General features: G+C 49.6%; 5 protein-coding genes across 6 annotated transcripts in view; 4 read left to right on the top strand and 1 right to left on the bottom strand.

Annotated features, from left to right (window-relative positions):
- Positions 1-18,058: 18,058 nt before the first annotated feature.
- LOC149351755 (uncharacterized) lies at positions 18,059-112,578 on the top strand. 2 transcript variants are annotated; one of them, XM_089581093.1, is made up of 3 exons: positions 18,059-18,718; positions 101,103-101,492; positions 103,301-103,475. In XM_089581093.1, the coding sequence occupies exons 1-3, from the start codon at positions 18,458-18,460 to the stop codon at positions 103,337-103,339; spliced, it is 690 nt and encodes a 229-aa protein (XP_089437219.1). In that variant the 5' UTR covers positions 18,059-18,457; the 3' UTR covers positions 103,340-103,475. The 2 variants fall into 2 exon arrangements, with proteins under 2 accessions (XP_089437219.1, XP_089437218.1); XM_089581092.1 differs by having other exon boundaries at positions 18,070-18,718; positions 103,297-112,578.
- LOC149351756 (uncharacterized) lies at positions 81,991-90,101 on the bottom strand. The gene is made up of 3 exons (XM_089581091.1): positions 85,887-90,101; positions 82,632-82,785; positions 81,991-82,392 (listed from the first exon to the last, which is right to left on the bottom strand). The coding sequence occupies exons 1-3, from the start codon at positions 86,105-86,107 to the stop codon at positions 82,009-82,011; spliced, it is 759 nt and encodes a 252-aa protein (XP_089437217.1). The 5' UTR covers positions 86,108-90,101; the 3' UTR covers positions 81,991-82,008.
- A 4,720-nt stretch (positions 112,579-117,298) lies between the features above and the next one.
- LOC149351757 (beta-1,3-galactosyltransferase 5-like) lies at positions 117,299-121,436 on the top strand. Its single transcript, XM_089577083.1, has 4 exons — positions 117,299-117,393; positions 119,281-119,586; positions 119,903-120,235; positions 121,079-121,436. Exons 1-4 carry the CDS (start codon positions 117,299-117,301, stop codon positions 121,434-121,436), a joined length of 1,092 nt encoding a protein of 363 aa, XP_089433209.1.
- A 4,551-nt stretch (positions 121,437-125,987) lies between these two features.
- LOC149351758 (beta-1,3-galactosyltransferase 1-like) lies at positions 125,988-136,306 on the top strand. Its single transcript, XM_089575641.1, has 4 exons — positions 125,988-126,209; positions 130,378-130,616; positions 133,365-133,593; positions 136,055-136,306. The coding sequence occupies exons 1-4, from the start codon at positions 125,988-125,990 to the stop codon at positions 136,304-136,306; spliced, it is 942 nt and encodes a 313-aa protein (XP_089431767.1).
- Positions 136,307-142,859: 6,553 nt separating this feature from the next.
- LOC149351759 (lactosylceramide 1,3-N-acetyl-beta-D-glucosaminyltransferase A-like) overlaps positions 142,860-142,925 on the top strand; it is an 11,580-nt gene continuing 11,514 nt past the window's right edge. Inside the window, exon 1 of the mRNA XM_089575642.1 lies at positions 142,860-142,925. This exon is cut by the window's right edge and continues 171 nt beyond it. Coding sequence (XP_089431768.1) covers positions 142,875-142,925 — 51 coding nt within the window. The 5' untranslated portion in view covers positions 142,860-142,874.

Below are 142,925 nucleotides of genomic sequence, written 5' to 3' on the forward strand. Positions count from 1 at the left end.
GTCCCTTTCTCAGCAGTTAATCCGCTGAGCCTGCGCACGGCATACATATGTGGCAAGATGCGTGCCGTGTACACACTTATGGACTAACGGCGGGTTTTGAGGAATAAAGTTATCTCTGCTCACCCACTAGGCAGGTTTTTTTCCTCAGTGTAGGACAGGGGCCGTCATGATTTTATGAAAAATGGTGCGTAAAATCTCACTTACGTTAACGTGCAAAGCATTCAATGCCTTAATACCGCGGTTAAAGGAAGCTGCGCAATCCCCAGCGAAAAAGGGTGCTCCCTTTCTAGCGATATTGCGTGGATCACGTTCTTGCGTGGAGCTTCTTCCGCTAGTTGTTGTTGTTGTTGTCCTCTAGTATCAGTCGCTTTATACTTCTTTTTCCGACGAATGGAATAATTCAATCTGTAGATAAATATACGCGCTTATGTCGGGCAAACTTTCACACATGCCGCCTGATGAATACGGCATTCAGTATCTGCCAGGTGGGCACAATGGACTGAGTTCGCATTAATTTCGGCCAGAGCCGTGTGGCCCGGTTACGCGGGAAAAGGTCGCCTCGGCTCGCCGAAGACGCTGTTCATATAGCCGCACTGATACCACAAGATGCGATAACCAGGCCGGCATTGCCTCACGCGGGCGCCGTGTGCGACCCTTACGTTGAGGCGAAGCCAGCGTCGTGAGGGCGAAACGCGGAGTGGCTAGCCCCGTAGGAGACCGTTCACGACCGCACATATAGTACTGGGACGTGGAGACAGCGAGCTCAAAGCCCGTCGCGGCTCGGAGCCTCGCTGAAGATGTCGGGTCACCGCTCAGCTGGAAAGGAAAGACAATAAGGGGGGCTCTGAAACTAAAGCAGAACCGTATAATCGATGCGGTCGCTGTCTACGCTTGTGGCAGTAAAGCGCGAACGTGATCTCCGCGTATCGCCTTCTCCATTGACATGCAGGGCGCACGTCTCTTCATCCATGCAGAGTGCAAGACGATGTTTTTTTTTATTATTATTGCATCCAATTAGGCGCACCTAATGCTTTCCGTTAGCCTTATGGCATGCATGGAGGCTAAAGCGAATCGTTGTTTACATAAAACACGGCAAATGTCCGTCCCGACGCGCGCACGCATCAAATCGTTCCTGTTACATGCCTCTTACGCACGCGAAACGTGCGTGAAAACAAACGTAGCGATGGCACGCCGCCTGGCCAAGATGTTCATTTGACACACAGCTACACCAAACAACTAGAAGAAAGCACACGGACAGGAGCGCCCGCGTCCGCACGCGAGGGATAAACGACCGCGTGCGAAAGAGATGAAGATCGCGGCATTTGCAACGCGGAACACATCAGTCCATAGCGCCCGTGCTGTCCGTTCCGTTTCTCATCGCGCGGAGTTCCTTGACCTCATAAGCTCTCGTCACCGGCGTAAAGCGCGCGGGGCGACGTCGCTGTCTCTCCGACTCACGTATGCGGAGGAGCATCTCGAGCGTTAACCGCTCCGGTGAGCTGGGCCTGCATGCGCGCGCTCGGCTCGAGACAGCTTCGTTCCTCGCGTCATCGCGTGCAGAACACGCGCGGGCCCGGACGCCATCGACGCCGGACTCCGCAGCGGCGGCAGGGGCGTCTCCGTTCGGCACGAAGCCATTAGCAGCGGGAGATCATGGCATGAAGAGCGCGCGAACAACTTTCCGCTGTCAGCCCGCGCGCGGGGAATACGAACTGGTGAATGCGGTCTCGGCGCTTTGCATATATATTGAAGGGGAGGAAATGTAGGCGTTGGCCGGTCGCTGGCGCGCTTTGCTTTGCGAAGCTGTGGGGGGCGGCGCGTGAACCGACTGCCTGAGCGAAAGCTGCGCTGCGTGCTGTATGCGCGCCTGTGGTCGCGCTGGACTTGTGCACAGTAAGCGCGCTCATATTTACGCGGCCAGTGGCAGAGCGTGTGTTTGCCGCTGGCGTCTGTCGACTCGTCGGCCGCTGGGTGGGTCGCCCCGGCGATGGCTGCGGAGCTGTGACTCAATCAACGAAGCTGTGCACTGTGGGAATGGGAACGCGTGCCCCCCGCGCTGTAGCTGCGCCAGAAGTCACTCGGAGACGATCTGCAGACGTCACTCGTGCAGCACTCGCGATTGAACTGAGAATGCAGTGGGCGCTGTAGCGTCAAATACGCTTACAAACGGCAGTTCGCCAGAATGTGCTAAGGTCAGTTTATTGTGAAAGGCTTAACTAGAGCACGCTGTTACTGAACTCAAGCTGATCACGCGTACGCAACATAGAGAAGGAAGCGTATTTACAGAAATCGTAGGAATAAGGTGTCTTTCCACTTAATGCTGAACCATGCTCTGTGTCAACGCAAAGCATTTACGACTGTACACTGGCTCAAAACTTCAGTCTCTTTTAGTTGCAGATACGTTTTATGAAGTATCCGTATGAAACTAACTGTCTGGAGAAAACTGATAAAATGTATGTATGTCAAATTCTTGAGTAATGTAAAGCAAGATAGACTTGAAAGACTACGCCTTTTTGCACCGTATCAGGGGCACAGTGCGGGGCGCTTATAATGTACGGCTCCATAATCACTCGCACGCCACACTGGGTGCCCGACGATAGTCTTGTATAAAGATAACCGTCCTTGAAAAAAACTATAATTCTAGGGTTAGAGGAATATACTCGGAATTTACACAGATGCTTACCTCGAAATTGGCACTGTTCGTGTTGCAAGTCCACACAACTGCATGCATAACCGCTATTCTTAACTTGAATTCAAATGTTGCCCGCACAAGCCCCACCTCTGTTCTGCCTGCATGATCTCTGAAGCGACGATCACCGGTCCCTGCACACATTTCTAAAGAGATTTTGCACTTGCAATGTTGCGCACTTTTATCCTGAAACCTGCCTTTAAAAAAGCTCAGGAATTGGCACCGCATTAGATGTGTTAAGCTATGACGAGATTTGTGAGATATGCTTCTTGTGGAAGCTTCCAGGCCATATTGCACCCGCGGCCGAAGTGCACTCGCGCGCGCTTATTGGGCTTTGTTAATATGTTAACGGAGCTTCTTAGCTTGTGAGCAACGGCGGAATGCCTCCTTGACATCGTTGGCAGGAAAACTAGCGAGTGACAGCCTTGTGTTTCGTACACTGTCGAGAGCGCCTTGGCCTCCAAACTCTTGCAGCAGATGGAACTATCGAGAGCAAAAGTGATCAGGACACGTAAATAGCATCCAAAGAGTATAGCTCTGGTATCAACCGAGGGCTGCGGACCATATTTCTGAGGCGAAATTCAGACTTGGGTGTTTTGATATGTGCTCGTGAGACCAGCCGAGTATTGGCACACATCGCACCTATAAGCCAAGATCGTCACTCACACGTGATGGAGACTTTTGTCTCTGATAGTACATGCCACAGCAGAACATGTTTCTCCTGTTCCACATCCTTCTACCGCAACATTTTCCTTTGGGTCTGGTTTCAGAGAATTTCGTAAGCCCATGCAGAGAGTTCTATGCTGCCACTCTGTGCGCAGCCACAGCGCTGGTGCGCCAAGTTTCGCAATGGATGTCAACAAATTGTACATTTATATTCATGACTGCACTAGTCACTCCCTCCCACCGCGACCAAAAACGTTTTCTTGAGAACTAGCAAAAATGTTGTAAAAACGGAAGTGAGTAGTCAGCGTTCAGACGTACGCGGGGTCTACTTGTTTAGAAAACTGCGCGCATATATATGGGGCTTCTTAAGTCACCATAAGAGGACAATGCGATAGCGTTGCGTTATGGATCCATAGCGTTCGGATTGAAGTTGATGGAGACATCGAAAGCACCGCACGAAAGACTGGCAGTTAAACACTAGAGAAGTTCGGCTGCCGCGACTACATAGTAGTCTAAATGCCGTGGCCACCGAAGCTGGTCTGCTCGCGCCGCCGTGGGCTCGAATCCCGCTCGCGGCCTTAAAGTGTTCTGTTTATTTATTCATCTATTTATTCACTACGTCATCAGTCACCTGACACTGGGACGCCCACTGCCATGCTTGCCCCTTCCGGCAGCGATGTCGATATTGTCGCAGCCTGCCAGATCCGTCGGTGTGATGAATTTTTAAATTTGCCGGCGCACAGTTATTGATCATTGGAGGTCGCATGACACATATTACGTCATCACTGTCTCGACCAATTAGGGTAATATCCTGACATCTGGCGGTTTTTGCTGTGATGACAGCTCTAATGCTACCGCATTAATACTTGAACCATAACGGCGAATAGGACCGTAGAGCCGCTGCCGACAACGAGCAACGCCGTAAACGTGGGGAAAACCGACTCCCTTCCACGGGAGCCCTTCTCTGAGGCCCACCTTGAGCACGTGGCCTGAGGTGGACCATTTTCATTGGTCAGCACACTCAATGGAATATGACCGCAGATTAGGATCCCATTCATTGGTCGCTTAGTTATCAGTCGGGTGATGCATACTACAACTACGGCGTAATAAAGCTATTCCGAGCAAAAGTGCGCAAAGGAAATGGTCGTCGGCGCCATCATCAAAGGCCTCGATCGCATGAACCTGCGCACGGACAGACAGCACCTGCTTCGACGCGTGCGGCGAACGGCTGCAAGAATGCGTCGCGCAGATAAAGAGAGCGCGCTCTTGGCACAGCAGGATAAGATGCAATGCCACGCAGTTTGTCTGATGTACATCGTTGTCATACCGCTGATTCGGGCCAGAAAATCTTAGTGCCGACTGCATGAAACCGCCTTGTTTCTTCTTTCTTCGGTGCTTTCTGCCTTAAAATAGGTCAGCGCGATACGGTTGCAGAACCACCTATTTTCGGCCGCGCTTACACGCGCTTACACACGCGAGCGAGCCTCGGCACAAGGGGCCACAAGGGCAGCAATATCGAATCGCCCTTGTTTCATGGGCGACAGCTTGAAGAGTGGTCGTTGATAGAGAGCACCGAACACTCAAGCGCCGATCGAGAGATACAAGTCAGCTTCGGAGGGAAAGCTCACAGCCGTGGAGGCGAACGGATCAGCAGCGCCAGGGCCCTGTCACTTGCGGATCGGTGTCGATGGCACGCGCGTGAGCTCGTGGCCGCGCAGGAGGTTGTTTTCAACGAAGGAAACTCGGCGTCAGCGAGAGCGCTATCGCGCCGCTCGCCTAAGCGAGCACGTTTCAGCCGCGCGCCTGTGAGTTCGATAGCGCGGTCGGAGTGGACGGCCAGGTACCGTCTTCCATCTCCACACGACGAACAAGAAAGCCGAGTTTTAAACATAGGGTTGCCACATCAAAAAAAGTTCCGTATCTCGGCGATGACGGGTTCGTCGCTGGTTCTCAAATTGCGTGCTCACCGCTTTCAGTTCATGTCCATTCGGGCTGGCGCCGAGGAAAAGGCCGAATGTCGATATATTCTTATGTCGCCCGTGACAGCACCTCCACGTTTGTTAGGGGAATCTCGATAGCGTCAGGGACGGAGCAAGGGGCTAATCTGCTCCAAGGAAATGATGTGAAGTTCTTTGCTTTCATGTTTCTAATTCTGTCCAAGTCACCGTTGAAATATCGGTCATTGTCTAAACGTTTCTTTTTTTCGCAATAGCCTCAATCATAGGCATTTAATAGCAAATTTTAACGAATTCCGAGCTCATAAAGCGCCGCAGCATTGCTGCGGTCTGTTTACGACAGGTCGCCAAGGTTGTCCCATCGTTTTTTCCGTGACCGGGTCAATCAAATAAGCACAGAAACCATACTACGGGGATTATTACATAAGACATTAGGTAGATTCCTGCGTCCGCCTCACTTTCGAGGATGGCATTCATTTTTCTTTGTGTGTGTGTGTGTGTGTGTGTGTGTGTGTGCGCGTGCGTGCGTGTGCGTGTGTGCGTGTGCGTGCGTGCGTGCGTGCGTGCGTGTGTGTGTGTGTGCGCGCGCGCGCGCGTGTGTGTGTGTGTGTGTATGTGTGTGTGTGTGTGTGTGTGCGTGCGTGCGTGCGTGCGTGTGTGCGTGTGTGTGTGTTTGTGTGCGCGCGTGCGTGTGTGTGCGCGTGCGTGCGCGTGCGTGCGCGTGCGTGCGCGTGCGTGCGTGCGTGCGCGTGCGTGCGTGCGCGCGCGCGCGCGGCTCACCCCGTTTCTGGCCACGACACTCTCGGCGTGAAAGTGCGGCCAGGCCCGAGGTGAAGGGAAAATTCCAGAGCGTCAAAGCTGCAAATAAGTCGGGCAGCAAAAGAGCGTTCAATTATTGGTGGTGCCGTGCAACTTTCCTTTCTCCGCCGTGTTCTGAGCAGCGCAGCAGTTACAAATGCGTGCAAATTAAGCAGGTGAGCGGCGTGACAATTGGCTGACCTACGCTCTTTGAGCCAGTCTGCGGAGGATTTCGATACATGGGCCTGGTGAAGAGCTTTCGCAACTGCCGCGATCACAGAACTCTGGCGCTCAGCAGTCGAACGCCATAGTCACTACGCAATCCCAGTAGCTGCTTAAGAACAAGGTATCAACATGGGTGCAAGGCTATCGAGAAGCACGCTACACAGGAATGTTCCTCTGCAAAGTTTTTTTTTTTTTTTTGATTTCTGCTTTTTTTCTGCTATGTTGAAAGAGGAATAGAAATGCATCAAGACTTCCAGCTGTGCACTAGCTTCCTTTTGGAGGGCAAACGTATTCATTAACGTGAAAGGTGCCCTGTTCAGAGGGCAGCAGGCGAGGAGCTGCTTCTGAGGCGTAATCGCTCTTTGCTCTCTTCGCACGCCGCCGTGTTTGGGTCATGAGGCGTCTAAGCTTTGCCTCGCCGAGTCAAGACTCGAGAGGTCGCACTGCTGAACAACGCACAATGCCTCAAAACGGAAGGACGGCGTGTATACACAGCGGCGTGCACGCTTTTACCCTTCAATATAAAAGTTCATCTCTCTCCCATCTCTCCCGCTAGCTGACCTGCTCTCGCGCGCTCTTGCTCCTGGCACTTCGTTAGCGGCGCCGTCGGGCGCGCACTCGCTCGTTCTCGCTTGAACGCGTGCCATTCTGAGAAAAGCCGTCGACGCGCTCGCCTGCAGACAGGGCCCGGGACGCCGACGCGAGGACAAAGGCATTCTTCCTGAGCACAGACGCTCGCACATACGCGCCCACGATAACAGAAGCCGCGGGGCGCACTGCGTGGAGTGTAGCCGCGCGCCAAGAGGCTGCTGTGGGGAACGGCAGAGACGCCTTCTGGCCCGCCTCTACAGCAGCGTTGCTGCTGTATGCAAGGCTGGCCCCTGTATTTAACGCCGCGTTGTCCTTTTTGATTATCGTGCAGCACAAGTGACCGCTTGCGGTGTTCTCAGTTCAGTCTCATTGCTGAGTGCCGTTTTCTATTCATTTTTTTTTCAGTAGTTCCAACTCAGGTTACTATCGGGCCCGCCGTTCGCTTCTCTATTCTCAGACTTGACAACATAGCCATCACAGAAGCGACGATTAAGTGCACTATATGTGTACGTAATCACGCCAACAGCAGAGAGCTGTAGACTGTACTGAAGAGCAACGATGACGCTTCCTCGAGGATGTTTTACGTAGGCAAACTCAATTAGCCTGCCTTCCGGTTCATCAAGCGAAACGCGTTCGCCGCGCTCCTGTCGCCGCTGTAGGTTTCACCGGACCTAGCCACACGAAAGACCTCGCGTGCGTACGCAGGGGCTTCGCCTCAGTGTCGGTGTTGAGGCGATGGTAGCCTGAACGAAGTCGCTGCTAGCCTCCCGCTATATTTGAAGCAAAGCCAGGTTAGAGTGAAGACCAGCCTGGTACTCTCGGAAAGCGCGTTTCGTTTTCATGGGTACGCACCAATAGTGGTTGGCGGGAAAATGCGGGAATTTTGCGACCCAGGGAAAGTCCCTCTACCCTGCTATCGCTGTGAGAGCAAAACAAGCCAACAAAATTGACACGGAAACCGACAATGTAATAAAATTAAAGCAGAAGTGGACAATGCAGGCAAATGTTCAACACAACTAGCAGTTAGCGAATTCTGACATGCGAAAAATTATACCTTGAAAGTTACAAAGCAGTGACTATCTTGAAGTCACTAACATAACAAGGAATATCCAGACAAGGAAACAAGAACCTGTGCGAAAGGTAATGTTGGAAGCACTCGATAAACCGAGGCATGCTTTTGTCAATATTGCATCATGCTACTGCGTAGAAAGTATTGCCTTTGTAATGCTGCGTCTGTATGATTTCGACGAGATAACTTTTTACTCGATCTTCCTTCCCATTCGCGATTTACGAGAGGCCTATGTCTACAACGGCTCATCAACTAGAACTTAACCCCTTCAAGTTGACCAATCGTGCACAGCCGTCAACAAATGAAACGCGATAATGCGGGCGCATAACTTTTGAGAAATTCAGCTGCGTGGTGAAGCATACAGTCTTGAGCATTAAGAGAGGAGAACAATGTTTGACCCTTCTTTTATTGATTTCATAATCATGTCTGACAAGCGCAGTTTTTTTTGTGTTATAACTACTTTTCCTCTTGCTGTATAATATCTAGAAGTCATTCCCAAATTTAGTGGAGAAGTAACAAAAAGTCTGTTTCTTGTCATATTGCTCACGACTGTACATGCCTCAGCAAACGTTCGAAAACATGCCTGTAGCCTCTTTTGTTAGAACCTTACAAACGGGCACCACACCGCGTCAAACACAGGCAAAAAATATCGCGTTTCATTAGTCGACGACTGTATGGTCTGCGGCCCTTTTGCGTGAAGCGCTCGAATGGCGCACTGCGCGTCCGGCAAACAAAGGGACACCTCGCCGTAGTTGCTAGGTACAGTCCGGCCGGAATGAAACGCGAACAGTGCCTGTGAACAAAACAAAATATAGTACCTGTGTACGTTCAGCTGCAGTATACAACTAGCCTGATTCATGTTTCTGGATAAAAGGTCTGCCGAAGTCATATTCATAATCTGGTTGCAAAGGAATATGCCGTTGTAAAGCAGAAAAGCTGGACACATGAGTGTTCGCCTGTCATTCCGGACCTAGTGTACAAGAGGAAACGCCGAACCACGCACACCTACAAGCCGCAGGTGGGCAGGAACACTCACCCAAAAACCACGAGATAGTGCCTAATTTCACAACTTTATTTTGTGATGCGCACTGCTCGTGCGCTGCACAGGGGTGAGCCAGTCGGTACTACAGGCAGCTGACCTGAGCTACAGAACGCTGCCTGTTCCCGCGCCCTGGAGTCGATACGGAGAGCCGAGAGCGGACCATATAAAAAAAAAGTGACAGAAAGCCTGCTTCTTCGGTATTAGATCGGGGGAATATTACGCGGTTTCTTGTGGGCCGTAATTTGTAACGAACTAACGGCCACATTCGGATGAATTGCACAGATGTTAAGTGTAAACTGTTTCCTTAAAAGTATATATATAGATATACACACACCGCGAAACTCGTCTACAGGAACTTCACTGACGACAGGGTTCTGACAGGAACCATTGCTGACACGTCGCACTGCTGCAATGCAAGCGCGTGCCTTTTGAAAGAGACTTCGGTGCCTGGCGGCGCGCCAAGGCTCCGAGCGCGCGCATAGTTCCGTACACACGGCCCGAAAACCTCTCGCATCTTCGGCTTTGTATCGCAAACAGTCGAAGCTGCCTTCCGACAACCCTCCTGCCGACGGACGGGCCGCAACACAGGGCGTACGTGCCAGTCGCGCTTTCGCCCCGCGTTAAAGTGTCGCTGCTCGAGTACGGAAGGCAGGTCGCCTGCATGCCGCTGCGGCCGAGGAAGGCACGCCAAGCACGCGCCAGCCCGGATGCTGCGAGCGTACACACAGCGAGTGTGTAGCGCGCCTGCGTCGACACGCGCACTACGCGTTTCCGCGAGAGAAAAGAGTGTGACGGAACAAAAGGAGCAGGAGAGAGAGATAAAAAAAATAAAGAAAGCGCGACGCGACAGATACGTGCCCCACAATTGGCCGTGCTTGCGGTGTCAGATGGCCACCTGCGGCAGCTTAGCCGCCCTCGCGCAACGATTGGAGGCGCAGGTCCTTCAGTGGGATAGATTTTAGTTTACGAAGAACTGTCTCAGTCGGTTCCTCCTTATGCCGAACGAAGGAACGCGAGAGCGATCTCTCTTTTCTGGCAAACGTGCTTGGCAACCGGCTGTGCGAGGCGTTTCCCGGGATGAGCGCGGTGCGCGTGTAGCCCGATTGCGCGCGCTTTCGTGTGGGAGTTACTCTGTCGTAACACGAGTAGGGTTGCGTGGGTATCGAAGCGAAACTACAACTTCCTAAAGTCAGTTCCCGGAACGCACACTGTTCAACTGACGTGTCGGATAAAGGAAAGTCCTGGCTGACGTTAACACGTGAACGAAAAGAGATAACCTTTTTGCGCGAAAGTGTTAAATGTTTTAAGGATTTTGCTTGAGAACGTTCACTTTTGAACTTTTCCAGCGTGTTTACCGAGAAGGCCAGTGACCGCTCCTCGTTTAAAACGTGTATCTTGGATTCTATTCGAGGTCGCTAACATAGTTGTGCTAACGTCCGCCCGAAGTCAGATTTCATCTAGTTGCTTGTCTAACCAGGAAGTCCTGTCATGCGGACACATAGCAGTAGCTAATTTTTAGGCTAGCTTCTTCAGCTTGCCTTTGCTCGTGCTTTTCCCTCCAGTAAAGGGCTCTGTGAAGCGCTTTTTCCAAGCAAGACATCGCGAAGAATATTCATCAGCTAAAGCCAAATACGGCGAAACGTCCGATCGGTAAAATACACTGCGATCAGCCGATATTACAAGAACAACGATGGCTGTTCAGAATTTTGAACTTTCGCGCGTTCTCTACCGCTGGTAGAGAACACTCGCTACGTAGAAAGCCGAGCTCGTAGAAAGCTGAGCTCGACATGCTGCTGTGGTGAGGCACACCGTTCAGGTGGCGCCATGTATTCGCGCATATCCATTTGGCCAGATCATCGTAACTGCCGTTCTTCAGACTTCTCCAGCTCAGAGTTGCGCGCTAGGAAAATCAAGACTGTTCAGGACGACACCACCGCCTTTGTCGAGTACTTTTTCACTCCCTCCCTACCTGACAGTGGGCCTGCGAGCCGACTTCATGTAGGGTTCTCCCTCACGCTTCGCAGTTTGTGGAAAGCTTGCAAATTGCGTTGGAAGTCGGAATACTGCTTTGAACTTTTGCCTGGGCTACCAGAGAGCTAAATCGGGTTCAAGGTGCATGCTCCTGGTGCGAGTTGCAGAAATGAGACCAGGCCCAAAAGCATCGTGGCTTCTCTCTGCTGCTTTCCTCGTTGAACAGTGTCGGTATCCTTCAGTGGAAAATTCTGCTCCTCCGATTCCATGTGGAGGCGGTCTGACTCTGCCGTAGCACAGCCGCGCGTACGTCACTGGCGCTTGATGCGCGCGTGCATCAGGAATCCTGCTGCCTATCCTAGTCAGCGGTGCGATCCAAGCGACACCGTACTTAAGACAAAACGACGCCAAGCAATGACAGAAAGTTTTTTGGTGCCGTGGTGCTGCAGAGCTAGCTCGGCGCTGCATTTTCCCGTGGTATACGTCTGAGTTTCAAATGTGTACCCCCGTTCCAGTTGTAAAATTTCCCCATTTGGGGACCACATCGGAAAAGAATGTGCTCCAGATTAAGTAGATGTTCCAAACTTTATTTCAGTGCAACATCTCTCGCTGTCGTGGTCGATAATATTCTTACATCCCAGAAGGCAAAACTTATTGAACATCATTTGAGCCACGGGCTATGTGTACGCACACTGTCGAGCTAATAAGCATTTACAGCAAAACAACATTTAGAATAAACATTGAGAAGCCGATAACAACAAATGAAAAAGGAAAAAGGTAGCGCTTCATCATTCTATTTCTTTTACTTAGTTTGTGTACTTTTGATTACAGAATTCGATATTGTCGTACAATGCGAATTGTCAGCCCTTGCAAGCTTTGCTTCCGCGGTAGAAGGCAAAGGTGTGTGCGTGTGTATGCCCCGGCGCTGATCTCATACGTGCGTGCGTGCGTGCGTGCACACAGGTGGGTAAGCAGCATCCTTGGATCGAAGTGTGAGCCGACCTTTCTAGAGTACACCGCTTCTACAATAGCAAAGCGAAAGGGGAAATGGAAGAGCGGGCTCTCGAAAATGCTGCCAGCTACGTCAAAGAGGCCTGTCAACTCCTCCCTAAGTTTCTGGCTTCAAATGTGCACGCAGTTCTGCCGTCAGGCTTCAATTTTCCAGTGGGAATAGCGCGGTGCTTGCTCTTTGGCCATAGAATGTCACACGTCTTCACGTAGCACGAACGTGACAGCTGCTTATTTCGTTATTTTATCCTTTAGCTTCGCGCGGCTGAGGTCAGCCGCACCTTGCGCCCGTACGAAAGCGAACAGCGGTCCCAATCGCCATTGCAGCGCTCGTGGTGTATGTTCTGTCTTCGTCCGTCGTCTTGTTTTGGCGCTCCTTTTGTCATAGAGCAGCTTCTTCATTTCGCGCATTTGTTTTAGTTTCCTTGCATTGCCGGCAAAGTTTGCCCTTTCCTTTTAGCAGCGATGTAATCTTGCAAGCAGTACTGCTGCGGACTGGAAGAAATCGTGCAGTAACTTCTGAAGTTTCATTCACTCATTCATTAAAATTCTTTCTTTCTTTTTGCTTGCGTTCCTTTATACCTTTCTTTGTTTCCTTCTTTATTTCTTTCTGTTTCTGCATTTCCTCCTTTTTTCTTTCTTTTCTTCTTTCCTCCTTTCTCTCCTTCCTTATTTTCTTCTTTCTTTCATTCTTCCTTTTTCTATCTCTTTTCTCATTGCTTCCTTTCCTTCCCTTCCTTCCATTTTATTTATTTATTTATTTATTTATTTATTTATTTATTTATTTATTTATTTATTTATTTATTATTCCTCAAAGGTCCAGAGGGACATTGCATGAGGGGTGGGCTGACAAAATGGTATTATTTCGAACATAGGCGATCTTCGACTGCAGATTTGAAGTGAATCGGATTCACGATGGTCGCCACCTCGGATGGGAGGCCATTGCAGTCGTTGACTTTTCTGAGGAAGAAAAAATGCTGATACGTTACAGTGCGAGACTGCTCGGGGTAGACGGCATTAGGGATATACGATGAGCGCGTGTGATACGGGGGGCATCGTGGTTGAAGGTGTGATAAAATCTATAATTCAAGGAAAGACGGGTCATTTTGCGACGGCAGGCTAGCGTGGGGAGATGGATCAGATTTTAGTGCGGGAACGCTAGTGTGATAAGAGTAGTCGCAAGAAATGAATCTGGTAGCGCGGTTCTGGACAGATTCGAGCGTGGCGATATGGTGAGCATCGAAGGGGTCATACGCGGCACATGAAAACTCAAGTTTTGGACGTATAAAAGTTAAGCAAGAAGTTTTATGCGGTGGAGAGCTTCTTCCTTTCTCTTTTTTACCCTTTTTCTTTCTTTCTTTCTTTCTTCCTTCCTTTCTTTCTTTCTCTCTTCCTTCCTTTATTCCTTTCTTTCTTTGTCTTTCTTTCTTTCTTTCTTTCCTTCTTTCTGCCTTTCTTCCTTCCTTTCTTCCTTCCTTTCTTTCCTTATTCCTTTCTTTCTTTCCTTCTTTTTTTCATCTTCTCTTCCTTTCCTTCTTTATTTCTGTATGTGACGCCTACAATGAACGCAGACAAGATGTTACAACTGCAGCCCGTCGCGTGCTCCAGGGCACTATAACGTCTTCTGGGTATTTTAGTACACCTTCATCGATCTCCTCGATGCATTTTCAAGACGATCCGTTTGACGCCCTTGCAACCAAGCCGCAAGGATGCTCTGCATGGTTGTTTTGCCCTGGTGCCTGTGTCTTAAACGTATACGAATCGGCTTTGTGCGTAAAACGGCATTCTGGGGAGGGGCGTGGGGGAATAACTATCCCTGTGGGTTCAATTGCTGTAGCCAATATATGTCAAGAAAATAGGTTTTCAAAACTTGCGGCATTGGGCCTCTATGTTGGTCGACGACAACCGACCCGGGTGGGCCGAGGAGTCGAGAAGGCGCGTCACGTAGTCACTTGAAGGGGGTTGGAGGATATAGGTCTAGCCTATGTGGGAGACCGTGTTATTCCAGGAGGGAAGGGCGAAAAATCGAATAGGTTTTTGTAACGCCAAAGCGGTCTCAGAAGAAGCACTGGCTCCTGGCTGAACCCAGTATTCACTCACAATTACAAAACTCCCCAGATAGCAGGAGACAGTGCAGTAGCGTTGGTTTTGTGCTCCCTCAGTTTATTTTTCTTTTTCCTCTCCCTTCTCGGCTATCACGCCGGCACATATACAGCCTGCAGGCGGATGTACAGAAAGCAGGCAGTCATAAATATTTTTCAGGTGCGCATGGATGTTTTCGGAACAAAGCGTAGTGATATATTCGGTATTCGGAACAAAGCGTAGTGATATACGTACCGCGTAATAAAACTGCAAGTGCTCACTGCAGCTCTAGTCCTCTTCATGGTGACTGTGTCTCTCCACATCGTGCGGAAACACTTGTAGGCAGCCCTGCAGGGGCAATGCTAGGTTATTTTGACAAGCCGTTTATGTTGGCCAGATCTTCTTCGAGGTCGTAAAATTTGCCACAGAAATCAGACGGGGCCCTACTGCAATAAAATACATATGTTGTGATTTCTCCCCAAAGCAGACAGCCGTAAATGCATCTTATAATATGCCCCTGAATTCCTATTCAAAGTTTGCTCAAGCTCTGCACATGAGCGTGATCCGTACTCGTACTAGGTAGCTGTTGGTCCTGCCGTCTCAAGAAGGCAGGACTGCCTCACAGCTCCCTTCAGGACATGGTTTTCCCGCGCGGGAACCAATTCTGTAGAAAGGAGGCTTCACGTCTTCTTTTTAAGTACGTACTGGACACGGACCTAGTCTCCACATGGTGACAGCAGGAGTGACTTAATTGTGTTTGTGAGCTGGCTGCCGGATTATATGATTTAGTTATTGTAGGTGTCGCTACGGTGGAGCAATTGCCGGCAAGGCTAGCCCCACCTGTAGCTTACAGCATCTCACCTCACCTCTCCTCGTACTCATCATCTACAGAACCAGCAGAAAAAGAAAGACAGGCCAGCGTCAGAACCCTTCTCGTAAGTTTGCCTCCCTGGCCCATGTTGGATGTCCCTCGTAAAGTGAACCAATATTCAGAAATAAAAAGTTCCCGCATATATTAAGTACGACAATGTAGCAGTACTGCTGGCGCTCGCGTTGACAAAGCAAGAATATGTTTCATGCTTAGACAATTGCGCACTTAAGCTAAGACTAATTTCTCAACTTCTCAGGAGCTGTAGACACCTGAAATGTTTAAACTACACCATTGTAGAGGGTCAAAAGAAACCAGAAACGACGCTGGTTTTACAGTCGCATAGCTTTAGCATTAAGGCGGGCTTTTTAGGAAGCCCGTGAAACCCAAACTGCCCGTGGAAGTTGCGCGGGCTCTGAGTTTGCAGCCCTTTCCAGCTTTTTTTTTTTACTGGCCCTTGACATGAGCTGCCAAAAGTTCGAGCTACCGCAGTCAACGGTTGAGCTTCGATAACAGTTTGCCTCTCGTGGTGTCCAGCACGCTTCCTTGGGAGTACGGAAAACAAGTTGAGCGATATTTCTGATTTCTATAGTGACGCTCTAAGACTTGATGACTGAAATTTTCCACGCACCTAAAATGGTTCAAAAGCTGACTGCTTAGTCATCACTAGTGAAAACATTCGGCAGAGTCACTTAAGACTGCCTATGTGTGGGGATGCGAAAGAATTACAACCATGCACACGCACACCACTCACACATACATGAGCGTGTATGACACCACCCGGAACGCTGTACGCCGAGCGGTTGCATCACAGTTTTCTTGCGAAAATTGGTTGTTGAGGGAAGGAAATAGCGCAGTAACTGTCTCACATCTCGGTGGACACATCAACCGCGCCTTACGGGAAGGGGTAAAGAGTCTGGGAATTCACGCAATTGAAGGTGCGTATGTCCTCGGTTCGAATCCCAGTCGCAAGCTAGCCTCCAACTTGACTAGCACATCTAAGCTGTGTGGAACGAGAAATCGCATGGCACCACCCGGAACGCTGTACGACAAACGTCACAATTTTGATACAAATGTTGCCGGGAAACTTGCGCCATATGGAGGTCGATGAGTGGAGAGTATATGTAGACGTATTACATGTATAGGGTTGCCTGAAGTGGCGGTGCTCGGGTTGCTGTGTGCCTCATACGGCCGCTTGATGACGTCATCCTATTTTTCTCGTGACCTCTGGGATTTTTGTACCACCACCGAGTACACAAACACACACACACACGCGCCGTCGGCTTTTCTCGTAATGGGACTATAGTAATGCTGCCGTATTAAAATACCAGCATACTGTAATTAAATGGTTCTGTTTGCTCTGCGCACCTACCAACAAATTTTCCGCCCTTTTCGCATCGGTAACAGGTGCCTGTCGCCAACAGGAGCGTCTCCATGGTATTAACGTCTAAGATGACTTAGTGCGCAACGGTCCTGCGCCTGTGTGAGTTGGGTCTATCCACGCACAATCTAGACGTCTCCGCACCCTAGAGATTCTCCAGGGCCTACAAACGCCTTCCGGACTACAGCTGCGCAGCTTGCAGTCTGCGCAGCTTGCCTTACAGTCTACTGTTGTGAGCGCATTTGGCGTGATCACCTGCGCTCACACTTCTCTGAGGGCCTGATTCCGAGACCATTCTCGTCCAAAAATCCGGTAAGAATGGTTTTCGCTTTAACGCTATAAACATTGCTGCGCGATTGGATGAATACGATGTTTCATTAAAAGTGTTTTTACTTAAACAAAAATGGGGCATGATGACGTTTGGTTTCCATTCGTGTAGCGCACTTGCGCTCCTATAAGAATAACCTGAACACTGAACCGCCTGGAGACGACAGGTTACAGCCCTTCATCGCAAGCAGAACACGCACTTCTGTGGAGGGTTTTTGTCAGTGATTTCATCCACTAACAAAAAACTAACGAGTCCAAAAAGAACAGTGATTTATAAGCTGCGCAAAATGCGCTCCAGAGAGAAGTCACTAACGTACAAGCAGAAAAAAAGCGCAGCATAGCACAATGTTTTGATTTGTAGGTGCGGTCATTCGCATATTATCTAATCACAGCCGAACTTCCCCGACCGTTCTGTGTGCTGAGGGAAATGTGGAACCAGTTGTATAATGCCGCATGGGCGTAATGGTGGTATTAAGCCAGCTGTTTGCAGGATTTCTTTTTAATTGCAGGCCAGTTTTCTTCGAGTCCGATTCAAAACCTAGAAAAGAAATTAATAGCAAGAAATATCATGAACCTTTGGGGCAGTCTATACGCCAGCCTTCCAATATCCTGCGTCTTCCCGTCGCACCTCGCTTCGAGTAAATTGCGTCTTAACACTTCCCCTCGCACATATCTAACTGCGTATATCTGCAACATCCTATGCTGACCCTCCCCTCTCACTCACATGGCCCCTAAATTTAAACATGAAATGATTTCCCATTCTGGATCATTCTGTTAGGACGGCAGGTTCACTGAATGGACGCAACCGTGTAGTGGAAGGCGGGACCCGCGACGCGCTGTGGAGCTGCGCTCTGCGGCTCAGGGACATTCGGCCGGCGGCTGCCTTCGAAGCTTCTTTTGTGCTCGTGATTGGTCCGCAGGTGGCCTGACGTTTGAGCAAAACTCGAAGGAGAAAGGAGCTGAGTACAACCTCAGTCAATCCCGCGCAACGTTCCTGGCGACCAAAAGTACCACCCTTATTCTCTCCCAGGCAGCTCTGTCATTAACGGTAAAAACGGCAGGGAGTGATTACTTAGAGGGGGGCTGCCTCTGCCGCTTGATTACCATACTGAGCGGCAGAGGAAAAACCAAAAGCAACACCCTTCCCAGAGTCGCAAACACGCACGCATCCCACGACCGTGACTGCTGCGGCGCACGAACACGCTCGCAGCTGTTGCCGGACGCATTGTGTCGGCGTTAGCGGCCGCCGGTCGCTCTCCTATTCCTTCATTCAATGCACTTTATTATTGTCCCGCGTTTTCTTTTTCTTTTCGGTACTTTTTCCTCTCTCTCCCACCCTCATGCCCCGCAGCGACGTCGCCGCAAGGCTGCCATCATGGCGCCGCGGCGATGCTCCCCGCCGCCTGTCGCTTTGCCGCGTGGCCGCCGCCGCTGTTGTCTCGGCCGTGACGCGCGCGCCAGTGGCGAGCCGGAGGGAACAACGCGCGATCACGCGACTGTGTCTGCCTCTCTTGAGTGCGCGTGCAGTTCTAACCAACGTGCGAGCCGCCCGTCCGAACGCGTACATTCGTAACACGAGTTCGCACGCGCCGCGCCGGTGTGTGACATTGTCCGTGTGCGCCAGAACGCTGTTTCCGGCGCGACGAGAAGGAGGAAGAAGAGCGAGGGCGCACCGCCTCAACCTTCGGGTCGAGTCCCGGTGTCCCGCGGGCAGGTTTCGCACCTACGGAACACTGTCAGCGCCGAGTTCTTCGAGAACCTGACCGTGGTCGTGCCGGCGTAGGCATGATTAAGGCCTGCGGCAGCCACAGTCCCAGCCGTTCTTGCGTCGGCCTCAACGGGGGTTCCAGCAAGTATGGCGTCTCCGGGGCGCCCGACGACTTTCAACGTCGTCAGCGACAGCTCACAGGAGAGTGTCCAGATCGACAGGAGTACTGCTACCTGAGCTCTCGCGACGCCTTCAGCCGACGTGCCTTTCGCCACAAAAACCACCTCCAGGGTCACGGAAGCCAGAGCCTGTGGCAAGCGGCACCAGCTGACGTCGCAGTAAGCCACCCTGCGCGCATGACTCCTCTCTGCCGCCCAACCCTTACCCCGCACCTCCTCGCCGTCCGAGCGCGACCCTTGCTGCAGAAACACGCACGTAGACGGTTTGGGTGCTGTTGCCTATGACGTCACCGCTCGGACGCACGGGCATGGGCCCCGGCACGTCCACGGCTGCGGCTGATGAGGAGGCTCGTCGGCCACAGTTTGGTGACGTCGTGGTTGGGAGCATTCAAGCCGTAACTTCCTTAATGGTAACTGCTTTCCTGCACACATGACCGCACGCTGCACATAGCCAGGTTCCGACGTCGACAGTTTGCTACTGGAACGACTAAAACCTTTTTAGATTTTGCGGTAAAGTAGTACTGTACCAAAAGAACTGAATGCCGGTACACGCTTGCTAAAGGAAAGAATGGGAATGGAATGAGAGAATAACAATCCATTCCGATTCTTTTCTAAGGAAGGCTAGTTCACATATATAGATGCGGATGTGGCTGGACGCAAGCCAGAGCAAACTGCATCTTGTTCAAGAGCATTACATACAGTATGACTCACGCATATAACAGTGGGCACAGTGTGGATTGTGAAATGCAAAGAAGGTTAAGGGACGTGTACGCACGCGCACGCAAAAAACAGCTTTTCTCATGAATGAAAGAGATAGGCAAGAATGATAAGAAGCTAATGCTGACGCCCAAAGGCAAAAATATCGGAACGTGTCAAAGCCACATTAATCAAACTCGGCATATAGGCGGTGGAACAACGAAAACGAAAACTGTGAACACGACGACACTGCCAACTCTGCGGAGGCAACCCTTGTCCGGGGGCGAATACAAAGAGGAAAGAGATATAAGGGCTTAAGACAGGCTAGATATCAAACTATTTTCCAGTCAATGAAACCAAAATGAAGCCAGCGCAAGCATTCTGCGTGTTTGCGAGCATGTATTTCACACGTTCCTACAGGCGCAAAGGCATCTAAAGTTAAAGGAGAGAGCTCGTCTAAAGTACCCAGACCACAGGGTCCTTCTTGGAGCACTGTAGTGGGACACTTAGGACATCTCCGACGCTCGAAATCTCTGCAGATGAATGGGAGTCTCATCCTCATCCATTAGGACCTTGTCAGCTTCGCGGGCGCTACAAAGTGCCCGATTATAGTGCTCAAAATCAGACCCTGTAAACTGGGTACTTTTGACTAACCCTGTACGTGGCTTGAAGAGGGAAGATATATCAGAGCACAAATAGGCCACAAGGGTTAATTCCCTCCACTGCCGCTGGAATGCAGCATACAACTGCAGTCTGTCGTATCAATACAACGCAAAGAATTATTTTTACGTTCGCGTTTCTTTTTTTATCTTTTACTTCAGGCTGTCATGCGTAGACGTGACGGGCTGCAGTTCATTGAGTCTGACATCGCACTGAAAAAAACAAAAACAATTACAGCATTGTTTCCCATGCCATCTGCTCGATGCCCTCAAAGAAATATTCATCAAATATAACGAAGATTTGTTATTTGTATGTGTTGAAATTTCCTTTTCACGAGCGGGCAACTTCTGACGTGCACTGTTTTGGTATTTTGTCCGAAGCCGCTGCGTACGTATCGCTTTCGGCCGTCCTGTATTTCTTGCCGGTACTCACCTATGTGGCAGAAACGTGGAGGCTAACAAAGAGGGTTCAGCTTAAGTTAAGGACAACGCAGCGAGCTATGGAAAGAAAAATTAAAGGTGTAACGTTAAGAGATCGGAAGCGGGCGGGCCGCCGCGGTGGCTCAGCGGCTATGGTGCTCGGCTGCTGACCCAAAAGACGCGGGTTCGATCCCGGCCGCAGCGGCTAGAATTTCTTTGGAGGAGAAATTCTAGAGGCCCGTGTACTGTGCGATGTCAGTGCACGTTAAAGAACCCCAGGTGGTCGAAATTTCCGGAGCCCTTCACTACGGCGTCTCTCATAGCCTTAGTCGCTTTGGGACGTTAAACCCCATAAACCAAACCAAACCGAAGCGGGCGGATTGGGTGCATGAGGGAACATACGCGGGTTAATGCCATCCTAGTTGAAATCAAGAGGAAGAAGTGGGCTTGGGCAGGGCATGTAATGCGAAGTCAAGATAACCGCTTGTCCTTAAGGGTAACGGAGTGGATTCCAAGAGAAGGCAAGCGTAGCAGGGGATGGCAGAAAGTTAGGTGGGCGGATGAGATTAAGAAATTTGCGGGAACACGGTGGCCGCAACTGGCGAAGGACAGGGTTAATTGTAGAGACATGGGAGAGGCCTTTGCCCTGCAGAGGTCGTAATAAGGCTGACGATGATGATGATGATGATGTATTTCTTTCAGAGATGTTAGTAGGCGGGTGCTAGAGTACACTCCAGTTCAAACTGCCCATCGAGGCGCACCTCAAGCTAGCTAGAAGAGTGTTCCTTGTGTAAATTATATGCAGGTATTTAGGCACCCAGTCAGCATATCGTAATAAAAACGCGTAGGAGATGGAATCGGAGCCCGGTGATTTCTTGGCGTCGAGATTTTGTAACAGTGAAAGGATTCCAGCTTTACTTATGGTTAGTTCCATCATGGGGTGCTACACTCTGTAGGCAGTTAGGGAAGCGTGAGGGGCTGTTCTTGTGAAAACGGATTAGAAAAACTTATTAAATTCACTTGGAATGTCATCAGGCTCACCGATAGTTTCGCTTGAACTTGTAATAGAGGAAACAGTTGACTGGTCTTCTGATAAGTAGCGTCAAAACTTATGAGAGCTGTGGACCACAAAAGAAGGCAGCGCCACATCAAAGAAACATGATTTTGATTCTCGAACCTTGCTTTGTGAACTGATGACGACACTCTCGATGCCGTTCTTGTCTGCCCCTTTTCGCCGCCATTTCATTTTTTCTTTTAAGTTGACATATCTCGCGCGTTATCCGCGGGCACCTCCTGTTTATGCGTTTCTTTCTTTCGGAGGGGGCCGAAGTTCGCAACGCAAGCATGAACAATTTTTCATCTCGTCTGTTGTTGCACCGGCCAAAGAGGCAGCCTTATTTAGGTATGATTCGATCGCAGTACGTGAGACCACACGTCGTCCTAGTAGAAACACGAAGGTGCCCTGATACCGTAGTATTTCAAGCATGAAATACGCCGATTAGCCCCATAGTGACAATGGTTAGGAGGAAGGGGGTCGACTGTACATACAAGAGAAGTGAGACAGTCTGAAGCAATTTGCTGAAAATTCATCTCTTTCCGAAAGCTGAACTTACTTTCGAGAGTTGTCTTCTTGGACTGTTTACCTACGGCCTGCGAACACCACCGTCTTGCAGTATGGGGCCAGAGCATCTGAAAGTGTACTGTGATTAATGGAGTGTAAGATACTATTTTATATTTGTTTGCAGAGATAGAAAACGAAGTGTATTGCCAAGTTTCTAAGTCAGCCCGAAGCGTCGAGTACACGAGAGAACAAAGGAGGCGCAGACGTACTCGCAGGTCCCCGAAAACCTCGTCTCGTGAGTCTTTCTTAGTCAAACAGCGCACGGAGGGCGTCGAGATGTGCCGCGGTCTCGCTTGGTCACCGGAGCCCGGAGGCGCAAACACAAGTGTCCCGCACACGTTCTGAGCAGGCTGGAGAAACGCGGATTGCCACGCGCGCTACGTAATCGACCAACGAGCGAAGCGACGCGCGCGCGACTCTGGCGACGTGGGACGACGCAGCGTCGGGAGCCCCGCTTGGCTAGCGAGGAAAAGTCGGGCCTCGAAGCGAGCGCCATGCGCTGCAGAACACGGAGCGGGTTTCTCCGGCAACGTGTGTTTGCTTTCTCGTTTCTTTTTCTCTCTGTCCCTTTCTCTGTTCGCGGTGCGCTTCGAGATCATAGCAACGACAGGTGAAAAAGGAAATCAACTACGTGACACGCGTCTGTGAAGCCCCTGAACTATATACGTTCACGCTTGTTTGACCTTCTGTATTCACTCAAGAAAGCGCTTGTTTTGTGTCAGGCCTAGCGAGAACACTGTACGGCACTTAACTTAAAAACGGATTCCCGCGGCAAGATCAAAGAAGCTGTTCATAAGACGCGCGCGTTTAGGAAACCTTTGGAAAAGCAGAGGCGGGACTAGATTTTATGGTAGTTTTTTACTGTAACCGAGGGAATTCTTCTAGACATATGCATGCTTCTTGATCCCTAGCGTCGACATTTTCTCACCAGACACGAGCTTTAATCGGGAAGCTTTTCTTCTTTTCATGAAGAAAACCCTGAAATTCACTTCACAGAATGGTGAGATTTACGATGTGGTCAGATTACACGAGTAGCGTGCGTCTCTCCATTTCGTTACCGTCTCCAGCGGCAGTGAGAAAGCGAATAGCAACGACGGCACCGACGCTCGTTATTGAAAAGTATAGATATGCAGCACGGAGTAAAACTGCCTCGCCGTCTACATCTAAGGAGGCAATGTATAATATTATTCTCTCATCATCGCGAAGCGCATTCTTCTAATTCCTTTCTCTTTTTTTATGCCACACCGTTCCCTCTGTCTAATTCGCAATTAAAGCGACGGTGAATTCTTGCCGGCATTGTTTCGCAACCTTCGCAGTCACGGTAAGGATAACACGCCGAGCACCTCAAGCGGCGGGCAACTTCGGTCCTCCGTCATTCGGCCCGTTGAGTAGAAAAACGAATAATGCGTGTCAAATCAATCTCGTCGTTGCAAACCCACGCCTGCGACGGGGTAACGGAGATGTCAACTCGTCCATAAACCTCGACATGTGCGCCTTATGGTTCCCAGTCTCGTGACTCATTGCTTTAGACACGACCGTCTGCTTAGAGATGTGTACCTTAAGTCTGGTTTGATCATACTCCTCTTGTGTGGAAGGTGTGGGGTTCGATTCCCAATGCCACCGCAGGTTATCCAACGACTACATGTTTTCCCCTGGCCTGGCGCTTGGCTTCTCTGGAGTAACACATACTTAGAAAAAAGGGTCTTTGAACTCACCTCTTGCAGAGAAAATACGTTAGTCATGAGCCACGTTTGCATGAACGCGACGGAAGTCGACTCCAGTCTGCGTTTCGAGGGAAAGTGCACAAACGTTGAGGAAGAGAGTAGAGGACGAGTCACGCCTTTCCTTCGCAAAACCTGTTCTTTCCTTCAAAAAGTGGGCTGGAGTCGACTTCTGTCGCATTCATGTAAACGCGGCTATAGGTATACCTCTCTAACCAAGGTTCCTTTTCGCCGATAAAGTTATCATCCCCATTATATAGCTTAAATTAAAGCGCAAGCAAAGACACAGAAGCCAGGGATCTTGCGTTCCTGCATGCGTAATACGTACGCAACGACTACTGTGGACGCGTAGTTCCCGGCCGTACTTACTTACTGCAAGAACTATCATTTAAATTGGCCGTTGATCGCGCTAGCGGGGAAATTTATTCGAGTGGCAACATGTACACACTGTTTCGACCATTTCCGGTTGCACCTCTGATCGCTGTGCGTGAAGTGAGCATTACGTTAGGGCGCAAAACTGGTTTATGTAACCTAGTGTAATACTAGTATTCTACGTAATTGCAGTTAATTACCAGCGGATAATTTGACACGGCACTATGGACTAGACTAGACCGGATAGCAGCCGACCGCTCAAGGTCAGAACACGCTATGATCTCTCAACAAACGATAAGCTTGTTTGAAAATTTCTTTTTCCAGCCGCTGCCTGCTTTTCTTTTACTTTCTTTTTTGTTCTTTAGTGCTTCTTTTTGCACTGTGCTGCACTAGATACACGGAAGACTACGCACATAAACAGAAAAAAGAAACGCGGCTTCCGTTAAAAAAAAAAGAAAAGATAGATCTATCAGCCTAATTTGACGTGTCGCGACGCGCACCTTGTTCATCACGGAGGTACATTTTGGTTGTTGCCTGGTTGTACGCCGACCAAAGAAAACGGAAGAGCGCGATAGGAATCGTCTCCCAACTACCGGCAGTGCATATTCCTGGGTTCATTCCCATGTTTTTGTCTGCTTTGTTAGGTGCCGAAATTGCCGTTCAGCGCGTAGCCGTGAGATTGTCGCAAATGGCCCGTTCTCAAGCGTCTGCCGACGATGCCTTCGGCACACCTTGAGCTCGCGGTGGCGCGGTACGTCTAAACAAATAACGCTGAAAAGGAAATACACGCGCAAAGAGCGACAGCTGGTTTTCGCGACTTGTAGCACCCCTCCCACCCCCCACCCCTCCCCTTTCTGGAGGGCTCGTTATTAATGGATTATATAAGCACAGCCGCTTCAGACAAGGGGAATGAGGGAGCGGGGTGGTACTTCCGTGCAGTGCGTGGCAGAGTTGGGAAGACATCAAGGCCGCCGCGCATTCCGATCTTTTAGGCAAAACAGATCCTCGACGAAGAACGAGAAAAAGAAAATTGGAGAGGACACTTAAGCTCCGCCTTAGGGGTATGACGCCATTGTGTAATGGATTAATTCCCATATATGCAAAAGCTCTAGTTTACATTCATAGATCCCTGGGAGTCCTCGTACCCTTCCTGGCACAGTGGTGCAGCGCTTAAGCGATGTGCCACTGCCCCGCGATGGCAGGTGCTCCCAGCGGTGGGACTTGTGCGGCCCAGGTTGCTATTTCCGAGCGACCAATCATCAATTTAACTTCTGTCTCCCACGGTGGGCAGTCTGCTCACTATCCTGTCGGCAGGTTGGGATGACGTCACAAGGTCACGGGACCTATGTGGCCCACCTTTCTCATAGGTTGCTCTCTGGGGACCACCTGCCAGAGCCATGCGCGCGATTTTTCGCTCACAATGCCGACACCGGATTTTCTGGTGTACTGGGTCTTTAACGCAATCGCGTTAAATAGAAATGGGACGCAATATCAGCTATGGCATTTACAAGGCTAGCAAACGCGGCGCGTGGAAGGAAAATCCTCCTATGTGAATTCGTTGCCAGAGTCTCGAACGTAACGCTAACGAAATATAACGCTGATGTCTCTGCTCCGCCTTCGCTTCGCCGTGAGCGTCCCACTGAGGCTCCTGAAACTCGGAAGATGCTTGCACGTTTGTCTTAGACAAACAGGTTTCATTCAACGATGTGAAGTCCATTCATTAGTTGTGAACGGCATTTCCTTAGCCCCCGTAACGACTGCATTTAGTCGTTTAACTCCTTTTTTCTTTTTTTTTATTATCGTTCTTTTCCTTGCTTCTTTCTCTCTTCCCTTTCTTTTTTTCGAACAATCAGCAATCGGGTAGCACGCACTGCACGACCGAAAAGGAAATTATTTTTCGCGAGGGCACGGGCGTTGTGCAAGCTAATCAGGATGTGAAGGCGACACTTACAACGGGGGATTAAATCATGTAGGTATGGCACGTTCACAGTTTCATCATCAAAAAAAAAAGCTGGGGGGGACACTTAAGCTCCACCTTAAAGCTATGACACGATAGCGTTAATGGGTTAATGTCCATACATGCGGAATCGTCCATTCTTTACTTTACATTAATGGGAGTCCTCGTACTGCTCCTGGCGCGATGGTGCTGCTGTTAAGCGACGCGCCATTGCCCCGGCAGGGGGTTGTTTGCAAACACAGCCACTGGTGGGACTTGTGAGACCCGCAGGTTGCTCTTCCCGGGCAACCTCTCGTGACCAATCATTCGTTTAACTGCCACCTGCCACGGTGGTCAGTTTGCTCGTAATCCGATGGGCAGGCTGTGATGACGCCGCACGGTCACCTCACCTAGGTGGCAGATGGACCACCTTTTTTTTTTTCTCTCACAACACCTCCGCCGCCGACGACGTCGGATTTCTGGGAGCCTTAAAGCATTTAAAAATATGGAGACCCACGCGAAATTAACTAAAGCAGAGCACAGCACATTATAATCATCTTTAATGTAAGGGGCTGTTTGATCTTGTTTTGCTAGAAGCAGCCAGACCTCATGCACAGTTTTGCTTACTGGCGCGCCAAGCTATCGATATTCTCGCAGTTTATTATGCGACCGTTGCAAAGGGGGCTCTGTCTCTCTCTCTGGGTTGTTTATTTCATGCCCCATAGCTCCTCTAAAGAACAACAACAACAAAAAAATGTTATCCTCCCAAGCTCCGCTCAGTTGTGAAAAAATATTGACCTGAGCGACCTGAGCGAAAAAAAATAATAACGTTTTGCCGGTAACGTCGGTAATAAGGTGCTCCTGACGACCTTCCCTATTCCCATCTTACTTTGGTCACAGGGAACATGGAAGTTAGCCTAAGGTAGAGGAGAAAGATGGCTTCGCTACTGCTTTAACGCAGGTGCGCGCTGCTTTCCTCCCTCAAGTAGATACTGGCATAAACTGCCATGAGACCGTTGTGTCTACCTCCGCTACCTTCTCATAATGCTGTCCAAAGTTAAGAAAGGAAAGTTTCTCCCCAAGCTATAACTGCGTGGTGCTTCCGTTATCCTGTTTATTTCCATAAAATTATTTCTCAAACTTCTCTGGGGGTGCTAATTGATGCTATCACAATGCAGAAAGTATGATAAAAAAGATACATTGCATAATATTGCATTACAGAGAAACACTCCGCGTGTAAATGTACAAAAATATTTCAGTTGCGCAGAGGTACGCTTCTTGGCCTTCACTTCAGACAAAGGCCTTGTTTTCTTTGCTTCGACAGCGTACTTAATCTTACATTTTATCACAACGCGCAGCGCTCTAGAGCGAAAGCTCTCAGTATACTCTCTCTCAGCGACGGTTTCATATGTGCATACGAGTACTTATTTGTACAACGACACATCCTTCTTCATCTCTGCCAAATTAAGTTTATGGCAGCCGGTGCTGTGATACAGCTTGCGAGCGAACAGCCTGCAAGCGACGCGAGATGCAATGCGAAAGAGCTTCCGTAAACTCTCCGCTTCGCTAACCGCACGAAACAGCAGTGTTAAGAAGCTGCGCTGTGCCGCAATTTACTCGCGCTTTTTGTGCGTGTGTGTGTGCGTGTGCGCGGAACGACCCTGACGTCACACTCGGAATCACCGTCCCACGATAAGCAAGACGTAGGAGAGAGGGAGCAAGAGAATATGATGACGACAAGAAACCGACTAGGGAATCCTCTCCAGGAAAATGTCCACGAAGCAATGCCGCAGTGCTTATTTTCTCTGCCCGCTCTCTAGGCGACTCGTGACGAGACACCTTCCCAGCGCGATCCCGTGCGCGTTAAGAGCGAGGACAGCGCGGATACTGGGCGGACGTAACAAGACCTCTCCCCGCAGCGGCGACCGCAGTGCACGCAAGGCCCCGCGCCAGGAAGCGGCCGCCGCCATTATGCTGCACGCTCGTTGCGGGGACGACATCACCCCGCGGGCGTACAATGCAGGGGCGTGTGTACAACTCCGAGCGCACGGAGAGGCGACCGATCACTTTGCCGCCCATGGGGAAGGAATTAATCCCGTCCCGGATCGCCTTAGCAGCCGAGCCGGGTCAAGGCTGCCTCACGGAGAGCGCCCCAACGGAAGAAACACGACGCTCACCCAGCCCCCGTTCTCCGCGGCGCCGAGAGGCAATTTGTCGGCTCGCCCGAGTTGGGGCTCTTCGTGGGCACGAACGCACGCACACGCGCGGACGCGCCGCTGTTTTTCCGAAGGGAGCTGCAGCGTCGCCAGCAAGCGCGCGCAGGCGACGCCATCCCGCAGGCAGAAGCGCCTAATTGGTCGTAAAACCGTAATGGATCGTACAACAGCTTCCGCCCGCCGCTACAGCCATCACCCGAGATCGGGTTTTCGATGAGCCGGGCGGGCCAATTTCGTGCTGTCCCGCTCACACTGCCAGCGCAAGACGGGGCTCGGAAAGCGGTCTTTTCGCTTGATGGCACCCTGGATGCAGTGTCCGAGGAGCGGATGCTGAGAGTACCGCTTCACAGACGACGTTCCGTGGGAACTGCACACCTGTGGCGGCTGGAGTGCGATCGAAGTTGACGGCGCATAGGCCCGAAAGTATCGGTGTGGCCTCACGTGGCGCTGTGGGATCGGGCAGAAAGACGGTGCAACGAGAGCAATGGCGCGTAATGAAATATATAGACAATGTCATGCGCGGCGTGACGCGTCAGCAAAATGCACGAACCCAAATGGCTTTGTGTCCGCGCGTGAAATCGTGCTCGGCAACGTCGCAGACGACGAGAAACCGTGGTGCGTACTTGCGCGGATAACTGCGTACCACACGTCCGGTGCGCTTCAAGAAAAGGCAACGATATTTTTTGACGTAGTCTAGCCTGAGTGAATGTTGCAGCATTGTCTGCATTACGCAGTCGCCACATGATTAAGTTCTCTCAAAGCAAAGCCCTGAAGTGTGTCGGTATTCCAAAAAATGTTCCTAAATTAGCAACCAGTGATTTCACCGCTGGCGTAATGGCGCTGCTGTTCGAAAACTCAAGTCCTCGTTCAGACCGTTTCGAGTTTACTCTTTCCCTTCCTCCACAGATGAGTATACGATTGGTGAAGTAGTCGGAAAGATCGGATGGCACATGCATTGTCCCCGCCGGGCGTAACGTTCAGTTGTAGTGCTGTTACTTGCGGCCATCAGCCATAACCACGCACTTTTTCTGTTTCTCTGGGCAGCAGGCCATGTCCCGGATCTGTGAATGTGCTGCCAATGGCAGCGTCGGCTACGATCTCCCCATGCGAGCAAATAAACGCGCAAAACAGATATCACAACTTTGAAAGCGGGTTTATGTCCATCGCCCAGAGAACGAGCTGCCTCGGCACTGGGCGGCACCGGGGATGTTTTGCTAAACCTGATAATGTTCACAGCTTATATCGACGTTCTGTAACAAGTGATTTCAGATTTCAGCTGGCTAACCTACGCGTAATCGACTTATTTTACTCCTGACGCTCCTTCCTACGTCGTTGCTCAAATCGCACTCTCTTCATTGCGACTTCCGGGCTCATATGCTTTATAAATCCAGCGGAACTTGTGACTCTGCTTCCGTTCACCAATCGCTTGATGACTTTCTACTCCTCTGGACTTCGGGGTGAGGCGGAGTGCACAGTCAGCTTGACGAGATTTAGAAAAGGGGCCTGAGGTGGGTTCCACGCCTCCGTTGTAGAAACTGCCATAGTAGGCCTGCATGTTCTGGAACTGAGCCGTCTTCATCGTGTTCGCCAACTAAATCATCTAACTAAAGACGCCAGTTATGACTTGTTCTTTTTGTAGGAATCTCTGTTACTCTACGAGAACAAAATCGCCTATCGGATTGCCGTCTCTAATATCTACCACTGATTTAAGTTCAGTATTGAGCCACCGCGGTAGATCAGTGGCTATGGCGCTCGGCTGCTAGCCCGAAAGACGCGGGTTCAATTCCGGCCGTGGCGGTCGCATTTCAATGGAGGCGAAATGCTAGAGGCCTATATACTATGTGCGACGTCAGTGCATGTTAAAGAACCCCAAGTGGTCGAAATTACCGGAGCCCTCCACTACGGCGCCCCTCATAGCTTGAGTCGCTTTTGGGGCGTGAAACCCCATAAAACCATAACACTAAAAAAAAAAACAATCAGTTGAGTATAGTCGCAAGAGCCCGCAACGTAATCGCTCGCTTCATTAGCGCTGTAAAAATGAAGAAGACGGAGTCGAAGCACCAACTGGCCAGGGCACGGCGAGGAGAGCGCTGCTGCTTTCAGCATGCTGTTCGCAAGAGAGCCGACATCTTTGCACCAAAATGACATTGTGTCTACAACGACCGCTGTTGAGCAGAGTTTTCTGAACAACGTGCTGTAAAATGTCTTGATTTGAACCTTAGTATTAACTAGATATCTGCCCACTAACCACCTCTGGCGCCGCTTATTGGTGTCCATGAGGAGTTCTGTGGGAATTCGTCTTTTGATGATGAATTACAAAAAAACCTCCTGGGTTTATTTCTGTTCCGAAATTACCGCTTCATCAAGGTGGTCCTGGCTTAGTTTGTGCGGCTACACGTGGATGGCGTTCAATGTTCCAGAAGAGTTTTTGCTGAGATACATTTCAGGGAGGCATTTAATTTTCGTTTCAATTTCCTTCCAAAGAAACCTTCGTGCAGGTGGGAAACAATGAGTTTTGTGTCTGAATCTCTGCAGCAAATCAGAATCCTGTCCAGAATCACAGCCCATGTTCGATATCTGAAGCTGGCTTGAAGAAAACTAGAGTATCGTTAAGCGAGCATGAAGAACCCCTCAACGATTGTTGTTGTCGTGTCTGATTCCAGGGAACATAGAGCGTTACAGTCAGTATATTGGGCAGGGATTGCTGATGGTGGGAAGAAGCGGAAGAGGAGAGTCTACATCTTACGCGGAACATCCGCGAGATCGATTTAGCCTGGTCTAATAGTTAGGAAGGTATCAAGTATATTGCGTGCTGTGCTATAAATAAAGGTTTAACGACAGGCCGCACACTGTGATTAGGAGCTAAAAATGCGCCGGTCTTCTTATATACCTAGCTTCAAAGGCCAACGGATTCTTCTGCCAGCGGGACGCGACACACAGATATACATCAGAAATTGCGCATCTGAAAGGGATGCGACAGAGACGCCGGAGGCCTACCTTACCATTCACTCCTGCGTATCACAGCGTACGTGCGCGTCCCAAGACCCGCATGCCGCGGGTTCAACCATGCGCGAACCTCGCGGCATAGGCGGGTCGCGTAGGTTTCGTATCCAGCGCGCATACACACGCACACACACGCACATGTATGTATATATAGACATGGCAAAGCGGGAAATCCTGCGGCAATTAGCGCGAGCTTCCCTGGCCACGGAGCACGGCGCAGAAAGGGAGAGAATGGCGGATGCCGCGCAGTGATCATTTGCCCAGCGCGCCGGCCGCCTTCCTGGAGCGCACGCCAGCGGCGACGACGAGTACGGCTCCGGGGGAGACTCGAGCGCGGCGCGTGCAGCCTGCGCGTGTGCGTGCACGGGGAGCCGCGCGCGAAAAGCGGAGAGTAAGTCGATCAGCAGTGACGACGGCGGCGCTTCTTAGAGGAAAGTCGTGATCGTACGGCCTCCCCTTTGCTGCGTATAGAGCGCCAGTTTGCCGCAGGAAAAAAAGCGATTACATGCCTGCGGGCACCACGCTAGCTAGCATCGCTCGGAGCCCCTCGTGCATGGATTTCGCGTTGAATATGCAAGGGAGAGATCCTACGCACTCATCAATGGCCGCTTTCTTTCTACTCTTTTTTCCCTACACGGATGAAGACATCACGTGCATAGGGACACTTAGATGTCTTCGTTCGACACAGAGGCACGCTGTATAGCATGGAGAGAAGGACTTCATTCGAATGATTCATGTTGGGGCCCCCTCATATGCAGTGGTAATGGTGGTGTCGGTGGTGGATGTCACTTGTCGAGGAAACGTGTTTGACAGGTGCCGTCGTCCGTTGCCGTTTTATCCGCCCTAAGCACAGATTACAAAGCGCAGTCGAAGTCGAAGCTTGCGCTGCGTGGAGTAGAGGTTAGCGAAGCCACTTTCTCCGCGCTTGCTGACAAACCGTCACAACAATGCAACATCGAAAAGGGCGAAGCGAGGTTGATATCCACTGGCCTTCTGGGGCAGAGGTGCGCAGAGTTGTATTTTGCCCGGGTTGTGCGACAGACGTGGAGCAGTTGTTAGGAGAACACGCATCTCGTAAGCTTCCTCTCCGATAGTGCGCACGCACACGTCGTCTAAGAAGTGTAACACCATTCCCACTAAGCACGCACTCGAGTGCGCGCAATGGGACAGACAGATATACATCAGAACCATAACGTGGGCAAGGGGTGTGACTCCGCCACTCCAGAGCGACACGTGACTGTCAGGCGCGCAACCAGTGCTGTCCACTCATGGTAGCCGACGAGAGAGTGGCCTGGGTGCAGGCCGAGCCCGCACCAACTTTGCGTGCGAGCAGCGGCGAATGTGACCCCAGGTACGTTGGCAGCGTTTCTGCTGGGAACGGGTTGCCATATAGAGCGCCAGCGGAACCGCTCGACGTGCACGCATTTGCTCTGCGGAGATTGGGTCACGCGCGCTGGGCAGATCTACATGTGTACCCACGTAACAGCGCGGCTGCCCTCGCGCTAACGGCGACAGCGGCGTCGTGTGCGGAACACCGTTTTGCGGCGGCGGCGGCGACGGGAGGGGGGGACGTCGCTCATTGGCCTCGTGCGCGGCGACCTTCGAACCCGATCACGATGCAGCGAGAAAACGCATGAATCGTGAGCAGGCGGCATGCCGCGGGCCCATCGAGCTCCTGCGCACGCGTGCTCGTACTGCGCCGCGCTCTGCACCTCGTTGGGTGCAGCAGCGCGTGCTGGGAGCCGCCGCCTGCGCCGCCGCATGTGCAACTTTCGGAGCGCGTGGACGAGCGGGGTTGTGCACCACCGTCCTTTGGCGAATTCCTGGATCGAATGTACGTTTGTCTTGGGTGGTCTTGTGGACGAAATGGGCGATGTACACACCAAGGGCATTAGCGACTCGCATGGCTATCGGTCTTTCTTCTTGAATCTTGCTTTTATTTATTATTTTTTGTTTTGTTAGAGCGGAAAAGTATATCATCGCATCTTTGGCGATTTCGGGAGGGACTTTACAGACGGCGGCACGTTTACGAAAGAAAGTATATCTACCTGGAAATGCCTTTTCTAATGTTACTTTATAAGGCACCCAGAGACAGGCGGCCTCAAGTAGGTAGGCGAAACGTTGCGGCTCTTACTGCAACGTTGTCAGGGCAAGCATCCTTCGTGAAGCAGCCAGGAAGTGGGTGCAGAGGTCATGTGAACCGCTGCTAGACGAACGCTCCAGGTAAAGTGTCCAAATAGCTCTTTCGTTGCATCCGTTTGGCAATATTCACACCAGTACTTCTCTACCGTTAATGTTTTCAAGTTTGATTGTTGGTGGATGAAATGCAACAACGATGTTTCGTACACCATCAGCTAGTATCAATGCTTATAATCATTAGGTAGCAGACACTACACTTTTAATAACTAGTAGCGGGACTGCGAAAGAGAAGGACAGTGGCATGCTAAAACCTCTGTCATAATTCGCTGCCCGGGCAGCGCGCTATATTCATCACGGTGGAAAGAACGAGTCTGATCGCAGGCCAATATGGTATACCATCGAGATGGATACAGATGTTTTAATCGAGAAGAAAACCCAGACTTATGCTCCTCCCGATGCAGTAATACGTTAGCCGCATCTTTCTTCCACCCCTGGGTCAGTTGTCAGAGGTGTATCCTCAGTTTAGACTTTCAATCGTCAATATATGTTAGATGAGCACAGGTCCCACGTAGTTAAATGGAAAAGATCGGATTTGGCCGGTTGGTCCGATCGTACGTTGGTCAGCGGTACTTTGTCCGCTCGTCCGGCGACACGTTGCCGGTTGGGGCAGCAACTCCAACCTTCTTCAGACAAACTGATTTAATCAAGACGAGACCGAAATACAAACACTTAAAGAAAAGGCGGTTTAAAGAAAGGCTGTTAAAAAAAAGGCCGTCGAAAAAAAGGGCTGTAGAAAAGCGGCCGAGACTGAGACTCGGCGCGCTCGTCCGCTCTTTGTTTGCAGCGGTTTTTATCCCCTCGATAATTGGGCGGAGCTTTAATAAACCGGCTCTCGCCCAATTCCAACCAATACTGCTGCAGTGGCACTGCGCATACAAGTAGGCGGAGCCCAGTGCACGCCAGGGCCCGACTCTGGAGGCGCCACTGCTTAGCTAGACAGTCGGGGGTTTAAGGAGTCGTCGACCTTATTGTCCCCCACCTCCACTTCTATGTTTGTCAAGGGATCCTTTCAAGGGGTCGTCGGCCCCTTGGTCCCCGACAAGGCGGTCGCGGTCTTTCCCGCAGCCTTGAACGGCATCCGAAGCGCGCGACCCGCTGTCGCCATTCCTAACCCCTCCAGACGGACACGGTAGGGGGAAATTAGCTACTGGCGCCATAGGCTTCTGCCTTAACACCTCCCCACCAAGAATGTTGGGTGGACGCTCGCCGTACACACAACATACAATAGCGCGCAAAAGTACAAAAGGCCCGGCCGTCAATAACAAAAAAAACACAAAGCACACGGGACCCGACCGTCAACCGGGCGCTGTACCAACAACATAAAAAAAAAGGAGCGCTTCTGCGTCCTGCTAACAATTCCAAGAGAAAACCTGCTCAGGACGCTGTCTGCATGCCGATGCAAACACAATGCTCAATTAACACATTTCAATTCCAAGCAGAGAAGCACAAATAGAACCCTCTGGTAAACTCCTGACAAAAATCATACATGGAGCAACCTGTCAATAAACACAAGATGAAGAAAACATAATGCTACAGAGTTTTCATTAAGTTGCATATACACCGCAACATGATCCCGACGAGGGCAAGACAGATAACACGGCACCCTTCAGGATTAATGCCATCAAAAGAGAAAACAGTCTACACAAGACAAAACAGCATGGGCTTGTCCAATTTTTAGTCTCCTGGCTGTAAACTGTTCATGTTTCCCCACTCTCACCCACTGCCCATGTGTGCTCGAGCCATACTTTACTCTTATTGCAACGAACCTGACAGTGGCAGAGTGGATTAATGCTAGGGACATTAGGCGCTCGGCGCTAGCCCCCAGGATCAAACACCTGATCTGGTCTAGTGAACATTACGGGCTGCAGCTTGCACCACCCTCTCGTTAGAGCTGCTTTCCGCCTGTGTCGCTCCGCTTCTACCGCGGTGGAGCCGCCACGTGTGCGCGCGTATGGGGCGCAAGCCTCGACGGACGGCTCTAAGTGCTCGTACCTAGAGGGCCTCCCAGAATGCGGCATGGCCAGCGCAACCAATTTCTCACCAGCCACCTCTAGGTATGCGATTAGCCTGTTGGGCAGACCCCCAAGGAGATCGCAGCGTAGGTCGCTGGTCGCCCCTTTCAGCGGCAGTATAACTTCGCTCCTCACAGGGGAAGGAGCGGATTCGCCGTCGCCACTGCTGAGATTCCGCTCGCCTACCGCCAAACTTATCGAGGCGACACACGGGCCTGATTTTTCTAGCTGGGAACAGCCTCGGCTACCCAACTCTGCTGCTGGCTGCTCCGACACCGCTGTGAGCGCTGCGCATGGCGTGTGAACGCACATGCCGCTTTCACCAAACCCTGTCGGGCATACCGACGCTTCACTTGGCAACAAAAAATCGCACTGGGCAACCTGGTCGGCTGAGCAATTCCTGTTGCGCTCATTAGTGCCATTAGCCTCGCTAATGACACGCTCGGCTGCCTCGCAGCACTCGACCTGCAGGGTCTGCTCACAGGTAGAATTTTCCGCAGTCACATCCGTGGAGCTCACCTCCACCTTGGGAATTAAAAACTGCTGGTCTGGGTCAACAATCATGGTTGACTCAGCAACGTGCGGCCCCTCGACGCTAATGATAGCTTCACTGTTTTCAGGAACCTGTGATTGCTCTTGTCGGTTCTCAATATGAACGGACTGAATTCCGCTGCTGCTATCATCTTTGCTCGCTACCTCGATCGGCGTTCGATCAGAGTACGACTGCGACTGTGCCGTCTCCGGCAGTATACATACTGCTCTCCTTGAGCATTCCTCCTCTTCGATCCTTTTCCTCTCCTGCCGTAGCTTCTCTTCGGCTATCGCTAGCTGACGCTTGAGGTCCTCAATATACGCATCACTTCTTTCCTTTTCCCTGGCTCGCTCGGCCTCAGACATTTGTGCTCGCTCATGGCCATCCCAATACCAAGAGCCATATCCACTCCGCCAGCTAACTGCAGCCATTGTGCATTGGCTACTTCTAACACTGCGGCTCAAGCACTCCCGAGGCAAGTAGAGTGAGAATGGGGAAACTCACTGTGTTGACGGGCACCGATCATGGCACTTGATCCGTGGCGGCAGCAGATCGCGTCCTGGGATTCAGAACTGTGTCCGGGATCCAGACCTCGCAGCAGGCCCAGCACTTCCTCCCGGCAGACGAAGTCGGCAACCACAGGTGCCGCGCCGAAGTCGCGGCACTTCGCTCCGTCGGTCTCGCTTCGCTCGCTCCTTGGCGCTGTCGTGGAGTCTTGGCTCCTAGGCCTCTCGAAAAGAAATCGCCTCACTTGGACCTTGCTCCCCAGGGCTTCTCACCAAGATATTGCCCCGCCTGGCTTCCAGAAGGTACTGCCTCCAACCACTCGCAGAAAGCCGCTCGGACTATCCTGGTCACGGCACCAGTTAAAAAAATAGGTCGGAATATGGCCGGTTGGTCCGATCGTACGTTGGTCAGCGGTACTTTGTCCGCTCGTCCGGCGACACGTTGCCGGTTGGGGCAGCAACTCCAACCTTCTTCAGACAAACTGATTTAATCAAGACGAGACCGAAATACAAACACTTAAAGAAAAGGCGGTTTAAAGAAAGGCTGTTAAAAAAAAGGCCGTCGAAAAAAAGGGCTGTAGAAAAGCGGCCGAGACTGAGACTCGGCGCGCTCGTCCGCTCTTTGTTTGCAGCGGTTTTTATCCCCTCGATAATTGGGCGGAGCTTTAATAAACCGGCTCTCGCCCAATTCCAACCAATACTGCTGCAGTGGCACTGCGCATACAAGTAGGCGGAGCCCAGTGCACGCCAGGGCCCGACTCTGGAGGCGCCACTGCTTAGCTAGACAGTCGGGGGTTTAAGGAGTCGTCGACCTTATTGTCCCCCACCTCCACTTCTATGTTTGTCAAGGGATCCTTTCAAGGGGTCGTCGGCCCCTTGGTCCCCGACAAGGCGGTCGCGGTCTTTCCCGCAGCCTTGAACGGCATCCGAAGCGCGCGACCCGCTGTCGCCATTCCTAACCCCTCCAGACGGACACGGTAGGGGGAAATTAGCTACTGGCGCCATAGGCTTCTGCCTTAACACACGTTCTCGATGGCGTCCTCTCCTCGACACATGGCTCTGGTCCGCACGGGAAGCATTCTCTTTGGCCAACAGGGAACACGATAACTTTTTTCTTTCGACGTGAACCTTTTAATCCGGCCCAAGTCCTCTATGCAGATATCGTTGCGAAAGCATGCTGTCAGCTTGCCGGGCTAGTCTTCCCCTGGCTGTTCATCCAACGGTGGTGTTTCCACGACGGTGCACCCAACTTCTGGAACGTGTTGCGTGAGCGGGATGCTCATTACTTGACGCAGCCTCACGCCCTCGCGCTTCGCCGATGAGCGCTGGGCGCGAGCAAAAGGAAGACATCCGTGGGTGAAAACGGCCGGCCGCCTATTTCTGTTTTCCCCGACACCAACCTTCCCTCCGTCGGCAGAGCGCGCTCCCGTCCTTGTTTTTCTCCACGTTCGCTTTTGCCTGCCGCTCTGCGCGACGCGAGCCCCGCACCCGTGCGCGTCTCGGGCTCGACGCTCGTTCAGTCGCAGCAATCAGCAATGCAGATTACCGAGCACGCATGCAGATCAGCTTCCGCGGCAAAGAAATTTGCTCGCCCTCAGCGGCCTGCTCGCCCCAGTGCGCTCTCACTGGCCCCGAGATCGCGCCCCGCAGCCACGACCTGGCCCCCGCGCACTCACGGAACGGCGCTCACCAGACTCGCTGGTGGTCGCCGGTGGCGCGAGCGGTGTACAGACTGTCGCCGACCTTAGTAGTAGCCGCCAGCCGCAGCATCGCGGGCGAAATGCGTGAGGAGAAAGCATGGCGGATCGTCTTCTATCATGTCTGGAGAGTCGTGGCGCGCTTGAAATAATAATAATGATAATAGGTATATTTCCATCAGCGGCGGGAGCGACTGCGGGCTGGTAAAAGCATAACCGGCTTGACCCAAACCCGCACCCTTAGGTTTTCCCTGTCTGGCGAAGTCGTGCCAGCCTCTAGGAATAATTGATATAGTTAGTGTTAATTAAGGCAGCATGCCAGTGGGGTTCTGCCAGCCATGCAACTTATGAAAAGTTCGCAGCACGGCGCGAGGTCGTCAGTTTTCTTATTCTGCAGCCCGCTTGCTTTGCTGGTTGCAGTTAAGGCGCATCAGTCGTGAAAAAGCAACTCGTACTTCTTTTCTTTTTCTTTTGTTTTCTCCCAGTGGCGCCCGTGTGGCAGATTCAGCGGTGATGGTGGTCGCGGCAGGGATTCAATGTTAATAGTAATGATGAAGGTTATATCCAAGCGATCGACTGACAAAGATCAGCCTAATAGCACGATTTATTATGAAATATAGCCGCGTGCGTTTCATCTTACATTAGAAATACGTCCGTTTCTTGGGCTCGAAAGGTACTCGAGCAGTTCTTACATCTTACCAAATACGTCCAAGGGCATTTTTTAAATGTCTTATTAAATGCTTGTTGATTGCTTCCTGTTGAATTATTTTTTAACTAACTATGGAGGTAAGAAAAATATTTCTAGACCAACATTGCAGAGCCTTAGTAAGGCGACAAGTACTTATATCCCCGGAAAAGTATCTTTATTTTGAAAAGTACTTTTTTTTTGTTGCCCTTTTAATCCAGCGTGAGGAACTCGGGTGACGCCAAGGATTGCGGCTGCTGGGCGTTCGTGCCTCGGCTATTTTGATTTATGTGTGCTTTGTTCTGGATGCATTGCTCATATTTTATTTCTGCCTTCTAAATAAAAGTTCCCTCCCGACGCCGTCGAGGCCATAAAATTTACTTTTCATGGTTTCCAACAGTTTAACGTTTCTGTAACAGATATTGATTTTCCAGCCGAGTTAGAAATAACGCCTGCTCCCACCTGCGCCAGGCAATCGCCGATGACGCGGCTTTCGTTTTATTATCGCAGAATTTCAAACCTTTGGCCCAGTCGCGCGAAACATACTGCAGAAATATATTTAATTAATACAAAATAGCAAAAATGAAACTAGTTTGCGGAATTCCAGGAAGTGAGTGATATTGTGCATAACCCGAAGGAATAGAAGATTCGCAAGCGCGTACTCACGCATAAACATCGCACGAGATCGCCAGCACCGCCCCAAACGATGTCCCTAAACCACCGCTGCCGCGCTCGCGCCAACTGGCAGCCGCTAGCTTTTAGCTTCTGAAGCGTGTGGTCAACACGGCCTCTACGGTGGCAATGGAAGAACTAAGGCCCGAACCGCAATCATGCGATGTTCGTTTCTATTAAAGCCCGACTGCAACTGCAGTTCTGTAGTTTTGTTGTTGTTGTTTTTATTTTAAGAAGAAAGACGCGCTTCCTTGTCTCTGCCTAAATTGAAAGTAGCACGCAACGTGAAAACGGTAATAGATCAACCCATCGGTGCAGCCAGCAGTGCTTCTTGCTATTCTTTTTGGTACGCCTCAAAAATTCCCCACGTTCTTCCTTTATTAGTAGTGTTGTGACGCACAGGAAAGCTCGAACCCGGGCTCCGTTTGGTAGCGTGTTGAGTCGTCGGGCTGAGGAACAGTCTGAAGCTTCGAAGTTGGAGATTTCAAAAATAAGCAGATTTAATGGCAAGAAACTAAGACACTTATTTACAAAAAGAAGAACAAGGAATCAAAATTTAAGAGTTCATGACGTCGAATGACTGAATGAGCCTTTTACCCAGGGCCCAGAGCCAATGGATGAACCTATTACCCAAGGTTCAGAGCCACACTGGATGAACCTATTACCGAAGGTCCAGAGCGTTCGTGCTCACTTTGGTCGCAGGTTATATAGCCCAAGGCTCCGCCCTTTCACCAGGCGACAATTCATCGCGACACAAAAGATCGGCACTAGCACAGCCAACGAAGACCTGTTGAGCCCTTTCACTAGGCGGCAATTCATCGTGGCACAAAAGATCGGCACTAGCACAGCCAACGAAGACCTGTTGAGCCCTTTCACTAGGCGGCAATTCATCGTGACACAAAAGATCGCCACCACACGTCACTGCCAACTAAGACACCTGTTGAGAGCCCGCACGTGGGAACTGGCGAGGAAGATGCTAAGTCCGCATCACGGTAGCATTGAGTTGATTGCTCGCGTCCATCGAACACAGGTGTGGCCTGTTGACGTCGCAGACGCAGCTGGCTAAGACACCTGTTGAGAGCCCGCACGTGGGAACTGGCGAGGAAGATGCTAAGTACGCATCACTGTAGCATTGTGTCGGCCGCTCGCGTCCATCGAACACAGGTGTGGCCTGTTGACGTCACAGACGCAGCTGGGCCGGCTTCCTCTGATTCGTTCCGGGCTTCTTTCAGTCGAGGGGCAACCTATCTTCCCCGGTCGTCGGTCCTTCTAGAACCTTCTAGAAGGTCGTTGGCACCGAGCCGTGGGGTCATCTTGGGGGTCAAACGTCCCGTCGAAATGGCCGCTACTGTTGAATCCACCTCCGTTTCATCTCGGGTCTCAAGATGGGTCGTAACAGTAGCTAGTGGTTATGTACGATTTGCAGCAACAGTGCGGCCAATGAAGACGCCGTGTATAACGGAGAATTCCGTATTAATTTAGACGATGTCTGGCTGTCCCTGGCGTGCTATGAAATCTCAGTGCACCAATAGCAGATTCCTCATTTTGCCGCAACAGGAGGGCGATAGTCACGGACGGGTACCGAACCTGCTACCTCGAGCTCAGCAGTAGAAAACAACATCCGCAGTGGTGGGCGCGTTTTATTACATCAAAATTTATTTATACGAACGCTGCTTCTTTATTCGCGATGTTACTTTTGAATGTTTCATTGTACATGTTGTATCCGATTGCCCCAATGAAGTTTACTGGGTATACCGCGGACCAGCATCTCTCAAAAGTTTCGATCCAAGTTCCAGGCGGTTTCAATAGAAATGCTAAAATGTCTTCGTTATTGTGATCATATCTACCCGTGGTGTTCCAGTTAGCTTTATAGGGACGATTAATCTACTGGCATAAACGGCCAGATAACTAGGACGAAAAAATAAAAAAAGCGTTTGTAGCGACCACTAGCAGCTGTCATCCTTCAGCGTACAGTACGTGTATACTTCGACAGTAACCTCATTTTATTGCAAGGTTACGGTTAAACAGCCTACGGATATTGTATAGACCGTTATGTGCAGCACAATATTGTAAAAAAAAGAGATAATTCCGCGAACTCTACGCTGACAACCGTTATCAGAAGCGTCGCAGTTTATAGGGGCAAAGCACAGGAAAAGAATGAAAGAGAACATAAATTCAGAGAGGTCAACCGCATTGTTTCTAGTCACTAACGTGTAACTGCAAAAGTAAAGGAAGAGAAAAGAACGCGAATACCGAGTAGCACGGAGAGAAGTAGCGTAGCCACTTCGGCGAACTTCCAGCGAGCAGCAACCCGCGACTGCCGGGAGTATTCGTGAGAATCAGCCGAGATGATGTAGTGACTCCGTACACGCCGCGCAAGCCTTGCGTATCGAGGAAAGAGCGAGCACCGTCCTTCGCGCACAGCCGTGGAGAAAAGAAGCCCATGCGATGCGCGGCATTGGTTCTGCATTTTCGATTGCTAATATCTGCAGTTATCCGGAGCGCGCGTCTTCCGCTCTGAGTCTCTTAGTTCTCCACGCTGCCTCCCATAGACTCGGAACCAGTTCTATGTCACAAACGGCGGCGGAGTTTATGTCGTCCCTGCAGCTCTGTGGGGTGCCGGGACACTGTTCGCGCGAGGCGGAGATTCGCGCCGATAATGTCCATAAGCACCGCGCAGCGATATAAACCGATGCAAATGGGAAGGCTGCATTATACATGCGCGCGTGGGACGCGAAACCAACTCTGGCGGCGCCGACAGACAGAACTCGTTGAAAGGGTCGCTTCTCACGACACCTGCGGTGGCTCCGGATGCATTCGAGCGACCTTTCACGCGTGTGCGGGGAATACTGGAACGCGCGCGTGCGTGAACACGCGCGTCTGAGCATTCCAACGCGCATTGGCATAACTTAAGGCCGCGGCGCACCTGTAGGCACCTGTAGAAGTCGCTTGACAAACTCACTCGCTCAGTTTGTTTTGCGATGCTGACCCCTTTTGTTGTTGCATGGATTGGATCTGACTTTGTGGGCGAAAATAGGGCCAATCGCTCGCAACGAGTCCTTATATGCAGATACACGGATGTGCCTCTTTAAAGCCCTTGATTCGCGGTGATGCAATTGAAGATCTAAATGGTTCCTTATTATTTTCCGCAATTCAGAATGCTTTCCTAGCGCGCGCATCTTCGTTCGGTCCAACTTGAAATGGTGGCGCTAGCATCTCTGAAACAAGGAAGATGGCCGGAAGGGAAACCTGAAGTGGAATGATTTTACTGTAGAGTATTACCCGACGTCATGAAGTACGTAGAGCACAATACTTCACTGTTACGCACGAGCACCGAAGCGAAAACTTGGGCTGGTCGTGTTTCGACACGGTGATGGCACCTCTTACGGCGGCCGTCCCCGCTACCTGCAGAGAAGATGAATGCTTAGCTGCCGTGGTACTACCGTGAGCAAAGTGTTCTGCGGTGGAGCACCATGTCGCACGATTTGGTTTTCTGCTGCAGTGCCCCCATTCAGATGATCGCGTGTTTGTTCGTGCGTGTGTTCGCGCTCTGTATGGTTGCGGTTAGCCTCGTTCACTTCCGGCGCTTGATCCGGTTCTACGCCAGCTATGCATGTGATCGGCGTGGTGCATATTGCAGAGCTCCGGGCAGAACAGACCCGGGTAGTCCAGAAATTCCGGCCACGGAGCTTCTCTCTTGCCAGTCGTCGCAGGTAAATATCGTATGGCTTAATCTGCCGCCACGCTGACTGTGCGTGTTGCGAATGGCGTTGGATGGCTGCTTCTGAAAGAGATGCTGGCAGGAAGTATAGACGAAGTCTGGGCTGTCTTCGGTAAGTAAGCCTTATTAAATTATCGCATATCGAAAGCCGGAGCGCTTGACATTTCGTTGGAGCCTTTCCGGAATATATCGTCTTTGTGACCGAGAATGTAGCAAACTCTGTCGAGAATTAATCATTTCGTTCAGCTTCCACGGGGTCTGTTACCATGAGTGCAACATCTGAGGCTACACCAGATTTATAAACACAAATAAGCTTTCTCATTCTGCCTGCATCTAACCAGCTGCGGTGTCTCTTCACAACAGGTATGTTACCGCCGCTGTAAACACCGTCCAATGCACTTCATTTACATAGCCTTTGGCTTTTTAAACGCCGCCATTGCGGCAACGGTTTTCGTCCCTGTACCTTTTATGGCCGCGACGCGGGCTGTCTGTACTCATCTCAGCTTTCGGAGCTCATTAAAGAAACCCAAGCGCCTAGTGGCCCTTCTCAACGACGTCTTCTCTCACGCACGACCTCAAGATATTTGCTTTCGGGCTTACCGCACCGACTACCTAAATTATTATTGCATATATCCCTCAATGCGAACCGCTTCCAAAGAACAGCTACTAGTCGCAGTCACGTTGGCTGTCCGGGCCGTTTCAATTAGACCCGGATGCCTCGAGCTCTTGTTTCACGCCTCGAACTCGCGCCCCCGGCTGCGCCCATTCTTACTCGCGCGTAGGAAGAGATCTTCGCGGTAGCCACGCTCGCGCGCTGCTAATTGGGTGTCTGCACAAATGAGGCTCGACAGGATTGCGGGAGCGGCCCCGCCGAGCTAATTCCCGGCGGACAGTTCAGCGTCCTACCAACATTCCTCCCTCCCCATCCTCCTGTACCTCTCCTCTCCCCCCCATTCTTGCGAGGAGGCCGCGATTAATAGGATTGAATCTTCTGCGTCCCAGCCACCCCTGAGCGAGAACGGAATATACATACAGCTTCCCGGTGGCGAGGGAGGAGTGCATCACATTCACCGGTGCCGTTAGGAACGTTAAAGATTCGTAAATAGCGCCAAAATGAAATGGTAGGAAAAAGAAAGGAAGAGGTTCCGGGGACGGCCTTCTGAGAATAATAACTGCGGAAGGAGAGAACTTGCAGGACGCTTAAGCGTGCTTCCGCTAATGCTCCCAGCTGCCTCCGGACCGGCCGCTTTCTTTGCGCGCCGTGACGGGCCTGTGCCTGTGAACCCGCACGGGGCTCGGCTTTAATCTGGCTTAATTAAAGCCCTCCCCATTTCTCCACGTTCGTCGGTGCAGCCACCGCGAGACTGCTAATGAGGTCACGTTCGGCACACGGCGTTTTTTTTTTTTATTTGTCCCGGTGCGCATCTGCTGAGCCATCGGTAAGAAATGCCGGGCGTGTCAGGGCAGCGCGAACGACTGATTGGCCCTGAATCCGCGTATGTGCTTGCGGTCTTTGGATACGGTGAAAGAAATGGTGCCCAAGGCAAGATTGCGTTGTAAGGGCTCAACGCTCTCCGGAGATTCGCTAAGTCGCTGCGGATTTTACGTGCCACAGCTTGGAGGGTTGCCTGCGCGTCACAATGTCGAGGCGGTATACAGTTTCCGGTAGCAAAACAAGGTTAAGCAGCATATTATCATGTTCCACTGTTCAAAACAATTATTTCGTCTTCTTAAGATTCTGCCTCCATGCGAAAGGCCTGCTGCATTCGGCAGGCCTTATTTGTCCTACCGGACAATATTCATCCGGTTCATCTAGTGGAAGTGCGAATTATACTCTCTAAAATGTATATTTCCATGAAATAACGTTAGTGTAATTGGTTGCTCACTAGTAGTAAAAAGCTCTTTATCCAAAGGCAAAATTGCAGTGTCAAGCATGATGAGTCTGCATAAATCAGAGCCGTAATTAGTGTGATTTGCTGAAAGAAGAGGCCCCTTCTGGAGCGTTGGCTGTAGCATTGAGGTGAAATCGTCTGCGTGCCGGCCGGATAGATTGGTTAGAAGATGGGAGTGTATTTCAAGGTGTTCAAGCACTCGCAAAAGGTAAGCGAGAAAGTAGAAGTGCAGGCGCCTTGCCCTAAACACTTCTTGGTTTCTTTAAACATGGACCAGTATACGGGTTTAACAGGGAGTTTGTAGGTATGTGGGCCGCACTTACAGCACTCTACAAGCAACGAAAAAGCGGGGCGACTTACATCTGGCAGGACCATGAAATGATGGACAGGCATGCGAAGTGAGAGGTTTCGAGCGTCACTTCTAGCAGGGCTGCGCTTGCAAAGCTATACGATGAGAGGAATGTTTGACGCTACAGAATGCGATTATTGGGGTAGCATGTAATACGCGGAACTCTGTTCTTGGGTTTACACAAAAAAAGGCTTCTCTTCAACTCCCTAACTGGGATGTGGCAGCAATAGGTGCACTGCCACTCCTCCCCCCTCCCCAGCTTTGATCACATATGAGCACAACTGGGACCTCCTCTGAGCGAGCACTTCCTGCCGCACATGGGCCACATCCCAGGCCCGCCCGGGCAGCATTCTTGTAGCGAGGAGCAAGTAAACGAGGAAATATTCAGTTACGACATACTACGACGCCAACGTAGGCTTCTTTTACCCCAGTGAAAGCGCCTGACACAGCCACCGTTCTAAAATGAATGGCGCGATGACATCGCTAACACCTGACGGTAGCCTGTCCTATATAGTACAGTTGGACGTTTCGGTTTGTATGCCATGAAAATTCGGTGTTTATTTCAGAACGCATTTTTTCTCGGTGAATATTATTTCCTGATGAAGAATTACCGCAGTTTTTTTTTTTCTTGGCTGATATATAAGGAGCACCGTTCTGCGCTCAGAAGTCACGTATAGATTATCTTGCTCGTTTTGTTAGCAAAAGTAGTTTATGTACAAGTGAATAACGTACAGATGGTCTTGTTTGGAATAGTATAAGTTGCTACATGAAATACTATTGCCGGAAAAAAAAATGTAATAGCATGAGGCTAAGTGATCGGGCCGTAAGACAAAAACGTAAATGCAAGTTGATTTCTGAAAGCTGAGTTACGCAAAAACCCATGTAAGTGGTAAAAAGAAACAAGCAAAAGCAGCAAGGGAGGCACACACGCCTACACATTCCTCGCCTAAGCAAGCGGAACCACCTAGCGTCTCTTTGACCTTCATGTCGGAATAGCTTTATCTAGTTGTGATCAGTTGTGATGACGTGTGTTTGTCGCTTACGTCACACTGATCACTCCTTGAGTCACGGAACGAGCTATGAAAGAGGGTATATGCTCCATAAGAGCAAAGTTTCGGATTGGAAAGAAAGAAAATGTGACCGCGGCCGGAATCCAGAAGGAGCCGGAGGTACCCCGATCACGTGGTCCGTATAATGAAGGCGGCAATGGAAGTGCCGCTGAACCGTCGCGGAAGCCAGAGCATGGCGCTTATTCGTCACGCTTTGCGTGCTTTCATTCTGACGGTGGCTTGTTACGGTTACAAGCATTTTCAGTGTCCAACATAATGCTATGCTATGCTATGCTATGCTATGCTATGCTATGCTATGCTATGCTATGGTATGCTATGGTATGCTTTGCTATGCTATGCTATGCTATGCTACGCTACGCTACGCTATGCTATGCTATGCTATGCTACGCATGGTGTGCGTCAAGCGGTATTGGGAACACAGGTGTGGAGCCTTAATTTGGAGCAAAAATGCGGTGGAGTGATTTCCTACGGCTGTCACCTAACGCAGTGTATATAAAACCGAAAAAAAAGTGCAAAAGATTTGCGGTATGAGTTAAACAGGAAAGAGCCTAAGCATCTTTTCTCACTGCCGCGCATCCCGTTTCTGGAGAGTACAAACAAGGCCTGGATTAGACGTGTAATGCAGCTATAACTGGTTACAACGGCTAATTATGCGCGGCAGCTGTCGAAATTTAACAGCGTATTTGAGTTATGAAAGCCAATGCGCGACTTTGAGCTCCCGCGTAGATGGGCTGTGCGAATTGCGATTTGAAAGGCTATAACGGCTTCACACTATGATTCTATCATCACGGAACGCACTTCTTAACGCCCTGTCAGTTGATAAGGGTTCGTGTAGAGAATTGCTTTTTCCCTCCACGTCATCAACGTACAACAAAGCCAAGAATCCCCTGGTCCTACCACACGAGCACAACACTAAAAAGAGGCGCGCAAGGGTCCGTAAAACTAAATCTGGCACGATCGTTTATCTCTGCATAGTTTACCCAAGTCAATGCTGTGGTTTTCTGTGTGTAACCAAGTCCCATCAGCATGGAGGCGGTCGATTAGGCACCTTATGTAGGCGTTCGATGCGCCAGACTTATGGGCTTGTAACTTGAGCTCCATGAGCACCGGGCTGCGTTTGAGCTTATATTTCACTGCTATTCAAGGAAGAACCCGTTAGGGTTGAAATTATTACGAAACGGTCTCGAAGTCTATCATTTCCAGTATCTTTCCTACAAATTACAAGCTTGCATTCCGAACAGTATGGAGTACCGCGTCTGCGCACAGTATACCTCGCCCCTCCTTCGGCTCGCACCATACGACGCAAAAGGCCGGCCGACACAACCGAACGCCGGGCCGAGCTGCTTGCATTTTCGCGCGCGCACGCACGCACACCTAGTACATGAACACGCGCACGGCACATTCAAAGACGCGCGAGGAGCACTTGTTGCGAGGAACTCGCAGGCCGCCGTTTCGCGCGGCGCTGATAGATCGGCCGGCCCGCCCCAATCGAGGTGTGCGCGGTGCGCTCCCCGAAGGGTTAACAATGGCGGCGATAGCAATCGAAACCAGTTTCGGGATCCCCCCGGCTACCGAAAAGTCGAGGCGGGAGGGCAGCAGAAGCGGCAGCGGTCCCGGCGGCCATGCGCCGCGATGGCACGGCGATCTGCTGCTGCGCCCCAGTGCGTGGCGCGTGCATGCGTACTGCGCGCAAGCGCACCCAGAAGCAGCGGGATGAGCGGGGGAGCTTCGGAGAACAAGAAAGATCTCACGCGCGCCTCTGATCACGGTGTTCGATTGCGAAACTAGCGCCTGCCTGGCCGCGCGATTGCACGCTTCGCGCTGGTCAGATACCATCTCGGACAAAGGGCACTATGTGTACACACAGGGACGCTACGTTGTACCATGTAGCGTGCCGAGGGCGTTCGCCGATATATGCACGGTGCCCGCTGGGCGCGGGGAGAAGATCGTATACGACAGTGACCTGGACGACGAACGAGATACGTCCAGCACGCACAGCGTATGGGCTGGTTAAGGACGCACCCTCTGGACGCGTGCATCTCGCGGTCGGCCGCATTGCCTGCTACGCGAACGATTCGACAGGTCGGTGAGGTATAAGGAGGGTGCCAGCTCAGGCTGTGGCGCTCTAATGTTGGTCAGAGAGTTTCGACACGCAATACCGGCGCGGTGCATTGGGGCAGTGTCACTGTACGGTGGCCCTTGGGGCCATGCAGTGCGCAGTGGTCTCTAAGAACAGTGTTTTCGTAGCACTGACGAAGAAACAGTCGACAGGTTCAACGCAAATGTCTAAAGGGCAATGGACAGAGTATGAAAGTGCAGTTCAGTATTTTAATAAGTGACCTGAATGCTAAACTAAGGAAGAAAATGGCAGGCAAAAAGGTTGTTGTTGGAAAGCTGGCTCTAGCAATGGCTGAGGACAACTGTTGATTTTAGTCGAGGGCAGAAATATTATAAGCATTTTGAACATAATTTCGCGAACGCATGATCGGAAAGTGGACACAGTTCCACTAGATAGACTGAAAGTGAAACAAAAGGAAATAAGCCCATACCACACGCTAAATCCAGCACAGATCGATGTGTGTAGGGACCACAGGCCCGAGTGGTCTAAAATTAGTCCACATCTTAAACGAGAGCGAGGGAAAGTTGGCAAAAAGTAGATAAACGAGTTAGCAGCAAGGGAAAACATGTTCAGATATACAGGGTAATACTTGTAAGCAAGTACCTACCCTGGGCCGGCGGATACGAGCGTACTGTAGATATAATAGACGGCGTTATAACGAAAATAATCGCAGAATGTTCAATAGAAGCAGAAGGGGCAGCGGCCAGAGAGGAAAAAGGCAAACTCGCAGAAAGAAAATAAAAAAAAATTGGAGGCTTATCAAGGTTAAGCCCAGTGGATGCGAAGCATGTTAAGCAGCTGCCTCAGTGTGGATGGGGCTAAGTAACGGAGACGTGGTTTTAGGTTAATCGTCGTACTTTATTCTTTGCAGCCCGACAAACACACTCTTATGGTCCGTAAATGCATGACTCTTGGTTTGCACGTCACTTATTCTTCGCGTTCTTCATCGTTTTCCGTAGCACGCTGCAGCCTTCGTTTTGCATTGCTATTATTAACGTCCTTAGCGTTTGGAGGCATCTTGACCGCATACACGCCCGGCGCAAAGACGCTGGCGCTGTTGCGGGCACAGAGACTGACGCGACGGCGGGCGCGCGCCGCTTCATCCCTGGCGTGACGTCACATATCACGTGATGCAGCGATGGTGGCGCCGCCGCCGCGTCGCGCGCGACGGCGCGAACCGAAGCGTGGAGGCCTCCGCCGGGCGACGTCCGACGGCGCGATATGGGGCTCCATCTGCAGCCGGTGTGACGTCATCACGTGACGTCACATGTGATCTCACTTCAAGGTCAATGATGGCCACCGCCGGGAGGCGACCGACGGCGCGATATGAGGCCCCATCTGCAGCCGGTGTGACGTCATCACGTGACGTCATGTCACGTGACCCCACTTCAGGGTCAATGGTGGCCACCGCCGGGCGTCGCGCGAAGGCCCGAAACCTACGTTAATATGCTTCGCATAAAACGCCAGAACGTGAAAGCCTCAAGCACTAAACGCATGATATGGCTGGCGGAATCAGTCAGATTGATCAGTGAAAGGAAGACAAGCGATGTCAGCGGGTATAACATGGAAAGAATAGAGGAACCACTCAAGCATGGAAGAAGCCTGAAAATAGGAAAAGTAGGCTCTGGAAGAAGACAGATGCACGCAAATACAAAGACGTGAAAACAGTTAACAAAATGGAAAAGGCAGATAAGGTGGCAGGAAAATCCTTTACTAAATTGTACATTGGCCAAGCCCACCAGAGAGGTATACCGGGGAATTTAAACACCGGACGCGCTTAAACTCTGGGTGTAACTATATAGGAAGCGAAAAAAAAAAGTTACGAACAAGTGACCTCTTTCCTCAACTGGGTGTAGGTTGACAAAAGAGAGGGGATTGATTGATTGATTGATTGATTGATTGATTGATTGATTGATTGATTGATTGATTGATTGATTGATTGACTGACTGACTGACTGACTGACTGATTGATTGATTGATTGATTTATCGATTGATTAATGTCGCAAGACCAATTGCACTTCGACAAGTTCTGAAAATTGGATTAGTATCGAATCAATGCATTCGTGGACAAAAATTTTGAATATTGAAATATTGTAAGGTATTGTTATGGAAATATTGAAGGTAATGGTCCAGTCTCCCGATGTGCAACATTTTTTTTTTTTTACAGTGTTTCTATCACTCGCACCAAGCAGTTAAGACCGCCACAGAAAACCAATGGGGACGCTTTTGACGACAGCAAAAACGTCAATAGCAAAAAAAATTTAAGCCTGCCGAAGAGGGATCTGCGCATATATTGAGTGTTATAGTGAAATGTTGCAATATGTGAAAAAATTGTGTTAATAAACTTAGTTTCCGTTCAAAAATGCTTTTGTCCGGAATTGTTGGATATGAAACCGTGCGAGCTACCTCTTTATTTTGTGTCCGCAGTGCTCATTACACACTCAGTGGAGGCAGCATCCACGCGAACATCGGCGTCATTTTTTTTTTGTATAAAACTATAAAGATTAAAAAGAATCAGCCTGCACATGGCCTACGAAGACTGCGAAAAAAACATCCGATTCAGCAGAAAAAGCAGCAGTAATGTAACCTAGGCTCGCGTAACCACTCGTAGATTCGCTAAACAATGTTTACAGGGAGTGCACGGCAACCCCTGCTAGAGTATAGGCTACATAAGACGAACGAAAGGAGTGACGGGAATGGTGGCACAATTTCTTGATTTTTTTTCACTGCATGTTTGCCAGAAGTATTCAGAGCGTCAAAACGGGAAGAGTGCACAACGGGGAATACCCCAGCAACCTCCGATCTGCCGACGATGGCTTCTTGGCACGCAAATCACGGGATGAATAACAGGGAAGGATTGATAACTCGAAGGGCGATAGTCTACCTGGAAGTTAATGTGGATGAAACCAAACAAATGAACAGTTTGGCAAAGCAGCTACAGTTTGCGATAGGTACAGCCGGCCAAATGTTTAGCTGGCGTGCGCGACGGCCGCTTTTTCTGCGCTCCTGCACTTTGTGACGAAGCAAACTTCGGGAAATCTCAATATTACACAGGAGTTTAGTGAGCCTCTGCTTAAATTTCAGATCTTAGCAAGTTTGCGCCGTCATAAGCTGCAGGAGCACGGAAAACGCGGCCGTTGCGCACGCCAGCTGAAGATTTGGCCGGCTGTACAAGGTACTGGAATAATAAAAAGAATCTATCTAGGCGAAATAATGACAGCAGATCGGGATTATGCGAAAGAAATTAAAAAGCGAATAAGAAGATGGTGGCGTGCCCTGGGCTGTCCCTCCCATATTATCAACAGCGGCTTTCCCACATAAATTAACTTATACTGATGCACCTTGACAACTTCCCTGTATAAAGCCGAATCATGAAGGCTAACCGCGAGAGCCTAGAATTTCGGTTAAGAATAGCCCAACGAGCGATTTGCAAAGAAATATTACAGGCACAATATCAAGAGACGGACGGAGCGCGGATCAAAGAGGAAGCACGAGTTGGCAGTGTACCTGGTGTTTCACCCAATATGTTCTGTAGTTTTTTTATTTTTTTTTAAATAGCCCTTCTTTTAGTTAGATGAGCACTTTTTTTCACAGCGCCGAGTGTAACTCCGTTCTCGAAATTCTCAAAGCTGATATGGATGTTACTTACGGTGGGCTACACGCCTCTCAGTAAATTAGGAGATTAACAGTAATACCTAAAAAGTTGACTATTCAATATTAGTTAACCAGCCTAAAAGTTTGCACGTCTTATCTTATTCTCATGCGCTGCGCCGCTGACAATGCTAGCCCGAAAAAAGCGCTCTTCTAACTCAAGAAGCCTATTTTTAAATATTGCAGAACGTCTAGGTGAAACATCCGTTATTAATTTAATAAAAAAGAAGTGATGCGTATAGACAGGAAATGCGCACAGATGAAAACAGGTGCACTGTAAGAGTACCGGAGTGGATACCAAGAGAGGGAAAAGGTAGTCGAGTGCACCCGAGAGTCAGGTATACTGACTAGACCAGAAAATTAGCGAGAATAATGGGGCTGCGGCCGGCACCGCAAAGCAGTAATTGAAGGTCACTGGGAGAGGCCCTTCTACTGTAGCAGAATAAATTCGGCTGCTGCTGCCGTTGCTGCTGCTGATGATGATAATGAGGTCGATTCAAGTAAAGAAAGAAGGAGGTTTCAACATTTAAGCCGTAAAATTCAAGCCCGTGTTCTCTTCTTCTTGTTCTTATGTTCATTCCGGGGAAAATTTTTCTGCAAGAAGCATTAGAACACTTGCTTTTTTGTTCATGCGAATGAAGCATTATAAACGTGTAAGGCTTACGAACATCGTTTCCTTCGCGTCCTTTAGCAAACACCACCTGTGGATGTCATCGGACGCGCGGCACTTCGAGTCTTAAGGTGTCAGGCACCTGCGCACTTGGCTGCCTGCACTACTGCCACTGAGGCCGCCATTATCCGGCGTCTCTCTTCCTCTCTACTTGTTTGCCGTGAGCGCAAATTGATTATAGGTCTCACGAGTCCAAGTTACGGTTACGGGCCGAAGACCTGCAGCTAAACTAGTAGCTTAGTAACGGACGGAGTGGCCACCTGCCCCGCCCAAGAGGCCACCGACGCGCACTTTTCGATCAATGCTCGAGAGCGGTCACACAGAAGAACAGGGCGGATTCGCGTGGTGCCGGATAAACTGCGCGCTGTCACGACACCGAGCGTTACAGTAAGCGGCCCTCGGGCAGCACGACGGGCAGGAAAGAGGTGCAGTGCGTGGAGAGGGGAGCTCGAGCGTTTCGCTTTGCTGGCGGCAGAATGATCGAAAAGGCGAGCCGCTTATAGAGCGCGCCCGAGGCAAATGGCGAGACAAAAGGGATCGCGCGGGCGCCTTCACCGCTCTCCTTTGCGCCGGCTCGAAGAGAATAGCCAGGGAGAAAGAGACGACCTCGCGTGGACGCCAGTTTCAAATGAAGCGCGTTTTTATAGAAGCCGGCCTCGCAGAGAGGCGTGCGCAAGCAAGCAGCGTCCCCGGCAAGCGAGAAACGGCGAAGTTGTGTGTGTGTACGCCTGTGTATGTTTTTGTGTGTGTGTGGGGGGGGGGGGGGGGAGAGAGGGGGGAGGGGTTGCGCACCATTGTTGCGGCGCACCGCTCGGTGTTTGCAGAGAACGATCGCGCAATCGGAACAATGAATCATCCGCGGCATCTAAGGGTGGGGTGGCGGCGAGTGAATCAGGCCTACCGACCGAGGCTGCATGGATTGGCAGAGCAAAGCGGGAGGAAACCGCGTTGCGGACCCTGCCAATGCCGACTAAACACTGCAAGCGCGAACAGCTGATGGAAGTACACGCACGCACGCGCGCACGCACGCACGCGAACACGCCTTTAGACCTGTCGGAATACAGTCACGCTCGACTGCTGGAACCTGTTAATAGCCCACGCGTCCCCACTCGAGGGATCGTCTCGCTCGATCGCGATCTCTGCGCGGCCGAAGCAGATCGCAAATGGTTAGCGCGTGAATGCGATACGTTTCTCTGCATTTTTTTTTTGTTATTGCCTCTTTCTTTACCTCGCGCTTTTTTCGGGATGCCTGCTTTGTCTTTGGGTAACAAGCTTTCTGTTTGTTTACTTTCGACCTAGAGCCACTGCTCGGTGCGCTCTCGCGACTTCGGGACTGCACAGGTGAACTGCCTCTTTGCTGCAGTGTGCGGCACGTTATCCTTCTCGGAGAGGGAAGGGATTCACAGCGGGTTCTTACGCAGATTGTGGCAGAATGTTTGAAAAAGTTCGTTTTATTTGCGTTGTCCGGCGCACCCTGCGCACACGTCCGCTCTTAAGTTGTCGGGAGAGAAACGTATTTCGAATGCGTTTTACTCTAGCTGTGGTTGCCTTTTCCCCAGCTGAGTTACCGATATTTGTGCGAAAGCACTATTTGGATGAGTAAACCTCGAGAAAGATATTGCGATGTTTGTGGATTTGTGCAAGCAAACAAATATTCTCGCGACTGGAATTCGAACCCGCGGAACTTCCGTCCGCGGCGCGAAGACACAGACAGAGACTTTTCTGCCTTCATCATCGTCGTTATAGTTCACGCAATATTGCTTTGGCACGTCTGTAGAATTTAGGCACAACTCTGTAATTTTTTGCGTCTAGATTGAGCACCACCGCTTAGGTAAAACCGGAGAAAAATTCGGGAAATCAGAGCACTTTTTTTATTTATTCTTCTTTGCGTTCCCATCGACAGGCATGGCAGGCAATGTGAAAATTCAAGTTTCGACAGAAATCTTATCTCTCATGCTGCCAGAGAAAAAACTGAATATCTCAAATTCCTGAAGAGAACCGCAATGGATGCCGCCATTTCATACATACCACTCTCGTTTGTCTGCCTGTCACGAACTGAGTCAGTTTTCTTTTTACTAGACGTGCACTACGGCGTTACAAAACCTGTGTTTTGTTCGCACCGGCATACGTACTGCTGTTGCTCCTAGCACTGCACATCTCGTCGAACACAGTAGCAAATTTGTTAACAGCGCGGTTGCTGTCAGCCATGTAACCACAGTTCAATGTGAGCAGCATTATAACTCTGGAGTGAAAAGACGCCCGATGAAGCTTACATAACTATAGCTAGCACACGATACCCGTGTGTTTCTAGAGTAGGTAACAGGGGTGGTAGATGCCGCCTTCCTGAGCCGTGCTTGTGTCCGCTTTCACCTCTCTTTGCGTGTCCCCTTACCGTTATCGGCACAAGCAAACATGTCAAGGCAACTCAAAGCAACAGCTTCTGTCATAGGCTCCTTAAGACCGCGGTGTTCGACCGCACTGTCAATTCGTAAAGCAAAGTGCCAACATAGTGGCGATTTGGTTTTTGTCTGTCGTGTACATGCGCTCAGAGGAGCTCGTAAGGCGCAGTGCACATCGTGCATCACAGCGAAGCACCTCGTGTGCTATGCCATCGATGCGAGTATTCATTACAAAGTATTGTGAGGAAGTGTTAGAGCCATTTGTCTGGCCTTTCTTCCAACGCTTGTCAGTCGGGTCGCCGCACTACTCTCTCTCTCTCTCCTAGATGCGATCGGGCGGAGTACGGCAGAATCGAAGGCAAAGTCATAGGCTGTTTACAACAAAGTGCCACCAATCGTGAATTGTAGGACGGCTCGCACGACACTGTGCGACGTCGGTATGTTGCTGCGTGCCAATGGCATAGTTTCACCAAGCGTTGTCCGCTCAGACGAAAACAAATGCTGTTGAATACGCTTCTCGATATTCAATTTGTCTCGAATATCCGCGTCCTTTTGAACGATCGAAATGTATGGCGCAGTAAGATTTCAAACTGAATACGAATAACTGATGACAATATTCGAAATTCTTGCTTGCAATTTTCACAATTACTTCAATTTCAATTATTTTTATAGATGCTGCAGTTTCAGACTTTAGATATGGCAAGAGATTTCAAGGAAAATATTGCACCAAAGTACATTAATTCACTGACACTCTTCAGTCTGTGTTCCGCAGCGCCATATGGGATTTCCAAGGGCTGCTTTTTATTAGAAAACGCTAATAAAGCTACAGCATTAAGGGTCCCCGTTCACGAAAACCTGACGCAGTCCGTCGGCTTTGTATCGCGAAACCCAGGAAACTCCGGAAGGTGGCTTAGTCATACGTGGAGCGTCGAAGTTGAAAAATTTGTATAATTGGTCGAGAATCGAGCCCATGGCCTTTGGATAGCGAGTCAGACAGGCTACCCCTATAGGCATGCAGGCAGGCTTGCACAGCTTGGCTATAGCGGGGCTTTATATGTATGCCGTGCGGTCTTTCACACAATGATTGTGATGGGAAATAGAAAACAGCTTCCATGACTGCGCAACTGAGAGGAGCCGCATACTGTCCCGTTAACGTTATCACGTTATACCCTTAAAGGCGGAGCTCAAGTGTCCCCGAGAGTTTTTGTCACCGTTTTCATAAAGTTAACCCGCATTTCCCAAGTCCGCTCCAGCCGTAAAAAGAAGAAAACGCAACATTTAGAGAAAAAAAAAGCTGCTCGTTACATGAGAAACGTTAAATTATAGAGCACAATCATTCACTTACAGTCGGAGCTCAACTGGAGTGTCAGCAACAACTTAAGCGACATCGTTAATATAAATAATGAAGAGAAGGGATACGAGAATAGAATTCTGTGCTAACACCCGAATAAATATGAACGGATGATGGCTGTGCATGATTGGAGCCCGCGAAATTAGTAACGAGACGCAAATAATTAGTGCACCAGCCTAGTAATTTATTACCATAAGTACCTGTAAAAACAGTACGAAGTTTAGACAAAAAGTTATTTTGTGGATACAATGTCCAAAGGTTTGGAATAATCGGTAAAAAACGCGTTGACCTGCCTACAGTTTGTTAAGTGATGCTACACTATCGTGCGTGAATTCAATTAACACTGCCAAAGGAAGTGTCAAGGCCATTACAAAGAAAAAAGGCAGGTTTTAAATAACTATTGCGCGCTTCGGAGATAAAGCGTCAGAGCAAGGCTGGCTGTCAATGATGAAACAACACGTGTGCATGTGCCGGTTTGATTGTCGTCTAGAGTTTGGACGGGCTTTCGTTGATGATCGTTGGCAAAGTATTGTTTAGATAGAAGTTTCTAGCTTCGTGCATCCGGCATTTTAGCTTTGCTTTTAATGCCCACAGAATCGAATCCTGGTAATTTCGTTTGGAGAAGCACCGACGGTGAAGTCACGCTGTACGAGAGCAGGGCTGCTCTGATTCACACAAATGCACAGTTAACGAAGAGAGAAAAGAACGGTTAGGAACACTCTACTAGCTGACATTTCAGTTGCACTGCAGCGGGAATCCAAGCAGTTCACCTTTCGAAGAATGCAGTTCCAACTAGTCCAATCCCAAGCATTTCTTTACTTTATTTCAAGTCGCTTTATGCGGCGAATAAGCTGTATTATCTCTCTGTTGTACCATGGATATTTAATATTTCGTTTGACACGCTTGCTGGGCAAAAACTTCGGCATGCATTCGACCATTGTGGAGCCGAAATACTAGAGGCCCGTGTACTGTGCGATGTCAGTGCACGTTGAAGAGCCCCAGGTGGTCGAAACTTCCGGAGCCCTTCACTACGGCGTCCTTCATACCCTGAGCCGCTTTGGGACCTTAAATCTCCATAAAGTAACTAACTAAACTAACATTCGGCCATTGTCGCACAAGAAATTGGAGGGTACACTTAAGCTCTATCTTAAGTGCATCTTGTAGTCATAGCCGTTCAGGCGCAGTGGTGCAGCGGTTAAGCGATGCCCTGCAATGGCAGGTGCTTCTAGCGGTGAACCTTGTGCGCCCCAGGTTGCTCTTACCGAGCGGCCAATCATTAATTTAACTGCCACCTGCCAGGGTGGGTAGTTTGCTCACTCTCCGGTCGGTGGGCAGGTTGTGATGACCCCGCAAGGTCACGTGACCAAGGTAGCCCACCTGCCTCCTAGGTTGCTCTCTGGGCACCACCCGCCTGAGCCATGCCCGTGATTTTTGGCTCACAACGCCGACGCCGGATTTTCGGAGGAGCGGGGCATTTAACGCTATCGGGTTAAAATTTTCTGCTGACATGTCCACGCCACAAATGATTGGCGAGAACAAGAAATCATTAAAGGAGTCTGCAAGCATAGAAAGAACACTATATTCGTAACTATATTCGTAAAAATCTGTCACAACTTTGCATCCTGGTTTCTTCTGATCATAGGTGTTAAGGCGATTAACAATAGCTCCATTATGATCAGCCAGACCTCTACAGCTTCACATTCGAACCAACCGAGCATAAAATCAGATGTGACGAAGACAAAATCCAAAATGCAACTCTCTCCAGTGGCTCTATTCACAGCTTGAATTAAATGAAATGAGACAGCCAAATCAATCAGTGCATTGCAAAGAGCCCCGACATGGCGGCCAGTTGCGACCAAGGAATACCACAAAATTCGCACATCCTAAGTATAAACAATTGTATTCGCGGAGAGATAGGAACTCTTGAATGAAGTTTTATCTGCAGTGCTTAATGTTCAACGGAACTGCAATGAAATGCGACTCTTGCGTTTCAGTTCCAGATACTTGCACGTGAACAGGTGTTGAAAACTCTGGATTAACATAATTTAACGCGACAGCCACGCGTTGTCGATCACGATATAGATACGGCTTGTCGAAACCAAAATAAATCTCCCTGCGCTGTCGCCAGTGACACCATCCAGGTGTAATGTTCATCACAATCTAGCGTGCAGTTTGGCGCACTGCGGTCTCCGTCTCTGGTGCGCTGCTGTTGGCAGCGAAGTGTCGGAGGCGAGAACGCGACTCCGCCATTTGTCATCGTTTCTCGCACAGAAAAGCACGTGGCATTCGCGTGGAGTGCCATCTCTCGCGCACGCGCTCGCACACCTCTCCGAGAGTAACGGCCGCTCGCAGGCTTGTACTACAATAACCGCGGTGCGCGTAACCTGCTGGACAAAGGGTTATACGCCGCCGCAGCAAACGGCGAGACAATAAGCTGCATGGCGCGCGCGTGAGCTCGCTTCACGGTTCCACGCGTTCGCGCCGCTGCCGCCGGGTCGTGTGCAGGCCAAGTGACCGCACTGGCTGGCTGGCACGTGCAACCTTTGGCACCCCGCGGGCTTCTGTTGCTCCTGTGCGCGCAGCCGCCGGGTCCCAAGTGGAGCGTCCTTTTGTCTCCCGAAGCGCGTTGGTCTTGTTTCTCTCTTGCGCTGCCCTCGTTATGTAAGCACAGACGCGTGAACTCCGTCTCTGAACAGCTTTGTTCACCTTGGGCGCCGTCGTCCGCTTGATCGCGCTACCTTATCGTCGTCCGCGACGCCCCTTTAATAAATCTCACCGGCTCCGAAAGTGAACAAACAAAGAGCTTATACGCGGTAGGATGCGCGATAACGAGAAGGGGCCCGAGCCACTATTCCGGGCTACCGAGGCTGCGCCGTGTGCACTACTATATATACACATACGCTCGTGCCTTGGCGAGTTTGAATAATGTGGCTCGCGCGGCGGGTCGCTTCGTTAATGGCTTTCGGGCCCGGTTAATAACGACATACGCGTCCGAGCGTGCGTCTCTATTATTTCAGCGCGCGCTTCGACGCCCAAGCCGACGCAGCAACTGTATAACCCGCTCGTGGACGCACCTGCAGCGACCTCCACCCCTATCGGCCGGCTCAGCTTTTATATAGCCTCCGTGTCACTCTGCCGTAGCCCTGCCCCCATCCACGCCCGTAGAGTACACGACTGGGCCGAGTCGCAGCATGACTCTGCTACACGGAAAGAGCCGGTGCAGAGTGGTGGGCGCGATCAGCTGTTCGTCAGGCCTGACGCTGTGAGAGCTTTCCTAGCGCACATGCGTGCATGCTTCTCGCTTGGGCATCGACTGAAGTGATTCCTACTTGCGTGTGTCGTGCTTGCACCCCGCGCCCCTCTAAACCCCGCCCCGTGCCCCTTTCCCACCACTTTGTCCGTCACCTTTTAACCCCGCCGAGGTGACAGCAATCTGCGGCAACCGGAACGGAGCCTCCACAGAGCGGACGACGCGAGCGCAGACCGACAGATAAAAGCGCAGACGCGGAGCGCTCATTGCGACCTACCTTTTGGATGCTTCTACGGGCGGAGAAGCGGAAAGCAGAAAATAACTGCAAGAGAGAATTACAGGATAGAAAGAAAACACGAGAGGAGCGCTCTCTTCTTGGCGGGGCTGTGCAGCCTAAAGTTCACGAGGGTCCCGCGCGCCTTCATTGCGGCGGGACCTCCAGAGCGCGAACTAACCAACCCCGCGGGACCTCGTCGCGTTGACCCTCGCATTGCGTCTTGGCACGACGTTAAAAAGGGGGTGGCGAGCTGCGAGTCGGAGGGGCACGGGATGATGTCGTCGCCTGCGGACAACAATGGCTTCATCATTCCCCCCGAAACGCTAAAACGCTTCGCCCCGCCAAAATCACCCTCCATCGTCCTCTCTCGGCGCGCACAGTTCGTTTCCCCTCCACGCCCCGAGCTGGCTCCTTTAAACAGCCGCACGCCACACGGTACACGAACAATTCGCCGCGAATTCGTCCTTCCCGAACGAATAAGCCACGCAGAGCGACGGCCTACGTGCGTGCGTGCGTGCGTTGCTCTTAGGTCCGACTGCTGACCCCTTCTCGGCGAGGAACGGACCGCCGAGGGGGGTTAATGGTCGCCAGCGGCCGGCGTCCGTCTCTGTCTTTCGTTGAGTCGCTGTTTTCTTCTCCTTTCATCATTCTTTTCTTCCCCCCACGTACTGCCCAGGGAAGCAGGAACCGCGTGGAAAATGCACAAAATAACAAACTTCCGCCCTTGCGCCTTTGGAAAAAAAGGCCCAAATGGGGATCTATAACTGTCGCTCGCCTGAACGTGCGAATAGGCGATCCCTGCCGACCGCGAGTCGTCCGCGAAAAGAAAGAAAAACAAACACGGAATAGAGACGTTTTGTGCAGGAACCGTCCTAACGGGAGAGAAAAAAAAAATGAGAACGTTTGGTGAGCGACTGCGTCCGCTCTTTGGCGGTTATAAAGAGCACAATGTCATTTGCTCCGTGCGCGTATAGCCCGATAATTTTCGTCTTTCCTATTTTGCTTCACCGTTAAACTTTGTTTTTTTTTCTCTCTCTCTTTTCGGAAAAGGGCTGCCGCCTTTATTTTGCGTTTAAAAGGAAGGATAGAAGAATGTGAAAACAGAGCTTAATCGTATGAGCCCCGGCCGTCACTGCGTGTGCATCCATCGAGGAAGGAAGCGGGTTGTTTGGGCAGGAAAGTAAACGGAGGGGGAGAAATGTAATCTTACGACGGCACGACTTCGAAGCTAGCTGGCGGAGATGCCGAGCTCCACAGCTGATAATAGCCTTAACGATGCACAAAAATGCGACCTGTTTCTCGCTCTTGTGACGCCGAGAGCGAGTTGAGATGCCATCGCTCCTGGTTCTGTAAAGACGGGCATTTTCCTTCATTTTTATTTTTCTCTTCTTTTTTCCTCTTTATCCTGCGTTTTAATCCCGAAGGCTCACTTATTTTGCTATATGGAGCAGCACACAGATAGCAATCGCGCATCTCTACACGCCAGAAAGAAACGCTCCAGCGGAAAAGTGCATCAACACCGATCAGTGCGCTTGTTTCGCCGTGTATTCATCGCATTGCCCAAGTTTGTGTTATCATTAGTTTCTTTAACCCATTTGGGGGCTATGTAGGCAGCTTAGTACACAACAAACTCGCAGCTCTTTCTCAGAGTACTCTACACCTAGCAATGATTTCATTGATTCAGAGAAGTTTATCGCCATTTGAATCCTAGATAGGGTTTTGTATGTCAACTAGCGAACGCAGCAGATGTCATTTATGCCCCTATATACATGTATGTTGTTATTCCGGTAAATAAAGTTGTTGATAGTGTCAGCGTTGTGCTTCGTCCTTCATGTGTTTGCATCTATTGCCGTGCTGACGCCACTCAAGCAATGTACGAATCAGCTCACAAACAACCACTTTGTAATTTTTGAAAACAGCGAGGATGGTAACGTCATGCTTTGTCATCCTATCATCCGTAATAACATATATATATATATATATATATATATATATATATATATATATATATATATATATATATATATATATATATATATATATATATATATATATATATATATATATATGTTCATTCTCTATTTTGATCAATGGCGAATGTTATGTTATCGCTTAAAGATAATTGATTAAAAAAGCGGAAGAAAAAACTACATCCCGACGGTGGGAACCAAACCCACGACCTCCGAAGTAAGCGTCCGGTGCTCTACCAACTCCGCTACGGCGACGGCTCTCAGATCTGCTTTTGGGAGTAGTTATGCTCATAAGTGACCTATTCTTGAGGGTGTTCATCAGCGCCACCCACGTTCGTAAGAGGCGGGCGTAGTACGTCCTTAGTTACCGGTAGTGATATATATATATATATATATATATATATATATATATATATATATATATATATATATATATATATATATATATATATATATATATATATATATATATATATATAGGTTTGGTTACCACCAGCTGGATGTAGTTTTTTCTTCCGCTATCTTCAAGCGATAACATAATCAGTAATATTCTCTATTGATCAACATGGAGAATATGTATATACGTTCATAAGTGTCGGACATAGACATTGCACGTCCTGAGTTACTGATGGTGGTATATATATACGAGGTTTGTTAGAAAAGTATCCGACTTTATTTTTTTTTACGAACACCTGACAGATTTAAAACAAGCACGCTTGCATCAGGCTACTTTGAGCCTTCGCGCGCATGCACAAATTTTTTCTCGCCTGCCGATAGCGTCAGTCACTGGCACGCAGCGTTTGAGTGAGGCAGTGCGCAGTGCTCTCGTCGGTTTTTTATTGCAAGGAAAATGGCGGAGCGACAGGAGCAGCGCTACTGCATCAAATTTTGCCAGAAACTAGGCGACAGCCAAGTGGAAACCATTCGGAATATTCAGACGGCTTTCGGTGACAATGCTATGAGCAGGACACAGATTAAGCAGTGGTACAATTGGTTTAAAGACGGCCGCAGATCGGTGCACAGAGAGCCACGCTCCGGTCAGCCATCAACATGCCGAAATGACCAGGTCATTGCCGAAGTGAACGCTGTGGTGACGCGGGACCACCGTGTGACTATCCGAGAAATTGTGGAAGAGGTGGACATCACCAATTTTTCTGAACATTCCATTATCACTGAAAATTTGGCCATGGAGAAAGATGCGGCGAAATTCGCGCCGAAGCTGCTCACGGTGGAGCAAAAGCCGCTTCGTGTTGAAGTCTCACAGGATATGCTGGATTCCACAAACAGTGACCCCGACTTCATCAACACCATAATGGATGGTGACCAGTCTTGGGTGTACAGGTACGACCCGGAAACCAAATCCCAGTCGTCACAATGGCAGCATTTCACGTCACCAAGTACAAAGAAGGCCCGCCAAGGGCGCAGCAATGTCAGAGTGATGCTGACTGCTTTCTTTGACTCCCTCTGTGTGGCACACCACGCGTACGCACCTCACAAAGTAAACATTGACTAAAAGAATACTACAGGGATGTCCTCCGTCGCCTGCGTGGTGCTGTGCGGCGCAAGAGGCCGAAGTTGAGGTCAACAGGAAATTGGCGCATCCATCACGACAATGCTCCTGCACATTCCTCGCACTAAATTCACACTTTTTTCGCGAAAAACCAGACTGCTGTAGTTCAGCAGACTACTTAATCTCCTGATATGGCCTCCTGTGACTTCTGGCTGTTTCCCAAAATCAAGAGGCCATTGGAAGGAGCGCGATTTCAGACAAGAGAGGACATTATGGCTGCAACGACAGCTGAGCTGAACTCCATTCCGAAAATGGCCTTTTCGGAATACTTCCAACAATGGCAGCACCACTGGAAGAACTATGTGGAGTCCCAAGGAGCCTACTTTGAAGATGATTAGGTTTCCAAAGCTCCAGTTATGCCAGTTTTTTTTATTCGGCAAAAGGTCGGATACTTTTCTAACAGACCTCGTATATATAAGAAGGGGGTGAAGATCGGATGGATCTGGTAGAACATAAACGTAATTCGGTTGACACACGGCAGAAAAACAACAACTTTATTCTAACGTTTCGACCAGGCTCTGGCCTTCGTCAGAGTGATGGGGTACAGGCAAAAGACACAGTTTATAAGTGCATGTACGCGGGGAGGGAACATTCTGATTGGCGCATCGCAGCGGCAAACACCTCAGTATGAATCGCCAGTGAATGATAAATGTAGGCAACTAAGCACAGTCAAAAATTACTAAATCATCGTGGAGGATAACTGCAATCGCTTTGTGAAAAAAATGTAAATAATACAAAAATGTTTTGGTCGTAGCTCACATGCACAGGAAAAGGCGAACAACAACAAAAAAAATTTAAAAAATAATAAAATCATCAGACACGAGAACACAGGTGAATATCACTTTTGATTAAACAACGCCTCTTGTGAAAGGGTATGGTACTTAGATGTGGTGCTGTTTCAGAGATAAGCCATTTACTAAGAAAGAAAAAAGCGGCGCTAACAGTAAAAAGAGGTCGAAAATGATCAGTGTAGATGAAACATGGCACGATACTCTAAAGCGTTGCGGTTATGACGATAGACAAGTCAGCTTCCAAACATTTTCATTGAGACCGCAAGAAACAGTATTAAATTTGTGTATAAAAAATGATTCACGAACTTCGCATTCATGATGGGTCGTGAAGCCTGATTCCAGTAAAGTTACTTGAATTTTTTCGAAAGGGTGCTTAGTGTTATTCACATGTTTAGAGGTAGGAAGGCTAGGCACTGTCTTGCAGTGAGCTTTGTGATTATTAAAACGATATCTGGATGGTGTTTCTGTTTGGCCAATACACTGAATTTTGCAGACTGAGCATTCCAGCATGTAGATTACGTTGCTGGTATCACATGAGTAGTTTCCCCGAAGTTTCACTTTAAAGTTCGATGCAGTGCTGGAAGCCGTTACTGATGTCATCATCTGCGCGCAGACTTTGCAACGTGATTTATTACATGGATGACAGCCGATCGACGCACATGTGCTTGTTTTAGAAGAAGTGAGAATATCACTGAGGTTTTTGCCACGGCGATAGACGACCCGGGGAGCTTGTTGAAAAATGTGTTTGAGTCGATCACTTTGCATGAGAATGACATGGTGTTTTTTCAAAATGCCCGCAACGTTTGGAACCGATGCTGAGTGGGTTAGTACCAGGTTGATATGCGATTGATGGGATGGTTGGTGTTTTGCTTTGAGGAGTGCCTCACGGTCAAGAAGGCCTGCGCGTTCTACAGCGTCGTTTATTAATCGCGCAGGATATTTCTGTTTAGTCAGGGCGTTTCGGAGGTTAGTACAGTTTCTTTCGAAGTCGCGCTCGTCAGAACATATCCGTTTAAAGCGGACGGCTTGTCCATATGGGATGCTAGTATTCCAGTGTTTAAGGTGGCTGCTTTCGAAATGTAAGTATTGTGGTCTGTCACTGGGTTTCCGGTATAAATAAGGGCTAAGTTTGCCATTCTTTATTGAAACTGTCACATCTAGAAAACTAATTGTGGTTGCCGAGTAAGAATGGGATAAAGTTTTTTCACAATGCGATTGCAGTTATCCTCCACGATGATTTAGTAATTTTTGACTGTGCTTAGTTGCCTACATTTATCATTCACTGGCGATTCATACTGAGGTGTTTGCCACTGCGATGCGCCAATCAGAATGTTCCCTCCCCGCGTACATGCACTTAAAAACTGTGTCTTTTGCCTGTACTCCATCACTTTGACGAAGGCCAGACCCTTGTCGAAATGCAATTAGGATGCACAACTTCGGCCAGGTGACTCCTCTGAAACATCTTGCATGCTGCAATAATCAATCCTCAGCAGTACACCTGCGCAACCTACAGCTGCTTCATTAACGCTGAAAGACAAAAAATATATTGACAGCCTGCAATATCATTCAATATCAGCCCACTTTTTAGAACTCCCTAGCATAAAAAATAAAAAAAAAAGGATTGCGAGCAACCCAAATCCCCAGAGGCAAACGAACCTGCAGGTGGCCTGCGCTACGGCTGCGGAATTAATCTGAAAGCTGATAGCAAGCTGCGTGCGTCAGGCCGCTATTCTCCTGACTTTACTTCTTCCTTTGTGTTTAAACTGCTAAGTCCGCCGGCTACACGGCCCATGAGCACCGCACAAGAGGCAAATTCTATGGATGAAACTCTCGCAAGACGGGTGTCAAGCGGTCGAACGGGCTAGGTACCGCATTGTGCTGTCTACTAGGCCACTGCTTTGTTAAAGCTCGTCTTCTTACATCCCGTCTCGCAAAATGGAAGGTTTCGTAGTAACACTAGTCTATCAAGCTCTCTTCTACATCGGTCGCTACCACGCGTGCACCGTTCGTTTTATTTTATTTTTCCCCTTCTTTTCGCCCGCCCTTTCAGACATCTCAAGCGCCCGCTTATAGAAGGCCAGGAAAAAAAATAATCAAAAAGTGGCGTTTCGAGTCGCCGCATCCGTTATACAGAGTCCAAACGCATGCTCGCTCACGCGATCGGCCGCGGCTTCTCGCGCATGCCGCCGGGGCCGATCGAAATACGGGACGAAACCTTCGCCCCACCGAATCGCCAATCGGTCGCGGCGGCGCGGCAATGCGGGTGCGCGCGGCCGGCGCCGGCCATCATCGTTTGCACAAACAAGGTGCGATAGCCAACCCCCTTCGCCGGCACGGCCGCGGAAAGAAAAAACTGCTCTCAGAGCAGTGCAAAGAAAGACGTCGCGGGCGCATTCCTCGGAGCAAGAGGAGGGATACAATAATAGCGATCGCGCGCGCTTCAGTACATGCAGTATGTAAGCGCTCCATCGTCGACTGCCTACCGTGAAAGGGGATCGCGAAAATCAGAAAAAGAAAGAAAACGACAGCCAAGCAACTATCGCGGGAGCGGGCGGGAACGGAAGGCGGAGTGCACGCGCCATTTCGGAGGCGCCCAAAGTGTGCAAAAAAAAAAGGGGGGGGGGGGGGGGGGGGGCTTTTATTTTTCTCCTTTCTTCCCCGTTTGTTTACCACGCAACGATGAAGACGATCGGGTCCGCTCGGTTCTTTTTCCGTTCCCTTTTTTTTTTTTTTCCAGTGGCGTTTCAAGGCCGCGGCAGGCGCTACGGCTCCCGCGCGTAGTGCTCGGTCACAATGGCGTTTGGATGCCCGCTCGAGCTGGCATTCTATGCAAAACACGCTCTCGTCTCCTCGGCGTCGGACGGCTACTGGCTCTCGATAAGTGCGCGGAAAAGAATGGGATCGAGTGGCGAGGCCGGGCCGACCAGCTCGCGGTCACGATTTTCTGCTCCCGCCGAGGCACGATGCCGCCTCCGAGCGATCAGGGGGCCGATCGTTTTACGAGGAGGATGAGCAGTGAGAAGGATGCGATGCACCCGCTCGGGAGGGGGTACGGGGCCAGCAGGCTCGCCGGTTCGGGCAACGGTTAAGGAACGTTTGTGGCCAGTCAGGCTCGCTTTCCTGCGTATTCTGCCGACGATGATGCTTCAAGGCAGTCTCCTCTATACGTTCGATCGAAGTAAAGCTCGTTGCGTGATTCTGCTCATAACGCGGTGACGCCGTTCTCTGCATATTGATGAAGGCCCTGGCGGTTCTGCTTGCTCTAATCATGAGTCAACAGTCAGTGATGTCGGCTTTCCGTCATTGGAGAGATTGAACTTATATCACTGACAACAAGCCGTAAGTTAGCCTCCGTAGGTTCTCACAGAGTAGAAATGAGCGCAGAGCGCGGAGAAGTGTGACCCATCTCTCTACTGCATTACGTGACGTCATTGTGGAGAGCGCCCAGATATATCCATTAATGTGCCAATAATTCCGCACAACAGACTGTTACAAAGTGCGAAGAACTCTTTGAATCCTACAAGCACTTCGCTTAGGTGTTACCTGACGTTCCCACGAACAGGCTGCGGTAGTTGAAATATCTAGCTGAACTTCTGCTTCCAGTACACTTCCCGTAAAGGTTTCTTGCTAGAGACCTACAGGACGCACTTAATACACGTGATATAAGGATATATGATAATATATGCTTAATATACTTTCACCTTGCGCCTAGCGAAGCTGCAGGTGTCAGCAATGGTCAAGTCAGAATTATTGCTGACTGACGGAATGAATCATTGCAATTTTAGACAGCTGCATTCCAGCTGAGCTTTTGGCTGCGGCAGTGACACAGTGGATTAAGCGGTTCTCAACAGCATGTAGTTTTTTTTTGTTGTTTTTTCATCACACCTGCAGAGTATGACGCTCCGCAGAAGTGCAGAGTATTTTGCTTTAAGTGTTGTCCGTAGCTGCTCGCAGAAGTACATGTATTTCGGGCATTTCTCGCTCTTCACGGAAAACGTAAATGCACATATTACAGTGGACGGGCGTTGCTAGTGCTCCCTGTTCATTTCCATGGTCTGGAGACGCGTGAAATGCACGATCCTGCCGGCTACGCGCAAATTTATTTTCTTCCGTTTTTCTTCTCTCTGTTCGTGTATGCGGTGAAGCGATGTGAAAAAGAAGGCGAAAAATTTTCAAGGCGCACGTGACCGTGCGCATTCGGTCCTTACTGGCCTGAACTTCGAAGATGACTGCAAAAAGCCTTTCATACTGAGTGCCGTCACCAACGATGTACCACCACCACTGTGACAAACCTGACCTTATTTAACGAACTACCAGGACGTCCTCTGCCACTACCCATCCCGCGGTTTTCAGCACGAGTCCTGAGAACACGCTGCTCGCAGTGGAATTTTGATCACTTCGCGGGATGACACCTGTTAAGCTGGAGCCGTATTTTGTAACATTTCATTTCATTTTCATTTCGTTGCGACGTCAATCGTGAAGAAACCAACATGAGGCGGGAAGCAAATGACTAATCATAGGCACGGCTAGTCTGGCCGCGCTGCCGCCGCTAGCCACCGTATACCGCCGCTTCATACAATTGGGCCGTGTCACAGTGAGACCACGCTCCACCGATTCGTCAAGAAACCACCGCACAATTTCTTTCCAGTGAGGGAATGAGCGCAGATATAGCTAGCTGGCCAGTGTCAAACACGTCGTAGTGCTCCGTCATCCGTCGGCGTCGGTCAGTCAGTAGGGTGTATGAACATGCGGCATACGAGGTCTGTTAGAAAAAATCCGAGCCTTGGGCCGAAGAAAACAAACTGGCATAACTGGAGCGTTAGAAACCTAATAACCTTCAAAGTAGTCTCCTTGGGACTTCACACACTTCTCCCAGATGTGCTGCCAATGTTGGAAGTATTCCGAAAAGGCCCTTTTCGGAATGGAATTTAGCTCTGCTGTCGTTGCAGCCATAATGTCCTTTCTTTTCTGAAATCGCGCTCCTTTCAATGACCTCTTGATTTTAGGAAACAGCCAGAAGTCGTAGGGGGACATATCAGGAGAGTAAGGAGCCTGTTGAACTACAGGAGTCTGGTTTTTCGCCAAAAAAGTCTGAATCAAATGCGAGGAATGTGCAGGAGCAATGCCGCGAGGGATGCGCCAATTTCTTGTTGACCTCAATTCCGGTCTCTTGCGCCGCACAGCACCACGTAGGCGATGGAGGACATCCCTGTAGTACTGTTTAGTCATTCTTTGACCCTGTGGGGTGCGTACTCGTGGTGTGCCACACAGAGGGGGTCAAAAAAGCAGTCAGCATCACCTTGACATTGCTGCGCACTTGGCGGGCCTTCTTTGGTCTTGGTGACGTGGAATGCGTCCTCTGTGACGACTGGGATTTGGTTTCCGGGTCGTACCCGTACACCCAAGACTCGTCACTAGTGATTACGGCGTCGGTGAAGTCAGGGTAACTGTTTGTGGAATCCAGCATCTCCTTTGAGACTTCAACACGAAGCTGCTTTTTCTCCGCCGTCAGCAGCTTCGGCACGAATTTCGCCGCAACTCTCTTCATGGCCAAATCTTCGGTGATAATGGAATGTGCAGAAAAATTGCTGATGTCCACCTCTTCCGCAATTTCTCGGATAGTCACACAACAGTCCCGCATCACCACAGCGTTCACTTCGGCAATTACCTGGTCATTTCGGCATGTTGATGGCCGACCGGAGCGTGGCTCTCTCTCCACGGATGTGCGGCCGTCTTTAAACCAGTTGCACCACTGCTTAATCTGTGTGCTGCTCATAGCATCATCACCGAAAGCCGTCTGAACATTTCGAATAATTTACACTTGGCTATCACCAAGTCTCTGGCAAAATTTGAGGTAGTAGCGCTGCTCCTCTCGCTCCGCCATTTTCCTTGCAATAAAAAAACCGACGAGAGCACTGCGCACTCCCTCACTCAAACGCTGCTTCCCAGCGACTGACGCTATCGGCAGGCGGGAAAAAATTCGTGCATGCGCACGAGGGTTCAAGGTCGGCTGCTGTAAGCGCGCTTGTTTCATATCCATCAGGTGTTCGCAAAAAAAAAAAAAATAAAGTCGGATACTTTTCTAACAGACCTCGTATTTATGCAGCTGGTATCATAGGCGTGTTTTTGCTACGACCAGAGTACATGCCCCCCCCCTTCCACCAACGGTCTACGTCACTGGGAGCAGTGAGCATTACCAGAGGAACAAATGAAACGACAGCAAAATGAAACGTCACAGAACACTCTGCCTCAAATGTGCAGATGCCACTCGAGGCTTTTGTCTAATGTGTGAATTTCTTCGACCGCTGCTCTTCGAGGCTGAGGGCTTAACCCAGCGGGGAAAAAAAATCGTTTAAAACGTTTGTGCAACATGTACAATAAAATACAGAACACGCATGGACAGCTGCAAAAGTCCGGGAGGGTAATTGTCGAAGGATTTTAATGAGCGACTCTGCCAAACACGCCGATAAGCAGCACCTTCCCATATTCGCAGCAGGCCTCGTTAGTTAATGTGGAAGCATTCGTCCGGCAAGAAAGACGAAGGGACAAGAGGAACTTCTTCACCATTTTCTTATGGTGAAGAAGAAGAAGAAACAGCTGGACAGCATTATACACAGCGTTTCCTCTGGTTCCATCCCCCGAAAAGCGGTGCCGTTCCAAAATGTATTGTGCGCGCCTTTTTTTTCTCTCTTTTCTCTGAGTATGGCTTCAGGGAACAAAAATAAAACTTATATAAAAGAAGAAATGTGCCAAACGAATTACGTTGTTCGGCAAACAACCGGTTTCCTCTTGTGTAGTTTTTGTGCGATCATCGGCTCTCTTGCGCCGCCATTTGTGCCTCTTGCTTTTCATATTCAAACTTGCAGTGTCCCCAACGAAGACAATATGTAAGGCTGAGAAAAATGAAATGTGTAGTGAACTTCAGAGCCAATCCGTGTACCGACCGGGTAACGTGAATTTTGCTCAAAACCAGCGTACGCGCGCACAGCCGTACCACATGAACTACGATCACCTCATCCATGACCTGTTTTCACCTTTGTTATAACTCGAGTTGAGGTGCTCAAAGAAACACTAAGGGCAACTCTATCCAGCTCTTTTTTCTTGTAAAAAAATGATTCAATTCTTTACTTTTCTGATTATTTTAACGCTTGTCTGACATCAAAATACTCTGTTATTGCGTATAAATTTTCGTTGAAAAGTTTTGCTACCCCTCGATTCAAACTTGGGACGTCAAGAGTGAAAAGCACTCCGTGATGGTCGTTTTGAAGTGAGCAGCCGTCCAGCCAAACTTAATGGATCCGGGTCTAAAAACCGTCTTGAGATACCGCAGTTTCTTCCGAAAACAGCTCACGATGGCAAAATCTGTATTTAATTTTTCTCACCCTTTCTAGATTACAAAGGCGCTGTTTTTCATTAAAAGCACCGTCCTTGTAATTAACACGCGGTAATCTATCGACACAGGCAAACTTCATTTTCCCCTCAGTGCCATTTTAAGAAACAGAAAAGTGAGTGGGTTTGTAAGTTCCTTCGTGCCAAAGTAACACTGCATGCGGGCTAGGAGGCGGACCGTTCAGGAAGGCTTCGAGTTAATTTTGACCACCGGAACCAAAGGTATCGCCGGTTTTGCATTCCTCATCCAACGGCCGCAGGGGCCTGCATCGAGCCCGGTAACTTTGGTACAGCAGGAATGCGCCTCATGAAGCCGCGGCAGCGGAAACAAGACAAAAGGAGGGGTACGTTAGGACTTGTTTTGACGGTTACATCTTCCTGTGGTCCGTGGTAGAAGAGATGATAACAAAATAAAGAAAGACCTATTTTCTTTGACGGCGCACCTCTTGGAACCAGCCTGGCAGACCACCCCCGAAAACCGGAGATCTTCAAAACGTTCTTTACCTTAGATACGTTTCTGCCTCCTTTTATGGCAGCGCTGAGAGCGCTTCGCCGTGTGAGCCCATCGTACCGTGAAGCTGTTTGCGCGGCACACTTTACGCTTCTTTGCCAAAGGGTTTCATAGGAGGCAGCCACGCGAAAGGCACAACAGCCGGACTATTTTGCTGTAGCGGGTGGTATTTCAGCGTAGGCGGTTTGCTTCGATTGGCTACGATGCTGTTAGTTGAAAGCCGTCGTCCGTCTAAAGGTTCGTTTGGCCCAACTCGCGTTTAGGTTTATTAGCCGCCTACTCACGAACGCGCTCTGAAATTAGCAGGAATCGTCATTGGCTCTTAGAACGCGCATGACCCGACCTATTCGCGAACAGAGTTTGCTCGAGGAGTTCTTCTTGAGCACCGATGCTGTTGGAACAGTGACTCCGGCCTTCATTTTTTTTTTTTTTGTCCTTCCGCTGGCTCGTGGTACAAACACGACATTTTTAAAACGCGAAACTACTCCAAATCATCGAAACGCACGCCGGTTTTTGCACGTCCTTGATATCGAATCCACAGTATCCATAGGATCAGATGAAATAGCAGGCAGACGTTTCAAGGGGGCCACCGACAAGAAACTCGGAGTGTAGTATACTAGGCCGCGCTACTGGCTCCAGTATTTGCACGGCGTCATTCGAGGCCCCGCTTTAATTGGGGTGGAGCACGCTCACCAAGCAGCTCGCAGCAGTGCCAGCCATGTTCGTCCCATGCACGGCCGCTGCATCCCGCCGCTTCAAAAGCCACGTCCTTATTATAACCACAGCATGGAACAAAAGTGGAGCGCCGTCCGGATGCGCGCCGTGCACCTCTCGGGTCGTTGCTCCTGACGCCAGCGCGCGCGTGGTTCTTCGCACACGCGCGCACACGAGCTGCGCGTGCTGCGACGCGCACTGTCTGCCCCCGTGGTGTTTGTTTCTCTTCCTTTTCTTTTTCAATGTTTATCTTATTTTGACCGAATACACGGGGACGCCACAAAGAGGGGGCCCTCATCTGCGGTGGCGGTCAAACAACGCCCCCCTGCAACGCCGGCCACTCTTTTTGTAGCTCTGCGTGTTGCGTTCTTCATACGCGACGCCGCGTCTCGCCTCGCTTGGCGCGCTGAGCACAAAAGAAACGCGCCGGGAAATTCCTGGCGCTGCGAATTCTTGGTCTGTACGCGCGTCCGCGAAAATGCCCGACCGCGCGCGCTCGAACTCCGCTGGATGCTGCAGGGTCCCGAAGAGAGAGAAGGCTGCGAGGAGGCTGAGTTGTGTAGAGGAGGGTTTGGTCAGTTTATCAGCATCGCGGAGCCAGATTTTTCGCCCTGTCTCTGCTTTCTCTGTCATTTTTGCGCCGAGCGGGGCTCGGCACCCTCCAACCCTGATTTTTCTTTTTTTGTTTTCATTCCCATCGCTTTCCACGGCTTCTGTGCTTTCTCTTTCCCACGGCTAGAGGTCTCTTTTGCGCGTTCTCGCTCGTTCCTGTAACTTTCGCGCGCGTCTTTTGCTTCTTCTAGATGGAACTCCTGGAGCCGTCGTTTTTCCTTGCATTATTCTCGGACTTCGCTGCGTTCTTCCTCGGCTTGAGCAATTTTACTGCGGTCATCAGGCGCCTCATTTTATGCCGCTTTTCAAAAGCCCACATCTCAGCTGTTGGCCTTCATCCCATGTTCTCCACTGGAGCATCTTGCGCGTGTATGCGAGGCATTATCTGCGGCCCACTCTGTGGGAACTGTGCGAAGAGTAGGGAGTCCTCCCAAAGCGCTGTGCGCACGCGTATGTCCTCCCAAAGCGCTGAGCCCTCCCAAAGCGCTGTGCGCGCGTGTGTGTGTTTGTGTGCGTGTGCGTGTGCGTGCGTGCGTGCGTGCCTGCGCGCGCGTGTGTGTCAACTCTTTCTTGCGTCTTTATACCTTCTACAAAGCATTCATGTCTTCCTTTACATTTCTGGAGGGTGCGAGCACTTGTTCGCTTCGATGGAAGAGAGCACAAAGACGTTGGCGAGGTGACGACGCCAGCCTTCCGCTGGTGTCCATGACGATGATTACGCATATCCACTGAGGCAGAGATGTGCTAGCACTAACGTATCGGTGAGTATTATAGTGATCCAGTGGAAAAATGCATCGCAGCAGTTCGCGCCCCTCCGGCTTTGTTTTTCTCAAGGACCGGTGCAGCTGCTTCGTCAGCTTCAAGTACACTGTTCCCCTGCCCCTCTGCGCAAAAAACTACACTGTGCGATGGCAACTGCGGCAGGACCAAACGTTAGCGACGAAATAAAACCCAGCCAGCAAAGCATAACAAAGCCGCCCAGCGCCTTTCTCACTTTCTGCCTCTAATCTACGCTGCACCCAACCCGTCACTCTTGGCACACACACCGCACACGTTTTAAAATACAAGTGGCACGAAATATTTCAGGTCGCTCTCTAGTTTCGCCCAGGTCGTGCTACCAGAAGACAGTGTTTTTGTGTCTTCCAGCAAAGAACGAAATTTTATAACCTTGACGTCTCTAGCGCCACTAAACGTGACTTAGAGCTCGAAATCAGTGGTGGTGCATGTTCGGACATGGTCAGCAGATAATTAAAGGGAAGTGTAAGAGGAGGGACCCTACGCTGTTGCGCCAGAGGAGGGCGGGATCCCAACTGCAGCGATTAGCGTCAGCACAGTCTATAGGTTTCGCAAATGACGTCCGAATGCGCGCAACATTTCCAGTTACTTTCTCTTTATTTTCTTCGGGAAAACCATGCAGTAAATGCAGCTTTCGACAGCATTCCTCGTAAGTTACCAGTTACCACAGGGAAAAGTATGGCATTTGTGACAGCCCGGCGTTGTCGACATGCATAGACATCGCAGTACGTAACCACGAAGAAAGATGCCCTCTTACCATTCGGGTTTTTTCGCGCTATAGGTCGAGCAGCTTGATTTAGTTTGTGACGCATATTATATTGTGGATAACCCGATGGAGCCAACGGTCAACAACGAGAAACTCAGTGCAAACTTCTGTCCCGTGTTCCTCGTTCTCGTCTGCATGCGACTCTGTCGCGACATGCGGGCATCACTTCAGTTACGTCTACGCCCAAGACTAGACGTTCTGTTTTTCTGTTTTCTGGTGAGAGACGTCCACGATGAATGGTCAGGACTCGGAGCTACAATGCGATGAATGCAAACAGCTAGGGAGCCGAAAAGGTGCAGAGTTGAGGGCGCATGCAGCCTGAATACGCATAAAGTGCGCGAGTATGCGTAAGCATCGCAAAAGATGATGATAAATAAAGTATAAAATATGCTCAAGTAAAAAATTTCATCCTGTACCACGCTGTGTGCAAAGTGGCACGACGGTGTGGATTGAGCATCAAGCTCTTGCGGATGTGCGTTGAGGATGTAACCCTGAGATAACAAAATATAAACGTTCCAAACTTCACTCGGATTCACTGGAACCGAGAATGTCTAAGTGCACCCTGCTTTTCGCTATGCTTATTGAATCAGAAATAAAGCCAGAGCACGTTGGTTCCTGTATACGGTGTTTCTTCAGCCAACAAGGTCATCTATCCACAGAGCGCAAGTTGAAAGCGTGTGCTGGATAATAAAAATCACCGTTAGTCAGAACTGAAACCAACAGCAATGGACCGTAACAGCACCGCATCCAATAAGTACTCAATGGAGACTGTCACGTGTGCCTGTTAGTCAGTGAGCTGCACAAAGTAGCGTCGAGACTGGACTATTTGTAAAAACTATATCTCATGCCTCTTTGGAAGTTTCATAAGTGTTTACCGGTGACTCACGCAACACACACTTCAGTACAGTCGTCCCTACGCTATAGACGCTTTACAGCGCCGTATCATGGGGGCTGCCATCTTTGATCACGTGATCACGCCGCCATTACTCGCCTCCTGACCGCTCGGCGCGCGCCTCGTCCCGAAGGCTGCTGCGTCGGACGGTTCGGTTCCGACAGGCAGTGTTTCGGCTGATACGGTTTTAGAGGAGAGGAAAGACGACACTATGGTGTGGCCAAAGCTTGGAAGGACATGTGAGAACCTTAATTTGATCACTTCAGGCGTGAAAACGCGATAGGACTTCATGTCGCGTAGAGCCGCTGAGCTCTCCGCCTCTTCGAGCCAACGGACAGATCGCCTGAATGCTTGTCTTTGCATGCGCTGAAGGCTCTGCTTAATGTTTTTTTATTGTGATTATATAAAACGGCAAGGTTGAATGTTCCTGCGGCCTTACAGGTCGTTGTCCTATTGTGTACCTGCATGCAGACACTACTGTAAAACGCTCACATGCACATCGTATGCATTTGTTTACAACCTGTTAACGGTGCTTAGGAAACCTGAAATATTTCCTACTGGTTGGTTAAACATAGAAAAGCGACAAAAATAAATAGACACACAAAGGTTGACTATCATGGTAGCTGTACCATGCATCAAGCAGCCGTCACAAGCTGGCGTGCAATCATTTCGGAGGATTCCGCGATATAATTGTTATAGCGTGTGCATGGCAACGCGTTCATGCTAGACCAATTTCACAATAACGTCAGCCTCATATAAAAAATTTTGGTGCGCTCGATATGCGGACATGGTCTCTTTGGATGTAATTAATCAGCTTCACTCTGAGCGTGCGAAGTCACTTTTAGTGACTGTCGCGCATGGACCGCGAGCAAGTGACAACCGCCCAGCACAGCAGCCGTAAACCTAATGCTGTAATCCGAATACGGTCCACGGAAACCGCGCTTCTTGGAGCGAAATTGAACAGTAGCACCAAGACGGCGTGTAATACACGGACTGACGGTAAGCGTTGTCGGCTCGCACGGCAGTGCGGTGCACAATAAACAGCAGCAGCATGTAGGAGCGCAAGTCGACTTTTTTTTTTTCGTTCCTAATTCGGCTTCGGGCGCTCCCTTTACTAATGGCCACACACCATCACTTACGATCAATGGGGACTCAGGACAGTGCACAACAACTGAAAGCACGCCGTCATGGTTTCGGTGGCGGAACAGCTTCTTCATGCGGCTGTGTTGTGCACTTACCCTCGCAGATTTTCCGAGATCGAAACCTTTTTTTTATTAGCTATCTATAGCGCTCGCGAACGTGTTTGTTGCGTTCGCCAGTTCGGAAAGGGTGCGTGTCGAATGGGCGCGAACATTGGCTTTACCTACTTGTCCAGTTCGGTTCCGTGAAGCTTGCAAACGGCCACATCCCGCACCTTTAACTCTCTGTCGCAATTCCTGCAATCCACAACACAGCGCGTGTTTCCTCTACCTTTTAACATCGTAGAAAGAACACATTCGGCAACCACCCGCGAAATTTCCACTGCTGCGTTGAAACGTACACGCCGGCGACTTACGAGGCCAGTAATGGCGCCGTGTTCCAAGCGCACGTGTGGCGCCATCTGGTCTCAAACGGAAGAACTGCGCGCTGTAAACGGTCTATAGGGCTTGGCGCTGAGTGTGCGCTATGTGCACTCGTGCACCGGAGACTTATCGTATATCGGCGGCAGAAATGCTGATGTCGAAAGCTTGCTCGTAGGTAACGGAGTCGTTATATTCGAGGAATTACACCATTCGCGCTATAATGTTGCTGTCATACTTCGAAACTTCTCGCAAAGCATTTGCTCTATACTTACAATGTCAATCTCAAGAGTTTGGTAATCTGTTCGTGGTTAGCTTTGAAGCTTTAGGTAGATACACTGAAAGCGGAAGTATAGAAACGACGTCTGTTAAGCCGCATAATGAGGTTCGTGCCATCCATTTTGACCAAAAAGCTTGGCGTGCCATCGCAGGCGGGAAGTGCGACCGATAAGGGCACGCTAGCTGCGCCTGTCGTGTTCGCAAAGCAGCCGCGCAGTTGCTGCGACAGGGGGGGCCTAGCGGAACGAACGTCGCGAAATAATTTAGAACAGCTGGACCTGCTTTGGCACGCAGCCGCATAAATCTCAAAGCCTTGGCGTTTTTGCGTTTCGCAATCTGTCGCGCACTACGCAAACGCTCGTAACGCGGAAGAGCGCCCGCCACCTGCACGAGGACTAACGGAAACGCGCCTTAGCTCCGGCGGAGTCCCAGGATGTGCGGAGCAAGCCGCGCAATGGACACGGCAGTGCGCAGCGAGTGCAGGCTGCATCCCCCCCCCCACACACACGCGCGCACACACACACACGCACGTACACACACACACACACACACACACACACACACACACGCACACACACACACGCACGTACACACACACACACACACGCACGCACGTACACACACACACACACACACACACACGCACGTACACACACACACACACACACACACACACACGCACACACACACACACGCGCGCACGCGCACACATACACACACACACGCACACACACACACGCACGTACACACACACACACACACGTACACGCACACACGCACGCACACACGCACGCACACACACGCACGCACACACGCACGCACACACGCACGCACGCACACACACGCACGCACACACACGCACGCACGCACACACGTGCACGCGCACACACACACACATACACGTACACGCACACACACGTACACACGCACGCACACACACACGCGCGCACGCACACACACGTACACGCACACACGCACGTACACACGCACACACACACACGTACACGCACACACGCACACGCACGTACGCACGTACACGCACACACACACACGTACACGCACACACATACACCCCGTAGAAGGCAAGCTTTCTTTTATTAAAAAATATAAAGAAATATGAGTGCTTGCTGCCGGATTGAAACTGCAAGCACATTGCTCCCAGAGTAGGTTGCGGCAGTATGATGGTTTTCTTTTGTCGTTATTATTTAAAGTAAATCTAGGTGAGCGAAAGATTATCAGAGGGCTGAACATCATGCATGGAAAATCATGCAGAAATCCCACAGGTTTTCACAGGAACCTACCAAAACCTGTGACGAGCGCAGATGGCAGTGAGGCCCTTCGTGGATGTTTCATATTTTCAGTTTTGCTCCAAGCACTGGACACTATTAATGCGAGAATGCATTTAACGTCTACACTTTCACCTCTCTTTGTGGGCAGATTTTTCTCCGTCCGCCCGTCTGTTCACGCAACAAGAAAACTCCAGCAAGTAAAACACACGCGGAAAGATAGAGGCTTGAGTGAGATTCGGCTGTTTGGTGCCACTGTGGACAGTTGAAGCGCGGCGCGCTGAGGCTGTTTGCGCCGGCGCGAGCCTACAGCGCTGCTGCTGAGATAAAATGAAGAAAGAAGGAAAGTGCGGGGGCCTGTCGATTGGCTCTAACTTAGCGACTATCATTGCCCCGTGTAGACAGAAGGGATTCGATAGAAATAGATGCCGAAGAAAAGGTTAAAAGAACAAGCGCGCGTCGAAGCAACCACGTCCGCCGAAGCGACGGCACCGACTGCTGAAGCCTGCAACTACAAACACCCCCAATACCCCGCAGTGTCCTGGCATGTGCAGGTATAAGAAGCTTATGAAAAGGGCACTTGATCATGTAATAGTTAGCTCGCAATTAGTGCGACACTAGCAACCCCCTCTGTAATGCGAAAGCCCTGAGGGTAAAATAAATGAAATGAAATGGAATGAAACAGCGGTGCTAAAAAGGGGCACTAATTTCGTACGCAGTCCATCATATCAAAGGAAAGCAATTATTTATATAAAAACATCATGCGAGAGATAAATTTTATCCGCTTATGAATGCGCAGCATCCTCACGAGATGACCAGAGAGAGAGACTCCTTTCAAAGTTCGCAGCTTTTTATCCTTTTGGAACGCGCAGACTGCCTTTCTTTTTGATTCGTTCTCTGCTGCCATCGAGCACGCGCCTACCTCGTAGCACATGTCCTTGCCCGTTCTTGCACTCGTTTGTAGTGTCCGCATTCGTTTCTTCGTGTGTGGTAATTTTTGTGAGTGGTTTTTCAACACTACGCTCCTAGTTCTTTGCATACGCCTGTCCGACCTTACTTCGAACCCGTGAAACTATTGGAAAGTAACTGAAATTAAGAACAAATGCTTGCGCCGAGAAGTCGACAACAGGCGAGGATTCTAAGTGCATATGTCGCAAACGCTACGTCATCGCTGCTGCATCGTGGGTGCTTACAAGTGACTTAACGAAAAGAGTGCGTAAAGATTTCTTCAGTGACAACCTTCCTTTCGATGTTGCTTACGTATGGATGACATAAATGCATTGAACAGCCTGCATGAATTCCTGCAGTGGGGTAATCTAGGCGTACCACGGCATAAACCACAAATGCTTTACCAACCAAGACAAACCTTTAACTGAGGCTTTTCAGCGTAGCTCCTGTCGTTTAGGTCAGCTTATTAATTTGGCCCAATTAATTAGGATAGTCATGATTGCTCTAGGCGACTGCCAGCAACGCTCCGCCAGTTTCAGTCACGCAACGTTACCGCAATCTTTGTTAAATCCTTGGAATGCGTTACATGCCAACCTTTGTATAGCGACACGTTATGTTGTGACTTCATCTTCCAAATCAAATCACGATGAAAACAGACAACGAAGGGCTCTTCCGTTAGTTATATTTTACTGCAAACTAAGAGGAGCGTTAACGAAATCAGTTTGCGGTGAAATATGTCCAGAAGTAGAAGATGATGACACTGGGCAATATATTGGAGGCTCTCCTAGGATTCAAAGGATCTTGTCAAGAAACACTATAGAAGGAAAGTCTAGAAACTCACAGATAAAAACAAGCAGAAGTGCAGAAGTGAATTAACAAATGTGTGCAACGTAGGCAATTATTATGAAGAGGAAATTCAGCAAGCGCCAAAGCACACATGAAGAATAAACGAAGCAAGGAAAAAATTAAGCCCGGGCAGAATTAAGATGTTCATAGTGCGACACAAAGACGGCAATGTCTTCAGCATGTCGGCGTAAGATTGTTAAAGTAGCAGCGTAACTCCATATGCATTACTGCCCTAGCCAAAATAATCCGTACTAGACAAAATATTAAGAGACAGAATGAAGGCAGCGCTGATCAGATGAAGAATTCAAGTTAATGATACCCTACTGGAAATCAAGATGTAATTGACTTGTATCAGACACTAAACGTGGGTAACTGACGGCAAGTAATCTGCCACAATGTTTAAGTAAATTTCAAGGGAAGGGAATCTTATCTTCTGGCGTTGCATTGGGTCAGACCATTCAGCCATAGAGCCATTCCGGAGGAGGAAATAGAAGAGCTGCACTACTGCCTGTCGAAAACAAGAGAAGTAGTTGAGGATGGTATTTGAAGGGATGAAGGCAAGGTTAAGGCTCACCATGTAACAAATCGAGTGCAACTTCGAGAATGCTGTGATGGCGATTCGCGTCTGCTGTGCACCCAACAACATTTGTGAAGAACTTATTAAGCCCATCGTTCAGCCGATCTCCGACGGCAGAATCACCGGCGCTTTATGTAACCAGCCAGATCGTACCGCGGACACCACAAACACGAGTGGATCTACGATTCGATCTGCTATTGTTCGCTGCTACATAGAGTGGGCCCAACAGTGAAGCGAACGCATTTATTTAAGGAGACTTGAATGGTTTTGTGATTGCATCGACCAACCTCTCCTGTAGCTTTAAGTGCCGCTCGGTGATATCGAGTTGCCTAGCATAAGCTACCTCAAAGCTCGTCCGTAGAAGCCTATGCTCTGTAAGTAGAGCTTTCTCGAACTCTGACATGGCTGCAGTGCGCTTTTTCTTGCGTGTAGTCCACTGGAGCTGGGGAGATGGTAGGTCTGCTAGTGGCCCGTCTTCAGCCGCTTCTGAAGCACTTCCGGCGAATGTCCCTTCAGGATTCTTCGGCCTGCTTCCTGCCTGTTCGTAGGCCTGGATGCCATCACAAGAAGACTGCGTGGTAGCATGACTGCTGTCAGTGCTGTTGTGGCAACGTCCCATGTTATCTGTGAGCTGTAAAAACAGTAGATTGCATCGTGTAAGCTGAGGAGGTAATTAAAATACGTGAAAGCTTATTTAACTTTGTAACGAGTATTATATTATTTTTCATAGGTTCAGGGAAAGCGTTGGGGGGCTCACTGATTGCTCAACTTGTTCGTGCATTTTTTTTAACAGCCAGAAAATGTGAGAACGATAGTAAAAGCAGTTAGCAACGGTTTTCGAAACACAACAGTCAGGTACAAACTACGTACATGCTCCACTCTGGTCCAGTCACTGCAGCCCGATTTCTGAGCAAGGGAAGGAGCACTGACAGGCAGCGACGGCCCGAAGAAGGAATGAATCCTCTGTAAGTGCGACCAGTCGCCAGCTTCCGAGCCAGTTGCCTGGTCTGTTCTCATGTAGGTCCTGTAAAATATCGGGCGTCTGTATTTGCTACATACCGCCAGTGGCGTAGCCAGAAAACTTGTTCGGGTAGGGCTAGAGAGAAATGAAAGGGAGGGCGTATTACAGAATAAAAGAAGCAAAATACAAGAAAATAACAAAAAGTTCGGCATTAGTTTAACCACGGTTACACCCCCAGGTCGAGCGATATCTATGACCTGGCTACACGCAGCATTTAAGTGTTAACTCTTCACTGCACAAGATTGCTGTTAAACTGGTTGAGCCCAAGCTCTCGTTGAAACTTCGCAGTAGCCGAAGCGGCCGAAGCTAACCGCATGGCGGATTTAGCGCTCATCAATGCGACGAGAGCTGCCTTCCCATGCGCTGGCGGCGGTCAAGGTTAGACGCAAGCAGCTGGGCCAGCCGCACATTACGGCGAGCGTCGCTGCGACGCTTGCGGTAACTTGAGAGCGGATGGTGTGATACGCGCCTTTCAGTTCGTCTGGGCCAGCAGCGCTTCCCACGAACCTTGGAGCGTCCGTATGCCTGGCTCAGGTGGACCAAGCGCATCTCGCGGAGGCCATTTACAGTCTTCGATGTAACGTATGCTGCCCGGGCGTAAGGCGACCCCGGGCAACCCCACGGCGGCTGACCACGTACGCTATCACGTGGTCAAAGAGCGGGCTCCTGGATTCGCGTCGAAAATACGAGGAGAAGAGATGAAAGAGGAGTAAGAGGTATGAGGTCAGTCAAGGCCAAGGATCGCAGCGACACGGAAATCGAATTTTGTATCCAATAGAGCTGTCGCTCTAAAATGCCTGCAGAATACGCAGAAACCTGGAGAACTTCCTCACGTTGCTTTTGTCCCTGCCCCCAAAATGATCCAGGTGTCCTGCTCACTGGCTGCGCGATCGGGTTTGTTCGGCCCGCTGGCTCAGCTGCCAGCATTTACGCACATGTAAAAACTGCGTGAATCAAACATCGTCGTCGCGAAGAACACAGTAGTGAGCGGCTTTCGACCGTACTGTTGTCGATCTATTGTTCTCCATCTTTTCCTTTTGGCTGCAGGCGCGAAATCGAGAAAGAGCGGAAGGAGCAGCGCGGAGATGTTCAACCCCCAACTGAAATGTCAGAAACGCTTTAGTATAAAGGGCGAAAGCGTCGACCTCTTCCGGTTTACAAAAGTGTGAAGTCAGTGTGGCGACGTCATGACAGTCGGTGGACGCCAAAAAGAGGGAAAAAAAAGTACCTGCAGCGAACTTTACCGCCATTTTCACCGGGAATGCCAGGCAAAAATGGCCCACAACGATGCTCGGCGCATGCGCAGGACGCTACTGGAAAAATTCAGGGGGGCACTTTGTTGGCCTAAAGTGCGGTGAGCCGAAAGCCTTAAGCGCGGTGTGGCTGCTTGTGCCACTGATGTTTGGTTAAGATGTTAAGCTTCGCCTCTAAGAGTGGAACGCGACAGCGTCTTGCAACCATGGAGGAAAAAAAACTAAGGAGGGAGCATGACGTCACGCGGCCAGCGTTCGCAAGCCGAGTGTTTTGAAGTCGTTTAATCCCTCAGTTTTTCGCTCTCCGAGCCGGTCCTTTATGTTTTGATTTCGGTATGTTTTAGTGCGCGCGTATGCGCGACCCGCGGCGCGGTCGTCTACAGCAAGGAAGTTGATCTACAGTTAATCTGCCGCGCTAATCGGCGCATGCGCGCGCGCAGCGGGGCTAGACTTTACCGCACGCTATCACGTGGTGCGATCACGGGGGGGGGGGGGACACACTCTTTTTTTTTTTTTTGCTATATCTTTACTTGTTAAGACTAGGCTTCAAGGTTGTCGCCGGACGCTCCCTCCTCAGTTTTTTTTCCTCCATGCTTGCAACGCTGCCAGGGAGTCCACAGAACGCCATCGCCCGTTCGGCTCTACGCCTTTCTTGTCGGTAAATTGGTTTTTGAGGAAAGGAAATGTATCTGTCTCGCATATCTCGGTGGACACCTGAATCTCGCCGTAACGGGAAGGGAGGAAGATGGGAGTGAATAAAGACACCGTATTCACTAGACGCGCCTTTGTTCATTCCAAACCATCGAGCTGGCATGGCGGAGTGGTTAGCGTGCTCGTCTGGCACTCCGGGGACCCTGGTTCGATGCCCCAACTCGACCAATTTCCTACTCGGTTTTATTTATTTATCTGGTCTGACTAGAAAGGTTAATTAGGCTAATCGGTTAATTAAGCAATTAACTAAACTCAGTCCCACTTACTTGGAGCACCACTATACGATCCCTTTAATTGGTTGCATGGTTACTAGCCAAAGTAGAATTGACCCCGTTTGAAATTCGCGCACTTTAACGTCACCGCCATTTTGACCAATTGAAACAATGTAAGTGTAGCTACGGCGGCCACCCGAGGCTTCACACTTTGGCTGTCGGAGTGTTGCGTTCGCAACAAAAGGTCCGTTATAAGTTCTGTCTTTTGTTTGCGCTTCGTTTCTTAACTTTCGCCCCAAAACTACAGGTATGTTAGTCAACTGATGAATACACCGATTGCATCGACGTAGCAGCACCAGCCATGTTGGCGAACGAGGAGTGCAGAGAAAGTCTGCGGGTTTCTATAATACGATTATCGCCACGTGCGCCGACCTGCTGTGTGAACGCTATGCACGGTTCACTATCGGGAGGACTGTGACGTAACGGGCAAACCTGCGTTACTGCCAGTAGCCACTAATGGGCGCCATTGTCGACTGCATTTCGAGAGGATTTTAGCCCCAATCTCCCTCTCCTTCCTCCTCTTGACTGCGCTCCTGCACGCCGCAAACCTGAAGGAGGACTAGGGCACGTGCTAGCGAATTCCTTTTTAACCGACACGATAAGACGAAGCCAAAGCCGACGTGTGTCGACGCAATTTGAAGGTTATAGGCCTTCTGCCGACCGAGTTTAATAAACTACCAGCGTGGCTCTTTGTGGCTAACGTGACAGTGATAGTATTGTGCCAGCAAGAAATAGCACCTCGGCGGGTAAAAATGAAATGCGCAGGGCTCGCATCCATCGACGGGGCTCCACTTCTGTCTACGCTAGGCTCTATATTCAGGCGAGGACGTCGATCGCAGAGTATGGCAAGGAACGGCATAGTACTTACCTGTACGTCCGAGTCAGGTTGCGTATTTTGTGGCGAACCTCCGCAGCAGATCGCTCGAATCCAGCGGCACGCAGCGCTTCTGCGATCTCGCAGTATACCGTGGAGTTGCGTTTTTGGAGCCTCAGGTCGTCAAGTCGGTCTTCCCAGAGGTCAATCAGTACCCATGTCTCTCTCTCTGACCACAAATTCCGCGGCTGTGACGCAGCTACGACAGCCTCCATAGCGAACACTCACAAAACACGTCCTCCGACCCGTGAGAGCGGGTACCACTGCCAAGGCAGACGCGCGGAGTCGAGAGTATCAACACAACAACGGAGCGGCAGCGACGGTTCCCCGATCCGGATCGAAAATCCCGATCGCGCTTCGGTAACCGGCTTGGCGTCGAGGGGGATTGGTCTCGATCGCGATCGAAACTGGCCGCCTAGCAACAACGGATCTGCATTGAGTTCGTTCTTAGCCGACTCGATCCGGATCGAAAGTGCCCGGGCAACAGCACCGATGTTAGTGACGGGCAGGAACTTCGGCCCCAGGCCTTGCAGAAGTCCTAAGGGGAGACATTTTTCGGAGGGTCAGCAGTGCGGATCACGTGACCCCCATCGCCGGTGCCCTCTTTTTAGATCGTTTTACTTTTATTGCTTGCTGGTACTGTCTACTAGCTGATGATTTGTTGTAGGTTCAGTAGGAAATGCTCGCTGTGAGCACTTAAGAAAACGTTTTCTGTTTGTTTGTTTGTTTGTTTGTTTGTTTGTTTGTTTGTTTGTTTGTTTGTTTGTTTGTTTGTTTGTTTGTTTGTTTGTTTGTTTGTTTGTTTGTTTTGGAATGAGTTGCCAGTGGCTGCGGCTGGTGGTTGTCATCAGATAGGATTCGGTCGCAAAAGAATGCGATGTGTGTACTCGAAGTTGCTCTACCGGCCGTACGTGTTCGGAACGGTCTCACGCCTCTCTTTGTTTAGGGTATCGTTACAGCGAGTTTGCTACAAATCGTGACTTCTTACAGTTCGTAAGCCCTTTCACGTCACTATCTCTGCATCACGGCCACGACAACTCCGTGGAGAACGCTCTGCTGGTATATGCCGCGCTCTGCGGGTTCACCGAACACCCCTCAGTGGACTATTATATGCAGTACGTCGCAGAGAACGTGTACGCACTCGGTTCAAATCAGCATGCAGTGTCACCTTAAGTGCACGTATATTTGTGAAGGGGAAACGACTGAAATGAACTAGAGGGGAAACGACATGGGAAGCGAAAATGTCTCTCAGATAATTACGCATTTCTCTAAAAGCTTAAAGTTATGTAGATGCACTTGGTGCGGCTTTTATAACTTCCCCATATATTCTGCGATACTATGGTCTGCGCCTGCAAATACAAGGGTGCTCCTCGATTTTCCCGATGACCCTAGACCTGTATTAGGGAGGGCTCTCACTAAAGGTCATATGCTGCAGCACTAGCCCTTCGCGGTACGTAAGCGCACTTCACAACGCCGAATGTCCTGGGAGCAAATGAAGCACAGCTGCAGGGCATGGGTAGGTTGAGAGGGGAATAAACGGAAGGACGGGAAGCAATGAGTGAACAAAGAGGAAGAAGTCACCGGGAAACTGGATACGCGAAAGTGAAACTGGCTTCCCACTCATTCAAAATACCGAACACAGAATGCAATGCTCATAAATATTCCAATGTGCACACGACACATAGTATAAAGCTCGCTTATGAGCAATAATAAGCATCGTTATAATATGCAGCGAAGAAAAAAGGAAACAAGTGGTAGGGTTTTAGCATATAGTTCAACCGAGTAGACGTGCGAAATCATGTCTTTAGCCTGGTTGGCTCATGGTTTTGCTTTGCTGGGTCATCAGCCCGTCCGGCGACGAGGTTAGTTCGTTAGTAGTATTAGTTGATGAAGACGATGTTGTTCAATGAACAGTGCGAGAGTGTGCTCCTGTTTAACACGAGGTGTGATCAGCTGCGGCGAGTGTGAAAGCAATATTCTGACGGGTAAACCCCGAGCAAGATCTTGCGATGTTTGTGGGCTTACGGCGTCCATGGTTTGTGCCAGTTTAAATAAATAAATAACAAAATCAAATAAGTATCCCGAATTAGGCAAAGGCACTTAAAGTGAGTTTCGCATGCGAGCGAAAACGTTAGCGTTTCCTGTCGCCGCGGCGCAAAAACCTGTTTTGAGCCGTGGCGGAGGTACGACCGGCAAAAGCGACGAGGTTCCAACAGGTTGGAGATTTTTCGCCGCGACGCGCCGTTCAATCGCTCAGTTGGCTCAGTCGTTTGCATGTGAGCCAGCTTTATGACTGCTTACTTGTGGGAATGCGAAAGTATTGCTGTGCCTAGGTGCATTGACACCCACGCACACCACCCACACACATGCGTATGACACCACCCGAAACGCTGTACGACGAAAGGTTTCAACACAACCTTGATACGAAAATTTGTTTTTGAGGAAAGGAAATGGCGCACTAACTCTCTCTTATCTCGGTGGACACCCCAACCTCGTCTTAAGGGAAGAAAAAAGGAAGTCTGTGCAGACATACAATTGAAGGTGCATATGTCAACGGTTCGAATCCGTGTGGCAAGCTAGCCTCTAACTTGACTAGCACGTCTAATCTGAATGCAACGAGCAATCGCATGGCACCACCCGGAATGCTGTACGACAAACTGTTGCGTCACAATTTTGGTACAAATGTTGTCGGGAAAACCGGCGCCACATGGAGGTCGACCAGTGGCGGGTATAGTAGATAGTCGAACGACATGTATAGGATTGTCCAAAGGAGTGTTGCTCGGTTTGCTGTGTGCGTCATCCGGCCGCCTGATGACGTCACCCTTTTTTTTTTTTTGCCGTCGCTGGGATTTGCTGTACCATCGGCGAGTACACACACGCACGCACGCGCACACACACCCGCTCGCACGCACGCACGCATACACACAGAAATAGAGGCCGCCGGCTTTTCTCGTAGTGGGACTAGTAACGCTTTCGCATTAAAACACAGCCAAATTCAAAGATGGGCGTATCTAAGTATATAAATCATCGGAAGAGAGTGTCTTCGCATGCCAGAACGGGGGCTGCTCAGCCTACGCAGCATTCCGACTTTCAGAGCTCCTTTAGTAGCAACTTGATCTATATGTGCCCACCAGGAAAGACAGGCGTCATATGTAACCCCGAGGTACCTAGCAGAGCATGCTTGAGGAATCGCGGAAAGTTGATAAACGACAGATGCTTACATGGTGAGGTATTAGGAAAATTAATAATGCACACTTGTTTGCGTCAGCATAGAGGTGAATACCGGATAACCATTGATGCACGACTTTTAAATATGACTGTAAAGGCAAGTAAAGATAATGTAATGTCAAAGCAGAATGTCAAAGCAGTATATGATGCCACCTTTCCTTCTCCTCTTGTTGCCAGAGTGCGCCCAATAATGTGTTTGATACATATTAAAGAAACTTTTAAAAACAGGCTGGCTGCTCTAAATGAAAAAAAGGCGAGAAAAAATGCGAAGTGCAAAAATTTCGAACGGAAAATGGTCAAACGACAACGAATGACAAGTGGCAGAGATTTGAGTTTTCACATGAAGCAACTTCATTGCTTCACTTTTTCTGCATTGGTAGGTTTTTCAATTTTCTGTCCCCATCACTTGAGTTGTAATTTTGCATTGATTCGAAATGTCGACAGTATGGTTCTTGGCCGCGTTGTCAAATCGCTGATAATTCATTATCACAATCTTTACTCTTTACGTCGCTGCTGATTTCCCGATCAGAATCTAAAATGCGCTCTGATGGCGTCCAAAGGCATACCATCTCTGGGGGTCTATTACCCGCTGCAGTTTCAAGAAAACCGAGGAGGGTTAGACTGCTTTCAGTAGAACTCATTGTAAGTCAATAAATAGAAACATGAGACACAGAAAAGGTTTGGTTTGGTTGGGTTTAACGTCGCAAAGCAACGCAGGTTATGGGGGACGCCGTAGTGAAGGGCTCCGTAAATTTCGACCACCTGGGGTTCTTTAACGTGCACTGACATCGCACAGCACACGGCCCTCTAGAATTTCACCTCCATCGAAATTCGACCGCCGCGGCCGGGATCCAGCCCGCGTCTTTCGGGTCAGCAGCCGAGCGCCGTAACCACTGAGCCACCGCGGCGGGGAGACACAGAAAAGATACGCATGTCGACAGCATGCATTTTGAATGCGTTCTACGGCCGTATCCTATAAAATTAAACCTTTTGTGCCCGCAGTCACTTCTTATTCATAATTATCATCATTGGGTAAACTACCCCCCCCCCCCCCCCCGAAAAACAAAAAAAAAACAAATGGCTGCTAGTCCTCGTCAGTTCAAAGCTGAAGTAACAGCGCTGGATCTTCGCCCCCAAATGTTTACAAATGGAAAAATGTTGCATCGCAGAAATACCCACGAAAGTGGTTACAAGAGTAACCGAAGCACACACACAAAAAATGTTATAGGTGCGCTTACTTTTCATGCCATCTTCCCTCTGTTTTTCCTAGTTTTTTTTTCTTCCTACTATCTTCTTTCCGTCTGCAATAGTAACCAGCAAGGCGGTAAAGCCCGAAGAGAAGCCTGCCCTTATAGAAATGGCCTATAGACCCTCTACTGATATCTTATAGACTCTATTGCCTTTTTATAGACATTTCATTTTGTCTATTCATAGTCTACAGATTGTCTATCGACAAAAGTCTACCACTAGTGCATGGCCATAAACCTACAGATTGTCTAAAGACTGTCTATAGATTTTACTGACAGAAGTCCATGGACAGTCATAGACTGTCTAAGGAAATTTTTGCCAGGGTGTGTTGACCTTCTGGACCGCCATCTCGGTACTGTCAAGAGTGCCTGCACAAAAATAGTCACAAAGTTAACGACGCACTGCTTCAACAAGCACTGAAATGTGTTTGAAGATAATGTTTCTGAGCTTCCGATAACCCCGACCTCAAAAATTTTGAATGAGTGCTGTCACTGCACGAATGCCGTCAAGGGCGAGGGTCACTTTCAGCGAGTGAGACTTGAACGACGCACCTTAGTGAGTTTAACAAAACTTCTGTTTGGGCTAGATGGTGCATAGCTTATATTGAATTGAAATTTAAGCGCACACGAAAAACGCACACAAGAGGAGGATACACGCAGGACAGGCGCCTGTCCTGCGTGTATCCTCCTCTTGTGTGCGTTTTTCGTGTGCGCTTAAATTTCATTTCAATATAACCTTAGTGAGACTCGCTCCAGAAAGCACTCGGCTCGAATTGGGCTCGGCGAACTCACTTCACTGGCTTGAGCACACTTCATATTTCCCCGTGCGCAGGTAGCTTCACACTGTACGGCTAAAATCCTTAAATAATGCAAGTGTGGCCATACCTTGGGAAAATTATCGCGGAGCACCGCCAGCGTTGTTTAGCCAGCTGTGCGCTCGCCATCTGTGGACACACCTGCCGCGCAGTGCACCGTGTCAGCACTTTAGCTGGTCGCTTTAATCCCCGATTCTTCAAAGACAATTGCGAACTAGAAGGCGTCTTCTCTCCTGAGGCGAGTGTGCGCAGGGGCCAAGTGCGCAGCTGCGTGGGCCTATAGAAGAAGCTGGCAGTTCACACAGTTACTGTCCCGCAGTCCTTCGTGTCGCTGGTCGAGAGCAGTTAACTCGTCCGCCATTTTCGCGATGCATGTTCTGCGAAAACGGTGGCGATGAGGCTTACCGCATGCGCTGGACGTCAGCTGACGCTTCACGAGGCGAAGTGCACTCGCTGGAAGTGGTGACAATAAATTTGCTTGCCTGATAACATGGTGACAGCGGCCGCCATGGTACCGATTAGAATCACGTCATCTGAGAAGCTCTTCGTTGGCGCATTAATACGCCTTGTATTTTGACCCCGGACCAACGGCTGTCTATCGAAAGGCGTTGCCATTGGGGCTGGTGACACGCGGTCAGTAAGAATACGGAGAGAGTGTGTTCTGTAGTGCGGATGCCGCTCTCGCTGCATAGTCAGTATATTAACTGTATAGTTACCATGCGCCTGGATTGTTTACATGCGTTTCGGTAGGCCAGGAGCGTTGAGCTATGCTCCAATACGCATTCCAGGAACATACCTTTGTGCTTCTTATTGTACCTGAGCCCGCATTGTTATCCGAAGTCAAAGGAAGGACAGCCGGTCGATTCGTCATCTTCGCTTCATTCACTGCCTCCATAATGTTCCCGCGTCGACGCCCGCGTTCTCCGCTAATCTCGCATGGGCACGGCGTATATCCGGCGTATATCTCGCCATATCTGGCCCGCAGCCATCCATTGCGGTGACTAACGGCTGCGCGACTGCGTTGTGGCCGCAGTCGTGCGGCGCGTCCTCACGCGTACGTCATGGCCTGTATGCAAAGCCCATTCAAGGTTTCTCCTCGCGCCTTTCTCTCTGTCCCTGTCGCGCCTTGCTTCGTTCCATTTGTTTTGCCTTGTTTTCCTCCCCGCACAGACACAACCGAGACCGCAGCTGTAAACAGTCCCGGCCGCACGTAGACTGAAAGAAGGGCAAGGGAGGCTGAGTCGACGTTGAATATGAAGCTGCTCGTGCTCTTCTCTCCATGCATCTTGCTGTCGTTTACGTATGTGGGTGCTTGTGCACGCAGGTGTTCGCGCAGTTAAGGAATCGGCTCCACCTTCCCAAACCCGAGCAGCTGTCGGTCACGGAAATACGAGGCACCCATTTTCGCACCCCCTTCAAGCGGAGACGTCTTTTACGAGCGCCGACAGTTTGATACAGCTCTTCGATTGTGAGGGAAACTGCGATGAGAAAATTGAAGGAAGGCGCGAACAGCAAGCAGAGGTAAAAGTGCTGGCAACCGCCGCGGTGGCTCAGTGTTCTCGTGGCAGTCCGGTGCTGCTCACCACATAGCCATGGGTTCGAACCTCGCTACAGCAGCCGCATTTTGATCCGGGTCACATGCAACGAACCGCGTGCATGCCTGTACTGATATTTCGGTGCACGCTAAATAATCGCAATTACTCGAAAATAATCCGGAGCTCCCTATTGCGGTGTACCGCGCAGCCCACAGTCAGGAAGCCTCCGGAACAGGGCTCCCCCACCATCTCGCCAGATGGGCAACGCCATATTTCCAGTCAAACCGCATTTCTGGTAAACGTCTCAATTCTAGGACGTTATTAATAAACAGCACAGTGGGGCTCAGCAAGTAGGTTTAGTAAAGCCAGTAGTAAAGCTTTTAGTTTCAGTAATCTAACCCAATCGGGTCCCAAAAGCAGTTTATCGTCTGACTCCTGCTCATACACATGGTTATAGCAGGATTGAAACAGACTATGCACAATCTTTTTCAATGCAGCTGATCACTACTCTTTGTACATTTTGTATAATGCTGCCTGCCCATTTCACTTCGTTTTATATTCATTAATAAATTCACCTTTGAATAGTGCAAAATAGTAAAATATAAACAAGGAATACAAAATTGAATATGTAAATAAAACTTGGAATGAATAAATAAATAAATAAATAAATAAATAATAGAAACTCTAAGTCATACCCCAGCGACTTCAAAAAAAAAAGTTCCGGAGTCCCTTCCCCCAGTGTAAGCTTGGCAAATGAGAATGTTTTATTTATTTTTTTTACGAATATATATGTCCATATTGGTCCGAATGGAATACGCTTTAAGAAACAAGGTGTACCTTTCAGCTGGGTTCTGCACTCTAAAGACGCTGATCTGCCATTGCCTGTCGAACCTTACGAGAGTAAACCACTTTCGCAACACCCACCTCAGAGCGAGTTCAGTCTGTGGGCTGAATACCACTAAAAGGACTGGCTTTCGAGGCCTCTGTTGCCGAGGCGATAAGTTTGCGGAAGATTCGCTCGCCTACGCCGCGTTTGCCAGCCGAGCACGCAATTCCTCCCCTCTTTCTATATGAACGAAGGTCACTCATCTGTTCCGATGTTTATCGCGGTTTGCCCCGTCCATTTCTCGATAACGCGTCCCGTTGACTGATTGACGCTTCCGCAGGGCCGGCCTGAAACGCGTCCAATTTGCTTAGCATTATCGGCCATGGGCAGTTCGGGACAGAAATGAAACTCTCGGCTATTTGAACGAAGAATTTTTTTCTTTTTTTTTTTTTCAATGTATAATTGCAAACTTGACCACCAAAGTGCACTAACCGGTTGGCCTTACGGGCTGGCCACGGTGTATATGCAAAGGCAAAACAACGTCCGGACTCGGTGCAAATGATAACGTTGTGTATATTAACCCTGCCGTAAATGGAACGGCGCTCATAAATGAATGGCTTGAAAGCACGTCTGTGCGTGCAGGCATGCATCTGTGTGTGCAGGTATGTTTGTGTCTGTATGTGCATGCGTGTGGTGTGTGTCTGCGTGCATCAAATAATTTCAAGAACGCGGTTCCTCGTTCGATGGAGCAATTCGATCTGTTTTATTAAACATGTTCCCGTTCCTGCTGCCCGCTTCAAGCACTGCAGCGCTGAGTTTTCAGTCGATAGCAGCGCCGAGCTCCAGGGCCCCAATACAGCGACTTTAAATAGCGACCCGGGACCTGCGTCGCGCAATAACTCCAGTTATTTCAGTCTATTCAGCTGATTTTATTTCTTAGTATCAAATTCGTTTGTTGGCGAAAATCTTTCGCACGAAGCCCCTGCAGCGATTTCAGTCACAGCCTACTTGATTACGGGTGTAGTATACTGCTCACCACGGCTCCTTGGTTCCGTCCTAAAGGCAGAGTATGACCAATATAACTTCTGTTCACTGAAGGAGCAATTACTCATCAGCATCCAATTGATAAGAAAAAAATCGTACTCATCTAAGGCTCGAACGAATGCTACCACTGAAACGCAGGCCTCGGATGCAGATGAATACTGATGAGTAGTTACTACCTATAGAGAAATCTACTCCACACTGGGGAATTTACTTATACGCGCATTCTAGTATATCACCCCCACCTGTGTGATGACCTGCCTTTGAGGCAGAAGGGAAGAGCTACGCGGCTTTTACGAATCTCTTCCTACAAAGTTGCGAGGCCACAGAAAGTTAGAGATCTCCCTCTGTGCGGTCGGTGTTCAGAGTTCAAAGAGTCGCTGGCATTCACTTGCGAGACATTTATTTATTACCGACTGGTGCTAAGTTTCAGTGCGGCATTATTTGAAGTTCGGAGATAAGACAGCTTCATTAGAGGCTATCGCAATCGGAGCGATCACAATATATTAGATAGTGCGTAGCCGCCATTGCTGCCGGTTTCATAACGAAGGGCGACAACCTGGTTCTGGTGTAATCTGGATTTTGTTCTTTTAATTACAAATTCATATAGAAGGCGCTTTCTTTTTGTTAACCTATAAAGGCGGTCTTCTGAAGCCCTCGTCGGCTGTATGGATCTTTTTTACAATACTGATATTATTTTAAAAGAAAATAGTTTATAACCGGATAATTACCAGCAAGACGTAAATAAACATCTCAAATATACAAAGTGTCATATAACAGCTGCTTTTCTCTAATTTTTCACATGCCAACATGAAGTTAAGAATATGTAATGTCTGTCCTTATTTTTTCGAAGCTAAATGAGAGTTTCCTATGACACCCGTTAGGGAGTGTTCCTAAGTGGGAGGCATTGGTGCGCGATGCCGTATAGCGGGCCATCAGACGATCCGTCAGATCAAGGAAATGTCTTAGGGCGCTCTTCAGGAACTGAACGGCAGTTTATTGTCGATATGCCGTTATATATATAAGCAAATACTCGCAACCACGCTTCTACAAGATTGACCCGCGCTGAAAAATTCGCTATGCTCGTCGTTCTGCATTTGTCCAACCACACTACCTTTTAATCTGTTTGAATATGCGTGTTGTAAGACAGACTATTGGCGCTTGAGGCCATAATCTTTGCCATAATGTTTGCCACAGTCTTTGTTAGAACGGTGCTGTGCAGTAGACCAGCGTTCGTGAGCGCAAGCCAAAGCTTCGTCTTCTCCTCGCTTGAGTCCCAAAGGGCTCTGGTGAAACGGGCGAGAGACGGGACCTCGTCATGCGGTGTACCGGACTAGGGACGCCGACCATGTAGCGGGGCCACTCTGTGGCTCCCAAACTCTGTTTCACCAAATAAAAGTTTTCACCACCACCACCTCCGTACGCGCTGAGCGCTGGTAGCGCCAACGGTCTTTCTTACAATATGTTGTGCGCGCGCGCGTGTGTGCATGTGTGTGCGTGTGTGCGCGCGCGTGCGTGCGTGTGTGTGTGCGTGCGCGTGCGTGCGCGTATGTCTAAGTGTGTGTGTGTGTGTGTGTGTGTGTGTGTGTGTGTGTGTGTGTGTGTGTGTGTGTGTGTGTGTGTGTGTGTGTGTGTGTGTGTGTGTGTGTGTGTGTGTGTGTGTGTTTACGTGTGCGTGCGTGCGTGCGTGCGCGCGCGCGCAAGCATGTTTTTGAAAATGCCCACTTTCCATTTCCATTGCAGGTCTGACGCCTACAGCACTGGCAATCACAGCAGGAGGCATAGCTAAATTTTTACTGAAGGGAGGAAAAACAAGGAGAAAAGTAGAAACCGGCGATGCATGAGCAACAACGACGATTACAAACGTACAGAAAGGTAGAGAGTGTGTGTGAGAGAGAAAGAGAGAGAGAGAGAGGCGCGGTGCCGGAAATTCGCTTATGCAGTAACAAGCGGGGAAGGCCGCTCCGTCACATTGCGCCGATTAGTGCGCCGCGCGCGAAATACACGAGATACGCGCGTTGACCGAGCGCGCGAGATACGGCCGGCGCTCTCATATAATGCCCGGCCGTGTCGCGTCGCATTCACGCTCCACATCGGCGGCCGTGGGCGAGAGGACCCGTTAAGTTGGCACATCGCCTTCGGGGCTGCGAGCGGCGAGTCGGGTCGCCCGTGCCGCGGACGCCAGGGCTGGAGACGAACGTGACAGCCTCTTCAAAAGGGTGAGCCGGCGAACGAGCACCCGTACCGACGGAAACCGCGACACCGCCGCTGGTCGCTCTTTTTCGTTCCAGACGGAGGCTCGGCGCGAGGGGGAGGGAGGGGAGCTGCAACAAAACAAGGAAGGGGCAGAACGAAAGGGAAGATGGGGCGAAAAGTTAGCCGCGTCAAGCGGCAGTAAAAGCTGAACGAGCCCGGTCGTTTCTTTATTTTTGCCTTGTTCTTTCTTGCCTTTCAAATCATTTGACGACGGCAGTTGCAGCGAAGCGTGAGGGAGTCGCCACCTGAGCGTGACTCGTGAGCGCGCGCCGCAGGGATGGGGGCGAAAGTGTGGTTCGACGAGGGAAGGTTGCGACGGCAGAGCAGTTGAGAGCGCGAGAACTGTCGAGCTCTCGACACAGCGGCGTTATTGTACAGTGGCGAAGAGAGAGGGGAAGTGATAGAAGAACGACGTCCGTAAGTCAACGTCCGTAAGTCAAACGCTCGAAACGTGCCGCCCGTATGTTTAACCTTTCGTTTAGCTTTAACCTCTTCGTTTTTACTAGCCACTGTTATGTTGCATCGCTTGCAGCGCTTTCATTAAAAGCGCAGTGCGGACAGTTCGTATGACGGGAACCGAGTACGTAATAAGTGAAGTCGTTTTTTTTTTTACTATTTTGCCTTCGAGGCGTAAGGCTAATGAAAAGCTACTCCGCCCGTGCAAGAAATAGGGGCTCTGTCCACGACTGGATTGTGTTATACTGTTGCTCTATCTCACCGGATTTACCAGCAATGGGAGCGAAATAAGCCCGTTTTTAGCCCACACAAATCATCCCACTGGCGAGATTGCTGTCCGCGTTTATTTCGGCTATAAACGTTATGCTCAAGCTTTGCACCTGATTTCCGGAAGCGCTTCACTATTCTGTAATCCGCGATGTTTCGAATTCTCATAAACCGGAAGCGGCAAAGAAAGCAAAAGTGGGGTCTATGTTTTTTTTTTTTTGTAGCCTTATAGCCTTATTCTACTGACAACTTGTGGCTGCGAAAAATCACTGCGACTTTGCTTAAGTGAAGTGGCAGCGATTTCTTACTTCTTTTGCGCCGCATGTCTGTCCGAAACTTCGTGTTTAATATAAAGAAGAAAGAAAGAGCCTTACGTATAGCAGGGCAGAAAATTGAGCAAGTTGGTGAACGTTCATTCGGGAAAATTCAAGCATTAGCCTTACTTGTGTTTCGTTCTTGCATAGTTATTTCGTTTACGAAACTAACTTCGCATTTTGAGTCTACGGTATCGTTGAAGCTAACGGTTTCTTAGCTTCAATGATACCGCGTTCTCTCTTTTCCGCTTGCGATGTCCTCCTCAGGTTGGGGTCGTTTTGGTAGAAGGTCCGTTATTAACGACTCGAACCTTTCCTTTCCCACCTCAGGGGGGGGGGGGGGGGGGGGGGGGAATGTTGCCCTGCCTTTTACAGCGTCAAGCATGCATTTACAGCATTACGAAAGATAAAGCTGGCGTCAATTAATCAAGGGTGGTATTCACAACACAAACACCAACGGTTGCTCCCGATTTGTCAGCACCTGTGTGCTGGCCACTTGTGGTTCGAAATGTGCCGGCGTCTGTAGTCTATTCTCATTTGCGAAAATCGTTGTGAATGTGGCTCTTCATTGGTTGACGCCGGCTCTAGGTGCAGCAGTGCTGCGAAGTTCTGCGGAGAGAAAACAGGGACGCCTTTAAGAAAAAAAAAAAAAAGAAACACCTGCACCCTTACTTCACCCCCTTTTCATTGTTTCCTTTTTCTTTTTTTTTTCTCTTTGGCGCACCAAGCGCAGCAAATTGTGAAAAAATATATTATTTCTACAGATATTCGCAATTAAATAATGCGAATAGGACGAACAGGCTACATTCGGTCTTCTTCTGCACTCTTCTTCCTGTACTCTCCTTTTCTCGACGATCAAGTTTCGATTTAAATATGTCTTTTAATGTTTTTAAAACATTCCCATGACCAGCGCATATCGTGACATCATATAAGCTACGCTAAGCCGCACTAACTGCAGCTAAAGACTGATCAAATAATCGTTTAACTTCTCACTGTTGTTATTTTTACCAGGCTGTGTTGACGGAGACGTAGACGCTTCGAGCTCCGGCTCATCATCATCATCGGCCTGACTACGCCCACTGATGATGGTGACGAACCGGAAGCTCCGGCTACTACTTATTTACTCGCGTCATGAACGCACTTTTTTCTCCAACAATCTCTGAAGATTTAGGGGGTGCGTTCATCACGCAGAGTGAAATATAAAAATAATAAATCTGAAACGGTAAAAAGACGACGAAAAGTAAGCTGCTAAAATAAATGCTTCATCCTGCACGACCCACCTTCTAAATAAAACACAACGCACTCTTCAGCACAGTTTACAGGCTCGAGAGCGTCGTCCACAACTTCTGTCTTAAATCCGTACGTGCATCTCTCCCATTGGCCCAAGGTTCTCTCCTGTCCAAAGAGAGAACGACAAGAGATTGCTCTATGGCATAACCACCAGCAGTCGCCGCGAAGCCCAACGACCACAATTTGCTGCAATCCCTACTAGCCCAGATCGAACAGAGAAACCCTTTGTGTCCTGGCGTGGTTCCTACTTGTTATCGCATTCCGTGTGGAATATTCTTATTGGCTGTTCGTCCTGTGGGATGAGTATTGCATACAGTAGTCTTAGCATTCGAGAGACGGGGCTTTATATTATGCTCTTGTTGTTTCGGGGTTCAAAAAAGCTAGCCAAATAAAGGGGTGTGTCTGTTGCGTGAGGGAAGAAATAATTGCACTTTTTGATAAGTAAAGTGGGGGGCGGTGCGTCGATTATGCGAGTAAACACGGTATTCATCACTTTGTGTTAGCAGCAACTTCTACAAACGCATGGTTTAAAAGCAAGCACAGAGTTCGTATCAGCGCACTGTTCGCAAGTACGATAAAAAGGTCAGCTTCGTAAATTGCCGCATTGTTCTCACACTAATAAAATACAAGGGTTACTTACCCACAGTATGACACAACCAACAGAAAAGCGCAGGCAACACAAACTGAACACACGAGCGCGATCCACGCTGTATCTCCTGAAATTGTTTGAGGTAGGCGGATGTGAAATCGGGCGAGCTCATTATTGTTATGGAGCTCATTCTGTCCAACAACTGCACCACATTAAGCTCGAATAATAATAAAGAAAGCGCTTCCTGCCACATTTCCGCGACGCGCTCACAATGCGCGCATCGAGCCGCTCGAACAATGGGGGCACCGCCGATAAGGGGCTGACGTCCATTTAAACTGCGGCGCCTCGCATGAGTCAGGGCGACCTTGTCCGGACCGTCATGTGCGTCGGAAAACAATGAACGCTTCAGATCTCTATCGCAGCCCCATGGACGGTACAAAATAAATAAATAAATGTATGCGAAATGAGCCTTAGACTGACGTGCACCAACCCGGTACAAAGCAGCGCGAAACTGAGAGCATGGCAGTGCGCTCGTTGCATCGGATGTCTGAAATAATTTATTATGCTAAGTGTCGTCTGGTAGAACAGCGCGGTCGTAAATACCTCTGCATGTGTGTAGGGCACGAGTTGAGACGCTGCCCTGGGTACACAGCGAACAAAAAAGAAGTGAAACAGAGCACTGACCAGCTTCCGTGCCGTTCAATCACCTGAGGCAAGTGTGCGAAGTGTTGGGGATAACCCATAGTTAGCAGGTTCGCTTCCACGGTCGTGTCTTTACCCGCAGCGGTAAAGAAAAAAAAAATTGAGTGCATCGCACGATCATTGAAAACAAGCAATGATATGATGATGGCAGCAATGAGCTCCATTGAAACGAATTAAAGCAGCCGCGCAGTATGAAAAAAAAAGAGCCAGCTTCGCGAAGCTTTAGTTGCGTACTGGAGCGTTGTGGGTTGGCTGGCGCAATATGTTCGTCAGTAATGGTAGAATCAATGAGACTACATCCCATTTGTCACAGCCAGCGGCAAAAAATGTGAATTATGTCACATTTCCCTCGTCTTTTGACTATCGAGGCAGCGATCGCGCGGCCAAGCTCACTGCCCTCTCTGTACCTCGAAGTGAGCGCATTCAGTTACGGGCACCTTTCATCCAGGTAGAGTGTCAGTCACTTCATTCAGCCAACTTATGGGGGCCTGCCCGTCTTTCGCAACTGTATACTACTTGAGGCGTAGTCAGGTAAACGCGACCGCCAGCGCTTGCATTCGTAGCTCGCTCCTTGCCACTGGCTCTCAAAATTAAGGAGAGACCGCTTCAGCATTCTTTTTTTCTTCCTCCCGTGCCACCCGCAGGTGCGAGGCGTCCTCGCTCCGTCCACGACGGCGACGCAGCCCTCCCGGCGGCTCCCCGCACCGACTGCGTCAGCCAAGGGGCCCAGCGACAGCTGCCGCGTCGTCGGCGAGGCTCTCCGTGCGCCGCAGCTTGACGCGGCGGGGAGCAGGGACATGGCGGCCGCGGTTCTGACTTCGGCGCAGCAGCCGCAGGGAGCCACGACCCCGGAGGCGAGCCGGCGGGTACAGCGGGCGCTGCTCAAGCTCGAGCTGCCGGACTGGTTCCGACAGCACTACCGGCCCCCCAGGAGGGACGCCGGATCCCGGATCGGCGACGACGGCCTGCCACAGTGGCCCAAGTGGCGCGCGCCGCCCGCCAAGGACGCCAAGGGAGCCCTCCGGCCGGCCCAGGTTTGTACGGCATGCGCCCGCACATGTGTTGCAAGAATTCGGGATTCCTGACGTGTGCGCTGAGGAAGTGTCCTGCTACGCGCGTTTGCAAAACAACGGCTCCTTTTGACGTCTGCCACAACGCTGTAGTTAAGCTGCCGTATAGCGTGCTATATCTTCCATCATATTAAAATTTAAAATTATAATAGGGAAGTCCGCAGCACAACTTTAACTGGCTTTAATCCAGGGGCGAAAGCTTAAACATGGAGCTAAATGCCCGAGGCAGTCTGAGAGGGAACAAAATTGCGCAAACGCCTCGAGGTTCATTCTTATGGGGGACGCTGCCGACTCGTATTTACTATCCATATAGGTCAGGACGCAACGTCTCTCAAGGATGAATCTCGTCCTGGACGAGAGGTGTGTGTGAGGGGGGAGGGGTGCTTTGTCCCATGTGCAAAAATAATAAAAGAATCAACGAATGAATCAAGAGTGGGAAGTTCCATGCACGTGTAATGTTTATTTCCCTGGGTGCCGCACGATTTCTGCCACCCTGACTATTGTTGTCCACGTACGTATCTCAAACTCGACACTACTGCGAAACTTGCTTCGTTTTGACAGAGTACATTAATCAATGCATCTCGTTCCGCAAATTTTGGACTAGCTGTTGGCCGTGCGCATCCTGCCGCACAGTGAAATGAATAGTGCGGGTTAAGTACAGCCTTCTGCAAAGGCGCAGCTGCATACTCAGAGCGTGCCGCTCCAAATAAGATGCATACAACTGCGAAGAAAATTGCGCTTTGGTCTTTATTCAAGCGCCGACTTCTAGAGGCGCAGTCGTTGGCGAGTATATAAAAACACGTTCAGGCCTTCTATCGTTCATTTTTTTTTAGCTGCAGGCTCTTCTGGGCATTACATAATGAAAAAGAGGATAGGCAATCAAATACTGTAGCCAAGAAGGCAGTGTAAACACGAAGCGATTCAACGATAACTGAAATACAGCCCGTAAATAATACGGCAGTTGGGTAGAAAAATATATTTCAAGAGACTGCCACCGCAACAGGTATAAATACGAGATATAAGTTTTTCAGTCGTTGTGTATTTGATGTAAAAGGACATTTCAACATTTTTTTCTTATTTCTTCAAGAAATCATGCTTTCGACAGTGTCGTTTGCAAGTCCATCAATAAAGTATCATTGTTAGTAACGCCAGCGGCAGCTTTAAGTGGTGTATTTTGCTCTGTAACGCTATACTTGAACAGCTGCTTTCCTGCTGGATATGAGAATGACCAAAAACAGACTTGAACTTTACTTGCTCCGCGTTTGCCGAATGTTGTCGTTTCTCAAAGTCGCAGCGCGGCGTAGGAATTTACACCGAGGCGTTATACACAGCGTTCTGCAGACCTTCCCTTAGATTTTCCCTTCAGTATCCCGTGCATATAGTTCGCACCGGTAGAAGATCTTTGTCTGTAACAATTTCAACGCCATATTTCTATTTAAAATGTTCCCAAAGTGACTTATCTGCACCACGACAGACTTGCTTTCGGCAATAATGTCACGTGTAACGTAAATGAGCCTCCTTAACGGGTGTAAACGTCGGCCATTCCTTCATTCTCCCTTTCGATTATCGTGTCGTGCCTGGTCCGACCCATCTGCTTGCGGACTTATTGCAGCGCTGAGGCCAGAACGTGTTCGAACGCACTGCCAAGCTGACCGACCATACAGCTTGTCTAACCGGCTGACCAACCGATAGATCTAACTCGCTCATTCGGCGTACGCCGTTTCTCCGCCGCGGTATCTTTCATTGCCGCACTCCCGTTTTCTCGCAGACAGCCACGACCACGCTGCCGGCTGACCGGAGGAATCTGGTGATCCCTAAGCGGGTCACCTTCCGCGAGAAAGGCTCCTCTCGCAGCCCCGCCAGGAACTGGGCGTATCGGTCGCTGCGGACGCCGTACCTGGGCTGGCGCAGCGCGGAGCTCGGTGCAGCCGCTCAGACTCCGCACCAGGCGGCTGCCGTCCGGTGACCAGATCACGAGCACCCCTTCGTCACCAGCACCGTCTTATACTCATCGCCCACCCTGCACGAAGCTCGCAAAGCAGAAGCTACCGCACTCGCACGCACTGGGACTGACGCGGCTGCATGTGCTCCGATCGGGGAACGTGGTCGCTTGCCATACGATGGTCAATTCCACTGGCCTCTTTGGAGCAATTGTAGAACAGCTGATGTGCCCCCCCCCCCCCCCCCCTCTGTTTTTTTCGCAAAATTCGGTCTCGGGGTGGGAGGACAGATTGCTTCCTATCATAGGACCAGTTAGATATGCCCTGCAGCGGTGCATCACGCATGCCCCGCGACGGCCGTGCGGGAGTTGCGCTTGAGCGTGCCGAGGTGACTGTATACTGCACCATCTGTCGTCGCCACTGCGCCATTCTTGATCTCGCAGAAAAGAAAAAAAATACGAAACGAAAAGCATGAACGCCTGTCTCTTCAGTGATTGGTAGCCTTTGTCGTGAAAATGGAAGGCTTCATGGTTTCCTAGGAAGCTCGCGCCGCCATCTGGGAATGTCATGTTCCTCTGCTACCCTTAAACGAGCCGAGTGCTCCCGCCGCAATGATGGAGTTGATATCTTTCGTAGAGGAAGCGCTGCGCTCCATTTTGGCCACTGGAAATCACCATGCTGAAATTTGCTGGCTATATTTTTCTGTGTGGAATGTTACCCCCTTATGAAGTATGTCAGACGAACACCCTCAACTATTGTACGTTTTTCTTTTGTTTAATTGCTGGTCGTCTTTAAACTATACTAACATCATTTTTTTTTAACATTTATAGCGCATATTCAGCATTGTTTCTTTTTACGATTTTCCGCTCCTGGACGCCTCAGACCAAAGGCCAAATAAGAGGTCAAGGAGCATCGCTATATTTTTTTAGCATCTCTGGCACCCTCTAGGCATAAACGCGTCACATCGACATGTTCCCGAACGGCTGCTACCCCCAAGCGCAATAAGTGTGTCGGTGTCAGAGGACTGTTGTATGCTCGGTGGTGTCTTGCGATCTTCTCCTTGTGTCACGCTATCCTTGGCGATGGCTCTCAGCGCGTATGATATTTGTCCGACGACCAAACGACGCCCTTTAATGACACTGTGAATCAGCTCTTCCCTGCAGATTAACAGCGCACCGACGTACAGGGTCCGTCAAAAGTTCCAAGGCCACAGGGTTTGCTTTTGAGCAGCATAGTCGGGCTGTTGAGATACCCTCGAAGCTCAAAATATCTGTAGAGAATAGAAGAAGGATCGTTCTACCATCTGAGAACCTCGATAGCTCTATCGGAATCTTAAGTGCCAGGATATACCGATGAAAAGCGGACCATGTGGCCTGGGAACTTTTGACGGACCCTGTACGTCCCCGACGTATTTTACAATTTGAACAGCTTACTCTCTTATTCTCCGAACTGCTTCGTCACATGCGAAGATGCCTTAATCTTAGGCAAAAAGATAAATTACCAAAGTCATCTTTAGCACCTACTACAAGCTAAAGAACACTGAATTGTGTTATTTACATTTTCCACTCAATTAGTTCATTGGGCGAATGTACAAAGGTCGGTCAAAAAATAACGCACAATCCACTGTATCTCGGTAATGGTAAGCACTAGGGAAATTATATTTTTTAGGTGGAAGCATTGGTGCTTAATGTCACTTAATGTTTCATAAACTTTAAGCACTGCACTGTAGCCATCTTTGCCTCCATGAGACGAATGCACGTTTGTAAAACTCTGGAGGTTCGTCATTACACCACTTTTTTACACACGCAGTGAGCTCGTGGTCATCTCAAACCACTTTGCCGCGCAGATGAGCATACAATCGTTCAGACAGATTGAAATTCGATAATTCTTCATGAATGACTTCATGAAAGCAGTGTGGACAGGCCCCAAAGAAACTTTGCCGATCATCATACACAATTTTCCTGAATTGCATCAATGCCCTTGGCAAGAGCCTCGGAACCTAGCGAGTACAAATTTTTCTGTATCCTAATTGTTCGAATAGCGTTAAGACGTACCCTTTTACGCATACACCTGTGTGTTCCATAATCTCTCTCGGGGTGATGCATCACTGATCTCCACTAGGTGGCCGGATGCCGCATTCCCGCTTTCCGAGACGAGCGCGAGTGAAGCCACCGGAAGTTGGACGGCTTGTCCTGGAAGTCGGGTGTCTGCTGTGTATTGCAATGCAAAAAGTCGCGTCTTTCACCCTTTCGTTCTCAGTTTTTTGCGTTGTTCTCGTATGATGTCTGCTGTTATATGAAAGGAACAAGCAAGCTGAACGCGAGAAATGTGAGCATTGTGTGCAGAACCCTGTTATTTCAGAGAAACCGAAGAAAACAGGCATGCAGGTCTCACCCTGCCACGGCAAAGGAGTGCGTGCATTAAACACTATGTTCTTGTCTGGTTCTTGCCTTCCGAGCGTGAAGGAGAAGTAGAGGAATGACGATGAGGCTAAGTCATCTTAAAATCGAATTTTCGTGTAGCAAAGAAAAGGCACAGCGCGAGAGGAACGACTGACAAGAAATACGAATGCTGCAGTGCGCGTGAGATGCGCTGCTAGAAGTCAACTGCACCAAGCACCACGAATAAAATACCAATCAGTCTTAACTCGCTCCAATGCGAAACAGTACATGACACGCTCCGTCTAAAAAACAGTACCATACCTTTTGGAGGCGCTAATGTGAACCAACCGAACACCGTCGACACCTCACCAGATAGTAGCCTAGCCCTCGCTCCGGTTCGGTCTAGACATAATTCGGTAAAATGGTCACTGCAAAGCTGGCTGCCTGGTGAAGGTTTCCACCTATTCTTTCTTAAATTTATCACCCATTGACAGCATAGTTTGGGCTTGAGCGCGGGAACAAGCAACACAGTAAAGAGCAGAGCTGGCGACGTTAGCGCAACGGGACGACACATAGCTCAGCAGACGAGGCTCCATACTTGCTGCATGTAGCGACATCTTGTCGTCTACTAGTGTCGTCCCATTGCGATGCAATGGACCCTTATTTTTGAAACGTCTTTCTCGAAGACTTCGCTGGTCTCTTCGCTCAGTTGACGGCGCAACAAGTAGGCATTGTCATGGAGAAAGACGAGAACGGCGAAAAGACGAAATGCTAAGTGGGAAAACAAAACTGTAACTGAAAAACCGTGCTGAGGTCCGATTTCGTGCACTGCCAAAGGCTGACTTCCGGAACAAGGCCACTTACTTCCGGTGGCTTCACTTTCGGGCGCTCAATGCGCCATCCAGCCCCCTAGTGGAGATCAGTGTGATGCATCTGTCATTTTCAATGAGTTCATCTATAGCTGATGCATTTTCATCGGTTTTGAAGTTTGACGATCTACCTAAACGCTGCAGGACTTGGATATGCAATCACTACTCCGAAACAACTCAAGCCATGAAAGCACATATCACTGCGAATCATTGTGTTGTCCCAATGGAATGGAAACAGCTTCCAGCGAATTGATGCTGCTGAGTTATCCACGGACTTGTAGGGGAACGGTCGATCACTGCGCGCTGCCGTAGTGGGGTCCCACGTTGATCCTCCATGGTGGCTTACATGAAACAACAGGAAACAAAAGTTTAATATGGATTAGGGTATAAGTGACCAATGCTTCTGTATAGAAAATTTAATTTCCCTAGCGCTTACCATTACCTATCTACAGCGGATATTTTTTGCGATACTTTTTGACGGACCTTTGTATTGGCCGATACGACACATTCGCGCTTACCTTCTTCGTATTCCTAGGCTTCTCGCATCTAGACAGTTGTGGACGCGGTGCTCTGACTTAAGATCCTGCTATTCCGCATGGGGTTGATAATATTTGTTTGCATTCACTCAATACGCGCGACATACGGCGCGTTTAGTGATGCGTACGTAGCGCTAATCTGCAAAAGCGCCTACCTCAGCTCTTGAGCTCGCTTTTTTATCCGGGCTTCCTGCTTTCCCGTTCTGAGTGACTAAATACTTGTAATCATTCCTGCTGGAAGTGGTAAGCACTTCTAGCGAGCTTTGTATATCCATCCTAACGGACTGATCTGGAATATATAAAAGCTCATATAATTTAGATTTTTTTTTAAACGGTTCCGAGGGGAACTGCTTATTTATTAATTATTCCAGTCGATATGAATATGTGCACCAATATTAACTTAGTCCATAAAATACCGATTTTCGCTAATATATTTCGTTCGGTCATTCACTTCAAACAGGGCAGCAGTCTGATATGACTTGGAGACGCGACCACTAGTATAGCTTGTTGCCGTGGGGCCTACGTCCAGTTGCTCACAGTCGTCTTACTCACGATGGGAACCGCGGTTGTAAAAAGGGCGCTTGAAAATGGAGCCTTTCGGTTGATGCGGTATCACATACCGGAATTCTAGCATACCTAGCCCTTTCTCAGTCGGTTCCAGGCTGCAATGAAAAATATCATGGGCTGAGGGATGGTGCGAGCAGACGACATGCGAACACAGGGCCGCTGTTCGAAACAACTGTTTCTGTTGACCGGATCGTCAACTGCGCATTACAAAACTGACCCATACAAAAAACCCAAGCAATGGAAACACACCCGTAACTGGTGGTGCAAACTACACACACGCAAGTACCTGAAGATATTCTGAATGCATTTTGTTTGTAAATACCGTACACCAAAGAGAAGAGGCAGAAATGCCTTGTGGACAGTTATGTCGCCTGTAAAAGAATTTCTTGCTTCACATTTTTACATGAAACTTCACCATACCGATAAATCACACGCGTCTTTCAGTACGAGCTCGTCCGTCCCCTTCTACCGAGACAAGTATCCAAGACGTAAAGCGAAGTTCTTTCGTTCAATTGTTCCACAGCGCTCTGAACTGTTCGCTAACATTAGTTCGCATTTGAGCTACAGGTGGCATACTTGTTAAAGGTACAGTAAAGGCAGTGAGACAGGGAAGATACGCCCAAAGGGTTATGAATGAGGTTTTCTTGATGATTTTGGCGCCACAAGCCCACTAACCAGCCTGAATGAACTAGTGGCTTAAATGCCAGAGGACAGGTTTACGGGGTCATTTTGCCTATTCGTATGGTCCTGACTTTAATACCAGAGGTGGCGAACGACATTGCTCGCGAGTTATCAGCACTGATCTCACAAGCGCTAGCTGCGAATGGAAGAACAACTGATGAATCTGGAAAAGAAGGTACCTCAAAAAATGCGACCATCGATCGCCGTTTCACTTGTGATGCATGCAGCTACAGGTATCCCGCGTGAATTAGGCCAGACATTCTTGAAATAAGCCTGTACGTTCTTTGTAGTGATCGTCTGTGAATATTAAAAAAAAAGCTGCATATGACCACTCGCATGTCAATTTAAAAAAAAAAAGCAACAAAACCTTGTTATTCTTCAGGAATTTACGTTATGCCTTGCGGTAATGTCGATTTCGGAAAAGTAAAAGTAAGGTACGCTATCTACTCAGTCGCCGCCTTGTCTTAGCGCTAGGCGTCTTTAAAGCTTGAAACGGAACACCAAACTTCCAAGCCGTCTTGCTGTTGTACTGTGTATCGGGTAACTCGCTGTTGTGAAAATTGTTCCTCTTAGCCGGTGCTCCGCTACGGCTAAGAGCCGATAAAGCTGATTTGTGACGTCAGGCGTAAAGGGTAACAAGAAAATACTCCTTGTGATATCAACGCGATAGTGCTAAGGGTCCCCTTCAGCGGCAGCCCCGGCGTCGTCGGCATTGGCGTGTCGAGGAAAGCAGGTGGCCTACCTACTACCTAAGTTACGCGACCTTGTGACGTGATCACAACCTGCCCACCATGGCAGGTGGCAGTTAAATTAATAGTTTGTCGCGAGAGGTTGCTCGGGAAGGGCATCATGAGCCCCACAAGCCCCACCGGTAACTGTGTTTCATAACAGCCACCTGCCGGGGCCGTGGCGCATCGCTTAACCGCTGCACCACTACGCCAGGAGTGGCATGAGGACTCTCCGCGATCTATGAACGTAAAGTAGAACGACCAATTCGGCATAAACGGGCATGTAGGCATAACCCAAGCGTCATAGAAGGAGCATTTGCGCGAGAGGAATCTTTAAGGCTATCGAATTGTACTCTTAAGGGTACGCTAAGCGTTACGCGATGGTGAAAGATAGAACAGTGTCCGCGTATGCGAAGTGATACACAAAGAGTACCCCAGGTCGCTGAAGGGACCCATTAACGCTACCGCGTTATACCCTAAAGGCGGAGCTTAAGTGTCCCCTACCTCCTGGCACAGACACTTCTTTTTTCGCTACGCTGCCCTGTCAGCTCGCGCCAAAAATATTATAATAGACATTCAAGCTTCACGTATGTGAGTGTCATCCACAGCTCCCGCAACGCTGCATAGACCCCTGTGACTTCGCTCACAGCGGCATTGTTCCTATGCGTCCCTCTAAAGGCGTCATCGAATTTTCGCAGACGCGTTGTTCGCTCATGATTTATGCATGGGGCCCCGAAGAACCAACGCAGTCAAATTAGTGGTTTTTTTTTTTTTTTTTTTTTAGAAGCCCGAAAGCGTAGTGCGGCTATGAGCAGGAATTCGAAGCAGCCGGGAGAAAAGTTCGTTGCTTAGGGAATGAATATTTTAATTGGTCAATGTTATCGAAGCAACACGCGGGATAAGAGGAAGCTGAGAAAACGCACTAACCGCTAATGCATCAACTGCATGCAATACTGTAATCCTGGGGCAGAAGCTCCAAGCAGCATTGTTACAGTTACAGCTAATCGTGAGAAGTTCAACCAGCAAACGCTGAGTTCGCTGCTGTTGTCACGGGCCAGTGGTGATGGCGGTCGTAAAAACGAGAAGAATTGGCGATCGTCGAGCCAGAATGACTGCGGCTTACGGCTGCCCTCTATTTACAACCGTCCTCGTACATTTCAAGAGTTTGACAAAATTCTGTCAGCGCGTAGGCGCGTAAGTAATAGGATAACGCAAACACGTCTTGCGCAGCAACAGATACGTAATAAAACGCTAAGCGTCGATCCTCGCGAAGCAAAGACAATGAAAAAGAACTCCGCACGCGATGTCAGCTATTAGTCCTGCCTCTTCTTTCTCTCCTCTTTTGGACAGCGCGCCCTTAAATTGGCGATGAAAAATAATGGTACAGGCTGACTCTATCTTGACTCACAACAACACAATAATAATGTTTGCGTGCTGAAAGGCACCTAGAAATTATTATTGTAAATTGGCGCTTTAAGTCAGCGATGCTGACACGGCTTCTGGAGCGCAGGCAGCATATGCTCAACAAAACACGTCTTTACGTGATTCGGCACAGATGTTTCGGGACGCAAATGACCCTTGCTTCGTGCACTATGAAGAATCGGAGTCAGCTAAAAAGGGAATTTGCAGTCGGGGCACAAGGGATTGTGCAGCTTTTGCGAGACAACGTGCAGACTATTTTTCTGATATGGTATATGCATCAGGCTGTATCCCAAACCAGAAGCAATGAAGAAAGTAAGAAAAAAGTTAACAACACAAGACGAAGATCTAGGGTATCAAGAAAGTGCCTTCAGCTTTGGGACTAGGAAAAAAAAAACTTACACGTGCCCCAAAAATAAAAGGCAACATGACAGCGAAGAAAAACTTGAATCGCGGTGAGCTGCAGCAGAGAATGCGCATGTATACAGCTTGGGCGCACCTGGCACTTCCGGCGGAACAATACTTCACTTTTGGAGTTCGCCTAATCAGTGGCAAGGGTGAAGTACCCCAATTTGTCCACAGAACCGTGCTCCATTTTAGTTTCGGAGCACCTGTACGCGTAGTGACAATCACTTAATGATGCAGCGAGGGTTGGCTTCTGGTTTAGTCCATTCGTTGACGAGAGCAGGTTGTCGAAGCGGCCCGCGAGTAGAACCTTGTCGAAAAGTAAAGCATGCGCGTGGGGAGCTGCGCGAAATATCGAGGTTTGTCACCTTAGGCACGAAACAGTTCCTTTATCGCCTGTGCCCTACCGCTTCTATATGTCATTACACCGAAAGTTTAACGAAACTCCGACACTCTAAGCGCCACTTTCATCGCATAGACGGGACATCTGAATGACGCGCACCGTCGTGTCAGTCTGGCGATGGACACAACGGCAGTCCTCGCTTCATATATAGGCCGCAATAGGAGCGTACAGTGTGAAACGTACACAAATTTTGCAGCGCATCTCTCTCTATAGGACACAACAACCAGCGGTGCCACTGCGCCGAGAGCTGCTAAGCCAGTTCCTCGGTCACAGATGACGGCGAGCTCTCGGCCGACGGGGCCTAAAAGAGGAAGGCGGAAGACTCTTTTCTTCCTTTGTCATAGCAGATGCCATGGGAGCCTGTTGTCTGCAGATCCTTTTGCAGCGCCGCTGATGTCCCTGAACCACGGTTAATTACTTTTCTTAAGTTCGCGTGGCTGCTCGCTTAGCGAGGCCTCCCACCAGCCATTGTGCGTGGCGTTCGCCATCCCTGCGTGACAGCAGATCATCGATCCTGTGGCAGGAAGATTTTGCCACGCGGTAGTGCATACCTTTTTGGCGGCTTTTCCTAACGTGAGCTTCGAAAACTTTAAAGGCTGTATACATTTCAATTCCTGTATATAGTGCGATATCCTATGCAACCAGGTCGTTATTTTGATTATTTATCAAAATGTGTGCTGAGCATTGGTTCTGTGTTCGGGAAATATGTTTTTTCAAGTTGTGTACTGAACAGTGGTTCTGTGTTATGGAAATATCGTGCACGCACTGAACATCAGCCTTGAGGAGCTGCTGGGAGTGAGGTGGGATGTGAATTGTGTTTTCCATGAGCTTTGCTTCCCGACGGCCCTGTTGTAGCGCTGTTAGATTAAGCGCTGGGTAAGCTTCGACAGGTGTGCCTTTTGTCTTGAGGCAATCTCACCTTCAAAAGGGCATTCTATGTTCTTACTTTTATTCCGGCTTTGTGGGCCCGCGATTCCTGAGTTTATTAATGTTTTGGCTATTATCGCTACCTTTGCTGCTGTTCTCTTTCAGATTACTGATCTGCACGCATGAAGCAACAAAGGTTGTGTTTTGTTTGTGGCAACTGTTGAGTCACGATAATAAAAGTTATTGTTGATCCACGTGTCTGTCCCTTGTCTCAATAAAAGAAAAAAAAACGGTGCTACAGCAGTATCGCATACAACACGCAATACATTTTACTTTCGGCTTGAGAGAACGCTAGTGAGTGTAAACGCTCTAGCCCTCGTTGTAGCAGTCTAGATCTTCACTAAATCGGAGCTCTCTTTACGCCTTTCATTAGTAGCCTCCTTTTAATGCCCGCTTTAGTTATCGGAGTCGGAAAGGGAACCAGAGGTGTCACTGCCTGCTGCCATTAATAATTGACCTGAAAGCTGACAGATGACTCAAGGCTGTTGATGGAGCGACTTCCTGGAGCGCAGAAGCAGGAATTGTGTATTATATCAAATTCGTGTCATGTGTCATGAGCATTGTCACAGCTTTCCGCAGACATATATATATATATATATATATATATATATATATATATATATATATATATATATATATATATATATATATTACCCTACACAGAGGGGCATGCAGAGTTCGAGAGGCCTTTCGAAGCACTTAGGGGCTTCTTACGGTCTCACGTCTAGCCGGATGTTAATGGCTACGGCGAAAAATACTAAACAAAGCCACCTTTTGCAAGCTCAGAAACTACGGGGCGAGGCCTCAAATCCCTTTATTGAGAGGACAGTCTGATACATGGGTCTTTATTTAAACACGACTGAAGCAACAGCCTTTAGAGTACTGGGAAAATCTCTTACTCAGCCTCAAAAAGTTCGGAAGAGAAGCGTTCTGCACAGACGAGGCATTTCTTCTTATACAAGATGAAAATGGTGGTGTATCTCATTTTGCCATAAATATGCACTTGCCACAGGGGCACAAATACCCTCGCCCACACTAGGTGTTATGTCTCTCTTATGGTACGGCGAAATCGCTGTTTGTCTTGAATAAAACAGACGAACTCGCAGTGCACCTTCACAACACAGGATAAAACACGAACGTTTACGAGGGCCTTCAGCCCGATATTCGCTTTTGCAAGCATATCAGGCCCCAGAGAGGCGCCTGAAATCAAGCATACTACATAGATTTCCCCCTTTCATTCATAAAAATCGACCGTGATGCAGACTATCACATGTGGCACACGATATGTTTTTCCAGTTCAGTTCTCACTTCTGCGAACAGCGTCCCGTGGACACTAAGAAAATGCAGCGCCGAATGATAGAGAAGGAAGAGTATTGTACTTGGTTCTTTTGCTGAGGCAGACCATCGACGTACCTTTTTAACGTTAGGTTAACCAATAATTATGTCGCGTCGCGTACTTTCTTTTATGTCTATTGCAATGCATCCAAACAAATAAGCAGTACGCGCAAGCTAAGGCAAGGCTTGACGTTCACATTTGTTTCTTTTTGTCTCTCATAGAGGCTCACACACACACTCGTTCACTCATGCTATACCCTCGATCCTTGTCGAGGTTCCGTGAGCACCGGCTTTCCCAGCTTGCTACAGCCATAACCTTAAGAATGTAATCTCGCTTCCGACAAGTCTGGCGACTTTCAGTCAAGGAAGTTGAGGCAAAAGCCGCACCTTCATATGCCCCTTTCCAGCACACGCAGGACACAGAAGAAGCATCTTCTATTTCCCTCCGCCAGAGATAAAGAGGAAACAAATTCAACTTCACAGATCTTGCCGGTGTCCTATCGCCGTAACAGAGAGGTCCAGGCCTATGGGGTTGAGCGAAAGCAGTCGAACGAAGCAACTTCTCTAGAAACTCATGGAAGAGCATGATCTATTAGAACACGGGGAAGCAGACGAGGAAGCAGTTGCACCGGATGCAAATTCACCCTCTGAAACAAAAGACACCTATTACGCAAACTCTGTGGGCACAGAAGTAGATGCGACGTCCGACAAATTGCTGTAATCCTCATGGTCAAGTCCACTCCCTATTTACCCTTGAAAACACCGGCGGATGGCTCTACAAAGGAAATGCCGCGGAATCTGCTCTCCAGAAAGAAGCAAATAATGTTGTTCTCCGCCCAAACTACTGCTTACTTTTTCTGGCACAATAGGCGATTACGCGTACAAGTTTTACGTTATCTAGTTTCTCCACGGCACTAATGAAGCACGACAAACCTCACTCTTGAAAAATAGGTAAAGAGCGTCGCAGCTGCACCACCGACATCTAGGCAGAAACGTGAGAGGGCTTGGGACGTAAACATAATCATTTGCCTGTGGACGAATCTTCGTTCCAGCTCATGGCAACGTCACACGTGGTCGCCATGGTGTTCCCGCCTGCCAGTATGCCAGCAAAAAAATTTCTTACACGATGTCTGGCGGCGTAAACACAAACTGCAGCTTTCATATTGACCAATGTAAAGTATCACCGAATGAAAAAGGTAAAATGTAGCTCCTGGCTAAAATACTAAGAGCATAGGTAGACGATTTCAATGATGACTGCACAATCGCGCCGCTCTGCATGGTCCGACGTGCTTTAAAAATGTTGCGCTATCCTAAATCGCATGCTCATGCAGGAGCCCGATTTCAGTAACAAGTATACTCCGCAGGTACACATTACGCTGCATTAATTTTTCACTACCCATTTAGTCATGATGTTCGGACAACGCTGTTACGGACTTTCTCGAGTACTTCTGGCGACGTAATAGAATAAACATTCACAGTTCAACACCTCTCTTCGCGTCGCTGGTTATAAGAAAGAATAAGGACACTAGTTACGAGAATTAATTGGCAGAAAATAACTGCACAGTGCCACAGCAGGTAACTCAATCCACTCTGCTGTAACCTTTATGTTTGACTGAAAGGGAGAAGAGGCGTGATCCATTCAGCACGACAGCAGAGGCGCTGTGTTCCACGACCGAGCTGGCACACCTCAGGCTCTTCGCTTCGGACACCATGCCTAAGAACTGCGAATTTGAGATAGCTAGCATTGTTGCTTGGAAAGCCTTACCAGGGAACAAGATGGCTGCGTGCCCTCTTGGAACACTGACGCTCATGAAAGAGAGGAAGAAACGAAGCGCTGACAAAGGCGCTGCTTGTACTGGAAAACCCCTCCTGTTCTAGTTACCGCACGACTGGCTGATGAAAGCCGCGCTTCGCTTGACACCCATTGACGTACACAACAATCGTCGCGCTACAGCGACCGAACGCTCCTGCAGACCTTGTCGCAGCCCTGACGCCCAGGCAAAGGTTCAAGTGGCGTGCGTCGGCGTAACTCGGCAGCCGCGTCCTTCAATTCACAGGTGAAGGACTTACCAGAGGAGCCTCTTCACCTGTGGTGGTGCCGTAGGTTTGGCGAGTCGGAGCTAGTTGGCCCCAAGAAATGCGGCAGTGAACCACACGACTAACACCTCATGCGCAGAAAGGCCGCGGATGCACTGTCGGTCTGGGTCCGTCCAAAAGAGAGGCGCAGTGAGAAGTGTGCAGCAGCGCAGTCACCTGCGGCTTGGTCGGTTGTTTACCAAAGAAAGTTTCACGCAATGCCGTCTCATCTTTCACATTCCACCCACCGAAGAGACGCAGTAGCAGTGCCGTTCAGCAGCCGTGCACAAGTTCGCGCGATCGAATCCAGTCGCGGCGGCGCCGCATTTTGATGGAGGCGAAATGCGAAAGTGCCATGTGCTATGCAATGTCAGCGCATTTTAGAGAACCCCACGTAGTCGAAATTATTCGTGCGAAAGCATTGGATGTTTCAGCGACACTAAAACCCGGCGTCGCCCAAAAAGTGGCGGCGTTACAAAACTCGCGATTGGTCGAAACGGTGTGACGTCATCAAAGGCGGAAAACACGAAACGTTAACCAGTGATAATCAGTACTAGTACTTGTAACTACAACAACTACAAATAAATAACATAGAATTGAAACAGAATTGGAATAGAATTGCAACGCTTTCGCATTACTCGCGCGTAAGTTCCTTAAGTGCCCCCGGTAATTTTTTAAAGCACCCCTCTACGGCGCGCCTCATGTCTTACACTACTGCTTCTCCGCGCAGTCTTTTTTGCACACACGGTAACGCTGTGTATCGCCAATAATATATCACACGCGTGGTGCCCATTGGGAGGAAATAGGTCAAAATCTGCTTTAGAATAGCAGTTGAAAAGCTGACTAAAGTAAAGCGGAAAACATGCCCTTAGAAATAGGAAAGGAGGAGCCTTGTCACTGTGTTGGTACTGAGAGACATCACACCAACTATCCCATTAATCTGTGACTACGGTTAGAAGCCCTTTCCCCTTGCCTATGAACGGAATTAAAGATAGAATGACCCTTACCGAACAGGTTATTACTCTCAACGAAGCGAAACATACAGAAGCAAAAAAAACACATTCATTGTGTGGGGTTTGTGGCGGGCAACGCGAACTCGTCTGCGCGTACTTATTTATTGTTCATAGCTGAAGCGGCTTTCTCCGACGCATTCGCATCCCTTCCTGGCGAAGCTGCTTATGCACTCTAAGCGAGTACTCGCCCCATAAGCCGCACAGAGATTAGCCGGCTATCTTTTTCTTCGCACCTACTAAGCACGTCGCTCAAAAAGGCTTACACTACCCGATAGATACTAGAATATTTCTCAGTTCATTTTTTGCTACTCAAAAAGAACAGCTATTGCGAATGATACGTGCCCTATTCGGGCGCGGGACGAATAATCGCTGAACCCGTCTTTACTTATGACCACTTTCTCTACCGATAGCGAAAGCGTGCGCGTGCGGGGCAGCCGAGTGAAAGAGAAAGATGCCGTTCGGGCGGGGCCCGCCCTAGCCAGGCGGCATCATGACGAAGCTCCTGATGGTCCTCCTGCGGAGGGCCGCCGTCGTGGTCTGGCTGAGCTTCACGTCACTGCTGGTCTACTACGTGCTGGTGAAGAGGTCGGTGAGCTGTTCCTTTTATCCTGTTCGGAGAGACAGCGAGCCGCATAGCCAGCCCTGCGAGAAAGAATGAGTGCATGTACCGTCGTTGCCAAAAGTAACCAAAGAGCCGTGCCGGCGGCCAGAGCGGCCTTGCAGCTGAGCGACGGCGCTGCTATCTTCGCGGTGTCCGCTGCTCCTCGATTGCGAGTGTAAACTGGCTTACGTAAGCTTGCACCCTCGCTCAGACAGCCCTCCAAAGGCGCGAAATCGGTCACCGCGCATACTACCTGCTTAATTATCATCCAAGGAATGAGGGTAAGAGTGCGGGCTTACGTCACCCAGTTTAAACCCGCAGCCGGGGGGCAGCGGCCAGCACCGAGGAACGCAGCGCCGCCGCTCGACTGAGCCCGGTCCAGCTGCCGTCGTGGCCGCTCGGTTACTTTTGGCAAAGACGGTACGCGGTAGCCGGCCCTGCCTGGCTCCTTACATGGGTCCATAGCTGATAGTAAGCGCAGAAGACAAGCTGGCTTTATGGTTATCAGTGTATGGTAACCGAAACCGGCCTTTATATGCGAGGCATCATGCATAAACTTGCGAGTGGTGTCGGTAATCTTGTGCCTTGTAAGGATGATTCCGGCACATCGCTCATTAATGATGCAGAAAAAAATCCTAGCACTTCAAACCTAATTACAATACGACATGCACCGGTATGAGTTAGCCACAGAGAAAGAGAGGTGCCAGCACGCGCGTGCGGCCAAGAGGTTGACGAAACGGAGCAATAACGCTGCTGCACAAAGCCCTCTTCGTGTACTTAGCATTGCACACTCACACGCTGCAACGCATTAAAATACACCATACCGTAACCTGTGAGAATACTGCGGAACTACGCCCTTCTTAACCTCCGGTGTGGTAGTTCCCGCTCAACCCTCCAGCCAAACAAGGTAGTTCAGGGGGAGTATCGCGTGGACCAAATCAAGCAAGGCGCAACACGTGACATCTCATCGCTTTAGTTGCAGCATTTCCTGCTTTCTCGCCTTCCCATGCGTGACATGGATCGAAAAAAAGAGAACCCGCGACGGCGCTGGCACACAAGATCTCTGTATACGAGTCTAGCGCTTTATTATCGCACATTTTTTACCGAGATAGGCGCATTGCTGATACTAACGCAGCAGCGAATTGTAAAACATTGCATCTTGTTTTCTTTTTTTCTGCGTCTCATGTGTGCGATTCCAGAATACGTATGGGTCGTGCCAAAAACAAACTGAACACAGTTCCATTATTCAACCGTGCTAACGTGTCGAGGCATCGAAAATTCGAACCTGTGCTACTGTGGAGGACGAACGTGGCGCAAAAAACTCGCGTGAGGCACAGAGCACTTCTCAATTTCTACGGGGTCGCACGTCCCTACTCTTCCATGTCACAAGCGTATTTTGTAAAAGTTCTTTTCTCGCTCAATCCTTTTGCCTCTTCCTCAGCCCGCCTCAGTGGTCTCCCGCGCGCCTTCCTTATCAGACCCGCTGAAGGACATTATTCGCTGGCGGTCAGGCCTAGCGTTCAAGGCAGGAGATGCCAAGCATAAAAGGACGAAAGGTTGACTCGGCAACAGAAGCGCAACAAAATACAGTCCCTAGTAAGAAATAAGGTTCCTGACTGCCGCCAAACGTTTAGCAGTCACTGCCATAACAGGGGCCTTTCAAGCTATTTCAGGTAGAAGTGAAGCTGCTTATTACACGATCGAGGGTAAAGTGTCATCTTTACCCAACTATAGGTTGAGCATGACTAATGATCGATTCCTGTGCTGTGAGTCGGTACTAAGGCACACGAGGGGAAACCCGTAGAGCGAGAAACTTTCATCAGAGCGTAAGGCCGACTGACAGCAGCCAGTCGGGCCGTTCCTGCTGGCAGAGGACACACGGACACGACGCAATGGTCTCAGCCTCCTCCGGCGGCGGCTACGGCGACGGCACTCCTTCTGCGGCGCGTGGTGTCCAGTGGTGCCTTCGTGTCACTGCCACGGACGCCATGCCCGGAATTCCTCGCCGTGGTGGTGTTCTCCGCACCTGAGCACGGGGCTGAGCGCCTGGCCATCAGGGAGACATGGTCTCGCGACGTCCGGCCAGAGCACAGCGCGGTCTACTTCCTGGTAGGCAAGCGCCCCGAGAACAACAACGGGAGTGCCAAGCAGACGCTCAGCTGGACAGCGCTTTTAAAGTGAGCGCCGGCACCTGCGATCTGCGGGTGAAATCAAGCCAAAGTGGCCTCTTTGCACCGTTAGATACTTTTGCCTCGTTTAAGCGCAGTTAGGAACTCCGTGCAGTAAATATTTACAACGCTACTGCAGTAGCTCAAGAGTAAACTGCATTTGCTTGCATAGTAACTGCTTGCTTTTGTATAACCCACAAAAGAGGACCGCCGCCTCTTTCGTCTCCTACCCATCGCATTGCCTTAGCTTTCCGTTACTTAACTGCATTACCATGTAAAGTGTAATTCTCGTCGATATTCTTCTTCGTGCAATAACCACAAGCAGACCAGGCAGCCCAGAGACGCGCGGTGACGCGTCCCTCCTCCCGGAAAGCTCGGTTTTCGGAGACATGATCCGCGTCGACTTCGTGGACACCAGCGCAAACAGCACGCTCAAGACGCTGCTGCTACTACAGTGGGCGCAGTCCTTTTGTCCACGCGTGCGCTTCCTTCTCAAGGCGGACGACGACGCGTACGTGGACGTGCCGAGGCTGGTCAGCGTGCTTGAGCGTAAACAGGCCGCCTTCGAGAACAACACGCAACTCCGTGGAAGCAGCCCAGGCTTCCTGCTCGGAAAAAGGCAGGAAGCCACCCCAGTCGTCTCGAGCAATGGATCAAGGTACGTGCGGCACTTACGGTCGGCAGTACAAGCTTAGGCTGTGATGAAAGGCTACGGTTGCGTCTCGGTAGTTAAGCTTTTCCACCGTTCGCAGTTTCAGCGTGCGACGGAGCACGACGGGGCGGTCGCCTCCATGTTTCTACCTAGATCAATATGCCTGTATATATCACCAGTTTTAACTCAGACAGTTATTACAACACGTCGAGGTGCGCACAATGCCAATTTATTTCCCTGGGTATTTAGGAATCACAGTTCTGAAGCTATTGAAGGGTATGCTGCGAGCGTTGTCGCAGCCGTTGCGGTGGAAGCGTGTTGTTCTTGAAAACGTGCATGAAGCGAGCTCTTGTGCGAATAGTGCAAAAAAAGTCGGAGCATGTTTGTCCACTTGTTTAATGGTAGCAAGATTCACAATACTAATGAACTAAAAAGCAACAAATATGAACTACTGGCGTCACATTGCGCTACCCACCACTTTATAGTGAGCATCTTTACGCTTTCAGATCATATGATTTAGCTCAAATTCTCTGAATTACTTGCTTAATTCATGATGGGTCGTTCCTACTATTCGCTTAGCGGACATCAAGGCACCCTGTTCGCTACCAGTGAGTAGCGCCCTTGCGCCGTAAAACAAATATCAGCAGCAACTGACCAAGAATTTTCCCCTATTTAATATCATGGCTGCCGGCAGACGCTCCTTACCCTCGCAACGGGTCTTTAGGAGTGTGCGCCTGCTCCCGACCTACGCTGTAACCGCAGCTCGCGAAAACGAACTTGCCCCAAAGATTACAGCCCGTCCAGGCCGTGAAATACGCGACGCTGCAATTACCTTCCCCCGCGCGCCAGGTACGACGTCGTCCCGGGAGCCCATCACACGGACAGCCTGCCTACCTACCTGTCGGGCGTGGCTTACGTGCTGTCTGGCGGCGTCGTGGGGCCGCTGTTCCGCAAGGCGCTCGACACGCCCGCCCTTCACCTTGGGGACGTCTTCCTGACGGGGCTCGTGGCGTCCGAACTGAGGCTGAACCTCATCCACTCGCCCTGCTTCGCCTGCTGCGAGGAGCTGCCGGACCCGTGCGCCTACCGGCCCCTTCTGGCGGCCACCGTCTCCAAGCCGGACAGCCTGCGGAACGTGTGGAACCGAGTGCGCGACAAGGCGGCCGAACGTTGCCCGCCGCGGAACGACACCGACGACCAGTGCTGATGCGGGGGAGGGGGAGACACCGCTGATCTCATACGGCTTCTCCGAATTCCATCTTGAGAGAAGAAGAAGAAAAAAAAAAGCGCTGGGCTCGTTACCATCTGCTTCCCTTGATTCCTTTTTCGTGCTTTGCCAGGCGGCCTGCAGTTTGCAATCTGCCGGCAAAGGGCTACCTTCAAATATCTGCCGACACGCTTACCTCTTCAGCAGGCACCAGTCTAACGCCGTGTGTCCGCTGGGCGCTAATTTCTGAGAGTGCAGCTGTTATTCACTGCTTTATTTCCGCAGGCATCAAGGAGTTGCATTGAAAAAGCAAAGTATAAGAGTTAATGAAGACCGCCCTAGTAAACTACAACTTCCTCACGACAATGCCGTCATAAGGGACGAAGAGGACAAACTGTGTAGCATGATTCAGGACCGAAATACTCATAAAAGAACAGTGAGAATAAGAATGCGAATATGACAGTAGTGCTCAACAGTCTGGGAAATGCATAACGGCTTGCGATAAGCAGTGAGCTATTGCAATTTGTAAAACACGTCTTGATGGCTCTGGTTATGGTGCTCGGCTGCTGACCCGAAAGACGCGGGTTCGATCCCGGCCGCGGCGGTTAAATTTCTTTCGAGGAGAAATTCTAGAGGCCCGTGTACTGCGCGATGTCAGTGCACGTTAAAGAACCCCAGGTGGTCAAAATTTCCGGAGCCCTCCACTACGGCGTCTCTCATAGCCTTAGTCGCTTTGGGACGTTAAACCCGATAAACCAAACCAACCAAACCACGTCTTCGTATATAGGCCAAGTCGTAACTGCAGAACCGATCTTATGGGATATATCCAGGAAAATAATACTGGGGTTGAGCGAATCTTCAGGCGCATACAGGCCGTAAAGATCAGCTTATCAGAATCCCTCAAGAGAACAGTATATCATTGCATCCTGCCAGTCATGTGTTTGACTGAAAACTAAGGTAAGGAAAATGATTGGTGTATAACCTTGGGAGACAGAAAGCAACTTTGATTGAAGCACGAAGTCAGATTATTGACATCTTGGCACAAATAAAATAATGCAAATGGACTTCGTCAGGACACGTATGCGGACAGCGGAAAACCAGGAAGGACGCGTAGTAGAGGACGATAAGGAGTCAGGTGGGATAAGGCGGCTGGAGCTGGCGCAAAATAGGACCTATTGGAGCGTTCCGAAAAGAACAGCGAAAACAGACATGTGGCGTCAGTTTGCTCCATTGTCCCTCCTCTTTCTGCGCTGTTCACCCCAAAATGCAGCGCTAACTGTCCGTACTGGCTGGAGCACTAGAAGAGGCCGTTTTCGTGCAAAGGATGTAAGCGGCATTTTCTTCGCGATGTGAACCGAGACACAAAGAAATTGAACAGTGTAGTACATATACAAGTAATATGAACGGGAACTCTCAGGTCGCACTCAAGAACGAAATAAATATTTTACTTGGATGTAGAACTTTAATATATATATATATATATATATATATATATATATATATATATATATATATTAAAGATATCGCATGTTTTTCCAGTGCATGTTTTTCATTCATACTTTGGGGTGGAGATCATTTTTCCACTCTGAGCGAATACAGCGTTTTCGTTCATATTTATTCGGCCTGAACCCAGGGAGAGAAGCCTGGATAGTCGGTTCGTGACTCTTCAACCGGAAGGCTCATGGTTCCCTGCTGTCGCTGCAGGAGTAGAGAAAAGGTAAAAAAATTTGTTTAAAAATGCAGCATATATTTTAAAAGCGTATTCGGCGTCAGGTTGAGACAAGCAATTTCCCGTTTAGCGGTAAAAGACCTGCCGTCATTTATCGAAGTGTTACGCTAGAGCATCTACCATTTACCGTGTTACAGCCTTTATACAGTTGTCCCGCTTGGGCATGCACGTGACAACGCTGTGAGCCCGGAGTCAGAAGAAGAAGTGCCGAATGGTGAGCGACTATTTACGACTACTTAATATTGCCGTTTTTGTCATTATTTAATTCAATCCCCTACTCTATATATTATGCCAACCCGGCTGTGCTGAACTTCTCGTTTTTCTTCAGCCTTTTGCTTTTTCCTTGAAAAAGGTCACGTCGTGCTGATTAGCCTTCCTGCGTCTACTGATTTTCAGTCAATTTTCCAGTGTGGGTGGGTTCAGTGTGGCGCCTGGGGAACAAAAATCAAGCGACTATTTTGGAAAAATCTGTTCCTGCATGTGTGCACGTACGCACCTACAAAGAAGGAAACACTGCTCAGTGTGCAAGCTCTGTGTTACGGAGTGCAGGGGTCAGCCGGCGCTTAGTGAAAACACTTGCCTCAGCCATAGTTATCCGTATATATAAAAGGTGCCGACCTCATCCTGCCTCTGGTGATGCTTGTGCTCACTCTTGGGCCTAAATAACTCTTCCGTGAAGACAGAAACTGCCCACAATTAACGCGGCATTGTTCCCGTTCGGGCGACCAAATAATTTCATTTCGTATTCCGAAAGTTTTGCTCTTTCCTGCACAAGGGAGTTAAAAATTAGCCTTTCGCTATGCTTCAATAACAAAACAGTGAATAGTGCAGGAAAGCTGTTTCTGCACGTACGTCCTGAGACCAGGTCGACCCAAAGTGAGAGAGTAATTGTCGCCATGTACCCCCTAATTGGTTAAAATCAACTATTAAACTTTTTAATCACCGCAGTTAGCCTGTATAATTGTACCGGAAGCCTACAGGTGGCTTACAGGCAGACTTGTCAGCCCTGTCCGCACTAGCTGCAGGAGTGACGAAGCGATAGAACACGTGCACTGAGCACGCCCTGCGTTTAGTGCTGAAAGAAAATTGCCGGACCCTATTAAACCCCGCACGCTGAATGGTGATGAACATTCTCTGGATGTGTCCAGAGTTATTGCTTCCTCTGCAGGCCTGTCAGAAACAGTTCTGTTCCCTGCGGGCGTCTCGCAGGCGCCATACGCCATGGCTTTGCCGTACGCAAGGTCCTTACTTCCTCACTTCGAACTCTCAGCTCTCTTTTCTCTTTCCCCTTGGTATACCCCTTCACCTCCCCCACAGTTCAACTGTCTCCTGCATGGTCAACCTTCCCTCATTTCCTTCTCCTCTCTCTCTCTCTGTGACAGGCAGCTGTAATCCTAGACAGAGATATGTGCCTTCAAAACTTCGAACTTAGTCTGTGTCCTGACGCCGCACGAGGTGTGCTGCTCCGCAGTTTGACGCTGTCAGCTGGAAATATGTACTCCGCGGGCGCATGGCTCGAACGTAAAGGGCGCCGCTTTCGAATTTAGCGTCGCAGCTCACGCGTGCGTTTCCGCCTGCGAGTTGTTTGTGAAACATGCGGCCTCCAGGGATCGCGAAAACATTGCCGTAGATAAAAGAAGTCATGCTTTCTTCAAAGAAGCAAGGCCTTTTTCAAATTCTTCGGTCCCGTGGCTCGTCGTGAGCGGCGTGATGTTGAAGCGGAAGTCTTATCTTTTAAAAGCCAAACAGCGGCTGCCCAGATAGCAATTTGGGAAAACACATGCTCCGTAACTCCCGCCATGCGCCCTCCACTGCACCCCATTGGAGTTACGGCGCTTTCCGACTAGCGAATGGAAGCACTTTTAACTGATCCAAACATGCTTTTACATGACCTCCACACAAGGCACAGATTTACTAGAATCCTTGGACAGTTGTGAATATCGAGCATTTAGAATAAGGCTGACAAGATAGAAAGGCGGACGATGTGGTTGCTAGGGCTTAAGGACAAACGAGGAAACTAGACAGCCACCAAAGACCGTCTAACACGATGCAAAGCTTCGTGGCTTAAATCTTATGAAATTAAGTGCTCCACGTTATGCTCACGTAGGCAATTAAAAGCAAGACCGAGCTGCATTAAAGAAATGATTGTTAACGAAGGTAACAAGTGCGTGAGAGCGTTGCACTGATAGCAACTGTAACACAGTAATCACCGCCAACAGTTGTAGCTCCTCCCGCGTCGCTTCTGCAGTGCGAAGAACATCGCATTATACTGGTATGACTCAGTCCAGCACTAGCAGGTTCCCTCGCAGCTTTCGCGCAAGAAGCACTCGGTAACGTGGTGCTCGTCCTCTCAGACATAACTTCACCAGAGAAAGTACGAGACACCAGGAGAAGAACACAGGACAACGCTGTCCTGTGTTCTTCTTTTCCTGGTGTCTCGTACTTTCGCTGGGGAAGTTACGTCTGAAATACACCTACTAGCCCACATGGTTACCTTGTTACAGTTTGTCCTCTCACTTGTTGCAACCCCTACTCCCAGAAGCAGCGTAAACATTCTAGTGCTGGTACATGACACTGCTGCTACTGCTATGACATTAGCGTGCCCCACCATCCCTTCTTGACACGCGCGCGCTCCTGGCCGCCCACTGGAACAAGCTATTCAGTGCCATTCGCCTCGCACCCGCCTCTACACACAGCCGCGCCTGAAACTAACCAAGGGAAGGCTCCCGGTGCGAGTCCTCAAGCTCGCGGTGACCGTCGTATGGATCCTGGCGGCCCTGTGCGCAGTCAACTACATCGTGGTGCGCTTATGCGCGTCCGACATGCGCTGGCACGCACGCCAGCGGGACATCATCCCGCGCGTGGTGGGCGCCCGCACGTTCCTGATGCTGCCGCGCGTCGCCTGTCCGCGAAACCTGGCCATCGTGGTCTGCAGCGCCCTGAGCCACTTCGAGGAGAGGACTGCCATACGGGACACATGGGGCCGCGACGCCGCCGCCAAGAACGTCGGCGTCTTATTTCTCGTCGGCACGCCCGAAGACAAGGTATGCGCTCCAAGCTAAAGTATTACTGCGTCCCCAACAGAAAGTATTTCTCTGCGCAGCCACCAGGCTATCGTTAAGCATGAACGCAATAGGCCACTCCGCAGCAGCTTCGGGTACCGATTCGCAAATTACCATAGAACTGCAAGCAAAATCCGCGTCCCCTTCTCTTCCCTTCACTCAACTTCCGTAGAAAACTGTGGAAGTTGGGAGAATGGAGAACTACGCGTTCTGCTTCCGTAACCTTCCATTTAAGCATCGCTCTATCTGTCCTCCGTAGCATCTGTCGGAAGACAGCCGTATTCTCCACACGGCAACGCTTTGCAGGTGACAAACTTTCCGGCGTGCTTTGTACTGAATTGTTTTTGTTTCGCCACGTTTCTAATATTTCACATGTCCGCAGGTATTTAGGTGCCGTAAACACCACCAAAATGTCACATTTTTGAGCCACCTTTTTGAGCCAGTGTGGCGTTTGGTGGTACAGGACGGTATGGACACCGGCCTCGCCTGTTGCAGTTGGTCACTTGGGTGATGCTCAGATCAGAATCAGAATCAGGTTTTATTTTCCAGTAATCAATCACTGGATGTATTAAAGGGGCTGTTTGGGCTTGTTGGTCAGTGATCATGGTTAAAGAATGCAGCGCGAAAAGACAAGGACAAACGAAGAAGTGGACAGGACTGGCGCTGACTCTGGCGCTGACTGACTGAAAATTGTGACAGGACGCTGAGTCAGCGCCAGTCCTGTCCACTTCTTCGTTTTTCCTTGTCTTTTCGCGCTGCATTCTTTAACTGGATGTATGCCTGGACTAAAAGGAAGATACGTGGCTTGACAAAGGCCCAGGAACCATTTACATCGCCGCAGACGGAACTGGTTGCAGCAAAACAAAAGGAAAAAGAAAATAGAGCAAACATTTCGTGGTGAAAACAATACACAAAGCACATATGTGCATACAAAAACTTACGCAACACATATTGTATATAAAAAGTACAAAGCAAACATCCGATAATCTTTAATGTAGCAGTTTGAAATGAATTTGTGTAGACCATAGCAATGTTGTTGTAATTTTACAAAACAGTTTTAGCAGTTTTTTTAATTATAACCCCCAGCGTTTTTATATTTATTCAAAGTGCCGGGAGCATTGTGGGCTAAGGACTGTACCTTGTAGTTTATGCGAAAGCGTGGTACTGCCCATATATCGGTGTTTCTTGTCTGCACATTGCTATTGCGCTGTTCCAGTGACGCAAGATATTTTAAAAGTCTACACAAATTTCAGCGGATGAAAAATACAATGTGTGCAATAGATGAAACTTGTACAAATGAGCTGCTCTAATGAAGCATGCGACACAATTGCATAGGACGCAAATACGAAACGAATGCGCTCTTAACAACATTGGCGAGGGTTTCAGTCACCGAGGCGATCATTTCGTTGGGGTACCAGACACAAATGAGCCTTTGCAGGTGGAATAACACGCCATGTTTCGTTTCGTGTTGTCGAGACTTTTGAAGAGCAGCGCGCCGGCAGATTTTAGCTATTCCCCTTTTTAACAACCTTGGAATGTGCAGACTGGTAGTCCAGAATGCCTTGTTTTCTTTAGCGAGACTGATACCTCCAGCAAGCGTGGATTTAATTAAACTGGCAAATCCAGCAACCTTTTCATGTCCTGTCTTGTATGTGCGCAATTGTTATCAAAAGTATGAAGTACCAACTCGCCCAAGATGCAACACTTCTGATCGATGAAGTGTTCTGTATAAAAAAAATAATTAAATAGTGTGTTAGCGAGCATCCCTATGTACCATAAAAGGAGAATTCAGATATCTCGGTCAAAGAATGCGTGACGCACGCGACCATGGCAGAGTACCGTGATGTCTATTTCCTTATTCGCACGTGCTTTTGCTGCTTTCTTTATATGATATGACGTATCTGTGGAGTAAACCTGACTTCAAGCGCGCGTCTTATGCAGCCTCTTTTTCCTTCGTCTCTGTTTGTTAACGCGGTTAAAATATGCATTCGAATACGGGTCATCAACTAGCCCACCTGTCTGTGTTAAGCACGAAAATTATATCGAAAAGTGTGTGGGGCCAAGGCGGGCCAAAGAGGAGAGGAGTTTGGGGGCACTTTGCCGGAGTTTTTCAACACGTGCCCGGTTGCTAAAGGTATCCATTACAATACCACATGCACATGAGCAAATATGCGCAGCAAACCAGCAGTACTGGTAGCAATGAGTGTTGAACTTGTGTACGCGAAGTGCGGCATGAACGATCACATTTGCGTGGGCGTCCTTCTTTGGTCTGCCAGCTGCGGTCCAACCCTTCAGAGCGCTAAAGGTTCCTTGCTCGAAAAAGCCGCCGCACTCCAAGTCAATTCCTTGAACGTCCCTATCAGAATGATCTACGACATGCACAATTCACTGCATTCCTCGTAAGAAACAAACTTTCGGTAGCAGAACATTATTCTATGTATAGGCTTCCGTTGGAACACTACACTTTCTCCCATTAGTATAGAATCGAGGTTCCAGGGATTTGGGCCTCGCGCGACACGTGCAGTCCCGTATGCAAACGAACCGATCGCTTTGGTGGCCTGCGTGAGCATAAACAAAATGTAACTGTTTCATGAGGAAAGAAGAGGCGCAGTAGTTGTCTCCACATCAATTTCGGCCACCTGCGTTCTCTGTAACGTGCACTTAGATAGCACAGCAGGCAGGCGGTTTTGCATTTCGCTTTCGTCGAAATGCGGCCGCAGCGGCCGGGATTTCACCCCGCGACCTCGTGCTCAAGGGGCGAACGCCAAATGATGACTGAGCCGCCTAGGCGGGCGGGTGTTAGAGCCCTCACCTGCTATGGCCATCGTGTTGCTCATTCGCGTCGCGTTTCTCACTTGTGAGCCTCAGTGCATGCCTGAACCTTGTTTGACTCCTCTCACAGTCAAAGACGTCTTGCGAGCTTCCCAGCGGCCCAGCCGCAGAGGAAGGTAAACAGGAAAACGCCCTATAGCGCGGCCTCCGAGTGCTATCTGCATAACAGAAAGCGCGTGAGGGGAGCTCGCAGCAAAACGCATGCAGAGTCGGCGTGGCGTCATCGACGTGTGTTTGTTGGCGCAGCAGTGAAATACAATGTGGCAACAGGATACCGAGCGCTACAGAGGTGGTCGTTGTAACACTCGTGTAATAACGTTAGGCCGTTGACTGTAGCGGCATGGTGAGCGCAAGTGCCTTTTTTAGGCAGTTGAGGCAGTTCGGGCAAATGAATTTAACTGAATGGCAGGCATGGTGGTGGTGGTGGTGGTGGTGAAAAACATTTATCGTCCATTAAATTGTTGCAGAGAGGTGATTGGGGTAGGGCCCGATTGGCCCTTTCTCCTCACAATACTAGGTGGAGCCCCTATTCCGGGGCCCCATTGGCAAGCAACGCCGCCCGCGTCCGTTGAACCAAGGCCTTTTGGGCATTTAGATCTTGACAGCCGAGCAGGGCCGCCTCCCAGTCCTCTCTGGTGGGGTTGTAGGGGGGGGGGGGGGGGGGGGGTGATTGGTAGGTGTCAGCCACCTCCCCACAGAACTGGCACGCGCCATCAAAGGATGTGTTGAAATGCTTAAGCACCGCCGGGCACAGTGCAGTGTTAGTGAGAATTTTGATGAGGAAGCGCTCGTCAGCGAGATCCAGTCCCTTACAAGGGGCCGGGTAGCGCCGGTGTTCCTCCGTGTAGTAATCGGGGATGTGTTTGAATGTGATGAGTTTCAGTCAGTATAGTACCCTTCGCTCGTCAGTAATCAGTGCGTCGAGCAAAAGAGGACTTCAACAGCTTAGCCGAAATGCTCTAGCCTCCCTCTGCTGGAAGCAGGCCTCGCAGTTTTTCTTTTTTGTTGTATTTTAGTGTGAAAAGCAGGACTTCAGAGCTGAAAAACTCCGGGTATGTGTGAAGCCTCAACCTTTGACGGAGCGCCAGCGGCGGATGCTTTGCGCAGCTGCTCCGTCAACGCGCAGAACCGGCATAATCACTCTCCCCGTTACTTCTAGCGCGCGGCTGCCGCCCGTGGAATAACGGGGAGGAGGAAAAGGGTAGGGGGGGGGGGGGGGGGGGGGGGGGGGGGCAGCCGCCCGCCTGACGATAAGATCTTGTACGCGGATGCCTTTGAGGCGGTTTAACTGCGTTAAAACCCTACCATTTTTTTATAGCCTTCAGGCCGAGCCATTGGAGAAAGCCTGAAGAACGAAAGCGCCCGCTATCGCGACGTCATTCAGGCGGACTTCCGCGACTCATACCGGAACCTGACACTCAAGACTGTGTTCCTGCTCAAGTGGGCCTACATGCACTGCTCTTCCACCAAATTCGTCATGAAGGCGGACGATGACATGTTCATCAACGTGGAGAACTTCTTGCGCTTCCTCAAGACATACGGCGAGAGTCCTGCAAGGTTGTATGCTTTGCTTTGTTATTCTAAGTCGCAGTTTTAATAACGCAACCAGGTAGCTGATAGCGCAGCCGCGAACAGGATGATGCGAGTTGGAGTCGCATTAGAGAGCGTTAGAGCAGGGTGACCCTATTAGTTAGGGGGATAGGGGAATACCGGGGAGCCAGTACGCATGTGCAGGACCCGAAGGCCCCTTTGGTCTTTGGAAAGGGCTGCCCGCTATCGCCTTTGTTATTTGCTTTTTATCTTGAGCCCCTGCGCCTTAGTATCACCAAAAACACAAAAATTCGTGCAATTCTCGCTATCGCAATGTGAAATTAAAATTTTGGCTTATGCTGACGACGTTGCCCCATTCTGTTCTGATAAGACACTTTTGTGAGAGTTCGAGTGCGGCTCTGAACCTTGATAAATCAAAGGGGTTTTCGGTAGGACACTGGGGCGCAAAACCAAGCCTTTTTGAAGGCATTAGGTGGGAATCCGGGTACTTTGAGTATTTTGGAGCTCTCTTGCATCAGTATCGCATTAGTCGGCTTCATTCGGATTCTCAAATCTCGTCCGTTAGGCGAGAAACCCAGGCTTGCTGGGTAGGGAGCTGTCTGTGTTTGCGCGAGCAAAGTGCGAAATATCTTCCTGGTTTCGAAGCTCATCTGCGTTGGATGTTTGTGCCATGATCAGTGAACTGCCGCCTGTGTCAGCAGCCAGAGACTAGTTACCATTGCTTTGTATTTTGTCGTGTTGCCATGTTTTTTTTTGTTTTTTTGATGAGGGGGGAGGGGTAAATCTTCAACGGACTCTCAAAAAGAACATTGAGATCCCGCCTATACTATAATATTTTTTTCCTGCAATGGAAGGTTCTAAGGTTCCATGTGATCTGTCTAGCCTGTGGAAGAGCCGCATAATAGATCGCCACGCAGGGCCGCCGCGTTCACCGAAGCCCATGTTCAGAGAGCAGTGTAATTTGGCGCGGAGGGTGTATACAGAGCAAGGTCGACCTCCTGTCTGTCTGCCTTTGTTCGATTCGTGTGTGGGCCTCCCGAAATTTTAATGTGCGGTCAGAGCGATAGGAGGGCGCTGGTGTGGCTATGTATGAAGTATTCGCATGATGCGGCCTGGGTAATTAAGGCTAGAAGCATGTCAATGCTGTACTTCCACGCAGTAAAGAAAAAGACTCCGAGGCCTTTGGGTAGCGCGCCCTCTCGCAATCCGAAAGTATGGAGTTCGATTCCCACCCAAACCCAACTGAACCAAATTTCCTTTTCAGCTGTTGTATTTATTCTTTGCTTCCATCGGGATTTTTCGCTCACGGCCAACGACACTGACGCCGGCGACGACGGCACCGGCTTTTCTGCGACACGGGGCCCTTAACTCTATCGCGTTAATATATTTCGTAGGATGGTTTGGACGAGGATCACGCTTCTTGTTTGTACAGCTGCGCGTAAAAGGCTAGAAGACTGCGCAGTGGGCATGCATGTATGATTCTGGCCCGATATTAAAAGCGGCTTCAGAAGTAAACTGGACATGGTGCTGGTATCAGGGTTCACTGCTGCACGACTTCATCGAAATTAGGAAGCACGCTGCACCTCTTTGCAAGTGCGTCACTGCAGTATTTGCTTTCCTTAGTGTTATACGGCCCGAATTTCGAATACCCCGCACGTGAGCGAGATCCGATCATAGAACTCTGTGCTGTTCACTGGTACAGGAATACCGGAAGGAGTGATCTGTCGCTCACATTGAGTGCAGAAAAGACGCAAGATGTGCGCAGTTTTCGTGTACTTACAGGAAGCGAGTTGGATAGTATCACGTGAGCTTTGTCCGCATGCTGCTTTGTCTTGTATGTTGTGCAGGGGGTCATGATAAACTGGTTACAAGACAAAAAAAAAACACGAAAAAATGATTCTATTGACGTTCCTTTCGTCTTGTAGCCAGGTCAGCGCGATTCCCTGCACATTTAACACACAAACTAGCCCTTATTCTTGCCTCCACGCATTGTCTCGGCGGCCGATCTTGGTCTTTTCCTAATTAACTATTGAGTTTTGTAATAGACTACGCAAAAGTCCCACGCTCTTCTGATCTTCTCTGCCACTATCAGCGCCCCTAGCATACTGTTCAAGCCACAACTTAATTATCTGCGTTCGAGTCCACCCCCATGCCTTCACTCTTTTCGTCAACGAGCTCTGCCCCCGAACCACTTTCGACTGCTTGCAATACGGTGGTTGTGCCAAGGACCCCTGAATGAGCTATGAAAGGTCTCGGATGTCGCCATCATGGCGCCAAGAAGGAGATAGAGTGTTCTATACTCCGTTTCATGCACGAGGTGCAACGCTCTGAAAGGTACGGACGTAGTCCGCGTGAAAAAAAAAATAAAGGGAGGCGTGCTACTCCGCGTTTGTTCTCTGGCCGAGTGGTGTAAGGTACGAGAAAGCGACAGCGTGTCGTCAGCAATAAGAGCGCGTGTAGTCAAGCTCATGACAAATGTATCATGTAATTAGCCTTCAGGCAAAGCATTTACTATTTTTCGCTCACCCTAAAAGATGCGCACTACTTTTTGATCGTGGATGTAGGGAGCGCAGATGAAAAGAGCACTAGCTTTGACAGCGTTGCACCTGACGTATGAAACGCAGTGTTGTTGCAGTGAAAGCCCGGTAGTTAGAGCTACCGGCCTTCATAGACCCAACTTAAGAAAGCTTAGCTATTGAGCTTGCAATCGTTGACCACTGTGCCTGACCGCTGGGGCGTCCCGTTGGGCGCCAGGCCGTTCCTGGCCGGCTACGTCGTGCAGGATCATCACGTAATCCGCAGCGCCAGATCCAAGTGGTATCTGCCGCACTCGGTCTATGCCCCAGACTGGCTTCCCATGTACGTCCATGGCCCCGGTTACGTCATGTCGCGCGGGGCGGTGCGGCCTCTCTTCCGAGAGGCAATGTTGACGCCCTTCCTGTACCTCGAGGACGTCTTCCTGACCGGCATCGTGGCGCATAAGGTGCGAGGTCTCGCGGCTCCCGCTACATAAAACGAAGGCTTCCACAATTAGAGCGCGTATTTCACCTGACGTGTCAGTGTGATTGCGACCATTATCCGTGAAGTTCTGGGACTCTTCGAACCTGCAAGAACGACGAACTTTAGGACCCGCTAAGCGCGAGGTTCACGATCGCTCAGATTCACGAAAAATTATTTGAACTGGACGTCCCTTTCCCTGAACAGCGCAAATCAGGCGACAAAAGTCGTTTCCACCGCGCTCTCAACCAAGCTGAAATTCAACAACCGGTTCGAGTCATTCCGCGTTCTCCCACATTGCGACAAATGCTGTCGTACAGTGGTGTTGACCCACGCACGCATTCAATGCCGGTGCTTTACCGAACTAGGTTTTACTTTGCCCCACGAGATTGTGACATGCCCGAGACCCTGTGCAGAACTGCGCATGGGGATATAGGGAAGGTGCGCTCGAATATCCGCACGCACAAGTTCAACATCAGTACGCTTACTGCACTGAAACTTAAATTCAATTGAAGTCTTGCCCTAATGTATGCCCTGCAAAGAACCTGAATGCAAAAGACGAAAAAAATATGCGCTACGTACACTAAAACATAGTCTTCAAAGTGCCACTACCGAACAGCTGCTAACAATACATTCTACTTGATACCAGGCGAAATTATTTCAAAGGACTTAAAACAGCAACTGGGGTGCAAACGAGGTGTGCTCTACAGGCAGTGCTATAGGGCCCAGAAATGAATCCGGTGATCCTGGCTCTATTGAAATGGATTTCATGTATACGCGCATGTCAGCATTTTTAAAGCGAGTAACCTTGTAACTCGACGCGTCGACTAGTAATCTACCAAGGACAGCAGACACGGGCATTATACTTGTGCAAGGAGGGAAGAATTCCAAGGCAGGGGAAGCATGAAGGAAAGCTTGAAGCGATAATGCGGGCGTGCGTGCATGAACGGTGCGTAACTGACGTCGTGCACGTGTTGGTAGCCCCGCAGGTCCGCCGTCGCCATCCAGCCAAAAACACAGAAGTCTCTTCGTCTTTACAAGTTCAGCCTGAAAGAAAGGCTCAGTTTTTTTCCAACTCTGAGGAGCAAGCAGTGCTTCACTCCCCCGTCTTCTTTCCTATATTTCGCGAAAGCATTCTTCGAGTCGGTGGTCAAGAAAGTGCAAACGGCTTATTTGAAACCAACGTAGTACGACGAAGTTTTACAGTGTCTGTGACTGCTGCCCTCGGTCGAACACTTCTGACAGCGCGTACGGAAAATGCTCAGCGAGTTTTTAAGGCGGAAGCCTTTAATGCCTCATCGTTGTAAGCAGGAGCTGTCGACAAGAAATGTCACGCTTTTCAGTTGGTCGAAACGGTCGTAACGTCACAGTGCGCGAATTTCAAACGGGGCCAATTGTACTTTGGCTACTAACCATGCAACCAATTAAAGGGATCGTATAGTGATGCTCCAAGTAAGTTTGAGTTTAGTTAATTGCTTACTTAACCAATTAGTCCAATTAACCTTTCTAGTCATGCCAGATAAATAAATAAAACCGAGTAAGAAATTGGCCGAGCTTGGGAATCGAACCCCGGTCTCCGGAGTGCGAGTCGAGCACACTACCACTCCGCTATGCCAGCTCGATGGTTTGGAATGAACAAAGGTGCGTCTAGTGAATACGGTGTCTTCGTTCACTCCCATCTTCCTCCCTTCCCGTTACGGCGAGGTTCAGGTGTGCACCGAGATATGCGAGACAGATACATTTCCTTTCCTCAAAAAACAATTTACTGACGAGCAAGGCGTATTTGTCCGCGTTTCAGATTGGCCCAAATTGTCGTGATGTCACCACGCGCGAATTTTGACGGGTGTCCACCGAAATATGTGAGACAGTTACTGCGCAACTTTCTTTCGTCAAATACAATTTTCGACTAGTGCTACTGATATATGCGAGACAGTTAATGCGTAATTTCCTTTCCTCAAATGCAATTTTCATTTTCTTCATTACGGCCCCTCTTTCTTCTTTCACTCCACTTCCTCCCTTCCTGTACAGTGCGGCTCAGGTGTCCTCCGAGACGACAGAGAATTACTGCGCCATTTACTTTCCTTAAAAAGCGTTGCGTTCAAAGGGCAAGGTATCGCGCTGAACGGGTGGTGTTCCGTGGACTCCCTGGCAGCGCTACAACACGCTGTCGCGTTCCACTCCTAAAGGCGAAGCTTAAGCGTCATTAATTGCCAGTTAATTAATGCACCAACAAAATGTGAAGTGAACAATCGTGTAGCAGAATGCAGCACTCAGGCTTTTCGCCTTTCAGCACTTTAGCCGCTAAAGTTCCTCGTATTTTTTTTTTTTTTCACGGCAAAGCTTACGCCGTCTGCCGGTTTTACGTGGTTATTCTTCGGCCGCAGTAAATTTTCTCTTTTACAGTCATGGCTGCAGCGTAACGTGGTCTCGCTTTCGTCGATGTGCAGGCGGGGATCGAGCTGACAAACTCGCAGTGTTTCGTCCCGCATGCGCTCCTGCGGAGCTGCGAGTACCGGTCCGTTATCTCGGCCCACCTGCCGTCCATTGAGCAGCTGCGACATGTGTGGCGGGACACCCACAACGCCAGCATCCAGTGCCCTCCACTCGAGTACAACGGCTGCCGCGGAATTCGCGACAAAAAACTAGGATCGTTTCTGGGGGTGCTGCTAGCGCAGACGCGCGTTCGGGAGCCACCCTAAACACTGGGCAGGCGGGCGCTATCGGTGCCGAAAGGGAGAACAGGGGATGCGGTACAGTGGAGGTAGGGGAAGGGACGCGTCCTCTGAAGCGCCAACAGAATTTCTGAAACCTGCACGTGTCTTTTTAAAAAGGTCTGACATGGCTCCAGTCGTATAGGCTCAGCGCTAAACAGTGGCGTGGCACTCGTATTCGGCCAAAGCAAGCAGCAGAACTTAATTCGCCCTCCGTCATACAGTTATGCGCTGACTTCACCAAGTATGCCCTCTGTACCTTGAAGCAAATAATAGGGCGGGAAGAACAATGTGTTCTGGTGTTCCTTGCTTCCTCTTCCTATTCTTTTTCCGGACGAAATTGCGTGGCCCGCTTATGGTAACGGACTTATAACGAATCATTTTTATGATGTCATCCTTTCAATTTTGCAGCATCGCTTGTTTTCTCTTGACTGCTTAAATTAAACGCTCTCAGTAAACCTCAATTTCCGCTTTTGGTGAGTTGATACATGGCCAATCATCCGCGTGACCATCGTGTCTCTCGAAGGAGGCATGGGTAAAACTAGGGAGGGGGGGAACAACCTACTGTTCCCTTCCTAAAATCCCCCCTCCTTCTCTAAGCGAGGTATTTTTCATGCGAGAACAACACTGCACCCGTTTTTTTTTTTTTTTCGAATAAAAAAGCTCGAGAAACGCATTGAGCAAGTAGTCCGCCCTTCCATCGACTTGCCTCTGGAAGGAGGAAGAGGATGAAGAAAGTTTTCTCGGCGGCGAGGCAGTCTCCAACGGCATTCCACCACAGACAAGGTATAGTAGGCCACTTCATCCCGTTACGCTTTACTGCATTTTGTGCAAGCCGGGACTGAATCGCTCGCTGAAAGTTTGGCCTGGTTGCCCCGTCGACGTAACGCTCGAAGAATACGCTGTCTGGCACACGTAGTGCGCTTTGTTGAGTACGCTTTGCTGAGTACAGGATCGATGGAAGCACTAGTAAATTCTTGCAACCCTATCGATGTGGGAAGCTGGGATCAGGGATGAAAACAAAATTACTTCGTTTCCAGAACAGCACGAAAAGCCGTGCCTTGTTCTCATCGTAAGTTTTTCTGTTGTTTTTTTTTATGGGTTGATCTGCGTCTCAAATTTCCATAGGAAATTTTTGTTAAGTGTTTATTATCCTTGACTGAAAAAAAATTTTGCGTTCCTTAAAACGCAAGTCCGCGGTGTGCGCATGCGAGTTGAGCATATATTTCGCACTAACGGTTGCACAATCTGAACGCACAAAAAGAAGCCGTAATCAACGAACTTATTCACAGAGTGATCTCCACTAACGCGCTTTACTCTAAGAAAGGGATCGGGGATGATATTTTCTCACGTGCTGGTCTGAAAATGGTTTACGTACTCAGGGGTAGCTTTGGCGTAACACAACTGCGGTCAGCGCCCTCATCGTGAACCGTCTGTGTCAGTCATATCTGTTTTTCTAGTCATACTGACGTATACCTAGCTTTCCATTGCGGTCGCCTCGCCAGACTGTTAATCTTTTTATATCTTCCGAACGACTGCCTCGGCTGTCCAAGAAATAGATGTTGAATAGTATAACAGACATACTGGCGCACTGGAATTTGCGGAGTCTTTGCCTATGGCTGGAACCTAGCTGTTAGGTACGAAGGCTAGCGTAGCTGCAATGCTTGGCTGTACAACAATCGGGTCTCCTCGCGTCGCGCGGTTTCCGGCGCCTGGCATTCTCGCGGAATGCACCGTATTTCCTTTCACGACAATGCAATGTGACTTCCCGTACATTCCGCACCGTAGTCGCGCCTGCTGTCTTTATCGAGCCGCAATAACCTTCTTGCAACCCTGGATTGTTCTCTTTTCCGTTGACACTTTTCTTTTTCCATCGATCCCAGATTTGTCTATCGCCTTGATCATTTATGGACCACACATACACTCAACCTTGTGCCTTGTGTTTGAAACGTAGAATGCATTCTTTTCAGCGCAAAAAAAACACAGGACGAAGAAAGAAGGTACACCCAGGACGAACGCTGACTTCAATTGATGGTTAATTGGCACGAACAAAAATTTATACACAGCAAGGTTTCACACCCCAGCTCACAAGGGCATGCCCCGCACATTCGCATTCGCATTAATAAGTTTAACAACCCGGCAATTTCACCTAGGCACACGTGTTCCGGCTTCCTGTTAAAGTTATCTGTTCTTAACTGCTCCAAATTTCTTCCGGCTTCAACGCAGTTGAATATCAGGCACGTAGCCGCACATAAAACTTTCGTTCTAATGCAAAAGGAAAAGCCCCCACTGCATACATTTCTATTTCTCCATCATTTTGGTAGTTCTACGCAGTCTGTTGAGCGTCTTCTCATTCCTTCTCTCGCATTCACGAGACTACGAGGGTACCGCAAGTTGTTCTGATTTGTAGTTACAGCTCTTTTCTAGCTAGGTGGCCAGCTGCAAGGGTAAAAATATAACACCGCCGACTGTGAAGAGGAATCTAGGCATAGGTAAAAACGAGATGTACGCGCTAAGAGACAAAGAGGACTATGTCATTAGCAATACGGATAAGATAGTTGAAGTAACCAAATAGTCCTACACACATCTGTACAGTATTCAGAACCTTAATGAGAGAGGCAGTAGCGCACGGCGATGGGACATCCCGCTAGTAACGAAGGAGGAAGTAAAGAAAGCCTTAGGAGCAATGCAGAGGGGGGCAGCAGCTGGTTAGGATCAAGTAACAACAGATCTCTTGAAGGACTGAGGAGGGATTGTGCTAGAAAAACTAGCCGCCCTGTCAGTGCCCTGTCACCTCGAGCGTACCAGAAGTTTGGAAGAACGCTAACATTATCTTAACTCATAAGAAAGGACAAGTCAAGGAGCTGAAAAATTAGACCGATTACTGTGCGTTGCCTACAAGGTATTTACAAGGTAATCGCAAATATAATCACGACAATCTTAGTCTTCAATCAACCAAATGATCAGGCAGGCTTACGTAAAGGATACTCGACAATAGACCATATCCGCACTATCAGTCATGTGATAGAGAAATGCGCAGAAAATAAGGAACCTTTATATATAGCGGTCATTGATCACGAGAAAGCATTTGACTCAGTGGAAACCTCAGCAGTCATGCAGAGTTGAGGAATGAAGGTGTAGAAGAGCCTTACATGAAAATACTGGAAGGTATTTATACCCACTGCACAGCTACCATATTCCTTCATAATGTAAGCAATAAAATTCCAATAAGGAAAGGTGTCAGGCAGGAAGACACGATCTCGCCAATGCTATTCACCGCTTGTTTAAAGGAGATGTTCCGAGGCCTGGATTGGAAACACTTGGGGATAAGAGTTAATGGGGAATACATAAGTAATTTGCGATTCGCTGATGACATTGCCTTGCTAAGTCACCCAGGAGATGAGCTGCAAAGCACGAACAGTGAGTCACACAGGCAGTGCAGAACGGTAGGACTTGAAGCTAACGTGCGGAAAACCAAAGTAGTGTTCAACCGTCCCGCAAGGGAACAGCAGTTGGCAATTGGCAGCGAGGACAGCGACGTTCCTTACAGTCCGCATCTCGCACCCCTTAATAGAGAAACGAAAGGACAGCCAGTGACACCTCTGTGAAGTTTTACGACGAACGCTGTTATAGGGACACCATCCTTAAAGAAGCCTCACGTCGCCCCTTATTAACGTACCCCCCAAATTCATCTAGCCTATATATGGCTCCCAAAACCTATATAAACGTAACCAGATGGTAGCCGAGCTCTTTTGAGCACATCTACGCAGGAAGCCACTGCTGATCGCTGTGGCAGCCCATATTGCCTCAATGCCTCCACCCCCCCCCCCCCCCCCCTCCCTCCCCCCCTCGCCGACCCCCTTCCGAGTTTCGCTGAGTTTAGTGCGTCACGGAACAGAGTGTGAACACTTAGCTGCTTTTCTAATTCTTTGCCATCTTCATTGCCAGTGCCGCTAAGTATAGACCAGAGTCCAGAGCCGCTCCCCGGCGCGGCCATTTTCCGCCGACTGGCTCGCCGCGGTGCGGGCGTTTCTTTGGGGACTGCGGGGCTGCGGCAGCTCCGCGGCCGCGCCTGCATATAGCCGCGCTTCGGGCGCTAGAATAACATTGTCCAGCATACTTCCGCACCGTGGCTGTGTTGCAGGAAGTATTTACGTTATCCAAGGGTGAACATTGATGCGTTTTAATGACATTTAGTTTGGCATTCACGTTAACTGTGTCGGCGCTTAGAACGCACTCGTGCTTATATCGCTACCGTCTTGGAGCTTCAGCGCAAAGAAAACTTTTTGTTCAATATCAAACATTAGGTGTGCGGCTAGCATGCAGTTCCAATTCCCATGTACTCTCAGTCCTTCCTGCCGGCCATAAAGCACCCCCCACAAACAGGGCTTTCTTGTCGCCTGCGTGTTGCGCCAATTTATCGACATATTACCGCTGTGAGCTCAACTGAGTCGCAGCGCCAACAGAAAACAAATTTTGTCATGGTTTATGCAACCTGGTGCATAAAAAGTACTTTCGCTTAATTTGACAAAGCTTGAATACATATGAGCAGCTAATCCAGTTTTCACGAATTCTTAGGTCCGAAGGCGCGTTTGTTTTATTCGGGAGCTCTCAACACGTGTGAGAGCGTTGCGTAGCCGTTTGGCGAAGTATGAAAGAATGTAATGAAATCGCGCATATTTTCCCATGATCAAGGTAGATACCAACAGCAGAAAGATACTACGGTAAACCATTCACCCCCCCCCCCCCCCCCCTCCCCGATTCTTCTGACTTGCGTGCGGAAAGAGCAACTGAAATTGGTCGCGGTCGTGCTAACAATCCTGTGCATGAAATGTGTTTAATGGGAACAAGAGCAAGCTCAGCGAAAGGATGCCGAACACGTACAGCCACCCACAGACTTAACACGAACGACAGAAAGCGTGGCCTGGACTGCCGTCAGCGCCACAGAGCGATGGTCATTGGTGCGAGACAATGCTCTCGGTATGTTTGCGGTGGCTGACGGTAGCTGGTGCGCAGCTCGCTTTGACTGCTTTTCCGCTTGTGTGCCTGATCGCAGCGTGCACAGCGCGGTCGTCGCGGGGGCGTTTTTGCGCTTTTTGCTCGCCGATTAGGCCTCCACGGCACCGGCAATGCTCTTTGCAGTTTTCTTATCGCGGGAACCAGGAATTACGCGCTAAGCTGCCGCGATTCGCACCAGCTATTGTCAGCTACCGTAAACATACCGAGAGCATTATCTCGCACCCGATGACTATCGCTTCATGGCGCTGACAGCAGTCCAGGCCACGCGTTCCGTCATTCGTGTCAAGTCTGTGGGCGCCTGTACTGGTGATCGAAAACACGCGCTTCGTCGGGACAACCTTCAGTCTGCAGCTCGCCTATCTAGTTACTACTCCACTGAGTCAAATCAATACATCTACATTCTGATGCATAAAATTATCACAGATGATAGCGCACGTAAAAGGCGACAACAAACGACACGCCAGCGCAGAAATCTGCTTAGAAGTACCTGCTACCCTGCTAGTCCGTACCCTATTTGGTCGACTACCCTCGGATGTCACGTTAACGAGTAACTGCGGGCAAGATAACTGCAGTACTGTCTGGAAGAGGGAAAATGTGAGTAGTGACGCACAGCACACACCCTCATACGTTAGCTGATGGAGCACAACAACGGCAGAAGCGAACACGTTACACATGCATTCTACGCGCGGCGCCGGCGCGACCCGCAGTCCCTCGGGCCGCGCGCGCCGACCGATGGCGACTGGTGTCGAGTAGGAGCGCGCCCGCAGCTTGCGTGCGAGGGTAAAAGAATCTGGTCTATAGCGGCCTGTTACGCTCTCTTCTGCAGCCACCCGGTTATTCTCCTTACTTTCTTACGTCATATATGACTTCAACGCGCTATTTCTAAACATTCAAAGCCATCCGCCACGTAGTGGCAGCCAAGAGAACTAGAAGCGCTTGTCCCGAATTCCTGGCAATGATCGGCGAGAACCTACTGTGACAACTGCCCTCACAGGCACTCTCAATTTTCAGCTATAAAGCAGTCTACTTATCCTTGCATTCATCACGCTGGCTATTTCATTCCTCCTGGCAGCCCGTCAAGCATCTTTACTTCATTTTTTTTCACGTTTTGTTGTCGGCTCATATTATAGCCATGATATAGAAGCTCTGTGAACGTCTTTTGAGAAACACGTCCTTTAACCTTTGCCCTGAAAGCATTGGAAGGTCATTCAGCGCGTCGCTGCTTCAACCTCAGCTTACAGGTTTCATCTTCTGCCTTCTAAGCGGAGGCAGTTTTACACTGAGCCATCCTGTAGCCTGCGCTCTTGATGAAAGTGTGCAGTGCAGACAAAACGAACTTCCAGCTCACAGGCAGTGCAGATCAGCTCGAAGGATAACACCACAGACACCTCGAAAACAGCCGTGCGCGTCGGTGCAGATGTCCTTACTCTTGAGACGACACGCACGTCTGGGAGTCCGGTACGCCGTGGCCGGCATCTGGACTCTGCTGGCCTTGTGTGCCTTCAACTACCTGCTGGTGCGCGTGTGCGTGAGCGATATGCGCTGGCACGCCCACCAGCGCAACCAGACGCGCCTCGTGGTCGGGCCC

The sequence above is a fragment of the Amblyomma mixtum genome, chromosome 3, assembly GCF_055824585.1.
Source record: "Amblyomma mixtum isolate Tamu chromosome 3, ASM5582458v1, whole genome shotgun sequence".
NCBI classification, from domain to species: Eukaryota; Metazoa; Arthropoda; class Arachnida; order Ixodida; family Ixodidae; genus Amblyomma; species Amblyomma mixtum.

What these genes read in the sequence shown, in the direction of transcription:
- LOC149351755 (XM_089581092.1), top strand. Translation starts at nt 18,458, where the DNA reads ATGATTAAGGCCTGCGGCAGCCACAGTCCCAGCCGTTCTTGCGTCGGC. An exon ending in CGGCACCAGCTGACGTCGCA is followed by an intron (nt 18,719 to 101,102) that starts GTAAGCCACCCT and finishes TGCCACCCGCAG; the next exon opens with GTGCGAGGCGTCCTCGCTCC. An exon ending in GAGCCCTCCGGCCGGCCCAG is followed by an intron (nt 101,493 to 103,296) that starts GTTTGTACGGCA and finishes GTTTTCTCGCAG; the next exon opens with ACAGCCACGACCACGCTGCC.
- LOC149351756 (XM_089581091.1), bottom strand. Translation starts at nt 86,107, where the DNA reads ATGGAGGCTGTCGTAGCTGCGTCACAGCCGCGGAATTTGTGGTCAGAG. An exon ending in AACCTGACTCGGACGTACAG is followed by an intron (nt 82,786 to 85,886) that starts GTAAGTACTATG and finishes GATATTTTACAG; the next exon opens with GACCTACATGAGAACAGACC. An exon ending in ACTGGACCAGAGTGGAGCAT is followed by an intron (nt 82,393 to 82,631) that starts GTACGTAGTTTG and finishes CTGTTTTTACAG; the next exon opens with CTCACAGATAACATGGGACG.
- LOC149351757 (XM_089577083.1), top strand. Translation starts at nt 117,299, where the DNA reads ATGACGAAGCTCCTGATGGTCCTCCTGCGGAGGGCCGCCGTCGTGGTC. An exon ending in TACTACGTGCTGGTGAAGAG is followed by an intron (nt 117,394 to 119,280) that starts GTCGGTGAGCTG and finishes TCCTGCTGGCAG; the next exon opens with AGGACACACGGACACGACGC. An exon ending in AGCTGGACAGCGCTTTTAAA is followed by an intron (nt 119,587 to 119,902) that starts GTGAGCGCCGGC and finishes AACCACAAGCAG; the next exon opens with ACCAGGCAGCCCAGAGACGC.
- LOC149351758 (XM_089575641.1), top strand. Translation starts at nt 125,988, where the DNA reads ATGCGCTGGCACGCACGCCAGCGGGACATCATCCCGCGCGTGGTGGGC. An exon ending in TCGGCACGCCCGAAGACAAG is followed by an intron (nt 126,210 to 130,377) that starts GTATGCGCTCCA and finishes ATTTTTTTATAG; the next exon opens with CCTTCAGGCCGAGCCATTGG. An exon ending in CCGGCATCGTGGCGCATAAG is followed by an intron (nt 133,594 to 136,054) that starts GTGCGAGGTCTC and finishes GTCGATGTGCAG; the next exon opens with GCGGGGATCGAGCTGACAAA.